Below are 124065 nucleotides of genomic sequence, written 5' to 3'. Positions count from 1 at the left end.
ATATATTGTACTACGGAGTGTTATATTGTCCATAACAATATTCTTAAAAGACAATATGAAATGAAAGGAGTATTATTTGCCAAATATGAAGTATCCATTAGCTACTAGACATATTTTTGCCGATATATATATAACTTAACAGCTAGGAATCTGTATAACAAATAAAGTGATCGATCCATTTGTAGCCATCAAAAGAAAGTCAGAGATACAAACACTTATTTTCCTTGGTCATTAGCCTCATTAGTATTACCACACGTTCACATACATGAGTAAGCTGTAGTGACATTAGTAAAATCTTATGTCAAAATTTTATTTTATCTTTACAAAAATTGTAATAAAACTTACTTATATTTCAAGTTAATATATAGTCATTTCATACCTATCGTGCTCACTTATTATTATTTGGAGTGTTTATTACATGTCAATCGTCAAACACTCAAGCTCCATTGCAATTTGCATGCAATGCATGCAAAACATAATTAATCCTTAGTATTATAAGATTCTACGTACAGATTTTCGATTGCATTGCATGTAAAATAATTGAACTATCTCAATGAAATTTTGTTATAACATTGCTCTTGAATTGCAACAATAACTTAAGATTTACAAACCATATGGTAGTACAGTATTACTACAAGCTAAGTGTTTCGATCCGACTAATAAATTTAATAACCAATTTTTGTTATATTTACTTTCATTTATTTAGATAGTTCTTCTAATTTAAAAATTTTGTTAGAGGTTTACATGCAAATGATTTCCTCTGATTAAAAAATAAAAATTAATAATATCATACTAGAATAATGTAATACCATAATATAACAATTCTTACATTGTAAAAAAAACTTACAAAGTACTACTTATGTAAATTTATTATTTTATATTTGCCTTTAAAATAAAATTTTAATTTGAATAATTTCCTCTAATCCATATTCATGACATGGTCGGTATATTGAGAGTTTTATGTTCTTGCACCACACCAACTCAACATTATCCTTCAAGTATAATGATTTCTACAACAATGGTCTATATATAGTGATTATTACCATTGATCATATCTAATCATTTTTCATAGTCTCACCTTTATGAAATCTTATGTTAAAAACCTAATAATTATTATTTTTTTCATATTTAATTTGTATTGAGCTAACTAGGCCAAATTCAATTGGTAGTCATGTAGAAGTAGAAACAAAAATAGTGATGAAAAAAAAGTGAAATCATAACAAGAAAAATCAATCATGGTAAATTATCACATAAATATGTTGCTTTAATCAAGAAGATTCACTTTGTCGGAAGTAATAGATCAAAATGCCATACACCTATATTGACTATATTTTTTTATATGTAGGCAAAAATCATCACTTAAATCATTCCATTTATTCAAAACTGTTTCAATTTTATTAAGCATGAGATATGAGTTTATGAAGGAATTAACGACCATAATAATGGCTCTCAAACAACATGCATCATATTTGGATCGTGAACTTGTTTCCCTTACATAAATAGGTCAACTATAACTTTCTCAAGCACTCTTCACTAAGAAATTAAATTAACCTTTATCAAGTATGTAGGGAGTGTTTGATTGTGGTATAGTAATATCTTTTTTAACTTTATAATATAAAAGACAAAAGCAAGATTTTGCATATTATTGTAAGTTCACACATTCTTGATTTAGGCGGACTTTCATTGAGTTATTTGTAAGACGGATTTAAGTTTTCCTTATATACTACAAAAGTTACCAGTTTCATAACATAAATATTACCTTTAAAAAATACTTATAATGTATTAGCTTAATTATATTAACCTTCATAGAATGTATCCATTTAAAATTGCATGTTAAATACAATCAAACTCATTATAAATTAAAAGTTATCCTCACATGGATTAAAGTTATCATAAATTAACATTGTTAAAGTTACCCTCAAATTAATTGTCTCATAGTGAAAATAACGTAAGTATGTCTTATATATAAGACTTATTGTTGCAAGTTTCTGACCAAGCTAATTCAAATTCCGAATTACCATATCCGAAAATAATGCATTTTTTTTTCTATTAATGAAGTATATCTTTAGTACTATATGAATAAAACTTTATAAACTTAAAGTTTTAGAGACTGAAATGAGAAGAACTTCATGCATGGATGAAGGGAGTAGTAACTAAAGGTAAGTAACAAATATATATATATATATATATATATATATATATATATATATATATATATATATATATATATATATATATATATATATATATATATATATCTGATCTAATTATTATTTTTGTTTGAATCATGCAATTTGGAAGAGATGGAAACAATACATCAATTACGTAGTATATTATTGATGAGTATTTATTTTTTTTTTTAAAAGGTGTGTTATATTGACAATAATTCAACTAATTTCGAACAGATAGAATATATATATATATATATATATATATATATATATATATATATATATATATATATATATATATATATATATATATATATATATATTACTCGCTCTGGTCGGGGCAATAATTAAAGAGATCCCTACTCAAGTCTTTCTAATGGCTATTTCGAGTAGATGGTTAATTATCTAAGAAAATTCAGCTGGTTGAGTGATCAATATAATCATTATACATCTTTTTCCAACCAGTGAAAAAAAAAAATATAAATACATTAGAAAAGTAAATTAAAAATGATGATCATGAGTACAAAGTGACAAATTATAATGATATACCATTCCTTTCTTATTTTGTCAACCCTATACGAATGAAGTACTTTGATCCTATAAGGTGTTCAAATTCTAGTTGGCTTGGTCCACTGTTTCAAGTCCTATTCATACTTATCTACGAGATTATGAGGCAAGTCTTATGTAAAGCACTATAGGGGCACAAATTTCTTAACCTAGCTCCAACATTTGATGTATTACCTCTGTTTCATATATAGGTGTCAATCACTCATTGACATACATGTTAAATTCTAAATTAAGGGTCTATTCCCATTTATTGAATTGAGCTGAACTGACTGAACTGAACTAAACTAAACTGAATAGAGTTTAAATGAATATTTTATGAGAGAAGGAAATTAGGAGCTGAAGTGAATTGAATTGAAATTAAACTGAAGTGAACATGCCCTTATTACACATTCATCTCATTTATATTGTATGATTTTAAAAATTAATTAAATTGACAGTAATAAGATACCAAACGGTTCTTGAAAATCTAGCTCTAAGGATTCAAAATGAATCGAAACCTAAGTTTTAAAGCAAATTTCTAATTAAAAATGGAACTCTTTCTCCCAAAGAGACACATGCATAAATGTAATTAATAACATTTTCAAGTTTATATTTAAAAAATTAAAATCCAAGGCCACCATTCATGGAAATTGGAAAATTCTAAGGTTTCCTTTTATATTTCTTTTGGCCTCCCTACTTATTATTTATAAAAGGAATAGGGAACCAAAATCAAGTTTAACAGATTTTGCAGCTTAGCTTTTTACTAACATTGCAATCTATAGAGATGACTTCTAAGTCTTTCTACCAATAAGTACTTCTTCCACAAACCCACCCAAAATAAATAAAACTTAAATAAATATATAAAAAAAATACTTTTTCTCTCTTAAATTTCCATTTTTATTCTCTTGCCAAAATAGTCAACATAATCAGGCGAGAAAATGGATTACCAAATTAGAAATATACTATTTAAGATCGCATTTTCGAAGGTATACTTTGAATAGTAATTAGGTAATGCGATAATTAAAGTTAGGAGTATAATATAATGTACATTATAATATATGCTTTTCTTTTAATATATATGTATGTGTGTATTATGATTAGTCAACTATATGAACTTCATACCTATCTAGCTTATTAGTTAAGGTCAAAAGGTAATTTAAAGTTGGATTATAGGATTAATGAAGTGCTAAAACACACTTTTTAGCATGATATTTAGTTTTATAAGCCAAGTTAGTTGATTAAATTTGTTGGAAAGTCATGGTGCAGCTCCTAGATGACTTCAAAATCAATGTGTGTGGCTTGTGAAGTTAGGGGATGGACAAAGTGGGTGCACTGGGTCCAGTTGGTTGGAGGGTTGGGGTTTCTGGGAGGGCATTCAAATTTGATCCGTCGAGTAAGGTCCAATGTATACTACTTTCGTTTTTTTGACATACTCTTGTTTCTAGGAGAGACGAGTGGATCATGTATGAAAAAAAAAATACATTAATATACTTGTAATTACTTTGTTCCTTTTACTTTATCCACTCACTTTATCCTTCGAGTCATATTTGATGAAATAATTTTTCTAATGTTGAAAAATTGGAGAAAATAGTTGTTTATATGTTATATACACACTTGGATGAACAAAAACTAACTGTCAATTAATAAAGAGAAATTAAACATGCATTGTCTTTATTTTGGATAGATGTTTGGTCTCAAGAAAAAAATGAAAAGCCTACAACAATTTACTACCAAGCTAAGTGAGAAGTTCTAAAACGAGTATATATGTACACATGCAATCAATATTTCAATCTATGGAATATTTGTTAAGACAAGACCATTCCACAATAAAAAGGAATAGCTCTATTTCTATGTGCATAATGTTATCTATCTTCTTATCATTTATTCAGTGCTAGATATTTTTTTCCCACACTAACACGTAAAATTCTCGATCATCAATCTCCATCTGATTTTGCTTGTTTGTTTTTTCAACTTAACTTCAATTCAAAGCATGTTTGATTTGATGAAAAATATTTTCATGAAAAATGATTTTTCATTTTATTTTTCTTCTCATTTTCCTTTAATTTGCTTGACTTGTGAAGGGGTGCAAAACCATTTTCCAATGGTGAAAAATATAGCCAAAAAGGGAAGCCACATTTATTTTCCTTCCCTCTTTTTATACTTACCTTTCCTCCATCCTCACATTTTCACCCCTAATTTTAATTTCTTTATAGCTTTTCTTGATGAAATCAAACAATGGAAAACTAATTTGCAATTGTAGTTTTCTTTGAAAATATTTTTTCCGTGAAAACTAACTTTTTATTATAAGTGTTTTACATCAAACCAAATAGGCCTTAATAATTTAATATAAAATTATTCAAGTATCTAAAGGTCTTATCTACATAAACTGTTAAATATAGGATATATTTGAATTGTTTTGTATAGTCAAAGTAGTTTATTTGTTACCTATTTTGTAGCATAATACACGCCTTTGATAAGGCTAGTATACTTGTATATATTCGGAATTACTCAATGAATGAAATCAAGGAAAATATTCCCTATCTCTTTCATGGTATCAGTTAGCCTAGGTTGCTTTCTTCTCTAAATTCCGTTGCGCCCTAGTGCTCTGTTCAGCCCACTACTCTGTTTCTTCTTCCTTCTCTTATTCTTTTCTTCATCTCCTTTTCTCCATGGGTGATTCTAAATCATCTTTTCATCCGGCTCTTGCCGTCCCTAATATCAAGAGTGCTATTCCAATTACTCTTGAGATGAAAAACGTTCAATACTCTACGTGGGCGGAGTTGTTCAAAATTCACGCAAGATCACACAAAGTCCTTCACCATATTATTCCTCCAGAAAAAGGCAAGGAAAAGGTTCCATCTACGGATGAGGAGAAGGAACTTTGGTCGACCTTGGATGCCGCGGTCATATCGTGGATCTATTCTACTATCTCTAATGACTTATTGCAGACAATTATTGAGCCCGACTCTACGGCCATGGAAGCTTGGAATCGATTGCGTGATATATTCCAAGATAATGAACATTCCCGTGTCGTTGCTTTGGAACAAGAATTCTCCACGACTGCCATGGAGGATTTCCCAAATGTGTCGGCTTACTGTCAACATCTTAAGTCCCTTGGAGATCAATTAAAGAATGTTGGGGCACCGGTTTCAGACAGCCGTATGGTGTTGCAATTGGTTGGGGGTCTCACAAAAGCATACCGTGGTGTAGGTACGGTAATCTGGCAATCCAATCCTCTTCCTCCTTTTTACAAAGCTCGGTCAATGCTAATTTTGGAGGAGGCGGGTATGGCAAAGGAGGCAGCCATTGAGTCTGCCATGATTCACACTTCGCAAGATGATGTTTCCGAGAAGCACAGTCACTCGAAGGGGAAGCAGTCTGGTGGTCAGAACTCCGGCAGCCGGAAGAATAACAACAACCGGAAAAATTCCGATGGTAGCAATCGCAACAACGGTGGGAGAAAGTCTGGTGGCCGAGGACAAAACGGGGGGAACTCCAACTCCAATGCTCCGACTTCTCAATGGCAGCAGCAGCCATATATGTGGCCTTGGTATGGGCAGACCTGGCCCATTCCTCCTTGCCCATTCCCTAATCAAGGATGGGTCAGGCCTCCTATACCCCAGCAACAGCGACAACCCGGAATCTTGGGCCCAAGACCACAGCAGCAGGCGTATGTGCAGCAGTCCAGTCCAGCTTCTGGTCAGTCTGGTTCTTGGGTGCCTACAGATATCGACGCCGCGATGCATACCATGTCCCTTCAACAGCCCGACCCTGCTTGGTACATGGACACTGGAGCAACGTCTCATATGACGTCCTCATCCGGTAATCTCTCGTCTTATTTTAATTTGAGTAATCATCCTACTCATAATATTATTGTTGGTAATGGTCATAAAATTCCGATTCTTGGTTTTGGTCACTCTAAATTGTCCTCCCCTAGTCAACCTCTCTCTCTCAAAAATGTCCTTCATGCTCCCAAATTAATTAAAAATCTCATTTCTGTTAGAAAGTTTACTACTGATAATTCTGTGTCAGTTGAGTTTGATCCTTTTGGGTTTTCTGTGAAGGATTTTCGGACGGGGATGCCAATAATGAGATGTGATAGTCAAGGTGACCTTTATCCATTTTCTTCTTCTCTCAACAATCAAGCTTACTCATCTACCTTTGCCGCTCTTTCTTCCAAGCTATGGCATAATCGGTTGGGTCATCCGGCAGCTCCTATCTTAGATGTGCTTAGGAAAAATAAAAGCATTGATTGTAATAAAATCTCTAGTTCATGTGTTTGTGAGTCTTGTGTACTTGGAAAACATATTAAATTGCCATTTATTTCATCTATTTCATGTACTTCTATGCCATTTGATATTATTCATAGTGACCTTTGGTCATCTCCGGTTTTGAGCTCTTCCGGGCATCGATATTATGTTTTATTTTTGGATGATTTTTCGAAATATTTGTGGACTTTTCCTTTGGCTGAGAAATCTGAGGTGCATGACATATTCTTAGCTTTTAAAGCCCATATTTCTACTCAATTTGAACGTAATATCAAAAATGTCCAATGTGATAATGGTCGGGAATTTGATAATGGTCCTTTTTGGATTTTTGTAAAGCTAATGGCTTGTCTTTCCGCTTATCATGTCCTCATACTTCATCTCAAAATGGGAAAGCCGAACGTAAAATTCGGACTATAAATAATATGTCAAGAACTCTTCTTGCTCATGCTTCTCTACCTCCATCTTTTTGGCATCATTCCCTTCAAATGGCAACATATCTTCTTAATATCCTTCCAAGTAAACTATTGGGAAATAAGTCTCCTCTCGAGGTTCTTTATCAAAAGGTTCCTTCTGTAGGAGATTATAGGTACTAAATGCGGAAATTACATGAATCATATTCACATAGCACCAAACCAAGGATCTCATGCATAACACATAAAGAAGTAAGAATTATACCTTTGAAGCGTGATTCCACTAGTGATCGAGCAAGAACAAGGGAGACAAAGAACCCCACGTGTGATTCCTCTACTTAGTCCACGAGTATGGATTAAACCTCCACTAATGCTAGTTAGTTGTGACCGAATGCTTCAATCAACCTTCAACGGAGATTAGAGTCACGAGCACACCACAACACCACCCACGCACCACCACACGCACCACCACAGAAGGGAGAGCACGGATCTAGGGAGGAGAAAGGGAGGGCCGAAAGTGAGAGAGAGAATTAGGGTTTGGGATCTCTTGATTGCTTGTCTGACAATTCACAGTGTGTAAATTGTTCTATCATGCAACCCTAGGCATGGTTTATATTTATAGATCATATCTAGAAATAAAACCATGTCCAAATCCTAATTGAACTCTACTTACAATCCAAGCCCAAACATAAAGTGTGTCATATACTCATGAGGCCCAATAATGGGCCTCTAACTCGTTTAACCCAATACTCTAGTGTGTGACCTTGTAGGATCCATCCTATAAGGCTTTGGACCATTTGATAAGCCCAAAGTCCAATTGTCATATCTAGCAATAGACATTGGCAACCTTATAGTATGAACTTATTATCTCCATAACTGTGATCCTATGATATATCTAGTAATTGCACTTATCGAAGACATAATTCCTTCACCTTCCTATTCTCATCTACGGGTTTTTGGTTGTTTGTGTTACCCTCTTTTCCCATCTACCACTATAAATAAATTACAACCCCGGTCTACTCCGTGTGTTTTCTTAGGGTACCCTTCCAATCATCGAGGCTACAAGTGCTATGATTTATCTTCTAGAAAAATTATTATTTGTCGCCATGTCATATTTGATGAGAATGTATTTCCTTTTGCTAATTTACATTCCCCTGCTTCCCATACATATGATTTTCTTGATAATGATTTGTCCCCATACGTGCTAAATTATTATCAAACTTCAAGTCATGCAGATCCAACCCAACTCGCGGGGCCCAGTTTACCTGTCCAGCAGCGCCCACCCACTTGTGAGCCTGCTGTGACGCTGGAACCCACTAGCGAGCAGCTCAGTCCAGCTTTTGGGCCGGCTTCCTCTTCTGGCCCAAGGCCATCTCCCTCCTTGCCCACTTCACAAACACAAACCGCCCCACTTCAATTCCCTCCACAAAATATTCCTCAACAGCCTACTGTCATAACTCGTAGCCGTAATGGAATTTTTAAGCCCAATAAAAATTATTCCATGCATACTGCGGTTCAGAGGTCTCCATTGCCTCGTAACCCGGTTGCGGCTCTTCGTGACCCAAATTGGAAAATGGCCATGGATGATGAATATAATGCTCTTATTAAAAATAAGACGTGGGAGTTGGTGCCCCATCCTCCGCATGTGAATGTTATTCGATCTATGTGGATTTTCACTCATAAAGTTAAATCTAATGGTGATTTTGAGAGGCATAAAGCCCGTCTTGTAGGTGATGGAAAAACACAACAGGTTGGCATTGATTGCGGTGAGACTTTTAGTCCGGTGGTGAAGCCGGCTACTATCCGTACTGTTCTCAATCTATCTCTTTCGAAGGACTGGCCGATCCATCAGTTGGATGTCAAAAATGCCTTCCTTCATGGTGAGTTGCAGGAAACTGTGTATATGCATCAACCCTTGGGTTACAGGGATCGTGCCCATCCAGATTATGTTTGTCTCTTGCGTAAGTCATTATATGGACTTAAGCAAGCCCCCAGAGCTTGGTACAAGCGTTTTGCAGATTATGTCTTGTCTCTTGGTTTCACTAACAGTACAATGGATAATTCTTTGTTTATTTATCGAAAGGGGTGTGATATGGCATACATTTTACTCTATGTCGATGATATAATTCTCACTGCTTCTTCTGATACTCTCCATTGCTCTATTATGGATCTTCTTAGCTCTGAGTTCGCTATGAAGGATCTTGGTCCTTTGAATTATTTTCTGGGGATTGCTGTGACCCGGAAAAAGGGGGGTATGTTTCTATCTCAACGGAAGTACGCCGAGGAGATAATAGAGCGAGCAGGGATGTCTTCATGTAAACCATCTCCTACTCCGGTTGATACAAAGGCAAAGGTTAGTGCTACATCTAGTACTAAATTTGATGATCCCACCCTCTATCGGAGTCTTGCAGGGGCTCTTCAGTATCTTATTTTTACTAGGCCGGATATCTCTTATGTTGTTCAACAGGTTTGCCTGCATATGCATGATCCCAGAGTTGATCATATGACTGCTCTGAAAAGAGTTATTCGGTATGTTTAGGGAACATTGGAGTACGGCCTCCATTTATATCCATCTTCTTTTTCTACTCTGGTCTCATATACAGATGCAGATTGGGGTGGTTGCCCCGACACACGCCGTTCTACGTCTGGTTATTGTGTATTTTTGGGAGATAATCTGGTATCTTGGTCGTCCAAACGACAACCCACATTGTCCAAATCGAGTGCAGAGGCAGAATACCGTGGGGTGGCGAATGTTGTTTCCGAGTCATGTTGGCTTCGAAACCTTCTCTTGGAGTTACATTGTCCGATTAAAAAGGCCACTCTTGTTTATTGTGACAATGTAAGTGCAATTTACTTATCAGGAAATCCACTTCAGCATCAACGTACGAAACATATAGAAATGGATATTCATTTTGTCAGGGAAAAAGTTGCTCGAGGTGAAGTACGAGTGCTTCACGTCCCTTCACGACATCAAATAGCTGACATCTTTACTAAAGGCCTTCCTCTAGTACTGTTTGAAGATTTTAGGGACAGTCTCAGTGTCCGTGGTCCTCCCGCTTCGACTGAGGGGGTGTGTTAAATATAGGATATATTTGAATTGTTTTGTATAGTCAAAGTAGTTTATTTGTTACCTATTTTGTAGCATAATACACGCCTATGATAAGGCTAGTATACTTGTATATATTCGGAATTACTCAATGAATGAAATCAAGGAAAATATTCCCTATCTCTTTCATAAACTACTCCATAACTAGTAATTGAAGAAAATTCATAAACTACTCCATAACTAGTAATTGAAGAAAAACCATTTAGTTAAACAATTGATATGATTCTTGGTTATTTAATCAAAATTTTGAAAGTGAAATTAATATGATTAATATACAAACAATTATATTCAATACAGACAGGGAAAAAAAAAAGAGGAAGAAACTCGGCAATGGTTTTGCTTTTCAAAGACGTTTTACATACAAAGAGTGCGATATAATGCGATGTCAAAAATGCATGAAATGTTAAGATCAAAATTTGACTAGCCGTCCTAGCTGTTAGCTATACTTATACAGTCAAACCATCCACCTCCCCTAAATTCCTTATTCCTATAGGCCAATTTTTATAAATTATTTTTAATCTATTTTTTTTAATTAATGTGATTTTTTTTTTTAATTTTAATTTATTGGAGAGGGAGGAGTGGTTAGCTATACAAGAATTTGTAGACTTGTTAATATTGTGTTGCAATATGGGATCACACTACAAACTTTAAAAAACGGATAATATGAATAACATTTTGCAAATGTCTTTCAATCTAGAAACTCGAAATCAAAGATCTATAGCTACCTACAACCATAAGACATTTTTTTTTCTAAAAAAAAGGTGATCCAATTATTTCTTGAATTGTTTAACTTAAATAAATATACAAATTAGCAAAAACAAAACTTAATTATCATGGGATTACCAATCCATGCTAAGCTAGATTGATGATTAATTAGCCATGAGACTTTATGAACCTTACATATCTCACTTCCAAAGGGACCACAAAAAAAAAAAAAAAAAAAAAAAAATCCAAGTTTAAGGGAATCCAATGAGGCCAATGATCACCTATGTATTATGTACACTGAAAACACCATTTTGCTTTTTTACATATTATAATTTCTAATTTTGACAATATGCATGATTAATATGATTGCCATACATTGAACAAACCAAGTTTTTTATTTTTTATTGAACAAACCATGTCTAAAAATTTAAGGGGCCTAGTACAGTGAAAGCAAATCTTACCATGCTTGTTCTTTTATATGAAAGCGTAAAACCTCATGAATGCATGTTTTTTTTTTTAAGAAAACAAAGTTGTATTTTTTCCTAGATTCTTGAGAAATCAAAAGATATTCCAAATGTCAATTAAGGATGCTTGCATAGGTAACCAGAAAACTATTGCCCGCCGATTTTGTTGGATTTGTAGACATGGTGATTGGACGAGTTGAATCAATGCGGGTCATGGGTCAAGAAGGTAGGTTGATGGTACAAAAAAACTTATAAAACAATCAAGGAAAATAAAAATGTGAATTGAAAGAGCCAAATGCAAGTGCATATAATTAGCACTAAACTAGCTTATTAGCTTGTGTGTAACTTATTTACTTATGTTGGCACGTATAAATAAAAGGGTTGATCAAATGAGACGGAATATATGACAATCGTATGTAGGTGCTTGAAATTGTCGTTTCAACAAGGGAATTGATACAACAAGAAAGGAAATTTCAATTAAATTAAATCTAACATTATTGTGGGGGCAATTTCACTTCATGGGTTGAAAACAAATAATATTTTGCCCTAATATAATGAGTTGAGATTCTTTTGGAACAAACTTGGGAATCTTCATTAAATTAGTAGGGAGGCCTACACCATAGCAAATTTTATAGCAAAGCGAAGGACAACAAAGAGTTAAACTTTTATTTAACAAATAAAATGTAATTTTATGGATAGGATCCTTTAAATATGACTTATAATTCTTAATTACGGAGTTTTTCATATATGTAGATTGTTCTGCTTCTTCTGTCAAGCAACACTCGGGGTTATTACATGCATGTTTAACAAAATTGTGCTTAAAATTCATGATTAATTTTGTTTCCAGTATAAGACATATATATTATATATGAAATGGTTTCATGGTTAAGCTTTTATTAACCTATAAAGAAAATACGTAAGAGCAATAGTTCTTTGATAGAAGCCGTAAGTTAAAGTGCATTATTTCACATGAAAATTATAGACCATTCATCTGAAATGCTAGATATTATGCTAAAGATTGAGATGCATGCTTATGATATCGTGGCCACCATGTTTATATGCAAAGCCGTAAGTACGTACAAAGTGCAGTCCACATGCAAACTTAAATTTACTCCGTATATTTAACTCACATTTATTTTAATTGCTATCTAGACCACCTTCATTGAAATTGGCCTCAACACCTATTACTATAGCTTGGGTGCATTAAACATCCAAAATTTTGACTAGTAGTTCACACATCACCAACTAGTAAATTGAAGTGCAACGCATGTCATTAATGAGTATATTTTAGAGAGTAGCAATTAAATTGAGACATTTATGATAATTAAAGAATAATTGGTGGTACACGTTACACATCAATCCATAGTTGATGGTATGTTATCTATTTCAATTACTCGAAGTTCGGGGTGTTGGGTGCACCCCGAACTATAGTTTAAGGTGTTAATGTCAATTTTACCTTATTATTATTATTATTATTATTATTATAAATATAAATTTTTGTATGCGGCTGACTACATGGTACGGCAAGGGTTACTGTAACGTGCTATAGGTTTAGTTAGGGGTTACTGGTTTGGTCAGAGATTGCTTGTCGGGTGTTACTAATTTTAGTCAAGGGTTAATTGTAGGGTGTTACTAGTTTGGTATGGGATTTTGGTCTGAGGTTACTTATAAGTGTTACTCAGAATACACGTAACACATACAAGTAACCCCACAATACAAGTAACACCATACAAGTAACCCCTGCCACACCATATGAGCTGCCGCACTGAAAAACCTCTGTATTATAAATAGTTGGTCTTGAGTTCAAACTTTATAAAAGCAAATTTTTATTGTTGATGATGTGGCAAAGCCATGTAAAACAGTAAATGGATGTAACATCCAAGGCTTACATACATGGGCTTCATAAAAAGTGTTTTCCATCTACCCAAAAGTGTATCATCCATTAACATTGGGCTTGCAATTGACCCAATTTCCCGTGGTTGTTGGCTTGGAATCTGATAATTAGTATTATGAATTAGTATTATGTGCACCATGGTGCACCTAGAATTAGGTGCATCTCGTTTATACTTTTGAATATTTAGTAAAAAAAAATTGAATATTTTACAAAAAAATGAATATTTAGTAAAAAAATATAAACACGTCACAAAAACTGAACATAAACATGCACTTTTTATGTTCATATTTTATAAAGAAATGTTCATTTTTTGTACAGTAAATGTTCAGTTTAAATAACAAAACTATTGAATTATTACGAGTCAGACAAGACTCGTAATAATTCAAAATTTGCGATTGTTCAGATTTTTTTTACTAAATGTTCAAAATTTGTTATTGTTCATATTTTTTTACTAAATGTTCAAAAGTACAGGCGTGGTGCATTGAGATTGTTCAAATTTTTTTTACTAAATGTTCAAAATTTGTGATGTTCAGATTTTTTTACTAAATGTTCAAAAGTATAGGCGTGATGCATTGCGATTGTTCAGAATTTTTAACTAAATGTTCAAAATTTGTGATGTTCAAATATTTACTACATGTTCAAAATTTACAATTGTTCAGATTTTTTAACTAAATGTTCAAAAGTATAGGCGTGGTGCATCTTAAAATTTGCGGGAACTTGATCAACCGCATGATCCTTTTAACGGGTTTGCTAGTTGGCCAACCAGGGGCTACTTTGCTAGTCACGTCGTATCCTCTCATGCTAACCAATTAACCACGATCTCCTTAAAAGGTTTTCTCGTTACTTTTAATGTTTGGTTGACCACTTAATTGATCATGCCCGTTTGAGGACCATTTATCATTCCGGAGCTAATGTTCTTAAGCATGGCTCAAAACTTGTCAAAAGAGTATTATCCTTGCCATTTCATGCTGAAACAACTCTTTATATAGCATGCCAGATAATGGGCAATGACATACTAATCGTAAATTAATCATATACAAGTACGCAAGGTAACATCGATAAACAAGATAAAAAAAATTTGATATACGTAGTATATGCGAACAATCTTAAATTTCATAATTTTCGTAACTCCCAAATAATCAAAACTAAACCACCCATCCATTGAGAAATAACGGTAGCCAGCAAAACTTAGATACCTAGAAAAGGTAAGATTGGTAACCAATGCACCATATTTGTTCTGGGACCCCAAAGTGTCACCCTCAACTTCTGTTACACAAAAAAATTCCAGCATTCAGAACCAGAACCAAAAGGACACCCTAAGTAGATTGAACACATAACTACACTTTCATGATCCAAGGTTTCGACGCCTCCATCTGTGTAAAGGAGGCATGTGCAAGAATCAAAGAACCATAAGGCCGATAAGGGTACTTGTTATAAACACAGCATCAGCCATTATCCTCAAATATCTGCATGTAAGATCACAAATTGGAATCTGTAAGCTAACACGAAAAAGGAACAACAGCGCAGCAACTGTTTTAAGCGGCCACATGTGCTCGCATCAGATTTGATCTATGTCATGGTCACAAGTACACAGGTTTCATACAGTCCCCAGAAGTCTAAACAGGAACACCAAAACTGAAAAGAGAGTCGGGCACTAAGAATAACCAACATGGTCCACTATGAAGTTTGGAGAATAAGCATCTTAATGTGCTAAAATAGTACTAGTTAGCATAAAGCATATGAATGTTATTCTTTACCAAGACTCAAAGAATTCTAAGTTTAGAAAAGATAAATTTCAGCTTATTAAATAGAGACGTGATCTTCACTTTCTTGAGATTGCTATCGGTAGAATCAAGTAGGTTCGTATACTTCAGTAGACCGTCTTCATTAGACCACGTTTAATAAAACAGTTCAAAATCATATTCCAGCTGCTACCTGCGTGTACATAAGCGCATGCCATTCCTACTTTACTTTGTGAGCTGACTTCTTGATTAACCAGTGCAAATATTATATCAGCAGCTGCCACAGCCAAGAGTCCTGACTATTTTTAGAACAGAATCAAGCTTATGCTATAGACAGTGATTCTAGAATTCTAATAAACCTGATTAGATTACCTCAGATTATTTGAAGTACCTCAGATAAGAAAGTGGAAACTCAGGGCAATGCCATATGATTATGCAGAATCTCGCTTAAGTGAGTGAAACCTCCCCTGGAATTTTTAACCAAAGAGCTCGAGTGATCACTCAACTAGAGATAGCTCAAGGAGAAAAAAAAACAAAACAAAATGTTAGTAGTAGAAGTACAAAACAGTTCAGTAACACTCAAACGCGTGGCTTTTCCTAACTTTCTAAATAATGGACATAAACTTAATGCTCATTAAGGGCTATAATTAGCAAAAAATAGATTTCAAAAAATCAAGAAGCAAGAGATCTAGTGGACTGCACTGTTAGAGCCAGATAAAATAAATAAATGAAAAAAATAAACGAAGCTTCAGTGTAGCATTTTCTTACTTTTCCTGTGTCATTTCCACCATTTGCTCCCTTCCGCCCACTGAATATTCCACTTATTTCCCTGCAAGTGCACCTAATGCTCAAGAACTTCAATCAGACAAGATAAAGTCCATTTATATTTTCAATCAAATATATTTACAGAATTTCTGTACATCAAAACATGGGAATATTGATAAAATAACATATCCTGGGTATGCAAAGAAGGGGGCGGGGCAGGGACACACAGAATATTTCTCCTTTTGGAATTATATTATTTCTTTTACTCTCATTTGTGTGCAAATTAGAAAGCACGGCCATGAATGGGTCAAGAACATGATACGTACAGTATGCCAAGAGAATCGAACAGCTTTTAAAACGTCCATTATAAAAGTTAAAGACATCATTGGCTATAGGCTATGCTTACTAAGAGGAAGAAGAGCATTCAATAATACAAAGTCATGGTTATTGATTCTATTAGCATGAGGGTCACTTGCAGAAGGCTCAGACCACACATATTCATGGTTTTAGTTCAGTTGGCCTCGGCCTTTCTTTATTTCATAACAGAAGCTGCTTTCAACCATGGGATGAATCCTCATGTTTACGTCACCTACCGCCACATAGTAGGTTGTATTGCAGTCTTTCCGTTTGCCTATTCCCTTGAAAGGTGCATACAAGTCTACAAATCCCTCCCCCCGCCCCTCTATTAAAAAAGGGAGAAAAACTGACAATGATTTGAATCTTCAATTATTATTAATTCTGACATTCTGAGCATTGTCACTATAATCCCTTGGTGCAGGAAAACAAGGCCAAAGATGACACTCAGCTTGTTCATGGAAATCTTTCTCTATTCTCTACTTGGGTACTTCACTACTCACTTCTAATATGTTCAATTCTAAAGTTGAAAGTTCCTGATTCATTTTTGCATCTTTGTAAAAGTTACAGTTTGTATTACTGCATCTTTGTAAAAAAGAGATCTGAAAGTTTTTTTTTCCCCACTGATACCAGAGTGGGATTAACAATAAACATGTACTTTGCAAGTCTACAATACACTTCACCAGCATTTCTGTCAGCAACAGTAAACACGATTCCTACTTTGACATTTATACTAGCAGTAATATTCAGGTGATATCAAGTTTCTATTGTAACAGCTATGTCCTTTAGCAGATTAATGAAACACAGATCTTACCTTCTAATGTAAAATGATTTAAGCATGTAATTGCAGTTAAAAAAACTAACCTTTGTGGTATTTCCAAAATCATATGCAGGCTGGAGACTCTAAACTTGAGAAAACGTCGAGGACTAGCAAAAGCAACTGGAACTTTAATATCATTAGCTGGGGTCATGGTCATAGCATTATACAGAGGACCAGCAATCAGACGCCTGTATGAACCTCCAATACACCTGATGAAAAGCGAGTTCCACAAAAATTGGATAAAAGGTCCAATACTTTCACTAGCAAGTTGCATATCCTGGTCAATATGGTTCACAATGCAGGTATCTCAATCCCTAGCCAAATTTATAACAGCACAATGCAACCAAGTACATGTTCAAAGAAGTTCCTAGCATACATATGTGTTCAAGAAGCTTTCAAAAACAAATGAGAAAAGGAAGATACAATGAGTTTCAGTCTAGAATTATCTCAAGGACATCAATGTTTCAATTGCATAAGAAATATTTCGTATCCAACAAAGGCAACAATGCATGTGAGAGTAATAGGGCTATTAGTCTATTAGTAAACTCACATCCTAATGACTTATTTATAAGCGCTAGCATGAGCCAAAATATTACATCATAAATACAAGTACCAGATTGATTTTTAAAAATGGAATTACTAGTTTGAGCTTGTACGAACCACTCATATGGAATAGGAAAATACTTGTACTAGCAGTAATTTGGCATTTAGAAAAGAAAACTTAAACGGAAGAGTTTTCAAGCAAAAAAACGTACTGTTAATATGATGTTGATCCTTGCAGGGGTTCACTTTGAAGAGATATCCAGCACCACTGTCATTAGCCACATGGGCAAACTTTATAGGAGCATTACAATCTGCTGCTTTCACTTCCTTGGCAGTTCGACATCAACCAGCTGCATGGGTCAGGCATTCCTTCATAGACATAGCCACTATTCTGTTTGGGGTAAGTTGAATCTGGGAATAACAGAGTAAAATACATTTTCAACAAATCCCTCCCCCCTCTTCCCATTAGCTGGAAGACATAATAATCTCAATTATTGGTGATAAATTGCAGGGAGTGGTTTCCTCTGCTTTAAACTTCATCATGATCGTATGGTCTTCGAAAGAAAAAGGTCCTGTGTTTGTAACTATGTTTTGTCCCTTACAAACACTATTAGTGGTGATCTTCGCATATTTCATTGTTGGTGAAAAACTATACACGGGCAGGTAAGCAAAATTACTAAAATCCTCTTTGTGCTTTCTATGAGGAATATATTAGATGTCCTAATTTATGACTGGTTGTTCAGCATCATAGGAGGAGTTACAATCATCATAGGTCTGTATCTGTTGCTATGGGGAAAAGCAAAAGACCAAGAAATCAGAGTCTCAACTAAGAAGCAACCATCCCTGTCTGCCACCAAGCAGACTGAACCAAAGATGCAAATAGTGACAGTGCCAGAAAAAGAGCAACTGGATCACTAGATGAAACCTGCGAGGAAGAAAAAATATTGATACTCTCGTCAACTAACTGAAAAAGACAGTAGCATATGGACCAAGCTTTGCACCAAAATGTTCATTCCAGAAGCTATAAAACAGCAACAGGAGTGCAGACAAAAAGATAAAAGAAAAAGGCAATTCTCCGGCTCATGCAAACAACATTACAGCAATATACACTAGAAAAACAGATATCACGGCAAGTTTAGAGAGTTAGAAATAAACATGATAGCGGATTTTGTATTGAGATATCATGACAAGAGCAAGAATTAATACATAAGATACCAAGATGTCTGACCATCCCTCATTTAGCAAAGTACATCAGAATGTTTACATATTGCAGGTGATTAAGAGACAAAATTGACTAATCTTTCTTCCACATTTTAGTTTTTGAGAGATGAGTTTGACAAAATAAAGGAGCATGAAATTCAGGAATATATGTTGAAGGAACCTATGACAACATTATGATAATTTCTATGTCATTAAAAGCATGCAGATTATTCTGCATTATAAATTGACACTTCAACCCAATTCATCAGGAAGGTTGGACCATTAGACTACGGAATAAGTACTTTCTACTCACTTATTCACATTCCACCTCTGTACATTATCAATAAAGATTCAGGTTATGAAAGTCGCTATATTGCTTTCTACGTCACATGATCTAGTAATCCTTGGTTAATAAAATCAAAAAGACTTTCCAGTATGCTGTATATCTCTTCTGCTCTGGGATGTGTTTTATCAGCGGAATGAAACTGGTGGATTCTGCAGTCAACCTCAATCCAGCTGCAACCAGGGATCTTTTGTGCGTCCCGCTCCTTCAACATCTTCCTCACTCCACGGACCTCATCCCACTTAGCCAATCCCACGTATAAATTTGCTAACATTGACATGTAGCCACCATTATTAGGATCAATCTCAATCAACTTTCTGATTGCAAACTCCGCTAAATGTGAATTGCCATGAATTTTACACCCATTGAGCAGGGAACCCCAGATAACCTCATCAGCTTTGACCTTCATGCCACTGATAATATCCATAACTTCTTCAAACCTACCTGCTCGACCAAGAAGATCGACTACACACCCATAGTGCTCAATTTGAGGCTCAATACCATAGACTTCGGTCATTAAGCCAAAATAGTAATATCCTCTCTCAACCAAACCTCCATGAGTACAAGCATTCAACAAACCAATAAAAGTAATTTCATCAGGCCTCACATCGTTCCCAGTTTGCATCATTTCCTCAAAAACATCAAGTGCACTCCTACTTTGCCCATGAAGTGCATAACAATTGATCAATGAATTCCAAGATGTCAAACTTTTATCAGGAGTAGTGTCAAAAACAAGTCTAGCTTCCTTCAAGCAACCACATTTTCCATACATATCAATCAATGCATTAGAGATATATGAATCACGACCAACACCCTTTCTACAAATATAGCCATGTGTTTCCTTCCCAAGCTGAAGAATACCCGTTTGACCGCAAGCAGAAAGAGCACAAGCCAAAGTAACTTCATTCGGTCTAAGCTTCATCCCACATGAAGCCAACATTCTTCTAAGGTACGAAATCGCCTCCGGAAAGAACCCATTCTGTGTGCACCCCGCAATTATAGCATTCCAAGAAGGAACATCCCTTTCAGGCATTTCATCAAACAGAATAATCGCATTCCCCATCTCCCCCAATCTAGCATAACCAGATATCATAGCAGTCCAAGATACAACATTTCTCTCAGACATTTCATCAAACAGTTGGCGTGCAGTCCCAAAATCAGAACAAAACCTAGTATAAGAATCCACAAGAGCAGTTTGAACAATAGGGTTTGACCCAAAACCTGTTTTAACAATCTGGGTATGCACCATTTTCAATCCATAAGAATCAAAAACTTCAGAACTTGATTTCAGAGCACTGGGGTAAACAAAATGGTTAGGTCGAGGGCGACCCTTATCAACCATGTTCTTATACAAGCTAAGAACTGCAAAATGATTGGATTTAGCAGCATAAGCATTGATAATTGCACTGTAGAGGTAAACATTTGGCGAATTGACATGATCAAAGATCAAACGAGCGTAATGAAGGTCGGAAAGATGAAGGGTGCAGAAACGAATGAGTCTGAAGACGAAGAACTGAGCTTGCGCATGACCAAGAGTGATGAGAGAGGATTGGAGTTGTTTGAGATGGTTGAGTGTTTTGCACTTTTCGAGTATGGCTACTACGGTTTCAGTCAGGTTGAAGGTGTTGGAGAGGGTGACCATATTCTTACTTGCATAATGATTGGGCGGGAAAGGTTGTGCCCGAGGTAAAGATAGCTTTGGGCAGTGTCGGATCGTGTCTTATGTCAGAGTGTCAACCCACGTGCTTAGGGGTTAGGCTTGGCCCATTACTCAATCTACAAGTTTCGTGCCGTGTCGGGTTAAAGTTTTTAAAAGGTTAGCCTGTGCATGGCTCAGACCATGTGCCATAGTGTCGTGTCGTGTCGGGCTTGCGTGCCTAAGCAAAATTGCATGACTTTGTCGTGTCAGGCCTATCCGTGCCTTGTCTTATCGTGCTTCTTCCAAATAAAGGTCCCCCACGGTCCACGTACAAGTATTGTGCCATGCTGAGCTTTTTTCGTGCGTGCCGTGCTTTTTTCATGCTGGGTTGTGCCAGGCTTTGGGCTGGCCCGACCCAGCACCATCTTTAGCCCGAGGTGACAATAGTTACTTTCAACAAAAGTTATTCGATACAATAAGTAGAGGGAAAGTGTTGTTCTTATTGCACTTTGTAAACTAATCTCAGGTGAATTTCAAAATAATCAAAACTCATTCTTGGTACTTTATGGACATATTTACTTGCGTCTTATGGTTTTAAACCACCTTATATGACCCAAGACTCACCCCCCACGCATTCAGTTCATTCTTTGAAAAAATGTCCAAAATGGCCTTGAAATCGTGTATTATAGCCTTCAATTTTGGATAATTTTCTAATTTTTTTTGACCCGCAAAAAAAAATTATTGATATGCTTAATATGGACTCTAATACATCCCGAGAGTCTATTTGAGTGGGTAAAACCATCCAAAATGCCTTTAAACGGTCAACTTACCCGTTTACAACTTGCACCAATTTCATAAACTCAAGCTTATCACGAACATTTATGACAATATATAATGATCATATATGGTTCCAAACGACATTATATGACCCCGAGATGTATCCCCTAGTATCTCAAGACTTTTCGACATTGGATCCCGAAACCTCTAAAATTGCTCAAAAAACGTGGATAATAGCCTTCAATTTTGGAAAATTTTGGCTTTTTTTGGCCCGGAAATAAAAACTGCCGAGATGTTTATAGTGGACCCTAATAGCCTCCGGGAGTCTAATTGGGTGGGTGGAATCATCCAATTCGCCTTTAAGCATCCAATTTATCCGTTTTCGTACACGTCTCTTGTATTGGCTATAAGTTTTCACGGAGCCTTTATGTAGCCGTATAATGGTCATATATGGGTCAAAACAATATTATATGGCTACAGGATGCATCTCGTAGTTTTTTGTGAATTTCTGACACCGGGTCCAAACACCTCCTAAATTACTCCGATTTCATGTAATATAGCCTTCAAATTTGCCTTAACAAAAGTGATCGGTTGCAAACATCTATGACTCTTACAAAAATTGAACGTGAAGATATTGATAAGAACTCGGGCGAAAACCTCCCACAATGTGACTTCCAATATCTTTTTTTTTTTTTTTTTTTGAAACCATGTGACTTCCAATATCATAGTGTAAGGAAAAGTGTTGTTCATAGTATCAAGCATTTTAGAGGTTATAGGGTACTAACTACTAAGACTTTGTCCCTTCAATTATCATTTCCTCTTGCAATTAGGACCTGAAATTTTTGTTACATGCTAGTTAACCTTTTGATAAGGTTTCCATTTACTCATAGTTATGTACATAACCCATTAAGTCCCCAACTGTCGCAGACCTCTTCCAAGTTCAAGGCATGAAGCTGCAATGTTTGGCTAGTGCTAAAGGTAGCAGGCAGTTGAAGGAGGTTTCTTTTCAATTATTACTGATTTCGCCGTTGTTTCCTGACTGTCTCAGAAAACGAGTTTGATGAAGAATTTTTGTTAAAAGACAAAGCATTCAAACTTGACAGAAATTTGAAGAGCTTGACACATATAATCAATGGATTCCGCCATAATATATTGGAAAATCTCTGTACAAATCACTAAATTAGGCTAAGAGATCAATCACTACTACACTACACATGTACAAAATGCAACATGGCTGAAGCCTCAATTGGTTTATCTACTTGCTTTTCTACTGGATTAACTTACAAAAACCTAATAAAGCTCATTTACGTTTTCATGTTGTCAGATTATGGAAGCCTTCTGATCTCATTTTGCTTCAAACAGCTTTGTACGTATTGATTCATGACATGAAGATTTGTTGAGGCTGCAAAGACCACAAAAAATAAACATCAGCAAACACTAGCAAAACAGTTAATATAAGCCTATAAGGAGTATATTCATTTGTGTAAAGCCAAACAGTATCATAGAAAAGGCCTTGAAGGAAAGTTACCGTAGAAGAGTATCCCCACTGAGGCTCAGCTGCTCAGATATGTATTCTGGTGCAACTTCTTGTAGCAACTTAAGTTGTTCTTCAACCTCAGCTGCAAAAAGAGAACAGTAAAACGTTTACAGTGAGAACAGCAGCAAGAATGAATGACCAGTTACAAATTGACAAAAGTAGAAGCAAATCCTTACTTCTATCAACTACGTCCAAATGGCCAGCAATTAATTTGTAAATAAGCTCCTCCTTTGTGACAACAGATCGGTTGATAGACTTGAATAAGAGGAGAATCATGTCAAAGAGCTTAGGTACACCCGCCATCAACTGTTGCCGCCTCTTTGCTTGTAAGAGGACAGGGTTGTTCTCTTCTAAGATTTTCTGTTCTTTCTCTATCAACTGCAAAATGGAGTTCTTCTCAGTTAAAACCTCCTGCAGATATGCAACACAAACAAATTTCACAAAGCTAAAGCTCCACTTACCGACTGTAAAAGGCCTTCCGGAAGTATATCCAGGACATCATCCTTGGAAAGAATGGAGCCTTGTGTGGTAGCAATACTCTCATCATGATCAGCTTGAACCAACGGATCCTCAATATTAACACTGCTGTCATCAAAGTTTAAGGACCTACGCTTAGCTGATTTGTTGGGTAAATCACTAGTATCATGATCTGGGGTCATGAGAGTACGTTTTGGAGGGCGTATTGAAGGTGTGGCAGCCATCAGCCTTGCAGGAGTTGAAGCAAGCTCTGCAGGTGTTGAAGCAAATTTCATAGATATCGAAGCATGTTTGGCAGGTGTTGAAGCAGCATCAAAAGTTGCTGCATCAGCTTCAACTACAGTGTTGGAATCCCCATCATTAGCCTCAGCAGATGAGAAATCCTTGGTTCTGGTTTCGGACAAGATGGATGATGGCTTATCAGCCATGGATTCCAGAACTGGAGTACCAAGGGGCTTAGATGAGAACCGCCTCTTAAATGAGGGACCGGTAAGTGATGCAGCCAATGGTGCAGGGGTTTTAATCACGTTTTGCACAGGTTCCTGCTTTGGCTGATGGAATAGATGTGGTAATTCTCCCTCAGGAACATCTTCCTCATCCTGATAGTGAACAAAAGCCAATTCAAAATTCAGTAAGTGCATCAATTCATAGTCCAGCAGCCTCCAATTAGAAGATTAAAAAAATACCAAGTTTATACCTCATGATGAGATTTGTAATAGTCAAGCATTCGTGATCGAAAGATATCTTTCAATTGCGAAAACCCATTACCACCTTTTGCATTCTTGTCAGTTTCCAAAGCAACCACCTCTAGAGACAAAAGAAGATCCTCCATCATACATTTTGTTTCATCATCTTGAACACGGATTTTCTTCGCCACAATAACCTCTGGCATTATGTACTTCAATTGGGCCAAATGATGTAGTGTGAACCTCCTATGACAAATAAGAAAGGTCCAATGCAATTTTAGATACATAAATTGAAGTACAGCAAATCAACCAGGTTAAATAAAAAAAGTTCATGCCAAATACTTCTAAAGCAATTACCTGTCTGTCAATGACTCGATACTCTTAGCAAGCTTAGTAAAGGTTGGTTGCTGTCTTCTCAACCGGAGTAGCCGAATTGAACCAACCATTGAATTGAAAAACTCACATAGCATCTCATACCTATCATTAAATCAGTATAGGATTAGTACAACACTAAGTAATCAACACAAACAATCTTCATTATCTTGTACTACACCTCATCATCATTGCAACTTAATAAGATACTATCACCTCAATCAACCCAAAATTACAATAACATGCTGACAATGTAGATTAGCATAAAAACTTTTACAAATTCCAAACTGCCAATCACTAATTTCAAAATATCAGAAGAATGAACTACATTTCACTAATTCAGCTTTCAATTTGCCGCGAAATCAGCCGATTTCAGATTCATACACATTGGGCATACAAGATGTCAAGCCACAATGAAAATCTAATTAACATCAAGTTAACCTCATAGATACCTTTCAATTACTCCAGCATTTTACAAACACCTCAAAAATGCAATTCACTTTATAAGATTAAACCCTAATTTTTAACAGCATTCACGAATTCACGAAACATCAATCAACCTCAACGATTCACAAAAATTGAAGTCAACTACACCAACATTTCCACGATTCAGGGTAATGAACAACCAGAAATCAAAGAATATCATACTACATTAACACAAATCAATGCACAATTTTATAAACCCTAGTTTCCGCAAATTCGAAATGCCAGATTCATAGGATCTCAAATCAACATCAGAAATAGCCAGAAAATCTAAACATTCCAAAAAAAAAAAAATCAAATTCCACCAAACACACAAAAAAAAAAAAAAAAAAAAAAAAAAGAAGTCAAATCAATCAAAAAATAGCTCAAAAAATAAATCAAGAAAAAATCCATACTTTTGTGGCAAAGATGCAGGAGATTTCTGGGATCCCTTAGATTTCTGACCAATTCCACTTCCGACCACCTTCTCCGGCACCACCTTACTAAGATCCGACCCAACATTGTTAGATTTCTGCAGCTGAAGAGCAGTTCTTCGAACCTCGGAAACCGATAGCGCGAACTTCTGATTACGGATCCGAGTAACCGGCTTCGGGTTAGCTCGTTCCGGGGTTGCGATAGCGGGACCGTCGGCTTTCGGGGTAATGATACTCCTCTTGTTTGGAGTAGCGAGCAATGGCTTCTTTGACTTGAAGGGGATCATCAATGACTGTTCAGAGGACTCCATTGATGAAGTAAGAAGCAAGAAAATGAAGAAATTAGAGAGATTTGAGGAGAGAGAAAGAGTGAGAATGAGTGGGAAAAAAATGGAGGGAGATTGGGGGGGTATAAGAGGGAGAAGAGGGGAGTAGGGTTTTATGGCGGGAACGAGTTTTACCGCCAATGTAAGCTTATTTTCGCGGGGAGTTTTGTGGGCTTTTTTTATGGGCTTGTGTTGTGTGCCCTAGCCCATATTTTAGTGGGCTGAAAATCTATCTATCTATAATCCTATACTAAAGGCGAAACCTAAAATGACACTTGTCATGTTCTGATTAAAAATTTTCCCGCCACTTTTTTCTTTCCCTTTTTATTTTTTCTTTTTGTACAAAATCTTCATTAATATCAATTTATATAACCTATAATATTTAACCTTCAATTTGGCAATTATATTCGAAATGTATTCTATATGCATATTTTTTATAATTTTTATAATAGGTATTTTTCTATAATAAACAAACATATAAGGTAATATATTAAATTAGAATAATGTACTAATCCCGTACTTCGTATCATTCTACAATGTATTTTTTTCCTTGAAAGTTTTTTTTGCTCCAACCAGGATTAGACACTTTAGCTTTTACTATAAATTTTTTGATTTATTTATAGTTATAACACTACAATTCAATAACTATAAACATAAATATAAAACAAAAATTAAAAAACCTTGATTATTAATAGTCGTAAAAGTTAAGTCAATTAAATTTGTATAAAACATTTTTCCGGTTATAGTATGCTATAAAATATTGTGCCGGTCAAAACATGCCAACAAAATAGGGAAATACGGGGTGTATAATTACATTGCACGGGTTATAATTAACATAAATTTTATTCTCATATAAACAGTATAACCATTAAATTTGAGTGTTTTTTTTAATGTTTATTAATCAATAACTTTTGATAACAATATAATATTAATTCAAGTTATTTTTTTTTTGAAAAGAAATTCAAGTATTTGTTTTAATTTTTTTTTTTTATATAAATATATTTATGTTATATTAACATTGTAATTCATAATTTGATTAAGTAAAACCGTGCATTGCACGGGACCTTAAACTAGTTTGGATATAATGGACATTATCCATTAGTCGATCTTTATGGGCTTCTGATGGTTTGATTGTGTGATGGACTAATGGATAATGTCCACCTGCCCAATTGCCCATAGTGGATGTTAGTTCAAATTGTAATGTTGTAAATTTGTTTTTTGATTGAAACATTTTTTTTTTTAAACAACTTGGAAGAAAGGAGTTCCAAATTCCTAATAACTTAATCTAAAAGGGACAAAAAAATTTTACAATTAAACTGAAAATATGTTTTTATACTCGTTAAATTCACGATTATACAATGTAAAATGACCTGCTTAATCTTATTGAGATATTCAAGTGCAATTATCAGTCTATTAAACAAGATTATATCACTCGTAGTGTATATAATAAATTGATAAGGTATGGAGTACGATTGAACCATATATGCTTTTTCATCTTAATAATTAGTGATATTATGTCCCCCCCCCCCCAAATGAGCCCCCTTCTTCTCCATTTTAAAAAAATAATTATAAAATTGTAATATGATATTAGCTCCCAAGTGGATGGTATGCTCTAAACTTAAATGGTGTGGTCAAAAGAGCTCCGAGGCTTGTAGATGAATGAATATGCTTACTTGATTCGTTATTGTCATGGATTGATTGGCAAGGAGGATTGAGATATTAAAAATAGTCTTATGTTTTCTAAAAAGAGAATTGAGCGGTAAATTGACTTGCAAATCCAAGTGTGAAACAACGAGTTTGAGTCACAAGCTAAGTCTTAATATATCTATGTTTAGTGATAATATTAAAGTTGCTACTCCATCAGGATCAATTGTAAAATCACAGAGCAATGCTTTTAAATAAATTGCACAATCATCTTTCCAAAAGAAATCAATGGAAGTAATTGCAATTTAATAACAATCATAGAAAAATTGCATTATAAATCTAAGGAGTTTACAAATTTCTAAGAAAATTACTCATGATAACATTGTAGATTTGCCTTAGAGAAATAAAATAAAATTGCAAAAGATATGTAAAAATTGAATTTGAGATTTAAATTGTAAACTACAATTCGACTAATCATCCTACATCATTCACATTTTAAACCAAAGTGAAGCTTTCTTATAACAAAAACTTTCCTTAAAAAAACCCCCTTTCATAGGTAAAATGCCTACAATTCAAAATTTTAAAATTGATCATCCCACCCGGTCACCACTAAACGTCTTGAATCTTGATATTATTAAAGTTGATTCATAAATTTAGGTCCAATAGAATAGAATATCTCTATTCTCAACCATTAGTCAAAAAATTACTCGTACAATTCTTGTCAAAAAAATAAAATAAAAAACCTCATCTAAAATACCTAATCACCTTCAAAATGATATTCCCAACAAGATTATAAGTCCTAACCCAACTTAAACTCAAAATACTTAAAATCTGAAACACATCATGTAAGTACGTAACAAAACTTTGATGGGGTAAAAAAAAAATCAAAAACTCCAATAACACAGTGAATGCGAAAAGCTCTGTAAAACCCCATCCATCTTCCAAATCGGCAAAATACAACAACGTTTTCCTTTCTTCTGGGTAAAGAACTCTGTAAGACTGTAACTAGTATATTTAAGAAATTAAATAATAAAGGAGAAAGATAAGAAATTACTCAATTTTTTCTTCCAATTATTAAAATACTTTTTCCTGTTTTCTCAATTTCTTCTTCTCAAACCCCCGAAATTCCCTATTACTTCCACGCAATCCAAACTTCTCTCTTTTCCTTCTTTCTCTCTCATCTCTTTCTCACCGTTTGCGGAAAAATCCCCCCTTTTCGAGGTTTAATCGGGTGATTTTTGCTGCCTTTTGTTGTTCGTGTATCAATTGATCATAATAATTTGTGGGTTTTCAGGTAATTTTGTTTTTTGATATTTTATTTTATGTTTTACAGGAATTTGAAGTTGGGTTTTGTTTAATTTTGAATTTTGGGGGTGGGATTTCCAGATTATGGTTAATTACTGAATTGAAGTATTGTTTGATTATCCTTTAATTGGTAAAGTATTGGTTGGGTGTTGAATTGACTGAATTTTTAGCTGTACTTGGAATTATTTGATAGTTACTGTTGGTAATTTAATCAAATTATCGCTAATTGAGTTAAATTTTATTGCATTTTATGTAACCCTTGATTTTAATCATTTGGTTCTCTTCGTTAATTGGATGTGCTATGGAATTTAAAGCCAATTTGTACTAACTTGAATGTGTGTTAATATTTGTTTTGCTATGAAAATACTGAATTATGATACCACATTTTGATTTATTTTGACTTATGAGATGGAGGATGAGAGTTCTTACAACTTTGATGACTTTGAACATATTGGATTTATATGGGTTATTCAGCAAATGCACAAATTATGTTCAACCTAGTGGTTGCATGAAGACTTCAAAACTACAAAATTTGAAAATTTCATGGATTCTTGATAATTGAGCTCATATTAGTTATATTTCGTTATGGGATGCTTCTAGGAGTTCTGGCGCCGAACACTTATAAGGCCACTACATTGCTTATCAATGCTGATAATTTAGATTTATAGCTCATATAGCTTTGAACTTGTTAGGGAATCGCGGTGGTTCTCTTTGCCTGAAATTTTCCAATTCCAGACTTCCAGCCCTCTTATACATTATAGTTACTTGTTTTCGATTAATGGTGTAGTTAACTCAGTGGGGATACATAGTGCATCTAATTTTAGCTCTTGTGGGTTTTGTTGTTGTTGTTTTTATTGAGTGTGTTATTGTTGTATCAATCTCAGGACCTTCATTTGATTGTTAACTCAGTGGGCATACATAGTGCATCAATCTCAGGACCATCAGCATCTAATTTTAGCTCTTGTGGGTTTGAGCGGGGAATGGACTTACCGTATACAATTACTGCTGTTGCTTGCAAATAATGTCCAATTGGCAAGGGGGTAGAAATGCTTTGAGCATATTTAAGTGGAAAAAACCTGGTGATCCTTCACTATCCATTGGCCTACTCAATGATATTCCTCCTGAGATTGAACTATCCGAATATGGAAGGGTGCCGAGTCCTGGTAGTGAAAGCCCTTCTGGGCTACTTAACGGGGAGAGCCTGAAAGTGGAACCTATTGCTGATTTGGACCTGTTCTTTGAAAGGCTGTATAGCTACTATTGTGAAAAAGGGCTTTGGTGCATCATTGTGAAGTGGATAGTTGAACTCTTGAGTCTTGCTTTTACAATATGCTTTTCAGGATTTTTCTTACTTTTTGTTGACTGGAATGGTCTCCGCAATGCTAAATGTGGAATCGATGCTGTTGAATCTGGAACTAAGCCCTGTGACCTTGCAATAGAAGCTCTCCATGCGCATCCATTAACCCCACTTACACTTCCCAAGGCAATTATTCTTGGGTATCTGGGTATTTTTTCCATTTATTGGGTCTTCTGTTTTCTAAGGTTTTTTGCTCAGCTTAAGGAGACTCTTAGGATACGTCACTTTTATTACAACTGGTAAGCTTATATAAGCACAACTTTGTATTTTCTATATTCCCCATTCTTTCTTTGGTCTTTCTCGCCCTTTCTCTATTGTGACAGGGGTTTGATGCCTCTTGCTTTGGGAATACACTAATTTAAGAATGATGTTCTTTGCAGTCTCCATGTTACAGATGATGAGTTGAAGACCATGCCATGGCCTTCTATTCTTGAGAAAGTGGTTCGTGTTCAGAATTCACAGAAGCTATGTGTTGTGAAGGATCTGTCAGCTCATGAAATTGTAATGCGATTGATGCGGAAAGAAAATTACTTGATTGGCATGATCAACAAGGGGATTCTTGCTTTCCCTATATCTAAGTGGATCCCTGGTGCTGGTCCAGTTGTCAAGTCTGGACCTAATAGGGGCCGTCAACGCCTCATATTGACAAAGACACTTGAGTGGACCTTGAATTGGTCCATATTGCAGAGCATGTTTGACAGGTAATAATTTCCTGACTGTAGTACTTCCTTCGTCCTTTTTACTTGCAACATTTCTATAGTGTAAATTATTCATATACTCAAGTTCAATTACATTTCGTGATTTATGCTATATATAAAAAAAGTCATATGGGTCTTGTTAGATTCATCTCAATGTCTACTTTAATAAATTTAGTTTTATAATTTTTACAAATGCATTATTAAAGATAAATAAATGGTTGAAGATACATTGGCAAATGTGAAAACAAGAAAAGTTGCAAGCACGGAGTAAAGTATAAGCCGATGAATTGTTTTTTATTTTTTATTTCCAAATTTAGCATGTTGTGTGGAACCCTTGGCTGTTATGTCCGTTCCTCTTCCACATCTTGTACACTTCATTTCATGAGAATTTTTGTTTTTGCTTGCGGTAGAAGGTCACTAGTCCTTCACAGGTCAATCTTATGCATGAAAGTCCTATCCAATCATGTTTCACTTTTTTGCTTTGGGATTGCTTTCTTTCACATGCTGAAATCTGTACGAAATGACTAACTTTGTCATTAATCTTTAATGGAAACAAGCTTCTACTAACTGTGGTTAATTCATACCTGAAAGGTATGGCTGCCTTCATTTGACCCTTGTATTATGTGCTGAGTGTTGCTGGTTAGTTTTGTTCTTATAGTTTTTCATCATCTCCTTATTCTAGTAAGGCAACAAGTCTTGATGTTTATATTGATCAGTGTATAATGGATGCACAATAAGCTGAGCTGTTGTTTTATACTGAATATTTTGACTACATTGATTATATCTTTGTTCGTTGGTATGATAAAGCAGTTTGTTTTTGTGAAATATCTGTAACAAAACCATGATTTAACTTCTCTGGGATTTCTCTTCATATGGATAGTATGTTTCCCTTCTATTAATGTTTCTGTACAAGAGAAGCTTTGGAATTTGATGGTGTGTTCATTTAGTGGCTGATAAGCTCTTTTATGCCTGCAGAAAATTCTGTATCAGGGAGGAGTTTGTATCAAATCCTGGTGCTTTGAGGAAAAGACTTGTAGTAGTTGGACTGGCAATGCTTCTCCTTTCTCCATTTTTAGTAATATTCATGCTGGTTTATCTCTTCTTGAGGCACGCTGAACAATTCTATAACCACCCAACAACAGCATCATCTCGAAGATGGTCAAATTTGTCAAAGTGGATGTTTAGGGAATTTAATGAGGCAAGTATTTCTTCACTTTGTGCTTTATTTTATTTTTCCTGTGGCATGGTTTTGTTGTATAATTTTGGTATCTAAGTTTGATTGTGTTAGTAGTTTTGGATATACTCCACCTGCCCTATGTTAATTGTTAATTAGGTAAAGGTTGGTTACAAAGGAACATCTTTTCTTATAACTTTCCTAGACTTTCATACCGCATAGGTTAATGAAATATACAAATTTATTGACCTATGATAATAGAAACTTGGCAAATTTTTTGGGAGTTTACAAATAGATCAATGTGACAACTAATATACATTACTCCAAAGTACTAACCAAGAAGCAAGGATAGCATTTTGATTTTTGAAGCAATCCAGGAAAAAAAAATTTAGACATCCATGCAATTCATAGTTCCATATGTTTAATAGCTGATATTTACTACCTGTATTACATTGTACTTGTATATTTATTACGTAGTATATTCTCTATTTCCTTTCAGTTTTTTGTTTATTTGAATCTGTCCAGGAACATATAAATATTTGAACATACTCCATTGTACAGCAATTTGATATGTCAAATTGTCTATCAAATTGTTGTTGGATCTATACTCTATACTGATCTAAGATATTATACTGGTTGGGGTTATTAGCTATAATGGTTACAGAATTGCAGATTGTGCAGCACATGGATTGTGCTATGTTCTATCCTAAATGCATGGCGTCTCAGCTCCTAGGCACACTTTTTTATACACTTGTGGGGAGGAAAATCCCTTTACAGATTTTCACTTTCATTTCCACTAGGAATTTGACATGAAAGTGAAAAATAAAAGTTAGTAAATCAAATTTCCTTTCTCTTCCCTTCATATCTATTTAAGAACCAAACATTGGAATATAAAATCTCTTTTCTTTCCCTTCTCTTCCTTTTGCTTTCCTTTCTCTTCCTTTTGTTTTCCCTTCCCTTTATTTATCTTTGTTTGTTTACTAATATTGAAATAGAAGGGGGGTCTAAGGCTAAGGGCAATAAATAAAGCAATAACAACAACAACAACAACAACAACAACAACAACAACAACAACAACAAAGCCGTGGTCCCAAAACGATTTGGGGTCGGCTAACATTAATGGTCATAAGGAACCATCCGATATAGAAAAAGGGATGTAACAAGATAATCAATTGAAAGAGTTTGAAAAAAGGTGTGTAAAGTGAGAAAAAGAAAGAGCATCCAAGTAAAAATTAAGAGAGTTTTTAAAGAGAACCAAATATAATTCAAGAAAGTTATAAAGGAGTGGTAAAAACATGGGAGTATTTAATATAAAAGGTTTGAGAAAACTCTAGCTAGGGAAATCAATAAAGCTTATAAAACACTACTTGAGTAATATAATAAAAGTAAATACTTAGATAAAATTAACAAAAGTATGCATATAATCATGACATGTCGTTGACGTGAATTTTCCCCTCCACACCGCCCTATCCAACACCATATTTTCCTCAATCCCCAAAGCACTCATTTCACTCTCAATCACCCTCTTCCAAGTTTTCTTAGGTCTTCCCCTACTCCTCGCGATCCCAACACTTTGCAACTCCGCGAGCCTCCTTACTAGAGCCTCACTTGGTCTCCTTTTTACATGGCCAAACCACCTTAAGCGATTCCCCCTCATCTTGTACTCAATCAATGTAACCCCTACTTTCTTCCTGATTATCTCATTCCTCAACCAATCCTACATTATGGTCAATTGGCATGAAGTTGGGATCTATGACAAACAGTGTGCCTGTACAACATTATTGAATGTTATAACACTTAGAACACTTTTAGCTTTATCTTCTAATTCATTTGCCATTCAGCTATATACAGCTACAATGTACATCCTATAAAGTAAAACTCAAGAACAAAACTGCAGAACATGCAGTACTGAATTCTGATATAGCATAGTCATTGGGATGCAATTATAGCTTTTGATCTGTTGACATAGACTTTGCCAACAGCAGTCTTCGGGCCTTTGGTGTCCCGAGCCTTATTTTATCTCCATGTTCTCTCCGTACCTACAGGGAAGATTTGATCTATGGCTTTGTGGCCCAAGATAATGGTCCTGTTGAAGTTTTTCTTGTCAGGAAGTGGCAGTCCTACTTTGTTGGTGGTTGGTTGGGCTATAATGGCAATATGGAATCTGGCTTGCAGAAATATTCATGCAAGGATTGTTGCGTACTAGGGTGACCTAAATATATCGTAGTTGGCTTAATTCGAATGAGTTCGTGCCTCACAATTTTTTTCAGTTTAGGTTGACACAATTATTAAGGTTTGAATATGGGAGGGGTATTGGAAGTGATTTGTGCTTTCTAAAATGAGGGGAAAATGGTAATGTAAGTAGACTCAAAAAAGCTGAAGAGACTATGAGCCTGTGATAATGTACAAAAGTTTGACATATTAATGCCTGCCACTTCTCAAGAGTTCAATTATCGTAGTGCCGGGTGAGGACGTAACATTCAGCGTATTGCTTTTCGGTTGCGTTTAATATATGCCAAAAATACATTCTGTTTGTCATGGCTGGCTCGAAATAGAATTAATGAGCTTTTCTGTCTGTAGTGTCTGTAGGCACTAGGCAGTGTTAATCACACTAGAAGGGATTACTGGTTAGGCAGTGTTAATCACAAAAGAATTAATCAACTTGCAGTTGCTGCATGCAACTAGCTAGTGACATGGATGTTGCTTGCTTGGTGGACGGTTTAATGACTTAAGGACTGCAAATCATTCTCTTAGGAGTTTATAAACACTTCTGATCATTTAGAAATCTGTGATTAAGTAGTGAAATCTCAAGATGCCGTACTTAACTGTGTAGAAAACGAACACCCTCTGTGTAGCAGTTGAACGATTGAGATATGAGAACCTGTTCTTGAACTTATTTCTGTTCATCATGTATGAATTATCCATTAACTATATTTTTCATTTTGTTTCAAGGAATGGGTAGGGTTGGGGGTTGTAATTTTATGGTGTTAACATATTTGGAGATCAAATGTAATTTATTTAGGTATAGAAAAAGGTGTATTAGAAAGTTGATTGACTCCAATGCCCTAGCTGCATCGAGGTGATTTAGAAACTAATGAGTATAGTGAAATGTAAAATAATGTTTATCCAACACCTGAAATGTTCTGCATAATGTTAAGATGATGTACCCATAAAATTTTCTGTACCCCTAATCCTTGATGTTGTCATTGACTTTTTATCCCTGCATTGTAGGTGGAACACTTCTTTAGACACCGCATAAACAGCAGTGTCATACATGCTTCAGATTACTTGAAACAATTTCCATCTCCCATAATTTCAGTTGTTGCTAAATTCATCTCATTCATATCTGGAGGCTTTGCTGCAGTGCTGATCATTATTGCTTTGCTGGATGAATCTTTGCTGGAGGGCCATGTAATTTCTTCTTCTTTTTTTGCACCTTTTGAATTCACCACAGAAAATGGACCCTATGTATGTTGATACAGTGGCTAACAATCTATTATAATGCCTTTTTGTTGTAATTCTTGAAGATATTTGGCCGTAATTTGTTTTGGTATGTTGCTGTATTTGGAGCAATTACGCATATCAGCCGGGATGCTGTAACAGATGAGCTTCTAGTTCTTGACCCTGAGGGCACAATGTCCTTGGTGGTTCAGCACACTCATCACATGCCAAAGAGATGGCGTGGTAAAGAAAATACAGAGATGGTCAGGATGGAGTTTGAAACTTTATTTCAGGTAATTTCATAGGCTGGAAACCTGGTGCTGTTTAAGTTGTTTAATCTTTGCCTAACTAATTAGCATGGGTTACAAATGCTTAATAAATTATGTATTTTTGCAGTATACAGCAATGACGTGGCTGGAGGAGATGGCCTCTATATTTTTAACTCCTTATTTGCTCATATATGTTGTGCCAAAGGTTATTAATTTTTCATTTAAATTAAATCACTCGTTTCTTACTTGGTTTGAATGACTTTAAGCTTATGCCGTGTCTTTATTGCAGAAAGTGGATGACATTCTGCAGTTCATCTCTGAATTTACCGTATACATAGATGGAGTTGGTGATGTTTGCAGGTTTGTGTATCAACAGCTTATGTTTCGTTTGACCTTTTGTGAAATGCTACCTCTTGTTTTACCCAGTGTATCTCATTCTTCTTGCAGCTTTAGTGCCTTTGATTTTCAAAAGCATGGCAACGGCAATTATGCTTCTCCATACAATTCACTTCCCACCCAGAGGAGCTCCCAAGGAAAGATGGAAAAATCTTTTCTGAGGCATGAGTTTTCTCGACTTGCACTCATTTTCATGCTTTTTTTGCTGTTGTTGTTAACCTATTTAAGTTGTCTTTTCTGCCTACAGCTTTCAAACCAGCTATCCCTATTGGCAATCAGATGCTCAAGGGATGCAGTTTCTTACCACTCTCAGAGCATTCCGGAATGAAAAGTTGAGAAGGCCTATTCCTGGATATGGGCATTCACCACCCAGAAGATGGCCACAGAGTCCAAGTTTGATAGATCATAACTCCAGAAACAGCTACTTCAGAAGAGAATCCCCTTACAACAGTCCTGCACCTGGTTATCATTTGGGCTCTCTGTGGCTTATCGAAACTGATCCTAAAACTCACCCTTATCTTCTTGATTGGTTTTATGTGTCCGGGGCTCGTCATATTATTGGTACTAATGATGTCCCATCAGTTTCTATGGACATTGATAATGAGCAAAGCAAAGAATTCTGGAAGCCATCCTTAAACATTGAAACCAGTCATGGAGAAAGTTGGCCTAATTTCTTTGAGAATCGGTCAAAGAGCCATCTAGAAGCTTCCACGTCATCTCCAGTCTTTCTGGAAGACCAAAGTGTTCTGCGGCATCATGACTCAAGCAACATGTTGCCGTCTGCTAGGAGCCACTGGTGGGACCGTGGTGGGCCCAGCAGTGCGGAGCCTCAACAAGCAAGCTTTCTCGAGCCTCCTGAGTTTCAGCACCATGGCAGGCCTGAACAAGGCAGCTTTCTTGAGCCTCCTCTGTTCAGATACAATGGCAAGCCCCAACAAGGCAGCTTTCTTGAGCCTCCTGAATTTAACCGTCACAATGCCAGTGATTACTATGGAAGCCATTCAGAGAGGAGCATAGATGAGCACGAACAACCATTGGATTGGGGCAACTACCACCAGTTGTCTCGAACAAATGATCCTGTTGAATTTGGTACTAGTGGTGGCGATTTTAAGCTCCATTTTGATGATGTCTATAAACCTTCAGAACCTCCTACCATAAATATAGACCCTAGTGACTTAGCCCCTGATACATATCAAGTGAACTAATTCTTGATCCCCTACACGGAATCGTTGTTTTTTTTCATTTTCATTTCTTGGGTCTTTTTGGTACATAATCTTAGGGCTATTTTCTCCTTTTTGTTTGGTGCAAGGAGAACAGAAGATCGAAATTCTTTGTTGTACATAATTCATGTCTTAGAAAAAAAAAAGGTTGCATTTAGAATTGACCTTGCCTCTCTTTCTAGAAATGTACAAAGAAAAACTTGCATTCTAGGTTGCTCAAAATCCTTATCTTGTTTGTAAGTATGCAATTGCTGCTAGCTAATTAATAAATTAAGAGGTATTTTGGTCATATTGGTTCAACTACATACCTTGTACATTCAGTCATTCACTCATTCATGATGTTATTCGCTTGCTCTTTTATAGCAAGTGAGCAACCGCACCAATGATATAAAATTATACCATATCATATTGTCATGGAATAAGAATGACATTATACATTTAATTTTTCCTTTATTTAATTTTTTATATAAGAATAAAAATACATGGAGTATAATTTTTATTTTATTTTTTTCTAAAATTGGTCCAAATCGGTCAAGTTAGGTTTTATCAGTCCTGATCCTAAATTAACTAGTCCAATCTCCGGTCTTGAATTTCGAATACTCCCTCTGTATTTTATTACTTGCTCCACTTTTCCTTTGCTGTCGTATTTTATTACTTGCTTTATTTTCTTTTTTGAAACCTTTCATACTATTTACTGCGAGTAATTTTTTTCTCTCATAGTAGACCTCTAACTATCATACTTTAATATTTTCATATTCTCTCCGCTCAACTATCATACTTTATTTGTTTTTCCACGGACCCTACTTCCTTTGTATTTTAATACGAATAGTTTTTACTATTTGATCTAAAATTTCGCGCATGAAAAACTCTATCCTCTATTGTCAATTTTGAAGGGGTTTCCATCGGATTTCACCGGTGGAAAGCCCCAATCATTATTTTCTTGTAAGGTTTTTGTTTCTTAGATTACAATAATTTTTCCGTCGAAAGAAAGGGATTATCTCCTTCGAAAGACAAGGTTTTTCGAATTCCTTTGAAAGACAATTTTTTTTTTTTTTGAAGAAACCCAAAGACGGGCTTAGACTATTAAATCATTAGCAGCATAAAACGAAATAAATGGTGGTATTACATCACTCCACATTCAGGGCTTAGACTATTTTATGATGCTTTAACCTATCTTAATAGGGTTGATAACACTTTGAACAAGTACAAGAAATTCAGGGCTGAATCTTTAGTTTGTTATGGGCGACCCTTAAGTAATCAAACTTTAAATGAGATCCTTTATGATGTTCAAGTTGAACTGGTTAAAGCTAAGATTGGTACTGATATGGGTAGTAGAAAGAATGTTTTTGAGGATTTGAAAAGGTTAGTGGAGTTGAAGGAGTATAGAGTGAGTGATAGATTGGAAAGCATTGGTAATACATATCATGAAATCGCGGTGTGTTATTATTGGATGTTCAGTTATAAGGGAGATTGTTTTACAAGAGACTTTGGCTTGCAATATTGAGAGAAAGCATTAGGGATTTGGTTGTGCCTCTAACAATCCAACAAGGTTTCCAAAACGAGGCGCCTTCTATGGTTATTTCATTCAAGGACTATGGAATTTATTAAGATATCAAAGCCCTTTGATGAGACCATTACTATACCGGACATGTTTGTTAAACCATTTGGTGGATATGAGGAGGAAGAAAAGCAATGTCAGTTGATCGAGGAACAAGAGGAGGGAGAAAAGCAGGGTTGGACGATTGAGAACCTTGAGAAGGAAGTAAATCGGCGGTTTAAGGGAATTTACTTTAATCCTTTTACTTTTGATAGATATTATTTTGAGGAATTATGTGAGAGTGAAGGGAGGTATGAAGGTTTTTTAATAGAAGAAATGGATGAACTTGTTATGTTTTATAGGGACTTGGCAGGAGTGTGTGTTGAGAATTCAAACTTAAAGGAAGCATTGTCATATCGTTTGAAAGCATTGAGACTTTGGAGATGTCCACCAAGGTCGATAAATTTAGGGATATTGAGGTAGAGGCTGCTCTTGATAAGCGGCTTCTTTCTGTTATGTATGCTGCAAGTGAGGAGGATGAGAAGGCACTTTCCTACAAGGAGTCAGCTTGGGAAGTTCTTAGGAACATAGAAAATAGCTCTCATTTTGTTCATGCTGAATATAATGCTGTTAATATACTTATCACTCTAGGGCGTTATAAGGATGCTTACAACATGGCGAGGGACATTTTTTACATCCATCCGGCTGAACCGGCTCTTGCTTTTGAAAAACTGGATAATGGCTGGGGTCAAATGCTCTTTGGACTTGGTAGGCCTTCATTCTCTATTAACAAAATAAGAATGAAAGATGAACTTAAGGCAAGAGGAATAGAAGATGAAATTAAGGCAAGAGGAATAGATGATATGATTATGGGTGTCATATACATTATGCTGGCCAAAGCTAGTAGTAGAGAAAGTTATTACTACGGTATCTAGATGAAGCTTCTTGTTTTCTCAAAAAATCTGAAAAGTTGAAGCCATTAAAAGTTTCTGCAGGATACACAGAGATATCTATGCTAATAATGCTATATAAGGAAACAGATATAGAAAGAGAAACCGCAATCTCCTTGTTGAAGCGAGCCCATGTTTTGCTTCAGAAAATGCCTGAAGAACAGCAGTATTCTGAAGGAATTGTCTCTGCTAGGATTGACTGGTTACACTTATTGGCAGGTGAGGCTACACAGGCTATTCCATACTTGGACAATGCCTCTGTAAATCTGAAAGACATCGTTGGCCCCTATCATTGTGAAGTTGGTTTTGTCTATAACAACTTGGGGGTGGCTTATTTGGAATTGGGAAAACCACAATCAGCAGCACTGATGTTTTTTGTTGCAAAGGGTATCATGGATGTTTCACTTGGCCCTAATCATGCTGAATCACTCGAGTCAATTCAAAACCTATCAAAGGCATATGTTGCCATGGCCATGGGAAGGTACAATTATTTTTTGCAATATGATGAATATAGTCCAACTGAATACTGCTTGCCATTTTATGGTTTCTTGTCTCCTTACTTTGTCAACTTTCTGTGCTTATTGTGGTCATAATGTAATTTCTATTGCAATATCTATTGCTGCGTATGTTACTTATCCTGAGTCTTAGTTGCATATTAGGAACCAAAAATGACTTGCATATTTGATGAATCAATAATCATATCAGCAGTGAGTGTAGAATCAAGTGACCACATGTTCAGTCGATGTGCAATATTGCTCATCTTTTTACCTTTGTAGGCCCAAAAATGGTGTAGAAGTGTTCTGTTTTTACCAATTTTCAGGATATTGATTCATGGCTAACCCATTATTTTTTTTCATTTTTTTCATGTTCTCCGAATTGTTATTGAGAGAGTTAACTGTTTCATTTTCACCCCACCCCCAGTGTCAATCATTTTGTTTTGTAGAGCTTTTATAAAATCTCGCTAGTCATTGTTGAAAGATTGACAGGGATTAGATGATCTGTGACTCCGTGAGATGTACTCTTTATAATATATAGATGCTAGTAAATTTTGTATTCTGTAAACATTTACATAAAAGAAATTTATGGTATGTGGTGTAGAATGTTTCTCAACCATGTCCAATGAGAAAGTGAGCATATGCAAGTGGTTCTGAATTTTGCTGGATTTAAGTGTCAAAAGTGGTGTTCTGATTTGAATTCTGGAAAATTGCTCCCCCCCCCCCCCCCCCCCCTTGAATTTCTTCGACTGTTTGTTGAATTGCAGTTGTCTCCCTGCAACTGAACTCCGTTCAAAAGTAATGCAAAGCGCAAAAAATGAGCTTAGAGAAGCACACAGAATTCTGAAGCAGCTAAAGACTGAAGCAGGCTCCTCATCCACAGAGCTTCCAGTGAAAGCCTTGCCCTTGCCTCACAATAGCAATCCTAGCGCCATCTTACACCTGAATCCCTGTTATAATTTTCCTTATATGTCCTCGCCCTTCTCGGGTATATGTCAGAAAAATACGTGTTTCATTTCCAGGGAACTAGGTCGCCTGACTCTATTTTTTCTTATTTATAAGCGTGTGGAACACTTGACATCTACCCGTGGGCTGTGTATGTACTCACAAATGTAAGTATTGAGGGAAGGCCTGATTATGCGTTTGTGCTCACAGATGAGTTTGCTGTCATTTTAACAAATTGGCAAACAAATTTACTTGAAAATGTGTATGTGAAAGTCGTGCTTTATAAATTAAGTAGTATTTTTCATCATTGTCTCTATACCTTTGAAACGTATGAGACGTGGATACATACATGCCCATGTGTAAATATTAATCCTAGTGCTCATTGTCACACAAACATTGCTCGGCAATGAGTTCCTGGAGGAGCAAAGTGTTCTGCGGCATCATGACTCCAGCACCATGCTGCCTTCAGGTGGGACTGTGATAGGCCTCGCAGTGTTCTTTTTGTTTGGTGCAACGAGAACAGAAAGTCAAAATTCTTTGCTGTACGTAATTCATGGCTTAAAAAAAAGGTTGTATTTATAATCGACCTTAAAATTTGCATGTTTAGGCTGTACAATATCTCGATCTTGTTTATACATATGTATTTGCTGCTAGCAAAGAAAATAAGAGGTAGATTGGTCATATTGCTTCATAAACATTGAACGTTCATGGTTCAAGTATAGAAAGTCATCAATCCAATCTAATAATATGTTAATTAAGGGTGATAGCATATCTGCATTGTGAGTGAATTTTAATTTGTTAAAGGTCTTTCATTAATCTGAGTTAAGATTATACACCTTGATTGATGATTAATACGAGTAGTTAGGTGTGCCCACATACTCGACAATCACCCTAGAATACTCGATGTACCCAAGACCTAGAGCTTGGAAAACTATCACTTAAGACCACATATGCACCATTATTCTTCGCCTTACCTCCCAACTTACATAGTATAATTCTTTGGTTGAAAAAAAATTAATTTGGGCATGTTTCTTACCTAGTATTAGTACAATAATACACCATTGGTATTGTATTTTATGGAATGGAAGTAACAATCTAATGAAACGAAATAATGTTAACGGTCAGAATTCATTCTCATTTAAGTTTTGTTCTCACCTAAATGAGTGTTTCTCTTATAATATTTTCTATATAATACTTCATATATTCATAAGTGGTTAATAGACCTTAAACCTGGGATCTTGTTCTCTACTCAAGTAATCAGTTCAAGTCTCGGTCCGGTTTTGAACACTGTACAGGCGCACACTCGCATAGCCTACTACACCACAACACACCACTACCTAATACAAAGATATAGTCTTCAATAGAGGGGTTTAGCAGGGGTTTAAGCTAGAGAAGAGCATTCTTAATTGTGCAAGTTTTTCTCTTTGTTCTTCTATTCTTCAATCAATTATTGAAGCTACTCTCCAAAATGAAAAGAGCATCAATCAAACTCCTCTCTTTCTCAAAACCCAGATTAATTTCTCGCAACTTAACCACCCAAATCTGTTCAACCCTAGTTTCAACTGATCAATCATCATGTACCCAGTTGAACTCTTGCTCCAATTCCAAGGGTTTACTCTTTTTCACCCCAAAAACCCACCAATTCCAAAAAACCCCATCTCAAAATTTCAACACCCAAGTTGAAATTCACTCTAAATTGCCTTCTAGGCAGAGGAAAATCAAAGAAAGATCGCAAATTGAGAATGATTTCGAGGCGGCGAAGACGGCTGAGGATATGCTTGAGGCTTTCAAAGAAATGGAGGCGAATTTTGATGAGAAGGATCTTGGTTTAGCTTGCTTGAAAATTGGTCTTAAACTTGACCAAGAAGGTGAGGATCCTGAAAAAGTTTTACCTTATGCTATTAGAGCTTTGGCTGTTTTTGATAGTGAAAATCAAATTTCTTTACCTATTGCTATGACTTTACAGCTTTTGGGTTCTACTAGTTATTGCTTGAATAAGTTTAATGATGCTCTAGGGTATCTTAATAGGGCTAATAAGATCTTGGGTGGGTTAGAGGAAGAGGGTAGTTTTCGAGCCGAGGATTTGAAACCTATTTTACATGCTGTTCAGCTTGAATTGGCTAATACTAAGACTGCTATGGGTAGGAGAGAAGAGGCATTGGGAAATTTGAGGCACTCAGTGGAGATTAAGGAGTTTTTGTTGGGTGAAGATAGGAAAGAAGTTGGTAATGCTTATAGGGACTTGGCGGAAGCGTGTGTTGCGATTTTGAACTTTAAGGAAGGCTTGCCGTATTGTTTGAAAGCGTTGGAGTTGCACATAAAATTGTTGGGGGATAATTCGGTAGAGGTTGCTCAAGATAGGCGGCTTCTTGGGGTAATTTACACCGGGATGGAGCAGTATGAGAAGGCATTAGAGCAGAATCAGTTATCTCAGAAAGTTCTGAAGAATTGGGGTCGTAGCTCTGATTTGCTTCGTGCTGAGATCGATGCTGCTAATATGCATATTGCTCTTGGGAGGTTTGAGGCAGCTATAAACACGTTGAAGGGGGTTGTTCAGCAGACAGAAAAGGATAGTGAGAATCGGGCTCTTATTTTTATTACAATGGCCAAAGCGTTGGTCAGTCAAGAGAAGTTTGCTGATGCAAAGAGGTGTCTAGAGATTGCTTCCGGTATACTAGACAAAAAGGAAAAGTTGAAACCCTTAGAAGTATCTGAGGCTTATATGGAGATATCTATGCAATATGAGACAATGAATGAATTTGAAACTGCAATATCCTTGTTGAAGAGAGCACATGCTTTGCTTGAAAAGCTGCCTCAAGAGCAGCATTCTGAAGGAAGTGTGTCTGCTAGGATTGGTTGGTTACTCTTATTGACAGGTAAGGTTACACAGGCTATTCCTTATTTGGAGGGTGCTGCTGAAACTTTGAAAGAAAGCTTTGGCCCCAAGCATTTCGGAGTTGGATATATCTATAACAACTTAGGGGCAGCTTATTTGGAGCTGGAAAGACCACAGTCAGCAGCGCAGATGTTTGCTGTTGCAAAGGACATCATGGATGTCTCGCTTGGTCCTCATCATGTTGACTCTATTGAGGCATGTCAAAACCTCTCAAAAGCATATGCTTCCATGGAAAGGTACATGAATATTTGTAGTTTATAAGTTTATTATATCTAATTGAACATCACATTTATCTTTGGAATGTTTAGAAGAACTGCCATCGTTCAACATCTTTGTGTATTGTTGCCATTTTGCTCTTTCTCCTTTGCAAAGGTTTTGAGTTCTAATTTGAGGCATTTTATCCAATCCTGGCACTTCATAGCTCTTAGTTACATATTAGGCACCTAAAATGCCAGTTAATATTAAAATTATCAGTAACGTTAGGAATGAATAATGAGTCTAAAGTCAAGTAGCAAGGGAATGTGCCAAAACATGGCATATTATTGTTCCAATATCTTACTAGTTTCATGATATAGGCATATTGCTTCATGGATTACTTTTTCTTGTTCTTCAAAATGTTTCTCAGATTAATCTATGTTTTTAAAATCTATTATGTCTTTAGAGTAACCTAATTCACTTACACTCCTTGTCACTTACTAGTCACTTGTGAAAGGACAAGAATTGGTGGTATGTATCGAACTTTTAAATTTGAATAATGTAACTAGGAGCTATTGCAAATGGTGTTCCATGCTCCTATACCTCTTCACAGTTGAAAGTGAACCTTATCTCAAGTTAATATGATTTTACTAGAAAGTAGAGCTGTTAAAAAGGGGGCTGTTCTAATTCATGAAGTATTTTAGCTCCAAACTGTGACCAACTGACACCTGAATACCATTTGGCCTTTTACCCTCGCCAATTTTGGTCAAAGTTAGAAAATATATGGCCTTTGAAAGTAGTCTAGGCAGTCCTTTTCTACCTGCGTTCTGAACCATCATCATCTTTACTTGATTTAGTCTTTAAAGAATCCTCTCTTGTCATGAACTCATGATGTGCTGCAAAGTGCAAAACTGTAGTGCTAATTCTTAATGTAGGTGTCTTGTGGTGCATACTTTGAAACTGTACTTCTTGAGGACAGCTGTCGCTCAACGAGTGGAATGCTACAGAACTACAAATGGGTGTACATAATTGTCAAATGCTGTTGCTTTATTACTCATCTTTGTTAGGCATTAAGTAGTTTATTTGTACTGGTTTATGTGAAATTATTCAGGTTCCCAACCTGTCAACAGATGAAACTTTTTCGCATTTGAAAATTTCTCCCTTTCATATATTGCATTTGTTGAATTGCAGTTATGCCCTTGCAATAGAATTCCAGCAAAAAGCAGTTGATGGTTGGGGGGGTCATGGGAAAAATGCAGAAGATGAGCTTAGGGAAGCATGCAGGATTCTGGAGCAGCTGAAGATCAAAGCACTAGGTGGCTTCTCATCCAAAGTGCTCCCAACAAAGGCCTTGCCCTTGCCTCAGAATAGCAATCCTACCAGGATAGAAAGAAGATGAGGACAGAAAGAAGACAACCATGCTCTTGTGGAAGGTACATTCAGCAGTTGTTTCTGGGGAGTGCACTTCTTGCCATAATTTTTGTGCTGTTTTTGTTTCTATTTAAATATTGGGTTAGGCGGCCCGGGGGGGGGGGGGTTCGGGTTGGTGCTGGTGATAGGTTTTGAAATTTGGATGATATGCTAGATATGTTTGCTTGCTTTGCTCCCATTTATATTTTGCTTTTGGTTTTCTATATGAGTTCTTATGGTTATATTCTTTGGAAAGTGTGCATGTTTGTATCTTAGCTTTTGTTAGAGCATTAGGTGTGATCTTCAACTGCAATGTTGTTATTGAAATAGTTATAAGGGATAAGGGAAGGAAGAAGGTATAGAGCAAGAAACAGAGGAGCCTGAGAAGGGAGATTTCAAATCAGAGGAAAGAGTGAAAGAAAGGATCGAGAAGTAATAGGACTTAGAGAAGAGAAATGTTGGACCTAATTAATTTAAACTTGGTTCATTGCCATCCTATAGTTGAAAATAAGGAATGAAAAATACCCTAACATTGAATTCGGAGATAATAATGTAATAAGGTAGTAAAAAACTAGAGATAACCAATTGACTATCAATTTACGGTATACAATGAGCAAGGGAAGCATATAGTTCGGATATGGGTCAATGCCAATCTGATGATATAAGCAGATTAGAGAAAACAAGTGAATGGGAAAGAATATTCCTATAAAATTTAAATGATGGGAAAAAACGAAAGAGGAAGATGGAGGGGGTGGGGGTGGGGACAGAAATGAGGTATCAAAGTATGGAGTGATGTATAAAAGAATGAGAAAGATTGAATTTGAGGAGAGTTATGTATAAGAGAGTGAGAAATTATAATTATGAATATGAGAGTTCTTTGGCAAAATGAGACAACCAAATCACCCATCGTTGTATTATAAAAAACGAATGTGCTAAAATGTCAAATTTGGAGAGCAAAGTGAATGGAGAAGTGAGAAATAATATCATTTAGGGAAGATAAGTGTTCGACTTAATTAAGTTAAACTTGGTTCAATATCATCCTATAGCTGAAAATGAGGAATGAAATGAGCGTAAATTGAATTCAAGGGGATAGATTGATAGTGAAATGAGATAGCTAATAACTAGAGAGAGTAGAGACAACCAAGACTGTCAACCTACGGTAGACCGGTGTGAAGCAATTCGTATATGGATCAATCAATTTTTTAACTACCTACGATAGAAATACAGACAACTACAAAGAATATTCCTAAAACATGGAAAGTCGAAAATCATAATCACGAGCCATTTAATACTCTAATCTCCATGCATATTGTTAGCTGGTTGATGCATGTGTAGTCTAACATTGGTTCAAGAATACATTTATCTTTTGACTTTACATTTTAGAAAATTACTACTGCTTGTTTACTCATCATCTACATTCAATACCTATACTTCTTTTACTGTTTGGTGTTAAATATCGTACTTTAAAATCTTCTCACATTCTGTGTATGTTTATTAGGCTGTGAATATTTTTCAGTCAGTCATTTACCGTAATCGTTGTTAACAAATTTTCAAGTTTTTATTGTTCAAGTGTAGTTTTATAGCCTATTTCTTTTAAATATTGTCATTTGTTGTCTATTCATATTGATAATGTCTGATTTTAATCACGTCTCATGGGTTAAGTACAGCTTCAATCTATACTCATTGTTTAACTAATTTTCAATGTCGTTTAATAATGTTATACTCATGTTAATCTATAAAGTCACGTACATCGTTCATGATATTGTGTGGTACCACACTTGGTTGTAATATTTTTTCAAGTCTAATGTGCTGCACAAGAATATTGCATCAATATCTGTAGTAAATGGATTAATTACTAATGTTGTGCTATCATGTAGGTGGTGGAGGTGATTTGCTAAGTTAAAGAGGAACTGCGAATGTGTTAGCAAAAGCTTTTGAGGGGTTTGAATATCAACGAGTAAGATTCGACTTTGAAGGTTCTGATCTTTTGTTGATCGGCTTTAGGTCTGTTTTAAGGGATACATTAGTGTTTCCTCTTGGAGCTTGGCACAAAAGAATTGTTGCAAACCTGTATCAAATTAAGCATGAAAATACATTTAATGGAGAAAGAGAAAAGTTTACGAATAATCCCTTTGCATTTTTTTTAGATATATCATTAAGGTATTACTTGTATTTGCTTCCTTCCCTTTGCATTTTTTAGATATATCATTAAGGTTTACTTGTATTTGCTTCCTTCTAATTGTTTACTTGTATTTAATGATACTATTTACGTATTTGTTGGTACTTTATACACATGTTAATATTTAGAACTTAACCATTCTGTTTATTTTCTCCTTTGTAGGAAAGAAATTAAACTTCTACACTTTCTACATTCAAGCTAACGACCACTAAGTCAAGCTAACCCCCTCACCCTTTCGCGATATATAACCACATAAGTAGGTGCATAATTGCTTAACACTTCATATTTTGCCATGAGCTATGTTTGATGCTTAGTACTTGTTATTACCACTTTAAAATTCATATCAATATATTTCGATAACAATTAGATAAAAACAAATTTATTCCCTGACCTTCTTGCTTTAATAAACAAGGATACATAATATTAATAATATTATTGTTGTCCTGCTATTAGTTGCAGTTTTCATGTAATTCTAGCCTTAAGGTTTAATCATAAAACCAAAGTCTTCAAGTATAGCATGTCTCTCCCCGTCATGACCTGTGTAAACCTTAAAGAAATGTTTATACTTAAATGCTTTAAAGAGAGGAGGATTGATTTCTGCTTGAACAAGCTCCTTAGCCGGCTCCACTATGCATTCATATGATGGATTAATGAAGAAAGCAGCACTTGTTCGCGCCTCAGTGGCATTGCTCACCCTGTGCACTGCAGCTTTCAGCCCTCCATTGCTTACAACCTACACCGAATGTTTCAATAAAAAAAATCAAGTTATTTGAGAAGAACATATGAAGCTTATCTTCACTATGTTGTGTACATAACAAATACAAGGGTGTATATAATTGTACCTCGAGTTGATTGCCAACAAAGACAACAAATGCATCAGGAACGGTATCAACACTCATCCATTGGCCATCCTTGAAAAGTTCAAGGCCGGGAACGTGAAGAGGCACAGCTTGAAGAATGGTTATAAGGTTGGGATCCGAATGCTTAGTTAATCCAAGAGTTAAACTTGGATTAGAGCATGGTGGGTAATGATTAACAGTCAAGATATTATCAGCACTTAGCTCACTTGCAAAGTACCCTTTTTCTAGCCCAATTCCCTCTGATATGCACTCTAAAATCCTTGCACCTAGATCCTTCAATTCTGTAACATATGCTCCTACAATCTCCCTGAAAACATTTAAGCACTCATATAAATTTATTAATAATTCTCACATTGTCAAGATTCTTCAACTTGCTAGCATAAAAGTATACTCCGTATTATGATAAATTATAGGAAATTTTGCAAAAAAAACCACCTTTTAAATCTTTTTTTTTTTTTTTTTTTTTTTTGGGGGGGGGCATATAACCACCTTTTAAAAAATATGTTGCTTAAGACCACCAATTTTAAAAATTTGTTGTAAATTATCATTTTTTTAGCCAAATTTATCAATTGTTTTACATTGAATTGGTGGTAAGTTTCAAAAAAATTGGTGGTCTTTTGCAACATTTTTTTAAAAGGTGGTTATATGCAAAAAAACAAGATTTAAAAGATGTTTTTTTTACAAAATTTCCTAAATTATAATGTGAAAATGATATTTATTTACTTGTAATTCGTAACTTATTAAGATATTGATGATTAAATATTGTTTTTGAAATTTAAAACTTTAGAAAGGAAAGAGTGCCGACTGTTAAAAAAAAAATGAAAAGGTTAATTACTTGTAATTTTCAGGATTTTGAGGCCAAAACTTAATGCATTCCTCCAAAGGGCTACAATGGTGCTTCAAAACATCCCTCCAATAGTGAAACTTTTCGGTGTTAAAGTTGTAGCTGCTTGAGTATATTCTGCAAAACTGATTTAAGTCCTCTTCCATGTTTATTTTTGATTTTTCTTCTGGTGGCAACTCAAATACTTCTTTGAACACTTTCAATGCTTCATCAATTAAGTCTTTTGAAACCCCATGATTTATCACCTAATCCCAAAAAATAAGGGCAATCAAAATTAATTCTTTTTGCTTTTTATAATTAACCAACAGTTGAAAAATAACTTAAGTGTTGATAATTGACATCAAAGTATGAACCTGAAATAAACCAAACTCTTGGATAGCCTTCATAATATGCTTCGATGCATTCTCTTCTTGAAGATCAATGATGGGAACATCAGCTTTCCCAGAAATAGCTACAAGACAAAAAATACGAGTTACATAAAAACTAGGGCCGGCAAAAGCTAACCCGACCTAACAATCCGACCCGAAGCCAACCCGTAATAAACGAATTTTGAATGAAATTTTTCAAAACGTTTACGTAAATAGGTCGACCCGAACCTGACCTAAAAATAAACAGGTTAGGTTCAGGTCGAATTCTATTTTCTGACCTGTTTAAGTAAACAGGTCGGGTTCGGGTTGGGGGTGTTGACCTGTTTATGTAAACAGGTCAACCCGAACCTGACCCAACCCGACTTGATTGTTGGCCCTACATAAAACTAACACTTATACATGTTTGTACCACAGGGGTATGAGTTTATCCAAAAAAAATATTGAATAACATAAAAGTCAATTTAGAGAGTGACTTGATAGATTGACTTTCATGCACGTATTGACGTATTGTAATATAGGGTGACTAAACAAGTTGCAGACTATATTTTCATAGTGTACAGAATAACAAATCATAATCATTATTTGTTAAACATTTGTACTAAAGCAACAAATTAAACTTACGTGGTCTTCTTTCAGGTGGAAACACATAGTTTTCCACAGTTTTTCCATTTGCAGTAATGCAATCTGAGAGGAGGTTTGCCATTAGTAATATGTGGGTGGAATTTATAAAAATTGTTTGTGCAGTGGTGCAACTCTTAGATGACACACATTTATATATAACATGCATGTAAGATGTTAATGAGTATGCATGCCTATCTATTATCCTTTTTTTTTTACACAAATGTCTATCCATTATCAAAGATGATTTTTTTCCCTATTACATACTTACAAAATCAATATCTATTCGGATTTCGTTCACACTTGTATTTGATATATTGTTATATGAATCCTTAAGGATATGGATTTATTTCCTATATAAATACAGTTATATGCAATCCTGGTTGATACATATGACTTTTTAAGGTTTTTCAACACTTCTTAATTTATAAGATACACAAGAGAGTGGGATTCATTCAAGAGGATATATAATATGTATATAAAGAAGGGGAAGATAATACCCATATTAAGAGGATTATATATTACATAAGAATGGGATTTGATTTACACAATTATAAAAAATATTCTACATGCAACATATGCATAAGTTAAAGATATCATTTGATTGAAAATATATTAATATTAAGAATATATCTTGAGATTATTTTCCACGCATTTCACCATTAATGTTTTTAATTAAGCATTTACAAAAAAAAAAAAAAAAGAATATTAAAAATTATTATATTTTTTAAATGATAAAAATTGAAAATATAAAACTATAAATTTTTACAATACCTCATATGAATATATATATATATTTTTTTTGTAAATATTAATGAAAATTTTTAGCTAAAGTTTTTAATATTTGAACATAAAAATATAAATGTGTATTATAATATGGGATTGGAGGGAGTACTTTTTAATATGTACATGTACTTTTTAATTCGTCATTTTTTACATGTTTTGTCATTAACTATACTTTGACTGGTAATTTGTAGTTACGTTCAAGCATAGTTGTCTTACTAAAGAGAATTTCCCTTTTATTTTTACTACTTTTAACACTTTTTAATTCACGCTTGCTAATTCATTATTTCAACCACAAATATATATATATATATATATATATATATATATATATATATATATATATATATATATATATATATATATATATTTTTATCAATATATAAAATTTTCAAGATTTTTTTTTTTTTTTGGTGTTTAGAGAGCCACAAGGGCGGGGGTGAGAATCATTCAAGGATTTCCTGAAATCGGAAGGGATGCTTTAACCACTTAAGCTATCCTTTACTCTCATAGTATATAAATATTGATATTACATCAAATTTAGGAAGGGGAAGATAATACCCATATGAAGAGGCCAGGTTATTATGTACATTAGAATGGAGTTTGAATATTTGATTACTAATAACGGAAAACATTCTACAGGCAAGATATGCATATAATTAAATGATATCATACGATTGAGGAATATATTAGCAAAAATGCAAAATAATATCAAAATTTTACAGCGGTTATTTGGAAAATGACTATCATATTATTATTTTAATAATATATAATATGATCGGGTTTATTTTTTCACGTTATAAAATAGCCACAATTAGTCTTATAATATCTACAATGTAAATATAAATTATGAAAATTTTAATCCTAACATAAAATAAATATTTTTTGAGAAACTATAAAATAAGAATTAAAATTACATAAATGAAACTAAAAATTTGATAAATAAAAAATATTGATAATAATATTTAATACCATTAATAAAGTAATATAATTAATTACTTGAAAAAAATTATGTCAATTATAAATTATATAATCTTTAAAATATTATAATAGTCATATTTAAATTAATACTGTAAAATTTTCATAAAAAATTATATCAAAAATATGTCTTAATTTTAAAACGTAGGTCTAGAAAACCACACAAAATAAAATAGACCTTATACTCCGTATTATGGAACGCTGAGCGTTTAAGACATTAATTCTTACACTAATGATTTGATTGAAAATCATGTTTTATATAAATGATTCATACTCCTAAATATTTTTTTTATACGACCCCTATTAAGTTATAGGTTTTTTTTAATTAAAAAAATTAAAAAAATAAAAAATTCTGATACAAGCTTGATTAATTCTTTTAGGAGAGAATTGAAATTTATGAAGGAAAAACTGATTTAAAAACAGCACTCCGTATAAAATATAAGTAAAGGGTTGTTGTTTTAAAAGCAGTACTCCGTATAAAATATAATGTTTACTTAATATAAATGACAATATTAGGTAAAAAAAAAATTAAAAAAAAAAGAAAAAAAGAAATTAAGTCAATTTATTTATTTATAAAAAAGTTGTACTACACCGACAACATATATTTGAATCTAACTATTGTTAGGGAATAGGGATGCTAAGGTGAATATTAGAATGTTAAAATTCATATATTAAATTAAAATTGGCCAAAATTGTGTATGAGTTACTCGTAAATATTTCTAATTTTCTAGTCTACTAAATTAATTTAGGAACAGAGGTAATGTATATAGTCAACTAATTACTAGTACAATAATATGAGCCCTTTATACTTGAATAATTAGCAATACCTAAGTATTTGACATAAACGTTGGAAAAAAAGGGACGACCAAGGTCACAGTGTAGTTGGTGGGGAGTTCATATGCCTTGTGACTTTGAGGTCATACACAATCTTTACCAGGGATTCCCTTCTTTCTCTATTATTCTTAAAGCATTAACTTGCGTAGTTAAGCTAGTTTCACATGTGATAAGTGTTGCTTCAATAGGGTCTTTTATCTTACCAAGCAAGAAAAGAGTACTACCCATGCATAAACTCCATTAATTTTGATGACAATACTTATTGATAATAATCATAACAATGTCCAGTCAAAAAAAAAAAAAAAAAAAAAATGTAACATTATTTATAATGTTTCCCTAAGAAAAAAACATTAATTTATAATGTATCTTAATAACAATTTGTATGTAGTACTAAATACTCCACATTTAACTTCCACGATCTGTTTGTATGTAATTCTACTTTAACTTATTTTGTGTGACAAAAGCAATTAAGTAGGTACGACCAACATTTTGTGTCGAAGGTGGTATAATTTTGGCATTGATGATAATTAGATCTTAAAATTATAAGTTTCAAGTATAGCATCTCTATCCCCATCATGGCCAATGTGGATGTCAAAATAGTCCTTGTATCGAAATGCTTTATAAAGTGGACCACAATCTCCTGCTTCAGAAAGCGCTTTAGCCGGCTTAACAATGCACTCCATCGATGGACTAACGAAGAACACTGCAGTCGTTCGCGCATTGTTTGAGTTTGTCACGACTCGATGCACCACCCCTTTCATCTTCCCATTGCTAACAACCTGCCTCAAGGTGCACATCATTTAATAATCATCACTCATGTTGTTTACTTATATTTTACAGATTTACTAGGTGTTTGGTACGAGGAAGTGTAGAACAATTTAATAATTTTATCATCTGGAACTATATTTATTACCTCAAGTTGATTGCCCACAAAGACCAAAAATGCATTAGGAGCTGTCTCAAAACTAAACCATTGTCCATCCTTAAAGAGTTGGAGCCCCGGAACATCGGCGGGTGCTTGAACTATATTTATAAGTGTCGGGTCTTTGTGCTTGGGTAGCCCTATGGTCAAGCTTGGATCAGGGCATATCGGGTAGTGATTTATAGTTAAAATGTTGTCTTCTGTTAGTTCATTTGCAAAATAATCTTTTTCTAACCCAAGTCCTTGGGATATATTCTCTAAGATCTTCATTCCCATGCCCTTCAAGGCAACAACATATGCTCCAACTATCTCCCTGAAAATTGAAGCATGAGAGTAAAAATACGACTCATTAACGTTGTGTGTATTTTGACCAAAAAAAGGATTACTTACTTTGTATTCAATTGGTAGACTTCAGTATTGAGGTGTATGTACTTTTACTTTTAAAAGAAGCCAATACGTCTATTTTCACTTGAGCGTACACATTATTAAACAAATGGTGTAGACACAAGCAGACATGCCCATATATTATGTGTTAAAATTATTAAGCCAATACTTATTATGCGTTAAAATTAATGTTTAGTGAGTGATCTGATTGATTACCTATAATTTTTGGGATTTTGAGGCCAAAATTTGATGCATTCCTCCAAAGGGCTACAATTGTGCCTCAAAATATCCCTCCAAAAGTGAAATTCCTCGGTATCATAGTTGTAGCTGCTCGAATAAATTCTGCAAATATTTTTTAAATCCTCTTTCATGTTTATTTTCAATCTTTCCTCTGGAGGTAAATCAAATACTTCCTTGAACACGTTCATTGCATCGTTCATTAACTCGCTAGAAATTCCATGGTTTATCACCTATTTTGAGAGAAGAAAATTAAAGAAATAAATAAATTATCCTTAGGATCAAGTTATTAATAAAAAATTAATATCTAATAAGATGTATGCACCTGAAATAATCCCAAATCTTGGCTTGCTTTCATAATGTGCTGGATTGAATTCTTTTCATCATTTAGATTAATTATTGGAATTTCAATTTTACAAACATGACCTGAAAATAATATAGAAGGATACTCGACTATAAGTTTCTGCATGTAGTCTTAATAACGCTATGTTTATTTCACCTAATTAACTCATTACTTACCTCGTATTTCATGTTAGAGCGGAAATAAAAAAAAATTAAAAAAAAATTTAGAAAAAGTTTAGATTAGATCAAATTAGGAAAAAAAAAAATTATTTATATTTAACTCTGTAATATGAAATAATTATATAAATTAATTTACATATATTTAAAACATACATTTATACATGTGTGTAACCAATGAATGGTCATACATTATAAAGATATTAAATAGTGAGGATGTAGTATGAGTGATTAAGATGGAGAGGGAATTAACAATTGAGTATATATAGTAGATAATTGCTACTTATTTTTGGTTTCTTGGGAATTGATTAAGAAAATAAATATAGCTTAAATATATATCACGCTCCCTCACACGAAAGTCCATTTGGGCTAGAAGTGCGGATGCAGCATTGGCCCTCTTCATACCCAGCGCTTAATATTCCACTTTGAAAGTAGGGGGTGGATGAGATTCGAACCTGTGACCTTTGTGTCACACTGCCTCCGATACCATGTTAGAGGACCGACTCAACCAAAAGCTTAACCCGATGGTTGAGGCCCATGAATATGTTTTATACTCTATCAACATTAAATATTTTTTTCTCAAACACTGAATGAAGTAAGTTAAAATAAGTTCAACTAAGTTAAGATAAGATCAAATAGTAAAAAGCAAGTGAATATAATACACCCGTAGCAACGTATGTAAACTTATTTAACCGATTCAAACAGGCTTATACAAAGTAATTCACAACAAATTACATGAACTTTAATTAATTTGAATTTATCAAAAATTATTTTTATATGCATTTATCCGGTTGTATTTGATCAAAATTAATTCACAACAAAGTTAAAAATTACACATCTTGTATCAATTTTTTAATTAAAGGACCGTCTTATCGCTATATAGGAGTTTTTATTTGTTATGAGAGTAATCTCTAATTGGCTTGACTATCAATTTTGAAATGAAAGAGTATAATTCAAAATAAATAAATTAATTAAAAAGCTAATCTCTAATTGGCTTGACTATCAATTTTTAAATGAAAGAGTATAATTCAAAATAAATAAATTAATTTTTAAAAAATAGACTATATATGTCAATACATATGGTACAACTTCACTCATTTTACTTTTATTTGCTAACTAGTCGCAAACAAGCACATCTTAGTTTTTTTTTACAACAAGAAGCACATCATTTTTATTTATTTATTTTTTTTTTTTTTTTAAGGTGAATCAATTAAAAGAAACTTTGAAAAGAATATCTCGGGCAAGTTTGGTGAAAGCCAACTGAAGAAGAAGCACATCATTTGGGCCCACTTGAATTATGTAACAAAGCTAAAATACATGAAACATAAATAAATTATGAAGATTATAAGAAAACTAAACAACTAATAAAATAAAAAATAAAAAAAAAACTAACCCGTTCTTTTTTCCGGCGGAAGCACATATTTTTGAGGAATTTCTCTATTTGCAATAATAATGCTAGTTGAGAGGAGGTTTGCCATAATTAGTATAGCTGCAATTTATGATGAGAAAATGAATTAGCAGTTTTGCCCCCCTCTTTATAGTACAAGTTTAGGTGCAACTTTTTTGCTAAGAAATCATTGTTTTTATAGAATTTTCAAACTATTTGTATATTAAAGATATTGTACAATCTTGAATGATTATTGCCATATAATAGTATTTAATTAGAGTATATCTTGATTGATCATATCCATAAATCCATACAGGAATATCTTGATTTTCACCCAAAAAAAATATAAAATAAAATAAAATAAAATAAAATAAAGGAATATCTTGATTGATTAAGTTTTAAGGGTAATGCTATATGCGGCCCTTAGGACTGCATATAAACATTTAATATACTTCCTTTTTTTAGTATTAAGCTGAGAACTTATCAACAATTTCACGAGTAAATTGGTGTAATAAATATTAATTTTATGTTTATTCTTTGCACTTTTAAATTCTTATATGCAGCAAAGGGCTGCATATATCTTTTCTCTAGTTTTAAATACTACTTTGGGATTGGCCCAAACAATGCCACGTGTTATTAAAGTTTCTAGAATTTATTTTTTTACATTTAATTATTCAATGCATTTATAAATAAACTTAGGTGTTAGATAACGCTCTCCTCATATTATGAATTATTGATTTTTTGTGTTTAAAATATTTACACCGTATAAGATTAAAATTGAAGTGTTAGCCCCTAATCTATTAGCATATAAACGTGTAATTCTTTCAAAATTATAAAATGCACACATTGCATGCATTGACACTATCAATTATTACCGACCGAGTAACCCCAACCACGAAGTATCCCAGTAATACTGACCTAGTAACCGATATAACACTAACGAAATAAACAATATGACTGGCCACAATATGATCAGCTACATATACAAATTTGTGAAATCAAAATACTTGAACTCAAATTATATTAAGTTTTATGGCAAGTTGAAATTTAACGTTTTAAGGTCAGAAAACTCAAATTGCATTTAGTTCGAATGCAAGTGTAAAAATTTGAGAATGAGCAACCCAAGTTCGGCCTAGACTTACTGAATTTCAAGTAGTAGCAACCCAATTTGCATCCATGAGTTGACCAATTCACTTATTTAAAGTTTAATTAATTGTTTATAATTATATTTATGAATTATGAGTAAAACTTAACTTGCTCTAATTGTCCTTTATTGGCTTTATATATGAACCGCTTAGTCATGCAAATCTGCGCATTATCCACTCAAATTAGCATATACCCTAAATGGTATACTCTTTATGTTTAGTAATGAAACAACAAAAAAAAAATTCTGTTATTAAAGTCGTCCTCGCCTCTTTATGTATTAGGATTTAAATTTAATTGAAAATAGATTAAGATTTTTTTTTTTTTTTTTTTTTTTTTGGAAGTAACATAAAATTATCAGTGTGTTTTGTGTTAAGATGATCGCTAGCCACTTGTAAAAGAACAAAGTAACTCATATGACATTGTCGATTACCCTTATAATACTGGCCAAGTAACCTCTAAAATACTAAGCAAGTAACCCCTGTGACACTGACAAAGTAATTCCTATAAGGCTTTGTTTACGTCACCTTATTTTTGCTGAACTGAAATTATTTTCTATTAGGCCATGTTCATTTCAGTTCAGCAAAAATAATTCAGTTCAGTGAAAATAATTTAAGTTTAGCAAAAATAATTTCAGTTCAGTAAAAATAATTTTAGTTCAGCAAAAATAAGGTGAAGTGAACAATATATTTCATCTTTAGAGAAACTGATTTTTACTTAACTGAAATTAATTTTACTGAACTAAAATTAATTTTACTGAACTGAGCTTATTTTTAATGAGCTGAAATAATTTTTACTGAAAATTATTTTTTTTAAGGTGAACTAAACAGGGCCTAACACTGATGAATTTACCCATGTAAAACCAATCGAGTAATCCCTATAACACAATGAAGTAACCTATAAGAATATGTGAAAACTTATACTTGTAGATTGTAAACTATTCAAGTTGGGAGATTGAAAATATACAAAAAGATTCTCGTATACTGAAAAAAAGTATTTATTATTTAAAATGGCCTCACTTGATATGAAGAATAATCATTCTTTAAAATGGCATCAGATTGCAAATGATTGTAGAAATATGAATGATTCTTATTTAATTAATGTTATTTTATAATCATATCTTTCTGATTTCATTTAAATTCTATAATAATTGTTTTATTGTAAAGTTTTAAACTAGCATGAAGTCTAACTAGCTACTTGCACTTGCACACAATGCATGCGTAAATAAAATACAGTCAAGTACACCATTTGACAAAATTTATAAAGTCCAAAATATTGGATTTTTTTTTTTTTTTTTTTTTTTACAAGTAAAATATTGGAAAAATTAATGACGCTATAAATTCTTATGTACAAGGCAATTTGCAAGTGTAATCCATAATCGTACTAATATCATTTTTTTTCCCCTATATTTATCTTGTAATTATCCTTGGCATTTCAGAAGATGAGATCGAAATTAATCTCTATTCTATAATTAGCAATTATAAATCCTTATAATTGATTTATAGTAGGCATTGCGTGCTTGTTTTGTCTGCCCTATTTTAGAGTATTCTCTTAAGATAAAACTTGTGCATGGTTCAAAAAGTGAATAATTTTCAAAATTGGATATATATTCTCTATTAACAAAGCAATCTACCTTCTTAAACGTTAAATAATAATATTTACTTTATTTATTTATTTATATCATCAAAATATTCATTTAATTTTGAATGGGAAGGATATACAGAAAATTCCCATATATGAAGTAACACACAAATCGTGTGCAACTGAAAAAAAAATAAATAAAATAAAATAAAAATAAAAAACCAAATGTATAATAAATTTTGTACTATCGTTGTAGAGTTGTCCTAAAATGATCAAAAGTTATCCGGCGTAAATAAAAGTTATTTATGCTTTATTAATAAAGTTATTTTCTTTAAATGATTAAATATCAAATCTTAGTGAGTGACAATGAAAATAATTCTATTACATTATTACCCTTTTAAATTAATTGTCTATTTACAAATTTACCTCAAACAAGGTTAAAATTTATCCCAAATTAACTTAAAGTTACCTTAAATTGTTCGATGTACATATATATTATTGTAAAGCGGGTGTAAACAAAAGTTTTCATAATTTTATAATTAACCTTTTCATGCATCTATATATACTCTACTCTGTAGATTCGATTCCTTACGTTTAATATTAGCGCCTCTCTCCTTTTCTTTTAGTGAGGTAAAGTGCAAATAATGGAGAAAAGGATGGTTTCAAACTTGTCTAGTTTGCCTGAAAGTTACATAATTCCTCCAGAAAAAAGACCTGGAAATAATTCTTATCCTATATGCAAGATTCCAGTTATTGATCTATCTAAAGCAAAAGGTGTTGATCGACAAAAAATTATCGATCAAATTATTCAGGCTTCTAAAAAGTTTGGTTTCTTCCAGGTTAAATTATTTTTTCTTTTATCTAATTCTTCATTATTCCATAACAATTTTGAGAAAATAAATACATTTGTTTGTACATTTGTTATTACTTTCCCGTCCAAGATATTATTTATCGAGCATTATTGATTAATAGAAGGGTTTTGTCTTGGCCCGAGTTTGTCACAATGCCAAAAAAAAAAAAAAAAACATTATTGATAAATATTTTTGGTCCGGATGAGTCATAAAGGCATTACAAAATAAACTAATAAAGTTAATTGTGAATTAGGTGATTAATCATGGAGTTGCGATAGAAGTAATGGAAGACGCGATGAAAGTGTTTAAGGAGTTCTTTGAATTGCCCTTCGAGAAGAAATCTCACTTATATACTCATGATGAAAATGTAAAGTGCAAGCTTTATACAAGTAGTTATAATTATGAAAATGAAGAAATTCACTATTGGAGGGATTGCTTGATACATGATTGTGCTCCTTTGAAGGAAAGCTTTGATCTTTGGCCTCGAAACCCTCCTAGATACAGGTAATTTTACTTGGGCCATTTTAAAGTCGTGGCAAATAAAGGTACTTTCCTATTATCAAATGCATGGGTGCTTAATTAATCAATTATATTTTATACGAATAACAATAATGTATATTATTTATAGATAATTGTTTTGTATAATGTAGAAATGGACATATATAATATTATAGATTAATAAAACTAATTGCACAAAAAGATATTCAATTAAGCTAAGTTTATAGTGAATAGTGACAATATAATCTAGGACCATTGCATGATGTCTGTGTTTTGTTCACTCAATTTTTAATTTTATTTTTACCAAACTAAAACTAATTTTACAAAGTGAAACCGATTTTTAATGCAGGGAAGTGGTAGGGGAGTATTTGAGTCAAGTGGGAGAGCTAGGATCAAGACTTCTAGACCTAATAAGTGAAGGATTAGGGCTTGAATCTGATTTTTTTGCTCATGGTTATAACGAGGACTTCTTCCTTACCGTGAACCATTATCCACCCTGCCCCGATCCAAGTTTGACATTAGGGTTACCAAAGCATTGTGATCCAAATGTAATAACTTTGCTTCTTCAAGATATTGTTCCTGGCCTTCAAGTTCGTGTTGACCACGAATGGCAACTCGTTCAGCCTCGTCCAAATGCTTTTGTGGTTAACATGGGCCACCAAATGCAGGTATCTTTTAATTTAATTGGCAACTCTCAACTTTCACGTTTTGATTTCACAACATACTGTGACTTCTTTTGATTTTAAATAGCTTTATTCATGACCTTATAAATATCAATTTTGTTACGTCTAAATATTGGTAACTTGTACTTTGTTGCATTTTTAATTAACTCGTCTAACCACACACACACACACACACACACACATATATATATATATATATATATATATATATATATATATATATATATATATATATATATATATATATATATATATATATATGTGCAAATTAATCTCATTCTCGATCTACTAATTCTTGTTTAAATTGGCCTTTTACATTCTTCATACATATCTTTATTTGTATAGTCGTATAGATGTACATGGACGACTTTGTACCCCTTATCCTCCTTTTTTTCCCCCTTAATAGACAAGTTTTCTATTTCAAAAACTATCCTTACATGATATAGATCACTATAAATTTCAAGCTTCTATATATGTATATTTCCTTGATTTTTTTTTTTTTTTTTTTTTTTTTTTTTTTTTTGACAGACAACATTAGAGCAACTCCAATGGTTGTAGCTAGGGACTTACTTGCAATATTAAATAATCCCTAGATACTAGCTTAACCATTGGAGTTAGAAAATGCAATTAGCTTGGCCAAACAAATTGCTTGGAAAATAACTTGCTAAAATAAAACAAATTAAAATAAATAAAATGAAATTTATCAACTTAAATTAAGGAAGTGTAGTCTATTTAAATAGTAAGCTATAAGCTAACCATTGGAGCTAAAATGACAATTAGCTTAAAAGTTTATATGGCATGACAAGTTAAATTGATAATTAGCTTGCCATTGAAATTGCTTTTAGTGCATTCATACATTATTAATTGGCAAAATTATGAAAATATAAATTGTGACGTTAATTTTATATGCAGGTTATAAGTAATGGGAAGCTAAAAGGAGCAGAACATAGAGTTGTGACAAATACAGAAAAATCTAGGACAACTGCATCATACTTCGTTGTGCCATCAAAGGATTGCATCCTTGAACCTGCTAAAGCTCTTACGCAAAATGATCCACCACTCTATAAACAATTTCGATACGCCGAATTTATGGAGACTTACAAAGCTCTTTGTACTCAAGAGCCTGAAAATCTTTTGGAGCCTTACAAGATTAAAAAAGAGGTGATTTAGATCGAATTATCGAGGATTAAAGGAAGTTAACTAAACAATAATAAAAATTTTGTACAAAGAAGATAAATAATGAATAATTATTGAGCTATAGACTCGTTATAATGGAAGCAAACATTCTCCTCGGATAAGAAAAATTAGTATGTATTTAATGGGTGGAATCGTGGAAGTTCTGCATATATATGGTATAGTGCTTGTTTGGTTGGACTTGAGAAGTTATATAGTACTACATATTTTGTTTACATGTAGTTGTATTTCTTAGTAATTGCACAATGTTACAAACATAGGAAGTTTTACTTTTTTTTTTTTTTTGACGGAACATAGGAAGTTTTACTTATTTAGGTCAACTTTCAACATTTTGCGGGAAATGAAAATTCATAGACAGTGCGACTTATCATAATTTTTTTTTTTTTTCGTTTTTTACCAAATAAGCTCATTTCTTCTACTAACTAGAAATTTTCACTTCCTTGCTTTTTAGTGATCTTCACAGAGATTCATATGTAAAAGTGATGCCAAATTTCTTAACTTATTAATAGTAAAGTGTTTTTTTTTTTTTTTTTTTTTTTTTTTTTTTTTTTTTTTTTTGGTTAAAGTAAACAAATCCATTAAAGTTTGGGTATTGTGAATTTTTTGGTTGACAATTGTATTGATTTAAGGAATGAACTAAAATAATTTTGTGTCATAAACAATACAGTAGCAAAAACTTTTATAGTAAATTTTTTTATTCACATCAACGCGCTAGTCAACCATATATAATGTGACATATGCTGATATTTTGCCGGAAATATTGCCGTATGATATGGGAGAAAAATATATGTAAATGATACAGAAAAAAAGAAAAGAAAAGATTTACTTATAAATCACTAGAACAACTCAGGACATTTAGTAGAGCACATGCTTCTGAATTTTGTGCATTAACTATATATGTAGTATACGTAGTAGTATTGTATAACTAAACAATCTTCGATTATATATAGTCCGTCAAAAAAAAAAAAAATTCAAGATAATATTGATCAAGATATCACCATAATGTGTGAATCTTTTAATTTAATGGAAGTATATTTGTGAACGATTGTTTTCTATCACTCTCCTCGGCACATAAATTTTTTGCTATCACAAAGGCAATCATAGATAACTTGGTTATAATTAATTAATTATTCAAGGAAACAATGCTCGCTCTTACATTAGGTGGTCATCCTTGATTAAAAGTTAAAAACTCAAATGACTTTACAAAATTTCCACAAGTACTTTAGAACGCCCTTAAACATCACTCCTAATATTCATATTCGATCACATTTCACCACTAGACTAATGTTTTGAATCTATCATCGCTACATGTATACAAAAAAATAGAATAAAGTAAAATAAAAAACGATTGAATGAATAGAATCTAAGCAAGAAGCTAAGTACAAGATTGAAAAAAATTCATGGATCATAATCGATCACATTCAATAGGAAGAATCGAAGAACTTCTAGATCCTCGACCATGTCCAAATGAGAAGAAAGACGACCTCCTAACCCTTCCATTATTATTACCAGCATTGTTACACTCTTCATAATGTCTACTACTAACCTCATTATTATAAATGTTGTTATAATTATCATATAATTGTCTTTGATTCTGCCTTACAATCTCTTGAACTTGCAAGATTAACCCACGATCTGCAACTGAATCCATAGAAAACGACCTCCTAATTGGTTGTTGCACCGCGAATTGCTCATCTTTATGCCTTGAATTAATGCATTCATCTCCCATAATAGACAAATTGTGCAACTTCCTAGCTAACTTGTTGTTCTTGTGTTCTGTTTTCCTCTGTGTTTGTGTAGCATTAGCAACAATTCCTTCATTACCTTCATCTCCAACTTCGATGACTAAAAAGTCTTGATCACCTCCGTTGAAGTTAACCATGCTTAGGTTGCCACTAAACAAAGGCGAAAGCACTTCTTGAGGCGATGAGCTTGGTGCAATGATGTGATCGAGAGGGTACTTAGTCCTGCCTGAAATGCTTGACCTACAAAGAGGGCAACTTGCATTGTTCAAGAGCCAAACATCGATGCAATCCAAGTGAAAAGTGTGGTTACACCTAGGAAGAACTCTAAGCATTTCTTTCTCTTCGAATTCATTTAAACAAACCGCACAACCTCTAAAGCTCTTGCTAGTTCCTAGGGCTAAACCGCGGTCATTGGAAATATGTGACTTGTATTGGATCGCGGGGATGTTGTTGATGAGGAACTCATCTAGTCCCCGATGATGGAACCCATCCATCATCGGGGAGAATGAAATGATGGAGCCTTGATCGTTTCGTGGGGTTCTCGATATTGAGAACCTTCGTAAGGGATCAAGGTTTTGCCAATTTAAGCAACATTTGATCACAAAGATGTAGTAGCTTATTAGTAGAATGGCAACTGCCATAATGGCTAATAATGCAACTGCTATTGGGAAGTCTGAATTTGAAGAAGTGTGCTTTATTATAGGTGGTTGTTGTTGGTGTTGTTGTTGCCATTGAGAGGTAATTGTGTTGTTTTCTTGTTGGGTTTTTAGGTGTTTGGTCAATGAATCCATAACTTTGAGATTGGAATTGGGGGAAAATAAAAAAAGTTTGGGGTTTTAAGAAGTTAGTGTTTTGAATGAGATCTCTTTGTTGTGAATCTTGAGATCTCCAATTAGGAAAACACAAACATCAAAAAAATATAAATAATTTTAGTATGTGTTGTAATTTGTTGTTGTTGTTTTAGAGGTATGGGGTGAGGTGGGGCCTAAATGTGAAACATTTACTAAGAAAATTAAGAACCTTATTTTTGTGTTTTTATAATGTAGAGTATAACCTATGTTGCACGGAAACGGGGAATCGGGGAAATGGATTTTTTAAAATCATGGAAAACGGGGACACGGAAAATACATGTTCAACGACAATAAGCTTAAATAAACTTCTCCTGCTTGACATAAAAAAAAATATATAATTGTTCAATTAATTATATTCTCAATAATCAATAAAGCACATAAAATTGCAAAACACATGTAATACTACTCCACTACTCTAGTATATACAATTATACAAAATTGAATTGCTTGAAAAGATACATTAAAAATTTAAATAAAAAAGTAGTACTAAGCATTCTATAAAACACGTGTAATACTACTCCTGTACTCCACTACTCCATTATATAAAATCAATGTACTCAGACTACTCACTACCAAACAAAAAACTAAAAAAGCATACTATTTCTATCAAGACAATCATGGAGCAGTGGAGAGCACCGATCAAGATCAAAGATTGAAAACCAAAACCAGAAATATAAAAATCGAACGGATCACAATCAAAATTGACACCAAAATACAGAAATCGGCCGGTGGTAATTGGTAATTACCTCGATGTTGTTCCGGCAAGACGGTGACGGCGGCAAACAAGGGTCGGCAATTATGGAAACGGCAAGTCGGCAAAGGAGAACTATGAAATTGCTGCTCTACTGCTCGTAATAGGTAAAATCAAGGGTTTAATTGGTTTTTTTTAAAGGGAAACGCTTATTTATAGTGAGAATTGAGTTTCCTAAGGGTTTCCAAACTTCCAAATTATGAGACGCGTATCCAAAATTTAGGAAACTCAGTAAACCGTTTCGAAACGTGATACGTTTCCGAAACGTTTCGGAGACGGTACGTCAGTTAAATTAGTCGTTTCCGTGCATCACAGAGTATAACTATAGTTTTTTGTTAAATGGTACAAAGTCAATGATACATGGGAAGACTTTATTAAGTAATGCAGAATATATTGGCCTTATTAAAAAAAAATTAAATAAAAGATTTTGTAACTTTAGAGTATTATTTATGAAATATAAATTAATTTAAAGGTGCAAATAACATGGATTAGAGGTAATTATATACTTCCTTCGTTTCAAATTAGATGACATGTTTTTCTTATCACGTGCACCAATAGAAATCAAAGCAACATTAATAAATATAGTTAAAAGTCACAACGTACCATTTAATTTGAAACGGATATAGTATATGTATTAAACATAGCGACTTGAGCCATCGTCGGAGTCAATAATCAGTGTAACAAAGACAGATACTAGTAGTTGAGAAAAGTGGTATTATACCTAGTTAATGGGATTAGGGGAAAGTGAGTCGTTGTGTATATTAGGGAGTAATAATAATATTTAATTAAGATAGAATTTTAAGGTCGGTGTTTAACCTCAAAAGTGGGGACATGAATTGGTCCCCACCGTGTGTGTGGTAGCCTTGTGGGAGTACGTACAATGTGGAGAGTTGACCATGTTTCTAGAAAATTGGAGTATGGTAGATGGTCCATGCCACTTTGTTCATTCAAATAAATTCAATTTATGTAAATTATTTAATTATACAATGCTTCGTATTTATTTTAATTTTTGTTTACAGGAGTGTAAAGGTTATAAGATTCAACTTGATTTGAAATCAAGTAAACACTTCGATGGTTTATTACCAATTTACGTATACACTAATTAGAATAGCCAGTTAATGAAAGAAGTTTAATTGATCAAGCAAACACCCAATTTACAAAATAGAAGTTCAACTAGGTAATTCCCAATCCTAGTTGAACCATGTTAATTGATTTTATTCCGTAGGCCATAGACTCATAGCACCATGTTAAGTAAATTAATTTGCATTATTTATTTATTTTACAAATAATACATTACAATATATAAATTAAAAACAATAAAGTCAATGTAAATGATGACAATTTCTTTTGGTACCATGCACAAAGTAATTCAGGTTCTTATTATTTCAATATATATATATATATATATATATATATATATATATATATATATATATATATATATATATAATTTTAAAATTAATTATATGTTATTGGTTGATTAGATAGTTATTAGTATATCTGTCAATTCGAGTCAACGAGCCGAGTTCGGGTCAAATTTCGAGTTGTTTGGGTCATTTGGTTTGAGTGGTTTGGATTGCTTGAATCATTACAAATTTCATTATCGGATCTATTTCAGGTTATTTGGGTCGGGTTAGGTCCGGATTCTCTCTCAATAAAACGGGTTGGGAATCAGATTGGGTCGGATCAGGAATTGAGAGGTAGTTATTACTCTTATTAGTCTTATAGGGAAGTCTCGATCTCCATCAAACATTTGACTCTAAAAGTAAAATAATTTTTGAGGTTCACTACTGAAAATTTCGTAATTGTTTAACATAATCACGTTGTATTGCGAAGATCACCGTACAAATCTACTTTAATTGACTTTTTTAACCATCAAAATCACCCTAATTAAATGACTCTTAAATATGAATAAAAAAAGAATATAATGCATCATATCAGCAAATAGCAACAATATCAAGAGTCTATTTTGAATTTAATTTATGCATGAACTGATCGTGCAATAAATTAGGGAATGGTGCTCCTTCTTGCTAACTATTTGTGGATCATAAATAACTTAATTTGATGCATAAACTATATTTAATTAGTTTTCTCTCTATCTTAAAATATAATGCATAATACTATATTATGGACCACATTAGTTAAGACGTTACTTATTAACATCCCTTTCTTCCAAGTTGCATCATCATCAACATCCAATTCATTAAGCACTGAAAGAGAAATTTAAAAATAATGTTTCTTTCCTATTAAAGTCAAAATCCTCCCCACCTTTGCATATAATGTACTTCACGTCATCATAATAAAATGATAGGAATATTATAATATATATTAACTACACGCATGTATTACATCTAATTTCACACGATGTGTGCTTTACATTTTAAAAAACATGTTACATTGTTAGAATTAAATTACATGTTAAGGGAGTACATATAAAACCTAGCTAAGGGCGTTTTAGCTCATATCATTAGTCTTTTAGGTAATAGACATTAGACACCAAATTAAATATCTCTAGAGTTGGCTAATATAATAATAAATATCAAATGAAAAATAAAAAGGGATAAACATGCTACTTCTAGATAGAATAGGAAGTATATACAATAATGTAACCGAAATAAATATCAATATTATTATTCAATATTCTAGTTGACATTTTTGAATATTATATGATCAATAAGAAATAAGCCGTGACAAATTAAACATACAAAAAATAGCATGAGTTAGCCAGTTAAGTAACCTTCAATATTATTGAGACGACATTACATTAATTAATTCAAATCCTTTTATAATTAGCATAAAAAAATAAAATAAAAAGAAAAGAATATTTTTATAAGTTGACCTTTTCATACATTGTATGTTCTTCTTCTTAGCTTCATATATAAATACACTATGATAATAAACTTCAAACTGAATTAAACTTATAGTTCCAATTTTTTTGTTAGTGAGTTTAATTAAGGGGTTTAATGGAGAAAAAGATAGTTTCAAGCTGGTTTAATGGGAAATCGTTGCCAAAAAATTATATAATTCCTCCAGAAAAAAGACCAGGAGAAATTTCTTATCCTGCATGCGAAATTCCAGTGATTGATCTCTTCAAAGCTAATGGAAATGATCGAAAAGTTGTTGTCGAGCAAATTATCAAGGCTTGCAAAATTTTTGGTTTTTTCCAGGTTCTTATTCGTATTCCTTCTTTTATGCATTATTATTATTCTTACTAACCATATAATTTATAAATTTTTAAAATGATTGATTTTAAAACTTGCTAGTTTGAGTTTTACCTCGTAATCGATTAGGGTGTAACATATTCGTAGTACAAACACTACAAATATATTAAAGGAGATAATTCATCATATAGTTATAGTTATCACAACAAGAGAAAAAAGGTACGGAGTAGTTTAATTGATTTAAGAAAGAACACTCTAAGACGTACTTTTATATTTTACTAAGTTATTAATCATAAACCAAGTGGAAGAATATTCTGCATATATTTTCTACCAAAAATTATTATCATATACATACATGCATATTAATATTTTCGAAAAAAGAATTGTACAAGTAATATTGGTAAATAAAAGAAATTTCATGTGGATTAGTGGATAAGTCTTTTATAATAATGTGATAATTAGTGTTAATTAATATGAAACAGGTGATCAACCATGGAGTTGCAAAAGAAGTAATGGAAGATGCTATGAAGGTGTTTAGGGAATTTTTTGAGTTACCTTTTGAGGAGAAATCACATTTATATTCTGAGGAAAGTAATGTGAAATGCAGACTTTATACAAGCAGTTTTGACTATGCCAATGAAGAAATTCACTATTGGAGAGACTGCTTGAAACATAATTGTGCTCCTTTGGAAGGCTGTATTGATTCTTGGCCCCGAAACCCTCCTAGATACAGGTAATTATACTTATTCGCTCATTTGATTTCTCTTGATTATTATTAAGGACATTGAAAACTGTGAAAAAGGTAAATAGAACCGGCATTTGCATTCATATTAGATTTTAATACTTATAAAAATTGCGTAGCTTCTTAGCTTATATATTGCTTTTTTAATTTATGCATCTTTTTTATGTTTGTAATAAGACGACAAATAAGGTATCTCATATTCATTCTAGTTTAAATGTATAAGATTTTTTTTTGTTACGTATTCACTAGTGTATTCGTTCATGATATGTAGGGAGGTGGTCGCGAAATATTCTACTCAAGTGCGCGAGCTAGGGTTGAGACTTCTAGACCTAATATGTGAAGGTTTAGAGCTAGAATCTGGATTTTTTGGAAATGGTTATGATGAGAATTCTTTTGTGTCAGTGAACCATTATCCACCATGTCCTGATCCAAGATTAACTTTAGGGTTACCAAAGCATTGTGATCCAAATGTAATAACACTTCTTCTTCAAGACACTATTCCTGGCCTTCAAGTTTGTGTTGACAACAAATGGCTCCTTGTTAAGCCTTGTCCGAATGCATTTGTGGTTAACATGGGCTACCAAATGCAGGTAATGAATCTTTCACCCGAATTTCATTTATGTTATCTTATTGGCCCGCTAGCTGTAAAGCTACACCGTATCTTATTTGAGCTTATTACATCTTATCTGAATATATAGTCTTGATCTTATCAAATTGAACTTATTATGTTATATGGACAAAAAACTAATCATATATCCTAAAATAGTAACAATTTGAGTGATTGATTTTAATTTCCTTATCTTACTAAAAGTGAGTAAATAACAATGGATACAATCATACAGGCCCATAGACATTAAGAAAATGTTACCCAAGATTGGAAAAATATCAATTAAAGCATAAGATAAACATTTATAACACTAATCGACCCGTGATAAATATAAACTGAAACACATATGTAGGCATTAGAGCTGAATACATCATAATAGTTAAAATAGGTCATCTAGTGAAAAGTTGTGTTTTATTATTGATTATGTTGAGAGATTAGAACAAAGCTTAAAACAGCATGAGATCCAAATGTTTAATACTAATACATGGTATTCAATTTATTTGTGGTAGATTATTAGTAATGGAAAGCTGAAAAGTGCTGAGCATAGAGTGGTGACAAATACACAGAAAGCTAGAACAACTGCAGCATACTTCATTTTACCATCAAAGAATTGCATCATTCAACCTGCTAAAGCTCTTGTTAAAATGGGTGATCCACCACTCTATAAGCAATTTCAATATGCTGAGTTTATTGAGACTTTCAAAGCTCATAGTACTTGGGAACCTGCTAAAGTTTTGGAGCTTTTCGAAAATGAACAGTAAGTAGATAAGTCGGGATTATTATTTAGTATGGAGTATATAATCTAGAGATGAATTGCAAATATTGGTATGAATAAGCGTATTGTATAAATATTAGTATTGGCTCATTAGATGAACAAACATTTGTACGAAGTATGTAATTTTAGACCTTTCAATCAGTTATATAAATAATACCTACTCCGTTTCAAAATACATGCACTTTTCTAACAATTGTTTAGTCGAGTATATAAATTTTATTATTACTGATAGAGTATAAAAACATATTTTCGGGCCTCAACCATCAGCTTAAGCTTTTGGTTGAGTTGATACTCTAACATGGTACCAGAGCCAGCGTGGCACAAAGGTCACTGGTTCGAATCTCATCTGCCCCACCTTCAAAGTGGAATTAATTCGCACCAGGTATGGGTGGGCCTGTGTTGCATCCACATTTCAAGCTCAAAGGGCCTTTCATGTGAGGGGGAGTGATAAAGTATAAAAACATATTCGCGGGCCTCAACCATCAGCTTAAACTTTTGGTTGAGTTGGTCCTCTAACAATTACCTTTGTGTCAAGGTGTACTTGGATATGTTTTCTTGGGGTTGCACTAGACCTGGCAAATGGGTCGGGTCGAGTCTAGATCGAGTCACTTTCGGGTCAGCTAACATTCGTGTTGGGTATGGGTCGGGTTGAGTCGATTCGGGTTTCGAGTCAACTCCGGGTCAGGAATCGGGTCTAGTTCGGGTCAGGTACGTTTGGGTCGGGTCCATTTCGGGTCAAATATGTTCGGGTCAGGTCAAAATCTGGTTGGGTCATGTTCGGGTTGTAGTATTTTTTGTTATTGTTATAACAAACACTACCAATTTAGTTTGTGAGCTTATCTACGATTAAAGATGAACAATTTGAGTTATTTTTGGTACAAAACATTTTAAGTTCAATTATAAGGTAATTTTAGTTCAGGACATTTTGGATATCGGGTTTGTTCGGGTCAATTTCGGGTATCGGGTCTGTTCGGGTCAAACAATTCGGGTCAATTTCGGGTCGGGTCAACTTTGGGTCGGGTCAGTTTGGGTGTCGGGTCAGCTCCATTTTTGGGTCGGGTCGGGTCAGTTCGGGTGTCGGGTCAGCTCTATTTTCGGATCGGGTATGGGTCGGGTCAATTTCGGGTTTCGGGTCATTTTCGGATCAATGTTTTTGGATCAATTTTGGATTATGGGTCGAGTCATCGGATCTGGGTCAGAATTGTCAAGTCTAGGTTGCACTCGTTTAGAAAATTTTAGAAAATGACTAAATTGGACTTTAATTTAATCTCACAAACAAATTTAAAGAATTTAAGGCCCAAATGTAGCAACCTCAGTCAGGCCCATCACAAATGGCCTTGGACATCAATCAATGTGTAGTTCGGATTTTGACAAAGCCCAAACTGACAGGCCTCAAAAAAAAGAATTTCTTTTTTTTTTTTTTTTGGATGTGTATGGACCACAAAGTCGTTTCTAATTTTTCAATGCTGAAAAGTCTACTACGGAGTATAAGGATTTGTTTGTTTCACCTTATTTTTGCTTATTTGAAGTAATCTAGTCTGATCTGAATGTCAAATTTAATTAAATTTTGACCTTAAATACACGATAATCTATATGAAAAAAAAATCAAGTGGGGTCTTGTTAGATTCATAATAATGTGTATTTTATTAATATGTTATTTTCATTATTTTTTTCATTACGAAATTAAAGATATTTAGCGATAAAAAACTGCACACAAAACGATGATCTGATCTGAAATTATTTTTTCTGATCTGATCTGATCTAAACTTACTTTTTTAGAAATTAGTAAAAATAAGGTAAACTAAACAAGGCCTAAGTGTATTAATCTAGATTTCCTGCAAATTTTTTTACATTTCCAAACCATGTTACGAGAAACCCAACAATATACTCCTTCTGTCCTTTGATTATAAGTGTATTTCTAATATTTATTACTCATATTAATAAAGAGAAATAGGCTTTTAATCTAGGGACGGAGAGAGTAATGGATAGAAAGTTAACTTTATGCCTTCAATTGTACTACTTCTTAGTTTGTACGACATTACCAACTAAATGCAAGAAAAAATTACTACTCCGTAGCTTGCATCTAAGAAAATCTAGATCGATATCTAATACGGAGTATCAATCAATTTTAAATTCCTTAATCAATGTGTGAGATTGAGCAACATCGAAATATCGAATCCTAATGTACACGATATTAAGCATGTTAATATGGGACTAAGAGAACAAAAATAAAGTGGGCTATGGACATAACGGCATTACTGCGGTTAATATACACATAATACACTAATACATGTACGCATCTTGTGTAAATAAAATCCTAACAATACAAGCTAGAAAACGACAAAAGTCCCATGAAATGAAATAAAGGTTTTAAAATAGCATTAAACAAAATAAATAAAATAAACTCAATTATACTAATACCGAGTATATTGTATATGGATATGTGCATTAATATAAAATAATAGGAACTTATTATTGTAATTTATCCATTACAAATATAATAGTACATTATGTCCAATATATATATATATATATACATATATATATATAGGGGAAGGCTCTCGTGAGAATTTTTCTTATGTAAGAATGTTTCTTATGTGAGAACACTCTTTATGTTCTAATTTTTTACTCGTATGTTCTAAATTTTAAATCTGATGTTCTAAACTTTTCCTTAGGTGTTCTAAATTAAATCAAATGTTCTAATTTAGTATTCACATGTTCTAAACCATAAATTAGTTAAGTTTGATGTCATAAATTTTAAATAACTTGTTCCAAAATTTCAACTTATATGTTCTAAATTTTAAAACGTGTGTTCTAAGATTTTTAATTATATGTTCCAGATTTTAAAGCGTATGTTCTATTTTTTTACACGTATGTTCTAAATTCTTTACTCACACTTTCTATATTCTATATCAGTTTGTTCTAAATTTTTATTCACATGTTCATAATCTTAAATCAAATGTTCTAAATTTTACTCATATGTTTAAAATTTCATAAAGCTAATTTTATAAATTTTTAATCACTTGTTCAAATTCTTAAATTAGATGTTCTAAACATATTACTCACACAAATGTTCTAAATTATTACTCATATGTTTAGAATTTTAGTTTGAGTCATATGTTCTAAATTTTAACTCGCATGTTCTAAATTTTTACTTACATGTTCTAAATTTTTACTCATATATGTTCAGAATTTTAGTTTGAGTCACATGTTCTAAATTTTTACTCACATGTTCTAAATTTTTACTCATATGTTCTAAATTTTAAATCAGTTCTCATATAAGTATGAATTCTCACATATGGACCTATTCTCACCGGATCCCTCCCCTATATATATATATATATGTATGTATGTATATTAGGACGTTGATTAAAAAACAACTTCGTATGCCGCTCTCAAAAAAAGCCTCCTATTCCATTATTACCGCTCACTATTCAGTACGCCTATTTTTTCAGAGTTATCTCCTTTGTTCATTAGAGACTTTCAATTCCAGGTAATAACTTCATGCGAGTATTCATTTATTTTTACAAATTTGATTAATTTCATTTCTTTCTTGATAAAGGATATGATTAATATTTCTTCTAGACAACAGGGTCGATTGACCTCACTTAATTTTTGTAAAAAAAAAAAGAAAAAAAATGTTACAAACATTTTAAAAATTAAAAAAAAAAAAAAGTTACGGATGAAAGTGAATAATTTAATTTGGAAAATACGATATCAAAATTCGGAAAAAACCATCAATGTAAAACACACATATTTATATATATATTTGTATATATGTGTATAGATTTAGGGTCAAATAAGAAGAGTCTTGTAGTGAGAATGGTTTAATAATGAGAAGGATTATATGTGCATATATTTTGCATTGAATGTGCATATATTTTGAATTTAATGTGCAAAAAAAAAAAAAAAATGAAATTTGATATGCATAAATTTTGTACATAATGTGCATAATTTCAGTTTTTTCAAAAAATCGAATATTTTTAACCGCTCAAAAATCAAATTTGCACATTTAGTGAAATTTTTTTGCACTTTTAATCCTTTCATTCTTCTCATCTTAAGAAATTTCTCATTGGATCTCAACCCTATGTGTATATATGTGCAATATTATAATATATAATAATATATAATATAATGGTTTTAGGAATTTTAAGTCATTATGAAAGTTTATATAAATGTTTTTATTAATAATTTAGGATAATAAATTTATTTACTTTTGGTTAAGAAAAAAAAAAAAGAATTAGTTTAAATTGATTTGAACACACTTGTTGGAAAAGCTTGCTCTGCCATTAATGCTATTGTTACTTTCTAGATAAATTTAGAAGTCATTTTACTTAGCACAGTCACAAAAATTATACTGAATTAGAAAGTTTTTTAATATTGATTATCAACATTAGAAATAAGATACAAATGTGTACGAATAGTGGTTTTTAATTTAAATGATGTACTAGATGTAGACATGTAGTATAAGGTTACATAAGTACGCGACCTTAATTATTTTACTTCATATCTATGTAGGGATCTACTCATCTACGGAATTTTAGTCATCAATCCAATAAACACCAAAAATCTAAGGGTGTTGATTTTGGTCATAATGTTCCCTTTGTGGTTAATGACTATATTGTAATTGTTTCTAAAATTGTAGGTTCAACTTTGTTATAAGACACTACAAGAAGCTCACTCTCTAAGATTTAAAAGCTAACAAACTAAATGGCGGAGAGTTTTGTTTCTAGCTGGTCAGATGGCACAACGTTGCCTGAAAGTTATGTGTTTCCGCCGGAGAAAAGGCCGGGAAAGGAAGTTGTTCCGGCATCTAGGAATGTTCCGGTTATTGATCTAGGTAAAGCCAAAGGAGAGAATCGTAAAGAAACAATTCAAAATATTATAGAGGCTAGCAAAGAGTTTGGATTTTTTCAGGTTTGTAATACAAGCCTTATTTCTTTGTTTATGTCGTTTTTTATTTTAATTATTGATGACAAGCAAATAATAAAGGCACAAACTTTGAAGAACAGCAGCAAAGTTTCCTGTCATTCAGGATCGTTTTCATTTCATGATTTTTGTGTATTTTCTGAATGACTGCAACTACATTCCCTCTGCCTTTTATATGACAGCTACCCCAAAATAACCTAGGGAATCTACCACTAGGAAGATTACAGCTCACAACACTCTAGGACAAAAAACTAAAAATGACAGCAGAACAGACAAATTACAATAACAGCAAACAACATATGGAATTACTACTACTGCCCTGTTACAGCATACTATACTACTGTCCTCTATTTCATCACTCCCCCTCAAGCTGAGAGTGAGGTGTGAGACTGAACTCCAAGCTTGGTCATGAGCTGATTCATCTGTTTAATAGACAGAATTTTAGTGAATATGTCTGCAATTTGTTGAGAGTTGTGAATGTAGATAGGGGCAATAACTCCTTCACTTGACTTGTCTCTAATGAAGTGACAGTCAATATCAACATGCTTTGTTTTCTCATGATGCACTGGGTTAGCTGCTATAGCTAAGGCAGCTTGGTTGTCACAATACACTGATGTTGTTCCCAGCTTTGTCATTCCCAGATCTTTCAGCAATTGCTTCACCCACATTACTTCACACACTGTTAGAGCCATAGATCTTGACTCAGCTTCTACTGTGCTTCTTGCAACCACAGACTGTCTCTTTGATTTCCAAGAGATTGGGATTTGCCAAGTAAAATACAAAACCCTGATGTTGATCTCCTAGTGCTCTGGCAACCTGCCCAATCACTATCACAGTAAGCTTTTAATTCAGCACTTCCCTTGGCAGCAAGAAGAATCCCTTGCTGTGTTGACCCTGATAAGTATCTAAGTACTCTCTTTGCATACTGCAAGTGAATGTCAGTTGGTTTGTGCATGAATTTGCTCAGCACATGAACTGTGAAAGAAATATCAGGCCTTGTTATTGTGAGATAAATTAGCTTTCCCACTAGCTTCTAATATGGCTCAGGATCTTTAAGAACACTTCCACCTTCAGCTGTCAATTTCAGATGAGGATCCATCGAAAGCTTGAGAGGTCTCACATTGACCATATCATACTCTTCCAAGATATCTGCCACATACTTTCTTTGGGATAAGAACATTCCTTGTTCACTTCTGTCAACTTCAATTCCAAGAAAGTACCTCAGTTCACCCATATCTTTCATATGGAACTGAGATGCAAGGAACAATTTTGTCTCAACAATTTCTTTCATGTCATTGCCTGCAACAATGAGATCATCAACATATACAAGCACAACTGTAAAGCTCTCTCCTTTTTTCTTCAAGAACAGTGAGTGGTCAGACTTTGATTGAGTGAACATGTTGCTCTTTAAAGCACCACTCAGCCTTGCAAACCACTGCCTTGGAGCTTGTTTTAGACCATACAGAGCTTTCTTCAGCTTGCACACTTTGTTAGTTTTCAAATCAGCTTGCTCCCCCTCTCCTTGAATTTCAATTCTGCTTCCAATTCCTGTGTATCCTTGTGGAAGCTTCATATACACATCTTCCTGCAATTCACCATGCAAAAAAGCATTTTTAACATCCATTTGATGCACAATCCAATCTTCAAGTGCAGCTACAGCAAGAAGTGACCTCGCAGTGGTCATTTTTGCTACAGGAGCAAAAGTTTGATCATAATCCACACCATAAATCTGTTTATTTCCTAGTACAACAAGTCTTGATTTATCTCTTTCTTTTTTTCCATTAGGTTTGTATTTGGTTTTGTACAACCACTTACAACCTATTGCCTTTTTTCCTACTGGAAGGTCAGTTACATCCCAAGTGTCATTATTTTCTAGGGCTTCCAGTTCTTCATTCATTGCTTGCACCTACTCACTTCTTCTTACAGCTTGCTTAAATGACTTAGGTTCAGTCACTTTTGTAACTTCTGACATGAAGACAGAGAATGCATTGCTAAGTGGAATATCAGCAGCAATCTCTATCTTTTCTGGTACAAATTTCACACAGCAGTTTGATCTGGTTCTTCCCATCACATAATCTTTGTGCCAATGTGGTGACACATGATTTCTAGAACTTTTCCTCACTGGAGCTTGATCAGTGTGATCTGTCTGATCAGTGTGATCAGTTTGATCAGGTTGATTAAGTTGATTCACATTCTGTTCAATTTCCTCTGTCTCATATGGTTCAATTTCCTCATCAATTTCAACTGTTTCTACTTCATTCTCTTCTATTCCTTTATTGTCTATATTTATCCCAGTATTATTTACAATTTCAGACCGAGTTTTACTGTTAGGACAGAACAGTTTGTATGGACATATTGACTCATAGAATTTTACATCCCTGCTTACAAAAATTTTGTTTTCAGCCAGGTTTAACAGTCTATAACCTTTTTGACTCAGGGGATAACCCAAAAACATGCAAGGAACACCTCTCAGGCTGAATTTGTCTACATTTCTATTTGTTGCTTGCCATAGCCAAGCATCCAAAGACTCTCATATGATCATAAGCTGGTTTGGTGTTAGTGAGTACCTCATAAGGACTCTTGTTGCTCAAGAGATGAGTGGGAAGCCTGTTGATTATGTATACTGCTGCCTGCACACTATCTCCCCAGTACTGCAAGGGAACTCCAGCTTGAATTCTGAGAGCTCTAGCCATTTCTAGAATATTCCTGTGCTTCCTTTCAGCTCTTCCATTTTGCTGTGGCTTGTCCACACAGCTTGTCTGGTGAATGATTCCCTTTTTGCAAAAAAACTCCCTGCAGCTTGTATCATCAAACTCTAATGCATTGTCAGATCTTACAATCTTCACCTCCTTTCCATACTGAGTCTTCCCCATACACACAAATTCTTTCAATGCATTGAAAGCTTGAGATTTCTCCTTCAGCAGTTTCACCCATGTGACTCTTGAGATCATCTACAATGGTGAGGAAGTATCTCTGATTGTATCTGGTAGGAACTCTAAATGCTCCCCATATGTCTATGTGTATCAACTCAAATGCATGTTTTGCTCTTGAGTTGCTTAGGGTATATGGCAGTTTTGTGAACTTTGCAGCAGGACATATTATGCATATGTCCTCACATTTGTTATCAACTCCTCTCAGCTCTTCTATTTTCTTGATTTTGATCATTGGAGCATGACCCAGTCTTTGATGCCACAGTGTTGGAATGCTCAGCTTGCTCACATTCTTCACAGTGTCTGGGATGGTGACAACTGAACTTGTATTCAGGGCAACTTTCATCTTGCCACTTTCTCTCTTCATTTCTGCAAGTTTCTTCCCTACACTCTGCATTGACTCATTAATCAGATAATATAGTCTATTTTCTGTCTTCCCTATTCCTCTTATTACTCCACTTTTCTTGTCTTGAATTACACAGTAGCTTGCATGAAAATCCACTTTGCACTCTTCACTTTGCACTAACTTTTGCACAGACAGCAAGTTGTGCTTGAATACTGGAACATAGAGAACATCCTTGAGTTTTAGCCCATTTTCTAGGCTTACAACTCCTTTATGAGTGATTCCTGATGTGTGTCCTGTAGGCAAGTTAATTTTTGCTTCACTTCTGCACTTCTCTGCATTCTCCAACACCTTAAGATTTCCAGTCATATGGTCTGAAGCTCCTGAATCAATTATCCAGGTTGTGCTTGCTGCATTTGCATAGTGACAGCTTACCATTCCTGCATATGTGAACTCTAGCTCATCTTCTTCTTCTTGACTAGTTCCACTTGATTTTCCTACATTTGGCCACATTTTCACCAACTGTTCCAGTTGAGCTGCATTGAAAGGCAAAGTGGAAGTGTTACTGGTAGTACTTCCAGTTTCAGTCTGCACATTTGCAGCTGTTCTACCACCACCTCTACCAGTTCTTCCTCCTCTATTGTTTCTACCACCTCTGTAACCTCCTATGAATCCACCTCTATTAGTGTTTCCCTTGAAATCTCTCTGCCCAGGTGGGAATCCTTTCAAATACCAGCATTTGTCTCTCATATGTCCACCTTTACCACAGTGAGTGCAAGTAACCTCACCTGTCACACCTTCACTTCCTTTACTAAACATTGCCAAGGGCTCACTTTCTTCTTTTACAGCTTTCAAGATTGTCCTTTGATTTTCTTCCTGATGCAGTGTGTTACATGATGAGTCTACACTTGGTAGTGGTGTTTGCATGAGTAAATGACTCTTTTGTTGACTGTAATCATCATCTAATCCATTCAAAAACTGAAAAAGCTTCTGCTCATCTTGATGCCTGCTCAAAGCAGTGATGAATGCAGATATCTCCTCATTTGTGGTGGTGATAGCTGGTAAGCTAGTCATGCTTTCCAATTCCTCCCACAAAATCTTCAACTAAGTGTAATAGTCTGTCACACTCTTTCCAGACTGTTTAGTCTCATATATCTCTTTGTTCAACTGATACTTCCTTGACCCATTTGCAATTGCATACCTTTGCTCAAGTTGTCTCCAGATCTGTGAGCAGTTGCTGATGAACATAACAGATTTCTTTATTAAATCTGATACATTTCCCAGTATCCAGGCTATAATCATATTGTTACAGGTATCCCATGCTTCTTGTTTCACACGATCACTAAGATCTCTTCTCACTATTCCTGTTACAAATCCATACTTTCTCTTGGATCCCAGATTGATTTCCATTGATCTTTTCCAAGATCTGTAATTGTTTGAACCTTCCAACTTTTCTATACTGATAGAGTTACTTCCATCAGATGGATGCAGGTATAAAGGACTTGTGGTTTCTATTATGGTTGACATAGCTAATTTAAACAGCAACAATACAGCAGTTCTATTTATAAAAATCTAAAATTTATAAGATTGTAGTTTTTCTTACAGATCCAACACAGGCAATATTCATAAGAAATAAAGGTCCAAGCTTTAATACACGAATACTGCTAATACACTAACCTCGTGCTCTGATACCATGATGACAAGCAAATAATAAAGGCACAAACTTTGAAGAACAGCAGCAAAGTTTCCTGTCATTCAGGTTCGTTTTCATTTCATGATTTTTGTGTATTTTCTGAATGACTGCAACTGCATTCCCTCTGCCTTTTATATGACAGCTACCCCAAAATAACCTAGGGAATCTACCACTAGGAAGATTACAGCTCACAGCACTCTAGGACAAAAAACTAAAAATGACAGTAGAACAGACAAATTACAATAACAACAAACAACATATGGAATTACTACTACTGCCCTGTCACAGCATACTATACTACTGTCCTCTATTTCATCAATTATTAGAGATGATCATAGATCATAACTAAATTTTTTAACCAAACACGTAATTATATTGGGTGAGTATGTGGGTAATAACTTGGTACTTATATGTTATACAGGTGATTAATCATGGAGTGCTGAAAAAAGTAATTGATGAGACGAGAGAAGTTTTTAAAGAATTTTTTGAGCTTCCTAATGAGGAACTTTCGAAATTCTATTCATCCGATATGAGTAAGAACTGCATAGTTTACACAAGCAATATTGATTATGATAAAGAAGATATTCACAATTGCCGTGATTCTGTAAGGCTCTTGTGTACTCCTTTAGAAGAATGCATTGAATCTTGGCCCGAAAAACCTACTAGATGCAGGTAATGGACTTAACACCTACATATGTACAATAAGTTCAAATGTAGATTTACTTTCTTATGCGATAAGTGAATGAATGTCCATGGACCATGGTAATTAAATTGGTAACATATCTACAATCCCTATCCGGTATGATTCAATATCAGTACGTACGTTGTGACGATAAGTTCTAATCAAATTTACACTACTATATATTTATGTGAGCGTCTATAATATAAACATTTTTAATTTAGTAAGTAAAAATTTTCAGGAATGTCGTTGGGGAGTATGTACGCGGAGTTGGGAAGCTAGGATCAGGATTATTGGAGCTCATAAGCGAAGGACTAGGGCTCGAACGGGGGTACTTCGCAAACGAATTGAGTGCGAATCATGTTATGGCTGTTCACCATTATCCACAATGCCCTGATCCTAGCTTAACCTTGGGAACCAGAAAACATAGTGATCCTGGCCTTATTACTTTCGTTCTTCAAGGGAATGTCCCAGGACTTCAAGTATTGAAGGATGGCAAATGGATTGGTGTCGAAGCAATTCCTCGTGCATTTGTTGTCAACATTGGATACCAATTACAGGTAATTCTCAAACATATTTTAATTTAGTTTTCTAATGTCCCACTTTAATTAGCCCACTTTATAGCTCGGCCCAATCAATCAACCTAGTCCAATGGCCAACACTAGTCACTAGTAAAAAATTGGTTAGGAAACATTGAATAAACAATTCACCATATTAATCAAGACATTCACATGAGAATATAAGATGATTGCATATAAAATTACACATAAATTCATTGTTGTTGCACGGTCGATTAATCTTAGATCAAAAACTCTGATTAGCAGTATCATATTCTCCTTTTACTTAAAATCAAACAAGTATAATTTGACTTGATCATCATTTTAATGTTAGCTCAATTAAGGACATTAATTAAGTTTGTGTTTTGGTTCCACAAATCTGTTCAATGTGCAAGTCTGCTAGAAGCCTAGACCATGTAACATCCTATAGAATTATGTAGTGAAGATATTAAAATGATCTGGTTCAAGGTTCATATGCAATTTACTGCAGATTGTTAGCAATGGAAAGCTGCGTAGCGCGGAGCATCGAGCAGTAACAAACAAAGATGAAGAACGATTTACAGTAGTGTCGTTCATCGAGCCAACACGAGACTGCATTGTAGAACCTGCTAAAGCTCTTGTTGATGCAAATAATCCTCAACTTTATGAGGGTGTTCGATATGCAGACTTCATTCAAATGTTCAGGACATCTTATGTGGAAAAAAAGGAGGATGTTAATTGAATGAATTTATATGTTTAGTACTTTGTTCATTTTGTTGTAATAATAAGATCAATTTACCGTTTGAATAAGAGTACTGAGTAATTATGAGTATTGGCTCATTAGACGAACAAACATATTATGGAGTATGTAATTTAAAATTTTCAATCAGTTATATGAATAATACTTATTCCGTTTAAGAAATACACGTTTTGTTTTGATCATTGTTAGTGAATTATATAAATAACGCTACTTTCATTGTGGGGTATGAATTCTCTTGCCCTTCTCCCTACAACCAATGATTATGCTTAATATGTTCAGGATATTAAATCAGTATGACACTTCTCCTTCTATACCTCAATAGTTTGGCCTTTGATACCATAATCAACATATATGTACTTTTATTTGTTTATCATAGTTTAGGAAAGAACAAAATTGGAGTTCAATTTACTATCACAAACAAAATGACACTTGATTTTTGTAAAGCCCATTATACTTCTTCTGTATTTTGACCACTATAGTAAGGTTTGAAGCAACCTCAGTCCAATAATAAAATCGCCTAAGACATATGTGCACTTCGGAATTTGGCTAAGGGTGAGTTTTGACTCAAGACTAAAGTACAAGACTATGTTTTTTGCAATAAAGTGGTGCAACATTATATATAGTTTTGAAATGAGTTTTGAAATATTTAAATCTTTTCAAGATATACACTTACAATCATTTAAAGTTAGTGAAAAAATAACGTGATAGAGTCTGAATTACGGAGTTTGGGTCAGGAAATAAACTTACCCTAATGTCTCAATGCATTTAATTTTTGTTTTGTTAGTTTTTTTTTTTTTTTTTGGTTTTTTAACTTTTTTTTAATTAAATATTGACTACAAAGTCAACACTTGGTATAAATAGTCAACAGTCTACTTTAAATTGCAATTATAGCACAAAAAAAAAAAAAAAAAAAAAAAAATCTTAGACGGATTATTTTCCCTGCTTCTTCGTTGTAGATCCGCATTCTCTCTCCTCGTTCAACGGCTACTTGTCCTTCCCTTTATCGGTCTCTCGGAGTTTGCTGTTTGGCTGTTTAAGGACTAAGGTATATAAATTTTGTTTAATTACTAGAGTTTGGTTAATTGATTGAAAATTAAGGTTAAAGTTTGGTTATTTGATTGAAATGCACAATTGATAAGTTAATTTTGTTTTGATCATTCATAATTTCAGATTTTAATCACTTAATTGATAAGTATTGTTCAATTGTTGTAGGATATTTGGATTAAAATCATTAATTAGATAAATTAGCCACTTTTCTCTCATATACATGTAATTTTCCCACAATCTATTTCTTCTTCATCTCCTTTTTTTTTTTTATTTTTTTATTCAACTCCAATACATTACTGATAATTCCAAAGACTTGTTTTTTCTTCCTAATTGTCATACTTAACTGAGGTCTTGTATTTGCGCTATTTAAATCTCTAAATTTCTGTTTGCAATTCAGTGTCACCCTTAATTGACTAGTTTGAATTGGGTTATTGATTTGATTTGTTAACTTTTTTCATATAGAATAATTAGTCATTGATTTCTTGCTTAATTTATCGATATTCGATTGGATTATTCGTTACTAATTATTAATGTTTAGGGATTAATAATATTATTCATTTTGTTTTTCTAATTATAGTTTGTTGTTAATGTTAGTAGTATCCAATTTGAGATCTGAAGTTTTGAAAATTCAAGTGTTGGGCAATACCATTAGAGTTGACTGTGATTCAGTGGAGTAGGACTAAGGTTAGTTTATCTTCTTTCAATTTACTTGATTTTTATGTTATTGGATTATAATTTGTTGAATTATGAATCGAATTTGATTTTGGATTAAATAATGTTTGGAAGAATTATTTTGATTGTTATTTGAAAGGATTCTTGTTTTGATATTGCTGCACTCTTACCTTGGAGTGACTATGATGAACTATGATTTTTCGAGTTTCGGGTTGATTTGGAATCCATATGCATGTTTTTAGGTGAAATATTTACTGATTTACATTTTATTTAACATCCATGAGATTTATAACCTTAATTGTTACTACTTCTTATGTGATAGTAGTAGAATGAAGCTGTATATGATTGACATCAAAAGGTTTCGACTTTGAATTCGTGTGTTGGCTGGTGGTGGTGGTGGTATTAAGGTCGTTTCGATGTGGGATGTTGTTGAATTTTAAGGGAAATTTGGTTCTTTTATCAGGGGGCTATTGATTCTTGGCTGTTAAATCCTTTCAAAAACATTAATGCGAGGGGAGTATGGAGTCAGATTTGTTGATAGTGATATCGCGAGAGATAAACAAAAAGGCTGTGGATTGTTTTCATAATTTTAGTTGTGAATAATTGCTTGCAAAATGATGTTCTTGGGATTGTATTGCAACAAAATTAGTTAAAGTTAAATTTAAGTGGAATGGGGCTTGTTAGGGGGTTTATTGCTTCTTGGGTGTTTAATCCATTCAAATTGATTAATGTGAGGGGAGTATGAAATCAAATTTGGTGATATAACATCAGATGGAATTAAAGAAAAAATGGTCGTAGATTGATTTTTTTTTTATTTTAGCTGGTGAATAAATGTTTGCAAAATGTGTTCTTGGGATATTATTTCAACAACAAATTTTATTGAACATTTGAACTTTTATCAATACCTCTTTTCACTAAACAAAAACAGAAATAGCCAACAAACTGACAAAGGTGAAGCTTAGTTTTGAAGCCCCATCAGTGAAGAGGCTAAGTCAATTTGATGTATTCAACTATCCGTAAGACCCCGTGAAAAGGGAAAAAATTGATTGATTTTCATCTAGATAGGGTATAGTGTGGAGGGAATATATTCAATGAAAATCTTATGAATCTACGGAGTAGTAAGTAAGCATGACTTTCCTCAAAAACTATCTGAAAAAATAAAGGGGATTGGTTTTCAAAACTTGAAACTTGACTGGCACAATTGTCATGATATCTAGTAAAAAGTTTTTTGTTTGAAATGTTATAATGTGTGTGATGTACTTTATGACTGTGTCTAACTCCTATCTATTATTTCACGAACTAAAAAAATTAATAGCTGTTCCCATGTTAAGTTGTTCATTTTACTGTGATACATTGCAGACGGATCATTGTTTTCAAATTACCAATCTCAGAATTTTGGTATGATGGGTCACAAAGAAAACCAGGACACGTTAACAAGTAACTTGGGTAATATTGCACGGAGATGCTTGTTTGGTGTCCTTTCTATGGGACCAATCCCTGATCATATTGCTTTCATTATGGATGGAAACCGAAGATATTCTAGGAGATTGAAATTAGAGGAAGGAGCAGGACATAAGTTAGGCTTTACTGCTCTAATGTCCATGCTTAAGTACTGTTATGAGCTGGAAGTGAAATATATAACTGTATATGCCTTCAGTATCGATAATTTTAAAAGACGTCCTGAGGAAGTGAAGTTTTTGATGGAGCTTATACAGGAGAAGATTGAAGGCTTGCTAAAAGAAGATAGCATTGTTAACCAATATGGAGTTAGAGTTCATTTTATCGGGGACTTGAGGCTACTAGATGACTCAGTAAGGTTGGCTGCTGAGAAGGCTATGGCAGCCACTGCTGGTAATTCCAAAGCCGTGCTCTCAATTTGCACCGCTTACACTTCAACCAATGAGATTGTGAATGCTGTTCAACAATCTTGTGAAGAGAAATGGGATGAACTTAGAATACTAGATTCATGTGGTGCGGCGTATGGGTTAACCAATTATACTGGCAATGGGCACATGACAGAGAAACACTCAATAGGTGTGATGGATGTTGAGAAGCATATGTATATGAAGGTTGCTCCTAATCCTGATATTGTGGTTCGGACTTCTGGAGAAAACCGCTTGAGCAATTTTCTTATCTGGCAGAGTGCACACTCCATTCTGTATAGCCCCTCTGTGCTTTGGCCTGAGATTGGTCTTTGGCATTTAGTTTGGGCTGTCCTGAATTTCCAAAGAAATCAAGCTTGTTCGGGTAAGTAAAAAGCGCGACATCACTGATGATAAGAAGTAAGACGATTGCAGGAGCTGAAATCTATGAAGATAAGTGAAGGGTGTAGTTGACATCTTGATATGATTATAATGATTAGCAAGTTAATTTATGTGATTTTGATGACGAAAATTATAAACCTCAATATTGTAGTGTCGTTTACGGAGTAGTTTACATTTTACAACCAATTACAGCCAGTTACTCCATAAGTCATTCTCTTCAATTCAAACGCACTCTAAGTTTCGATCATGTCCAATTTGGTCCAAATCTTTTACAGTAGAAGCTAACCGATTTTAGGCCAACTATTTAATTTAAAGCAAATTATAGCGAAGGTAAAAGCAGCTAGTATTAAGCCAACACTTCGTAACATTTTTGGCCCATTTTGAATATCGGATACATTTGATTAATTTCATAAATTGTAATTAATATAATATAGAATAATATAGAATTGTAATAAAAAAAAAAAAAAAATACTATGTATATATAATGTTATATTATTTCTTTCAAAAAAAAAAAAAAAAAAAAAAAAAAAAAAAAAAACTATGAATTTAAAATTAGAATTGTACTCCGTACTCCATAAATTTGATTTCAAAATACTAGAATTAGAATCTGTAGTCTAAAATCTTTCCATTTTAATTTTAGATTGAACTTCATAGTGATCTCTTATGGGATAATCTAGTAACATTATCACTGTAATCTATTTATTTTTTCTAATCATTTTTGAGGAAATTCTTGTTTGACTAAACCTTTTATCACCAAGCAATGTCACTAACTTGGTAGAGTTGTATTATGCTACAATTTACCTACCCAATAGAGATTGAGGACTTGAATATACTGTAATACGTATCAATTTTATCTCTACTAATAAGTTGATTGTCTAACGAGTATACTTTTTTTTTTTTTTTTCTCTATACTTGTGTATACCTGCTTGATGACTAGTTCAAAACATGAGTTGGTGATTATTTAATACGTATAACCAAAGATTTATAGGTCAATAGATTATCGAAATTGTATAGATTAGAATTTTCTAATGTTATGATGATTTATAGTCCATTGAAATGATCAGAAATAATTTACATGCCATCTTTTACAAATTATTACTCGACCTAAGCTAGCATTGTCACTTTAAATAGGCGTTGTGCTTGTCAATAAAATGCTAGTTTTGACTAAAGTATTTTTGTTCTTCAATTTCTATGAGCTAGTGTAATAGGTTCATCTTCCTTATCTCCAACTCTCCAATTATCCATCGTACATTGGCACTCTCTCACATTCTCTACCTTATACTCTATAAATTTCAACGTCCCACTTGTCACGAATCTTAAACATTATTGTTTAGTAGTTAACAGTTATCTACGTACAAGAGATCTGATTTATATTTGTAATAAGGAGATTTGATTGGATTGTGTTATGGGTAAAACCAATTATTAACAAATAACGCAAGTTGATCTTCAAATGTTTTTTTTTTTTTTTAAAAAAAAAATAATAAAAAATAAAAATAAATAAAAAAAAATTCCTCCTTTTTAAGTATAGTGTCCAATAGGGTGAGAAAGTTAGAAAATTATCATATCTCTATTTTGAGGCTATTTATACTGTTACGAGGTTAGTTCCTTCTCGTGGTCATTACTGTACTCGAACATCATCCACAAACATCATTGACTTTCTTAATGACTTTTTCAATTTGTCAACATTAATTATTGTTTCCAAAGGTTTACTTTTCACGATTGGACCGCTTGACTTTTATGGCTTAATCAAAATTCAAAATTAATAACACCATTTGGTCCTTTGATGCATGTCACACCTAATACTAATACTAGTAGTAAAGAAAATTACTTTTGAAAGGTGAAAATTTATTTAGGTCACTATAACATACTTGGTGTTAATTTTATTTTGCATTAGATAGAATTTAATTTTTGTTTTTTCTATTACTACATCAACAATGGAGTATTGGATCGTGTACCAACTAAAAGCATATAATAGGTCGTTATATTGAAATTATTTTTTAAAGAGTCGAGAGAGATAAAAATATTATAAATAATTTAATTTAACATAAAATAATATTAACCTAATTGTTTTTTTTTTTCCTCTTCTCTTGCTCTCTACTTACAAAGGTTGTTATAGTTTTTCTTTGGGTTGTCATTTTTTTTTTTTAAAGTAAGCCCTTAACTAGAATTGGACCAATGACGTCTTCATTATGTGGTAACTCTGTCGAATTACTCATCTCGTCTATGGTACAAACTACAATACTCAATTATTGTTAGATTCATATTAATCTGGATTTTAAATGGATTACATATTCATGAAATCTTGTAGAGAGTACGTATTACATACATCAGTTGTTTAATTCAACTCGAAAAATAATTACAACGTAGTTTTTGAAAGACTCCACTTTAAAAGAATAATGCAAAGTCATGTTTTTGTCATGGCGTTTTTCTCATTGTACATTACCAAAATACTACACCGTAACTTTAATACTTTTTTTTTAATCGAGATTAAAGATACTGGGTCAAAGTTATAAGTAGAAAAATATAAAAGTTAAAATAGAACAACAATAGGACAAAGAAAGTAATAATTAGAGATGTATAGAATGCCATAATATGAATTCGGAGTTTGAAATATCTTAATTAGATGAAAATGAAACAAATGTCTCATAACTTGCATAGGACTCAAAAATTTAAAATTAACTTAATTGAATCATACTCAATTTAAATGATACGTTTAAAAGGTTTTCTCACTACAAATTTGTCTTGTGAAATTATATACTACTTTCGTTTTATATAGTCGACACTTTTCTTTCATCACGCTTATCAACACACTATTTTAACAATTAATATCTCTCACTACGGACATTGTAAAGTTATAAAATTATTAAAATATACATTGAGACAATTCAAATAAGATTCCACTTGACTATTGTTTGTGAATATATAGTATAATGTAGTTTGTAAATAGTGTAACAGTTAAAACCTAGTCAACGCACTATTTTAACAACTAAGATCTATAAATCACAAAACCTAGTCAACGCACTATTTTAACAACTAAGATCTATAAATCACAAAACCTAGTCAAAGTATAATTTGTAATAACATAAAAGTCAAATGGTGACAACTAAAAAATCAGAGACAATATTTAATACGAAGTACAAAACTTCATGAGTGGAGATAAAGTGTAAATAATCTAGTAATCTATATATGTTCATATAAGTTAAAACTATAGTCAAATTATATGAAATTATTGTTATAATAACGTATATATGAAGTATTTAGATGAACAAGCTAAGGAGTAAGGACCTATAAAGATGCACCTCTCACTTAACTTTTGTTTGTGCCATCATTTTCTAAAATTTCAAAGTTTGATAAGACTACAAGTTTTGGAAATCATGGGCCATGTATGATGAAGCATTAGGCTGAATTGACAATTCAACACTCATCACTTCTCTCTCGAATGCATGCTTCATTCATCGTAACCTAAGATTTTCTATAAGTTGACTCATCATTTGAATTTTAGGCCATAACAAATAAAAGGCATGATGGCAAAATTTTCAGCTGCGTACAATCTCAAATTATAGATATATAGTTTTAAATTCATCAAAGGACTTTGATATCCTTTTTTTTAATCGAGTAAATGACGAAAGCTACTAACTTTCATTAAAAGCCAAGTAAAAATCAACATCAATCACATCTCGCGCATCTTAATAACTGATATACATCTTTTTATCCTTATTCTAGTTAAGTGACCTATAAACATAAGATATGTCATAACTTGTGCTAGTTTTATTATTTTACATTAAAAAATACAATTAGTATACCTTACATTATATGTTCATACTTCATATAATTACTTATTAAAAGAATATGAACGTACTATGAAGTATATCAATGTAAAGATTCTAAGGAAGTCATGAGTCAAGTAGTCAACCAATCCATTTTGCTACAACACCACAAGTCTATAGCAAAGAAAATGTTAAAGAAGATGACCTAAGATTATATGAGAGAGTCTTCTGGCAGTACAATAACTTGTTTGGATCTAATTTTTGGGACATTAATTGAACAAATTACGGTCAAGAACTTGTTGCTAGGAAAACTGAATACTCTGTATTTGTTATTAAAAAAAACTGTATTCATACACCCTTTTTTATTTGAGATAAGCACGTACTACATTTAACAATACGAGGAATAAGTCAAATAATTTTAATTTTCATCTTGTTTTTAATTGTTATTACGTGTACATATAAAATAGATCGTATATGCTTAATCTTTATGATTTGAATCAACAACATGCAAAATGAAGCAAGTCTTAGGCTCCTGTTTAGCACTTGAAAGAGATGTGAAGTGTTAATTGATAGACGAATTTATGGAGCTTCATATTATCCGTATGAGTAAATTAAAGTGTGATTACACTAGTACAATCAATAATGTTTGCGAGTGATGGTATTATTCGGGTTTGATATGTATCATATATATGACGATATAGCATGTATGGTACAGTGCACTTAAAATTATTCTTTAGAAATTACTCTAGTATAGCATAACAAAAGTAAACAACTATGAACTATAGGGCAAAATACCTCGTACTTCGGTAACCCTTACATTAATTTTTTTTTGCTTACTTGAACACACCAATTAACTACAACTAAGAAATTAATGAAATAACATTACGTAATATAATTGTGGGCGGCTCCATATAACGTACGTAGTACGGAGTACATGTTAAGGCCTACCGATTATTATGGGATTTTTTTTTTTCTACTCCATTATTTCATTTTCTTACAAGTAGCTAGATATGGAAGAAGAGTCTTTGAAACGTATTTAGAAATTATTAAGGCAAAATTGGACTCGTCATTCTTTTACATTGTTGCACTATTATTATTTTTACCTAGCTTCTTACCATGTATTGAACAGATATGTATGTTAGTTCCCAACTTCCCATGCTTTTTTACAATTCCATCGTAGAATATATATAAGAGTAAGAATATAAATTATACAATAGAGTAATCAGTAATGTACGTGAAGGTTGTTGGTTCTCGGTATATTACATTCGAGTGGATTTAATTTAGTTGTCTTGTCATTGATTCAAATTACATCGTCAAACTGACTTATAATGATTCCGATTTGATCAATAAGCAAGCAAGTAACCATTCATAAATCAAAGACCTAAATTCATGTGAACATAGCTTGAAAAGTATTTATATATACATATGCTTTAATTTAGATTAAATAACAGTCTAAGAGCCTAAATTCATTTAGTCATAATGAAATCATCATATATCTTATGGTTGAGAGTTGAGACAACCAAATTAAATGAGAGCAGAGAGTTAGACATTGCGATAATTATCCTAGAAAATAAAAGAAAGTAGATTATTAAAAAGTAGTGATATACTCATATACTACATCATAAACGTGACGTACATCGATTATTTATGAAGAAATTAAACCCCTAAAAACAAAAGAAAAATAAAAAAGATAATAAAGAACATGCTAATTTAAGTAGGAAAAATCTACTACTTATTGATTATATCTTCCTACTAAATCATGTTGTGCATCAAGAAGCTCCTCTAACACGTTATTATCCACGTACTCAAACTCAATAACTTGTTTTTGATCCTCTTGCTCTCTAGAAAACGTTGAAGTAGAGGAAGAATTTCCTCTACCAAAAACACTACTAGAACTACTACTATCACTAGAATGATAGTGTTGTTCATTAGGGAAATTAAGTATTGCAAGGTGACCTCTCAAGGCAAAGGCCGCCCTATCGTAAGCACGAGCCGCCTCCTCGGCCGTGTCAAACGTTCCAAGCCACAAACGAGCGCCATTTCTCTTAGGATCACGTATCTCTGCCGCAAACTTCCCCCATGGCCGCCTTCGAACGCCTCTATACTTAGAAGCGGTATTACCTTTGTTGTTATTGTCACCTTCCATTTTTTTGAGTTGTACAAGTTTTTTTCAAATTTATGTAGATGTGTGTGTATATATATATATATGAACTAAGGATGCATGAAGTAAGAGTTATTATTGAAGACTATGTATTATGTACGAGGCCAATTACATATATTTATATAGTTGAATAATTTGGTGGCAAATAATAATTTATGCCAGTGAGTGGTGGCGGGCTTGAAAGTGATTAATGAAAAATTTGACGGTCCAAAGTGACGGGTTGATGTTGAAGATGTCTAAATTTCATTCAACACCTTGATTTATGTGCCTTTATTAATATACTATGAAAATGTTTTCAATAAGGAACAAGAACCATGGATGGACCATTGGACCCCATATATGGGTGTTCAGTGTTTTAAAAATTTCATGCATTTTTTGTTGCTATAATTATATAAATCAATAATATAAAAGTATATTACGTGTACACTATATAGAATTAATAACCTGTGACGTGTGATATACGAGGATTTTTGTTGTATTCGTCTTATTTCCCAAACAAATGATATGATAGATAGATCTAATGTTAGGACCTTTCAGCCTATTTACTACTTACAAGTTACAATCATTTTGTAAAAAAAAAAAAAAAGAAAAAAAAAAGGGTTACAATCATGGAGCAAATTACCTTAAAGTTTGATACAATTGTATTAGGAATATAATGAGGGTGATGAATCTGATGATGTCCTTAGCCTAATCCACCTTCACATCTTAGCGTTGGGATCTAATTAGCTAAAACTAAGTCGAGAACTAAATCTTATTCAAAAATAATAGGAAATACTCAAGTTCACCTTATGTTAGTTCCACAATGTTGGTTTTTCTTTTTCTTTTCTCTTTTTTTTTTTAATTATTTTTTTTTTAAAGTAAATATTTTGAATAGAATTTTACTGATTATTAATGGTCATTTATAATTCAAGAGCTAGCTAGCATATTATTTCATTTTTGGTATAAAATAGAAATCCAATAATTGAAATTTTTGGGCGTTTCCTTCTCGGCTGTGCGAAAACAATGGGCATTTTTGCCTAGAATGTACTTTTTGTATACACCTAAAATATATGTTATTTTGTAGTTTTATAGGCAAAATTCTATACGAAATGTCTACAAATTCTTATATGAAAAGATTAGCAAGACCATTCTATTTTACTATAATGGTGACTTGTTCTTAAGATTAAAGATAAATCTCTGCCAAAATTTGCAAAAAACAGAATGAAGGGAAACCATGAAACTAGGAGAGAAATCAGAGAATATATAAATTTAGTCACTCAAGAGTAGTATTTCCTTCACTCGATGTAATAATACGATCATGTTGTAGTCTTGTGTAGACCATCATCCTCATAGAAGCTTATCAATTATTCCTAGAATTACATTTATGAAGTTGTGTGTGATGCAACATGAGCAAATTATGAATCAACCTCCTGTATAGCTGTGATTATTCATCGATAGTTAAAAAATTTGAGGTAAATTTAATTGGTTTATAACAAGGGTAAAAACGTATTATTAAGTTATAAATGCGAACGTTACTTGAAGATTTGAGAGCGACCTTTAGCGTTCAATGGAAAATATATCAATTATATACTATATAATCATTGATACGTTATGATAGTCATATTTTAAACGTCTACTATAGAATTTTCATAATTTTTTTTTTAATGCTTACAATTACAAGTGGTAGTGAACAACATATACATATATTGATGTATAAAGGTGCGTATGTAGGGCTGGCAAAAGCTGACCCAACCCGATAACCCGACCCGAACCCAACCCGAAATAAATGGGTTTTGAGAGAAATTTTCAACCCGTTTATGTAATTGGGTCAACCCGAACCCGACCTAAAGTTAAACAGGTCGGGTTCAGGTTGGAAATCCCAACCTGAAACCAACCCGCCTAAACCTATTTAACTAATTGGGTCGATTTCATGTCGGGTCAACCCGAACCCAACCCGCCTTAACCCGTTTACCACCTTATTTTTACCAACCTAATGTTTAAATATGGGCCAAGCCCAAACTATCTAATGAAAAACCCTAAAACATTTTACAACCTCACGCCGTTTTTCACTTTCACTTTCATTCTCTTTACTCATTTTCTTTCTCTCTCCTCTCTCTTCTCTAGTTCTCTCTCTTGTTTTCAACTCTTTTCCATTAAAATTGTTGATTGAAGCTCGTTGAATCTTCATCTTAACATTATCAAGGTAATTTACTTGTTAATTTCATTCTCTTTACTTAATTTTGTTGTGTTTTTATACGTTTTTTTTTTGTGATTTTCCATTAAAACATGTTGTTGGCTAATTTTTGCATTTTTTGTGATTTCTATCTGCATTTGGCTTAATTATTTATTTAATTTATTCTTAATCAACAGATAGCTGACAGCCCTACTCCTCCTGAACCCATTGAACTTGCGAATCCGAATTAGATGATGAAGATACTGAACTATGCAGAATGCAGCAACACTAGTTTTGATTTTATTGCTTTTTTGTTTATTTGATAATAAACAGCCAATTAATTATATTTAAATTTATTGTTGTATGATTGAACTATACAGCAACATTTATTTTAATTTTGAAATGTCAATGGAATTATATTTGCTTTGAATTTGTATTTTATGTTAGTTGAATGATACAGGTATATTTAATTTTAAAAAATACAGGGTAAACAAATTACAAGGTTATTAAAAATAAAAAAAAATTTTTTAAAAAAAAACAGGTTTAGACGGGAGAAAATCATCTGTCCCATAATTTGTGTCCCACTGGTGTTCCACTAAATATGATTGGTTCTTAAAATATTTATTTGCCTTTTAAAATTTGAGAAGTGGGACCTTGTAATTATTACAACCAATGATATTAAGTGGAACACAAATGGAACATGAAAAATGGGACAGAGGATTTAAACCCGGTTTAGACGGGTCGGGTTCAGGTCAACCCGTTTAAAACCAGGTCGGGTTCAGGTTGACTTCTTTGACCTGTTTAAGTAAACAGGTCGGGTTCGGGTTGGGGGGTCCTGACCCGTTTATCTAAACAGGTCGACCTGAACCCGACCCGACCCGACCTGTTTGCCAGCCCTAGCGTATGTAATGCCAGTTGCTATAAGTATTAAATAAACTTGTTGTGCTGGCAGTTAACTGAGGCATTTGATGCATGCATTTGCTTCAGCTGGCTTTGAATAGATGGTCGCCTTATTCAAGTGGAATGAGATGTGTTAGCTTAACTTATTATTTCTTAATTATGCACAATTTTGCACATACGTTATTTCTTTTTTTTTTTTTAATTTTTTTTTTTAATTTTTTTTATTGTTGTTTAGAGAGTTACAAGGGTAGGGGTGAGAATTAATTCCAGAATTTCTTGAAACCGGAAGAGAAGCTCTAACCACTAGAGATATCCATCACTTTTAACATATACCTTATTATATGAATATGAATATTTTGTGATTAGTATTAACCCTTTAGAAAATGCAAGTATCAAATGCCTTTCTAGTTGACACCTAGAGCTATCCATCACTCTCAACATCCTCTATTTTTTTTAGTTGACACCTTTTTATTATCACGCTTACCAACGCATGTTTTTAACAATTAATATCTCTAATTATCTACATTATAAAATTATAAAAAGTGGATATTAATAAAAATATATATTGAAACGATTCAAACAAAACCCCACATGAATATGTTTTATCGTATCTATAACCACAAAAGCGAGCCAAAGCGTGTTATGTGAATAGTGTAAAAGTCAAACGGTGTCAACTAAAAAAAACGGAGGAAGTATATGTTAATACTTCGTATCTTACCTTAATTTTCAAGATAAAAAATGTAAGAATTAACCCTCATGTGTTGCTTGAATTGCTTCTATTTTGGATTGTATTTATAATCTTTATTATTACAATAGATGCGTGTCAATTAACTTAATTAATTAGTTAAGTATACTCGTATATACGGAGTAATATATACTTCGTATTATTGATGAGTGGTGGCGGGCTTGAAAGTATATAATGATACATTTGATGGTCCAAAGTGACGGGTTGAAGTTGTGTAATAAATTACGTTCAACACCTTTTGTTGTTATATGAGTATACATAACCTGTGACGTGTACAACATGAGGACTTTTTCTATATCCCTAATACTCACGATATATAATGTTATTCACTTAATAAAGCTAATGACATATGTTCGACGTTGTTTATTGAGGGTGAAGATGCTCTTTACTTTTCGATAGTTCGAAAATAGTGATCTAGCCAGCTAATTAAAATTATAAACTTTTATAAAATGATATAATTGAAAGAAATATGCATGCACTACAATGTTATATGAACCCAAAAAAAAAAACATTGTATATTTTATTATGTAAGAAATACAACGCTTAAACTTTATCGCATTAGATAATTATTGACCATATATAGTATTTACTCTCTTAATGATGCATAAAAAAGTATGTAAAGTGTCATTGATTTAGTCTGAATATAAATTTTCAACAAATCAATTTACTTTTTAAGTATGGTTTATTACTTTTATGTATGGTCAATACAGTTAGTTGATTGACAATCATAAAACTCAAAGTGTTATATATAAATGGGGTAGAGGCAATAATTCTTTTCTAGCCGAACACTTAAAAGAAAGGTATTGGAGAGTGGAGACGGGCCGCTTAGTTTTTGAATATAATAATGGCTACCCAACTATCGTAGTTGAGCTAAATTCATTATAAGAAGTACATACAATGTTAGAAGAATATTGATCCATGGCGTATTCGCTTATGTATACATTCTCAAAAATTATTCATATACAAGCTTATGGTGTACATTGCATATTTCATACGGTGTATACAAAGTGCGTTCACAATTTTTCAGATCAGACATGTACCTAGCAATAAAGCGAAGCTCCTATTATTGATTATTTCAGATTTTTATATCCAAGTACTATTGTAGATTTGTAGGTGCAAAATTGATTTTAGTTTTTTATAAGAATAACTATATGCGTAAATTAAAAAGAAAATTTATACAGCTTGGATCCGGATGAATGAATATATAATTCTCGGATCACGCACAAGCTTTAAAAATAATATATGACACGACAACTACGAAACTTTCTTGTAGTTGATGATGAGAACTAACAGACCAATTCACTATTTATAAAGTTTCTAAAACCTACTTGCAATTTAATGAGCAAAACAAACAATGTAACCAATGGATGGTTCCCTAGGTTAGTCAAAACCAAATCATTTTGAGACTATAGTTTTGTTGTTGTCTTAGCAAAATTTCCCTTTTGTAACAAAGATAAAAGACATCCCTCTAGTGAAAGTTATAGCAATGTTAATGTTATATATAAGCTTTTGATAATGGATTTGTCGATGTTGTTTTATTTTGCCCAAGTTAATCATCCATGTTAATTTTGCCCAAGTTAACCATCCATGTTAACCTCTCTAATTCAACAATCCACTTAATGTTGTTATTACAAGCCTTAACAAGATCGTTAGATTGTAACAAAATTTGATTCCTTCTGTAATTATTTTTGTTTAGTTTGTTAAAATATTATGAGCATGTATTAACTCTGGTTTAATATGCTCTTTATTGACATTTGTAAATTGATTGAATCATTTTCTAATTTTCAATCAAATAAAATTACATATCATCCAAACATCAAATGAAAACAAAGATTTATATTGTTCGAAATCCAAAAAACTCATCATCTCAATATATATTGCGTGAATTGACACTTTATGGATGAAAATCCTAACTTCTTGAAAGTATCAAACCATGAAATAAAATGATGATTTTGGAAAATAGACGAGAAACTTCAAAAATCATTAATAGTGTTTTTGAAAATCTCCTCTCATTTCAATTTCATCGATTCACTTTGAAAGAAATGTTAGTACAGATGAGTATGTCATAGGATTAGGGAGATCTATACAAAAATTTTCACAATGTCTACGACTCAAAACCATCGAAAATATTTTATGTTTTTTTTTTTTTTTTTTTTTGTGTTTTTTTCCCTAAAAATGACTTAGGGTCGTTAATGGGGTGAATCATCAAATTAGAGAGTTGAGAAATAAATTGATATGAAAATGTATAAAAAGTAAACCCAACAACAATATATATAGTTTAACGTAATTTGTTAATATATGAATAATTTTAATGAAATTTGTTAATATAATAACTACTTAATAAAAATAGTAGATTCGCCACTGATTTTTCGGCAATGTATCCCCGTTTATATTAAGATATTTTTTATATTTTTAGTTAAGGAATGTAAGGATTTACCTCTTATTTTCCCTTAATGCACCTTTTTATATTTAAATTTTTTGCATCTTATTAAAATTTTGATATTACACTCTTATTTCTAAGGCTAAAAATGTAACATCAACACTATTGATGAAAATTATTATAGATGATTCCCGGTGGCTTTTCAAAAACATGAGGTGAGATTGTGTTTTATCATAAGATGGGACAACTCCCCATGTCATCTTCACAGTTGATCGACTATTTGAAAAAACATGGTTTGTTGTATGGAAAAGGTAAATATAATATCTTGTGATTGTATATAATTACTTGTGCAATTATTTTAGATTACAATTAACATATAATTTTACTTATTTTTGTGCAGATCATGATCCGGACATATTGAATCACCTTTAATAATACCTTGGCTGATAAGAATTTTTTTTTTTTCCAATTACATAACAATACGCTTAAAATCTTTTGGTTATATATTTCTCTTTATTTTAGGGATTCCTCTTCTCTCACTCTTTTTTTCCTCTTTGTTGATCAAACTTAATAAATTCTTATTGTTTCTCATTTTCAACAACAAATTAAAAGATTCCACGGTGAATTTGGTACAAATGATGAGGATGATGATGAAGTATAGTTGGGTAATGCAAAGCATTATGTAGGTTAATGATTAATTTTTTAGAATTTTCTCATACATTATTTTTTTTTGAAAAAAAACGGTTAGTGCATTAATTCATAGAAAGAGTATCCAACGGTACATACGGGGAGACAACATCAGGAACGAGGTAATCCCAACCTTGTTCATTAACACAAGGCACTAACCTAGCAAGATGGTAGGAGACAAAGTTTCATTGCACGCTTGACATGAGACCATATAATAGAAGAAAAGCAAGAGCTAAAGGATATAATTTTTGTAGAATTTTCTCATACATTATCTTGCATGATTTTGATAAAACCTTAAAGACTCTAGTAAGCTCATTGCTATTAATTATTATATCAAAAATATAGGCAAGTTAGAATGCTTGCTTAATTTGTTTAGGAGTTTAGGTTACTTTTATGGTTGTAGTGTATATATTGAATCTTTTCCTAAAACTTTATAATGTGTTATACTCCCTCCATTTCTAATTTCATATGCTATGTAATATGTAATACTACTACGAGTATAAAGTGTATGGGGAGGTAGTGAAAATAGGCCGATAATGTGTGAAAGGCCGATATCTTAAGCGGGTTCGGTTTCTCAGCAACTCTCAGACATACCGGCATTTATGCTAAAGGCAGACATATCGGCTTGTCAGCGATCGGCACGTGTCATCAACAACTTGACACTTGGCGCAAGATAGTTTGCATGCCATGCAGCCACCTGTCACTTGATCGGGTATAAATAATCAGGTTTTACCTCATAATTAAGGTAGCATTTATTACCCTCTCTCTTTCTCTCTCTCTCTTATTCTTATCTTCTTCAAACACTTTCTGACTTTGTCATCGGAGTGGTTATCCTCGGATCCACTCCGGGGTTAGCTAATCTCTGTTCTTTGTGTAGGTTCTCGTCTGGCCGATAGGAGCATAACGGGTTGCATACTCGGGCTTTGGATCTTGGAATCGGGTTGTCGGATCCTAGAAGGAACAATTGGTTCTTGAAGGAGGGGAAACTAAGTAATTGCTTTTATCGCCTAAGAACCTCACTTTCTCAAAAAAAAAAAACGCTGAAAATCAGAACACACCGATAGCCAGTAAGGTTGTTAACTAGAGGATAACAGTGGGGACTGGGGTGTCGGACCTAGAAATTGTGATTGAGGATGAAACCCATACTTTAGAAGGTAATCAGTTTCATATGCCGATAACCCCGGAAAGGCAGGCTGGGATGGACCCAAACCTTATGGCTGAGTTTACACCAGAAGATCTGGAAATGGCAGCAAGGGTAATGAGTGCGATGAGTAAGAAAAGGAAGGAAGTAGGACAACCCAAGATGGAGGGGAGGTGCCGATTGCGAATCTTGGCAATCAGTTTAATCAAGCCAGAAGTTCACAGAGGCGCCGGCAAGATCGCAAGCGACTCGGTGGGAGTCTGAGGTTCAATCCTCAGGACATGCCGCAAGTACAAGAACTCATCAACAGGGTGTGGTGCGAACAGTAGTCCAGCTGAGGGCGTCACCGTTTGCACAGAGCATCCTGGATCAGCCTATGGAGAAAATCAAAATGCCGACATGTCGGTACGATGGAAGGGGAGATCCAAGTAGGTACATAACTTCATACGAGGGGCATATGATTTTGTACATCAACTCGGATGCTGTGTGGTGTAAAGTGTTTCCGACCACTCTGACCGGGGCCGCAACGGATTGGTTCAACAATCTCGGGAATGGAATGATTGACAGCTTTCAGAAGTTGACTGAAATGTTTGTAGGGCAGTATATTAGTAACAGTGTGCGACAGAGAACTTCAGGGGAGTTGATGGCGATTGAGCAGAAAGCAGATGAGTCTCTAAGGGACTACATTAGGAATTTAGGAGGTTTAATAACGAGGCCAATACAATCCCGAAGTTACAGCAAGAGATAGCGGTTATGGCGTTGATGAATGGCCTTAACGACTCAGAGTTTAAGAGGTACTTGACCAGGAAGAATCTGCCGACACTGGCAGCGGCTTTTAACAAGGCTCATGATTATATAAAGAGTGAAGAACTGATGAAAACAAGCAGCCGAGTTGGTTCAGCCAATAGAATTCATCATATATTGGAGGGAGGATCTTCAGGAAGAGGAAGGCCGAGGAATCCGGCCCCAGTAAGGGGAGGAAGTCGGCAAGAGGTCAGAAGCACCAAGGAACCAATGCGGTACAGTTCGTACACACCGCTAAATGCACCAAGGGCTGCAATATATTCTGTAAACCAGAACCAAGAAGGATGGGTAAGGCCCATACCGATGAAGGCAAAATGAAGGGATGCAAAGAAATATTGTATGTTTCACCGAGATGTGGGGCACTATACTGAAGACTACACACAATTAAAGGATAACATTGAAGAACTGATTAGAAAGGTTCATTTGGCTCAGTATCGGCTGCATGTAGGGGGAAATCAGCCACCGTCATATCTGCAACCGGGCGCCAGCAAATAGAAGGTAGGCTAGAGAGGCAAGGACAGGTAAATCGACAAGGGGATGGTGGACAGCCACCCCTGTCTGTTGAAAGTAGAGTCGATGTGATAACTGGTGGGCCAGTTCATGGAGGTACGATAAGTGGGCACGGAAACACCTATCAGAACATCGACACATCATTAACGCCCTAGCTGTTAATGATTGCCCATGGCCGTCTGAGATACCGGATGTACTGTTTACAAAGGAAGACGCAAGGGGAATAGTTTTCCCGCATGACGACCCCCTGGTGCTGATAGCAACAATCAATTGGGCTGATGTAAAAAGAGTCTTGGTGGATGGGGGAAGCTCAGCTAATGTCTTGTTTATGCAGGAGTTTAATGAACTGATGATAAGAAGACAATACCTAACGCCGGTATCTCATCCTGTAATTGGGTTTAACGGTTCGACAGTGAGACCAGAAGGTAGTATAGTTCTCCTAGTTAGGTTTGGAGATGGAGTAACTGCAAGGGATGCAATGGCTGAATTTCTGGTAGTGGATGTGCCATCGGCGTACAATGGGATTATTGGAAAACCGATAATTCATGACATACAGGCAGTGGTATCAACTTACCATCTAACCATTGCCTATGTGTCGAACTTGGAAAAGGTGCGGGCAAGTGATGGCGAAATCATGCTATGTCACGGCTTTAAAAAATCCAGTGCAAAAGGGGCCGATACCGAATAATCCAAAGAGGGAAAGAGAACCAACGGTGCGGGACTTGTCTATGGAGAATTTTGATGCAAGGCCGGAAACCGCGCCGAGGCCGTCACCGGGAGGAGAGACTGGTATTTTTGTCTTAAATTTATATCATTTGTTTACGTATTAAACATTTGAAGTGTTTAATCCATTAAGAATATTTGATAGGAGAAGAATTTCTACTCCTTTAATAATTGATAGAATATATTCAGCACTAATAAAAACTTGTTAACACTATCTTGAAAAAGTTTTCTACTGTTGCTGAATTTTCAATACTCGTACAATTTTATGTCAATTTTTATGCTCTTAAAGGGAGAAATGTTCTCAAACTTGTGATTGCCTAACATATACAGTGATTTTGGGTTCAAAGTGAAGTATTATGAATTTGTGATGATTTAATTTGAGAACATATGTTTATATGTGGCTGAAAGAAAACCTAACAAAATGGTTAATGACTTAAGGACCTCGACTCGTGCATCAGGTGGCTTTGCTTGCTTAGGATAGGTGTTTTAACATTTTGCCATTTGTTTTGCTATTGTTGGAATTTCATAAAACGCTTTTAATCTCTGGTGACTGTTATCAAAAGATTCAAAACTAAGCTATGTGATTGACCTTAGTCGTTTTGGCCAAGTGCTTCAAAAAATTATATTTGCATATCTTTGACTAGGTACAAGAATTACTAGAACTTATTATAACTAAGGAGACAGCATAGAATTTGCATATCTTTCTTGAAATCTATGGTATTGTGCTATATGTCAGCTGCAGGAATGTAGGATAAAATCAGTAGAATATAAAGATTTTGATATATTTTGTGGTCTGCTTGCAACTCGAGGAGGAACTTCTGAAATTACGTGGCTTGTAAAGGTTTAATTAACATTTAAATGTGGCGAAACACTGAAAATTTTGAGGCTGTTATTGCTTTCTATTTGGTTTTTAATTGTTCGCAGTGAAGGTTGAAAGGACAACAAACATAGAGGGCAGAGATGTGGGATGTAGTTGAGTTTTATTATTTGGGTTATTGACTGAATTAGTGAACTACTTACTCATGAGTTCCCCAATTGATTTTCTTAATGCATGCAATATAGTGAAGAAATGTATTGTAAAGGGTTTAGGCTTGATGGTTTTACAGTTGTTGGTCACTTTCGTAGCTTTTACCTCTTTCTTCTTATTCTTATCCTTAAACATTAGTCCATGAAGATGGTGGACATGGAGGTATACGTACATTAGCATCATGTCAGGAAAGAGGTATCATGGGCAGTTTTGGTGTTGGATTTTGAACATATGATGTTCAATCCATTGTTAATTAGCCGATAAGCCAGCCTATATCTTAAGAAATCACAATGAAGGTTGTGACATTAGGTGTATGTCAAGTGTACAATTGTCCCTTTCTTTTTTCGTGTGGGTTACTCATTGTTGTGTGTGTGTGTGTGTGTTTTTTTTTTTTTTTTTTGTAGGGCTTCATATTTCATTTGTCATACTCCACTTTTTTGGAGTGTGACTCAACGATACCAGTTTGCGAATGCTTACAACAGTTTGCGAAACCGTTATTCGAGTCTCGATAATGTCTTGAAGATGAATTTTGGTATCTATAATCTTTCTCATTGGAATATGAAGATTAATGCTCTTATGGAGGATGGCGGGGTGGGAACTGTCATCAAAGATGTTTACCAAAGTGCAACAATCCCGATGACTCGGTCGATATTGGCAATGTAATTTATAAGAATATTGTATCACCACTTCTTTGAACTAAGGGTTAGTATTTACTAATTCTATATTGTGCATGTCTTGTTATGATTATTGTTTTTATTATATGAAATTCTGTAGTCTTTGTTGTAATTGAGCATCTGTTTTTTTTGGTATTTCTATGTGGTACTTATGCACTTCATTAAAACTATTTACTTATTGAAGGAAAGATATCATAGATAGCAATTAAGGAGAAATCATCTCCTAAATTGCAGCCTTGATGAATGAGCATGATTGATTACAATCAATCACAATCTCCTATCTTAGTATATATAATTACAATCAATCACAATCTCCTATCTTAGTATATATATTATTCTAATATATTTTAGAGCCATGTATAGTATAGTCTAATCTTTGTAATCTCGTTATTTAAGGTAGTAAGTTGACTTATTGTTCTATAGTGGTCTCTTAAGACTTGTATATATATACTCTGTCAATCAATAATACAAAGTAAGCTTTTCTCTATTGTTTACATGGTATCAGAGCTACGATCTTTTTCTTCTCCTCTTTATCATCATGTCTCCTGATCAGCAAGCTCTTATTCCCAACTCTAATGATCCTTCCAAACCTTTCACTATTTTTCACCTTCACAATGCAATTAAGCTTACCCATACCAACTATATAGCTTGGAAAGCTCAAATTCAAGCCACGTTATTAGGCTATGACCTATACAAATATGTTGATGGTTCTTTTCCCTCCCCCCCTGCCTCAATCAATAATGCTGAAGGTACCTCCCAAGCCAACCCCGCTGCCCTTACTTGGTTTCGCCAAGATCGTCTCGTCTATGGTGCTCTTGTTGGCACCCTATCTCAAGAGCTTGTTCCTCTTATTTCTCAATCGGCTACGCTTCAAGAGGCTTGGAATATTCTAGCCTCTACCTATGCAAACCCATCTCGTGGTCACTTCAAACAGATCAAGGATCATTTAGCAAAAATAACCAAAACAACTCAAAGTATTTCAGAGTACATGCAAGCCATTAAGCAATGCACTGATCGTCTTGCCTCCATGGGAAAGCCTATGGAACATGAAGATATCATTGATAAGGTACTTCTTGGTCTTGATTATGATATTTATAAATCTGTTATTGATGCGGTCAATGCTAGGGATGCCCCTATTTCCTTTGAAGAGCTCCATGAGAAGCTCATCACCAAGGAACTTATGGCTGCATCATTAGTTTCATCTACTCCATTCCCTGCCACGGTTCATGCTGCTCATTACCGTGCTCATGCCAACACCAAACATCAACATCTGTCCACATCGGCTCCCGCTCTCCTTCCTACTCCAAGTGGGAATCTGGTCCCTCGGCAACAAAGACCTTACCTCGGCAAATGTCAATGGTGTCGTAATCAAGGTCATGCTCTTGATCAATGCACAACATTCAAGGCTCTCTTCCCAACTATTCGGGTTCCTACTACTACCCAAGCCCGGGTTGTACAAAAGGGGTATCAACCGCCTCATGTTCATCTTGCAACTGCTAATGTACCACCATCCAATACATGGCTCTTGGACAGTGGTGCGTCTCATCATGTGACCAATGATCTTGCTAATCTCTCCCTTCATGCTCCTTATGATAGCACCGAGGAACTTGTAATTGGTGATGGCTCTACTCTACCCATTAAAAACACTGGTTCTTTCTCTCTCTCAACTCCTTCTAAATCTTTTAATTTTTCTAATGTCCTACATGTTCCGTCTATCTCTAGAAATATCTTATCCATCTCTAAATTTTGCCAAGAAAATAACACAAGTATCGAGTTCTTACCCTCTTTTTTTCGTGTTAAGGAGCTTTTGAAGGGCACAGTCCTACTCCAAGGACCAACTAGAGCCAGAGTCTATGAATGGAATCCAAGTCCTCCTCGAGTCTATACTACTCAAAAATTACCAATGCATGATTGGTAGCATCGTCTTGGACATCCATCTTCTTCTATTCTTAAGACTTTAAATTCCAGTTTTGATTTAAAAATTTCAGATTTTGCTATGTCACATTGTAATTCTTGCAATATGAATAAAAGTCACAAGTTGCCTTTCTCTCTTTCTACTCTATCATCAAAAGCCCCTCTTGATCTCATTTTTACTGATGTGTGGTCATCACCAGTTTATTCTCACGATAATTACAAATACTATGTAATTTTTGTAGATCATTTCACAAAATATGTTTGGTTCTATCCCTTAAAGAAAAAGTCTGATACACATGATGTTTTTCTACGATTTAGAGTCCTTGTAGAGAAATTCTTTAAACGCCCTATAATTCAAGTGTTTTTGGATAATGGGGGTGAATATGAAAAACTCACTCCATATCTCTCAATTAATGGTATTTCTCATCTTACTACTCCTCCGCACACTCCTGAGCTTAATGGATATGCAGAACGTCGGCATAGGAATATTGTCGAAACTGGTTTAACACTCCTCTCACATGCCAAGCTCCCTCTTACTCTTTGGCCTCATGCCTTTGCTACTGCCACATATTTAATAAATAGACTCCCTACACCATCACTTCAAAATGTATCTCCCTTTCTTAAATTATTTCAAACCCCTCCAAATTATCATAAGTTGAGAAATTTTGGATGCTTATGTTACCCTTGGTTACGACCATATTCCTCACACAAATTAGACTCTCGCTCGCTACCTTGTGTATTTGTTGGTTACTCACCATCTTAAAGTGCCTACTATTGTCTCCATCCACCCACACAACGTATATACACATCTAGGCATGTAAAATTTGTTGAGGATGTTTTCCCATATCCTGATTTATGTCCATCCTTCACACCTTCCAAAGCCACTACAGTTGATGAATGGTGTACAATCACTATTCCTATTCTACAACAATCTAGCAGTTCCTCTAGTGGGCAATTAACTACTTTACCCTCATCTCCTAATAATGCTTCCGCTCAAACACACTCTACCTCCTCTTCATCTCCTCCTCCTTCTCCTCCTCCTCCTCCTCCTCCTCCCCCTTCTCGTTCAACTAGAACAATTGTCACAAGGCTTCAAAACAACATTATTAAGCCTCATCCTAAGTTTGCCCATCATACCACAGTTGGTGCTTCTTCCTCTGAACCAACAAACATTACACAAGCATTAAAAGACCCACAATGGCGGGCTGCCATGACAGATGAGTTTCATGCTCTCACTCGTAATCAGACTTGGGAACTTGTTCCTCCCCAATCTACCCAAAATCTAGTAGGTTGCAAGTGGGTTTATCGCATTAAATATAAATCGGATGGGACTATTGAACGCTATAAGGCTCGCCTTGTAGCTAAGGGTTTTCATCAAAGGTCGGGGATCGATTATTCTGAGACTTTTAGTCCTGTTATCAAGCCCACAACAGTTCGTCTCATGCTCTCTCTTGCTGTCACTAATGGTTGGTCAATTCGTCAACTTGATATAAATAATGCATTTCTTCAAGGCACATTACAAGAAGAGGTTTATATGTCTCAACCACCTGGGTTCTTAGACAAAGATCATCCCTCTCATGTATGTAAGCTACACAAAGCAATTTACGGGCTCAAACAAGTACCACGAGCTTGGTATCAAGAGTTTCGTACGTTTCTTCTATCTTATGGGTTTACCAACACCATATCAGATCCTTCTCTATTTATGTATCGTCGACTTGATACCATCATCTACCTACTTGTCTATGTTGATGACATAATCATCACAGGTTTTTCTACTACAAGTCTACAAGAATTTGTCACTACTTTGGCTACTCGGTTTTCCTTGAAAGATCTTGGTTCCTTATCATACTTTCTAGGGGTTGAGGTGCTCCCTCATGCCAATGGTTTATTTTTAAGCCAGAGGAAATATATTGAAGATCTTCTTGTGCGAGCTGACATGAGTGAAGCTAAATCGGTCCCAACTCCAATGGTGACCCATCCCCCACTTACACTCACTGATGGCACCCCTCTGCCAAATCCAACAAAATATCAAACCTTAGTTGGTGGCTTACAGTACTTGTCACTAACTCGTTTGGATATTGCCTTGCTGTTAACAGGTTATCACAATACATGCATAAGCCCACTGACTTGCACTGGGCTGCTCTCAAACGTTTGCTACGCTACTTAAAGGGCACCTTAACTCATGGAATTACTCTTCACCGCAATTCTCCATTAAGCTTGCATGCCTATTTGGACGCGGATTGGGCTGGTGATCGAGATAATTTTGTTTCAACCACAGGCTATATTGTATATTTAGGCCGCAATCCTCTATCATGGAGTTCTAAAAAGCAGCAAGGTCTAGCAACCTCATCTACTGAAGCTGAATTTCGGGCTGTAGCATCTGCTACTGCAGAAATTTTATGGCTGCAATCTCTCCTTTCAGAGCTTGATATCAAGCTATAACATACTCCAAGTATTTATTGTGACAATTTAAGTGCGACTCATTATTTGGCAAATCCGGTTTTTCATTCACGGATGAAACATTTAGCATTGGCTTTCCATTTTGTGCGTGAAAAAGTCCAGCTTAGTGCATTACGAGTTCAACACATTTCGGGTTCGGACCAACTAGCTGATGCTCTAACTAAGCCACTTGCTAAGCCACGCTTTCTTGACTTATTTTCCAATATTGGACTAGCTCCAAGACCGTCCATCTTGCGGGGGAATATTGAAGGAAAGATATCATAGATAGCAATTAAGGAGAAATCATCTCCTAAATTGCAGCCTTGATGAATGAGCATGATTGATTACAATCAATCACAATCTCCTATCTTAGTATATATATTATTCTAATATATTTTAGAGCCATGTATAGTATAGTCTAATCTTTGTAATCTCGTTATTTAAGGTAGTAAGTTGACTTATTGTTCTATAGTGGTCTCTTAAGACTTGTATATATATACTCTGTCAATCAATAATACAAAGTAAGCTTTTCTCTATTGTTTACATTACTAACAATAGTTAAAGTAAAACAAGTAATCAACAAATCGAAGAAGATGAAAACTCAATTATTTCCTCCTATCCTAACTAATTCGATCTAGATTTTACAACATTAACCATTTTGCTCAGTATGAATTATGTGCCAAAATTATCACAAAGTGCTTCTAGATATTGCTTATTGAGGTTTGTTTTTATTAGAGACTTCTGTCTTTTACTCTTTCAACTGATACTTTAGTAGTTTACAAATCAAATTTGGCTTCGAAATATGATTTTAGTCTATTGTTGGTCATTCTGATATTGTACTATTATTTTTTTCTAAGGCTGAAAATGTGAATATCAACACCATTGATGACAAAATATTAGAGAATTTGCTGGGCGGTTTTTCAAAGACGTGGGGGGGATCGTGTTTTACTATAGGCTTGGAAAACTCCCCATGTCGTCTTCACATCTCATTGACTGTTTTAAAGAACATGGGTTATGTTTTGACAAAGGTAAATTTAACATATTGTAATTGTATTTTACATGTGCAATTATTTTGGACTATAAATAACATATGTTTTCACTTTTTTTTTTTGTGCAGATCGTGATTCAGATAGTTTTGAGCACCTTTGAGGGTTGTTGTATGGAGAAGCAGTGTTATAATGCGATTTTCGGATTTCTATTATCTTTAGCCATAACTTAGGTTTCATGTATAAATGTATAATTACTGTGGAAGGTATTAATGAGGATAAGTTTACTTGTGATTTATATCTATTGGTAATTTAGTATATCTAGAAAATTCATGATTATAAAATGAGCTTTGAAATTATGCTTTATTATATGATGATTGTTTATTTCGTAAAAGCAAAGTTATGATTTAAGAGTGATATTTTATAAATAATTTAACGAAGACAGATATCATTATTTATATATCTAAGTTTATATTTTTTTTCATTGCACTGTCAATGTGTAAGCTGTATAATTCCTGTATATTGTAAGTAATCTTAATGGTTTAAAGTATTCCTGTGTTTTTGTAAAAGTATAGCATTGATCTAAACTTGAAGCTAACTACAGTACAAGCTTTGATCCTAAGCATATTGATACTTAATAGCTAGTTTAACTTTGTGAGTTAGCTGTTGTTGAGATTGCTGAGATTCCAGGTGATTCGGATGGGACTATTGTAACTGAATTATGGGAGGAAGGGGTAGGCTGGGAGTGGGATTTATTTGCCAATATACTCCCTAACATTCTCACGATGCTCTTCTTCAAAAGACATCTAACCGATGATCCTTATTGTCAATGCTGCTCTCGATCTGAATGCAAATGAAACCCTGCTCCATCTTTTTCGTGACTATCCTGTAGCCAGGAGAGATTGGGCTGGTGTAGGACTGTAGGGGGCTCGGCAAATTACCCTTCCTTCTTTGAGGGTGACTTATTGAGGCATTGAGCTGACTGACCTGTAATTTAAAAGCTGAATGCCTTATTTATTTCTGAAAAATGGACAACTTGCTTTGCCATCATTCTATAGTGGATTTGGAGGTGGAGGAATTGTGCAAGTTTTGGTAGAAGTGAAGATATTCCTGTTGATACGGGTAATTTTATGAAAACTCGTGTTGAGGAAAACTGGCAATCTTTTTTGAATAATACTAGTAGCTCCCACATCTCTTCTGGAACCGCTACTACGAAGAAAGTGATCTTTGTGCACTGGACTGCTTCCCCCATTGGTTGGTTGACGCTTAACATGGATGGAGCATTGGAGCTTCGAAAGGTTCCCATGGCCTAGCTAGTGGTGGGGGAGTGATTTGTGACTATGCTGGCAAGTTTGTTCGAGGCTTCACAGCGAACATTGGAGCTTGTAGTGGTTTCAAAGCCGAGGTTCAAGAAGCAACTCAGAGGCTAAGAATGGCAGTGAATATGGGGATAACCAAGCTGATTCTTCAATTGGATAACAAAGCTAGTGTTGAAGCTATTTTGAAGGCTGAAATTCAAGGGGGTGGGGAATGCGTGCATATGCTCAGGGAGTGTCTTAGTTTAATCAATAATTTTGGTAGTTTCTTTCATGTTGTTCAGTGTTATAGGGAGGGTAAAAGGGTTGCCGAGGTTTCGAGGCATTCAGTATTAGCGATGCTGATGTTATAGACAAGGAAACTGCAAGGTCTCAATCTTAGTAACAGTGGCTCACTACAAAAAAATGTCCATATAGAAACGGAATTCTAGCGACGGAATTTTATCCGTTTCTAAATTAGAGACGGAATCAAAAAATCCGTCTCTAAATTAATTTAGCGACGGAATTTAAAAATCCGTTTCTAATTTAGAAACGGAATTAAAAATTTCGTCGCTAAATTAGCAACGGAATTGAAAATCCGTCTCTAAATTAGAAACGGATTTTTTTCCGTTGCTAAATTAGCAACGGATTTTTTTTCCGTTGATGAATCTAGCAACGGATTTTTTTTCCGTTGCTAAATTTAGAGACGGATTTTTTTTCCGTTGCTAAGTTAGCAACGGATTTTTTTTTTCCGTTGCTAAGTTAGAGACGGAATTTTTTTTTCCGTTGCTAATATGAGCAACGGATTTTTTATTCCGTCTCTAGATAATTTTTTAAACTAATTATTTCAAATATTACATTAGAGACGAATTATGTAAGTTAAATTCATCTCTAAACTAGAAACGGATTTTCAAATCCGTCTCTAATTTAGAAACGGATTTTCAAATCCGTTTCTAAATTAGAGACACATTTGAAAATCCGTTTCTAAATTAGAGACGGATTTTAAATTCCGTTTCTAAACTTAGAGACGGATTTTTATTTCCGTTGCTAATATTTCTTTCATTTATTATCAATTATGGGCGTAAAAGTAAACAAATAATATTTGGTATAGTTGGTAAGAGTATCAATATTTGACATTGAGGTCACGGGTTCGACTCCTACTAACAGTAATATTGCGATTGGAGATTCAAGGAGCGTTACATGGAAAGCCGAGTCGGGTTGACCCGAGTGAGGTCGACCCAAATAGCAGCTTTTTTTCGATTCAAAATATTTTTTCCGTTGCTGAATCTAGCAACGGATTTTTTTTTTCCGTTGCTGAATCTAGCAACGGATTTATTTTTTCCGTTGCTAAATCCAGCAACGGATTTATTTTTTCCGTTGCTAAATCCAGCGACGGATTTATTTTTTCCGTTGCTAAGTCCAGCGACAGATTTTTTTTCCGTTGCTAAATTCATTTAGCGACAAGGTTTTTACCAACGGAGTGATTCCGTTGATAAATCCGTAGCTAGCTATGTCCAGCGACGGATTTTTAGCAATTAGCAACGGATTTCACCTGTTGCTAAAAGGCCAAATTTTTGTAGTGGCTTTAGTTTTCTGCACTTTTTATATGCATGAAACCTTTGTGATCTATACAAACACGAGGCGCAGCAAGTCCAGCACCAAGACCTATGGTTTTTTTGTTTTGCAGGAGCTTGACCCCTTCTTGGAATGTCTTCTAATTGCTGCCTTTTCTGCTATATAACCCGAACATCAAATCGATCAATGAGAGCATGGACTGCTTGTTAAGCAGCTCTCTCAGAACTGGTTGTAGCTGACAGCATTCCCACCATTGAAAACCAAAGCCTCTGTTCTGATTTCTAATGAATGTGCACAACCAAATGATTCAAAGCAGTATCTAATATTCCATAGGCCGGTGGTGGAAACTTGAGGCATTCAGTAATTTGCTCCAACGATGGTTGGAATATAATGGAATAGGGATCACAGTTAGGAATGAAGCCATAACCTCTAGCAGTCATATAAGCTCCTTGACAAAAAGTAAATTAAGTTGCAGGAATCGAACCAGTTGAGTAGTCAGCCACTCAGCCGTGCTATCAACTAACCAGGCAACACAAACCCTGTTTACAAGTACTAACAGTAGTGAACCCACGAGCCATACTATGTGCATACAAGGTGAACAAAAATTCTGGGTACTCGAGATTGGAACCGAAATCGGCTAGGAACTGGCAGGTTCGGCATCGGAATTGGATCCGGTGGTTCCAATTCTCAACTTTTTGGAACTGGAACCAGTTGGATACCCGGTTACCTAATATATGCAAAACTAAATATATTTTAATAATAAAAATATGTAAAATGTATTTAGTTAGTAAAATAAAAATGTATTAAATTTTTTGAATTTATACTTAAACCCACTTAACTAATTTTTTTTTCTAACATTTGAATCACAAAAAACGATCAAAGGAGTATGTGTATATATTGTAAAATTACAAACGTTGCAATTAAAAAAAATATAGGAAGTATAAATTTAATTTTAATATATTTTTTGAATTCCGGATTATAATGGATGACATATAACTTAATACAATAGAATACAATTAGAAAAAGGATCTATAAAAGCATTCAGATTTTTATATACTTTGGTGAAGAAAGTTAGAGGAAAAAAATAATTAGGGTAAAAGAGGTTTGATGTTTTGAATCTTTGAAATGTTTTCGGGATATTAGAGTTTAGAGAAGTACTGTTAAACAGTAGTTAGAACAATAAAAACGAAATGAAAAGGAAACCAATTAAATAGAAGGAGAGAAGGAAATTATATACTTTGTGTTTGAGGGGATTAAGGGTATTTGTTACCTTATGCTTTGAAGAGATAACAAATGGGTGGAATAATGGTAATTGTTACCAAACCTTCTAATCTAACATTCGATAACGGTAATGGTTTATACTTTATACAAATCCGTTTTCAACCCAAAATATACACTAACCAAACACGTTTTAAAAACGTCTTTGCAAGGAATAAAACATATGCCTTTGAGCATGTTTAGTTAGAGTATTTTTTGGGGTGGGAATAGATTCAATTAAACCATAACAATTACTAAGTGTTTGGTTAGAAGGTTTAGGTAACAATTACCATTACCCTTTACCTAAGGGTAATGGTTTCCACTATTTTTTACCTCTCAAAAACTTAAGATAACAATTACCCTTACCTTCTTCAAACAAAAAGAAAGGAGCTATGATTAAGTGATTCTTTTCCATACTTATACCAAACAAATGGAAAAGTAATTGCTCCCCTTATTTATTTCCTTTTCACTCCTTTCCAATATCTATACCAAAGCCACATTAGTAAATATTATACTCACTGTAACCACAACATCCTTTTACATTTTAATTTAATTAGGCCAAAACACTTGGCTTTGGAAATTAGTTGCATAGTTGACTCAGCAAATGTGTGCATTTAAGTTGCGTGAGAGTGGAACAGTAATTTTTAAGCCTTTTAGACTCAGAACACTATTCCTAAGGCCTAAATAGGAGAACTCACAATGCTCAGAATGTAGTATATATCGATATTGATTGAAATCTAAATTATAACATATTTCTCCCAATATACGTAAATATTTATGTATAAATTTGTATTTAATGAACATCAAAATATTAATTAAACAGCCTTTAAAATGGAAGAATGAATTGTAGAAGCCTTCACTTTTGCCATTTTTGAAGGAGTTGAATGATCACCCTCTATCTTCATGGGATGTTTTCCGGATTGCCTTGTAGAAGAATAAGTGTCCGAATGAGTAGAATTCACATCATCTTCTTCATCACTCTCGACGGTCAATGGTTTCTTATCAATCTCTTGATCCATATCTTCTATAGCATCAACAAACGACTCACTTGTATCTCCAGTAGCTTTGTCTTTTACATAAATTTCTGCTAGAGTGTCATAATGAACGAATGGAACTCCAAACAACCCCTTGGCTTTCTTATGAGTCTGCCATATAAGAGAGAATACAACAAGATTAATTCACAATGCTACTGCCATTATATGTAATTTTTGGTAGTGCATTGCTGTAATTTTCAGAAGTTACAGCAAATTATGCGCCTCTGAATCAGAAGTTACAGCAAATTAGTGCATTGCTGTAATTTGATTTTTTTATCTTGCTGCTTTAATATATAATAAGTACTACATTAATATACATCAAGATTGGTCTATATCCATTACCAAAGCACCCATATAACTTTTGTAAATGAATTGATGCAAGACAGGACTGTAATTCACATCTGCTCATTTATTTGAACATGTAAGACTGAACCTGACTAAAAATTTCACCCAAAAACCACCTTACCTAATCTTCAAACAACAAAAAATTGAATATAAAATTACTGCTCAATAATTATACAAAACTGAAAATGTACAGACATTATCATTTCTGTTGCATTTTGCACTTTTTCACCCCTTTCCAAAAGCTAAATTTTGCACTTGATGATATTCTAAAGAGCTTGGTGGAGAGTAATATCATTGGAAAAGGATGTTCAGGGATAGTTTATCGAGCGGAAATGGAAAATGGAGAGCTGATTGCAGTAAAGAAGCTATGGCCAGCAATTATAAGCTATATACTTTCTACTACTGCCTTTGAATGTCATTTCAACTCAAGTTATCTCACACAGTCTAATTATATGCTGCCTTTGAATGCTTTAGATATTTTGTAAGCTATATTATATGCTCATTAATTCTTAACACTTGTCACAACATCTTAGCAACAATAAGCACCTGGATAATCAAGGTCAGTTAGGAAATTAGACGCATATTTCAAGTTGAATGCACAAAGGCCTAAACAGCCTTCTTACTGCAATAACAGGCAGCAGAACAATGGCATAAAGACCACTGGTCTGTTATAAAGTTTGCTGACACAAAAGCAAACTGCTCATCACATGCAGTATATCACTATAGCATGGGAATAGCAGCAGGGGAATAGCAGAAGGGGGGAGGGGCAACAGCAGGGGAATAGCAGAAGGGAAGGGGGAAGCAGCAAGGTAGCAACAAAAGAGGGGCAGAAGTAAAGGAGCAGCATAAGGGAGGGGGGAGCAGCATAAGCAGAGGACAGATTCGAAGCAAAGGACAGATTATGCAATAAGCAACAAGCAAAGAGCAGTTCATACCTTTACCCATCCGTCGAACACCGACTTATCTACTTGTAGAATCTTCTTCTCAGCATCCCATCCAAATCCTGAGGTGGATAACATTTCCGCCAATGCACTATATTTCTCCGACCAATGCTTGATCCTCGACTCAATGTGGGGAACCGCTCTCAAGCCGCAATTAGGAAGTACACCATTGATCATCTCTTCCAACTTATTCATGTAACCATTCTTAAACCCATTCTCACACTTCCACTTTGGATCACAACTCAACTTATGCAAATATCTTATTAGAACCGCATCTTCTTCATACGTCCAATACCTTTTATTTTTACCTCTGCCTCGATTGCTTGCCTCACCCTTAGCTTGACTAGCCTCCATCTGAAAAAAATTTCGATTAAAAGGCATATTAGAATTGAACAGAACAAATTACAAGGCTGATTATAATAGAACATATCATACATAATAGATTATAAGCCATATCAGACAAGACTGAACATAACATATTGCAAGACATATTAGACAAAACTGAACATAACATATTATAAGGCATATCATACTTTTTGTGTTATTGACCATGTCTACCTCTCGCTCTCCAATCGTTAAACATATTTTGGGCTAATGTGTTTCTAAAATTGGTCCAATGATTTGAAGTAGCAACACTTGTAATAAATTCCCTCTCATCATCAGAATCACTCTCGGAATCATCATCAGATTCACTCAATTCATCTTCTTTTATATCATCCGTAGGCATGAATTTTCTAATTAGATTATGCAATAAGCAACAAGCCATCACGATACGTCCATGAGTTCGAATAGGGAAAAATGAAGGACTTCTAAGTATACTCCATCTTCCTTTAAGTAGGCCAAAACATCTCTCAATCACATTTCGCGCCCTAGCATGTTTCATGTTATAGAATTCCTCGGCACTTTCGGGTTGTCGATCCGTCCATTCTTTTAAATGATATCTTTGACCTCTATATGGAGCAAGAAAACCCTCACAATTCGTATACCCCGCATCAGCCAAATAATAATTACCTTCAAAAAAAAAAACCTTCACTTACCTCACAAAAACTAACAAAACATATATACTCACAAAAAAAAAGACCTTCACTTACCTCGAGGTACCCTAAAACCGTTTGGTCTAGATAGAGCATTTCGAAGTACACGCATATCATGGGCCAAACCTTTCCAACCAGGAAGAACATAAATAAATTGCATTTTAAGTGCACAAACACCCAATACATTCATAGCAATCGTTCCTTTTCTTGTTCTATACTTATGTCGTTCTTGTGAAGGCACATTTACATTAATGTAAGTCCCATCTAATGCCCCTAAACAATTCTACAAAAATAGGAAAAAATATTACTTACAAACAAGCACAAATAAGAAAATCCTAGCAAAATTTAGGGGCTTTGAAAATACCAATACCTTGAAGGATTTCCACCTTTCTTCTTCACAATCATCCGATATTGGTGTAGGATTGTAAAGTAGTACTTCATGCAACTTGAGAAAAGCCCTTAGACAAAGGTGAAATTTTCGGCTCACGGTTTCTCCACTTCTAAAGAAGTATTGTCCAATAGACCTATTCTTCTTATGATGAGCCAACGTGTATAAAAACATGGCTACTATCTCTTGAAGCGACATGTTTTTTGTTCCACTCAAACCCCCAATGTCTCTAAGCATCTCACAAATAACATTGAAAGTTCTTCTATTAACGCAAAGCTCACTCTTATATTTCACATCACTCTCCTTATAAAGCCCTCTCAATACTAAGATTCATAACAATTTTTTGTTTCTTTTCCTTTCTTTTATTTGAACCCCCCTTATTGTAACAACGCAAATTATATACCACAGCAAATACATCATCAACATGATAATAACCATTGCAATTACTAATTGTATTTGTTTTAGTTTTTTCTTCCTTATAGAATGCACAAGTCGAGCCATTGTACAAGAAACACAGAAAATAAATGACAATTGAACCTGACAAACGGCAAAACAATAGTTATATCAATCTCTAGTTGATCAAATAACGAACAAATATTGTCAACCAGATCATGAAGAGTAAACTAGTCAAGAAACAAGCAAAATTAAGCAGAAAACCATGATCTATATACTCAAAATAGTAGCAGCAACTTTCTGTACTGTGACTTTTGGTATAATAACTTTAGATTCCTAGTCAATTTTTATCATAAGCCAGCATCTTCTCCGATTGTTCGTGGAAACCAAAGTAAACAGCAGCCTAAAACAACTACACCTCTCAGTCAACCACTTACTGAGATAATTTTCCTATTATTGCCATTTTTTTGTCCTAACTATCTAATTAATTATACAATTTACATTTGAATATTTCATACTTGCATCATATCCAGAAACATCACACTATATTCACCTACTTTAATTTGAATGTTCAACCTTTGAAGAATCTCTCCTCAAACTTCAACCTTCAATTTCCTTCATTTCTTCTTATATTCCAGTTTTTCCGGTTGTTTTCCGCTTACATTTGGGGATCCAACCCCAAAATTTTTACTAAAATTAGCCAAAATTTCAGATTTATAAAGTCGGTTCTCTTTCCTTTGACTCAATCACACAATTGCATGACTACATAAACCATAGAAATTGAACACGCAAGTATCAACAAAAGAGAGAAAAAAAAAATCAAATTAAGCAAAGTAAAAACAGAAAAAAGAAAAAAAAAATCAAAAATTCCTTACTGATTACTATCAAATTAAGCAGAAAATCAACAAAAGAGAAAAAATAATTGCAATTGAAAACGCAAGTAAAAAATTCAAACCAAAATGCAAAAATTGATACTACATAAATCCTAGAAATTGAACGAGAGAAAGAAGATAGCAAACCTGTGATAATTTCTGAAGATTTGTAGTAGAAAATTGAAAATTTAGGAGCAAGATTTGGGAATTTTCAGAGAATTGTCAAGCAATTTTGGGAATTTTCTCAAAATTGTCGAAGAGGAGAGAGAAGAGCTTTCTTTATTTTTTGTGTTAGAGGAAGGAAAGAGAATCTGTTTCCTCTCTTATTACAGCGGAAACAATTGGGTGGATTGGGTTACCCCTTACTAACGGTTTGTGTTACTTTAGTTCGTAACCAAACACCATGTAACGGAAACACTAACATGATTCCGTTTCCATCCGTCTAAAAAACCTATACCAAACACTCCCTAAGTAGATTTATATTGGCTGTCTTTAGTTCTGTTAGGCTCCAAGACTACTGGTAGAAAATTGTATCAGGACATAGTGTTTGTAGGGAAATTGTTGTCCAAAACAAATAGACAATGAATATAAGAGAAAATTGGCAGAAAATGTACTACAAATTTTCTTTTAAAGTGGGATTAGCAGTTTCAGTACTTGGCCTAAAATAATCTGGGGATTGGCTGCAATGCTTGTTCTGTCCATTATGTGACTTGGGGTCTTGGGCTGGTATGATTCATGTAAAAAAAAAAAGTCATTGCTAAAGTTGGTTTTAGAAATTTTATAACTACTAGTCAATTTCTATGTCCTCATCTACTGCAATTAGAAGGCATAGTTGTTGCACCACATATGAAGCCTGTGTATGATCCATCCCCCTGTTAAATTGACTTGAGAACCACTACAAGAAAAAAGATCAAAGAGGGCGATATACATTGATCAAGGAGGGCGATTTTGATTTTGCCTTGTTAGTTTTTATCAAGCAGGGCGAAATTAAGATTGCCCTTTTATTATAGAGTAAAGAGGGCGAATACTACTTTCGTCTTTGTACGTCAAAGCAAACAGGGCGAATTAATTTTTCGTCCTCTATAATAGAGCAAAGAGGGCGAATTCACAAAATCGTCCTCTATAATAGAGCAAAGAGGGCGAATTCCATTTCGCCCTCGTTGTTCAATAAAATATAATGTAAACGTTTTTTCTATTTTACAAAACTAAAAAGAAACAAACAGGGCTATTGTTACTTTCGTCTTTGTATTTCAAACAAACAGGGCGAATTCCATTTTCGCCCTCGTTGGTCAATATCAAAAAGGGCGACTTCCTTTTTTTGCCCTCGTTAGTCAATAAATATTTTAATAAAATAAAACAAAGGTTTTCTCTATCAAAACAAAAGGACATAAAAAATTAAAAAGTTAAACGTTTTCTCTCTGAACGTTTTCCCCCAAAAATGTATGAACCCTAAATCTTCGTTCAGATTTTTCGCTCTAATTCTTCGACCTAATTCTTTGCTCTAATTCTTCGTTCAGATTCTTCGCTCGATTCAGTGCTCGAAGTCGGTCAGATTTCGCTCCAAATCATTGCTCGAAGTCGGTCAGATTGCAAGTCGTTCAGGTGTCTCAAAATTTTGGTAAATTTTGGCTTAAAACTATGTGATTAAGCTTTTGATTTGTAAGAATTTGTTGATTCTCGAAATCCTTGCTCTTAATTTGTTGATTTTTTTGTCAAATTGTTGATTTTTTTGTCAATTTGTTCCTGCATGTTAGTATTGCTCTAAATTTGTTGATTTTTTCGTCAATTTGTTGATTTTGCAAGTTATTTGGAGTTGTTATTTATGCTAGTAATGTCAGATAGCTTATGAAGAAACAATAAAACATAATGATGAAACTGATGAAAAACGAAGAGAATTGCAATTTGAGTAAAGAGGAAAATAACAATAAGAAATAGAAGAAACTGGAGAAGCAAAAATACTGGAGAATCTTCTATAATGTACATAATTATTGACATTATTATTAGTTATATTTATACAATTGATATTCCGGAATATTGAGCTGGAAATTCGGGTCCATGAATATGATGATGATGATGATGAGATTATTGTGGGTTTTTTTATTAAGTTGGGAGTTTAGAATTTGATTCAGATTCTGTGATTGTGGTTGTGGTAGTGCTAGTGTGAATGATTTAGCCATAGTAAGCTAAATTTTTAAGAACACAATGATGATTGGTGAGCTGAGTAGGTTTGGTACTCTTTACATTTTATACACTGCATTTCATGTCTGCATATACCTATATATGTAACTCTGATTCGTGTGCCTTGTATTCAGAACTACAAGTAAGTTGATATATGCAATCTTGCTCCTATGTATGTGTTTTTCTTTCATAGATCAGCACTACCCTTTTATAGTTGATATTAGCTATAAAATTGTAAGTTGATGATGGACTTTTATCAAGTGCATAAAAAAAGGAAATCAGAATGCTATATTGTTGTTAAAAAAGGAAATCAAAAAGTTTAGAGGATATGTACCTATTATAATTAAATATACACTAGTGATAGTTCATCATGTTAGCAAGTTAATGGTAATAATGTTATTTTGGCAGACATTGATACTCGAAGTGATTTTTCTAGCTCATGTGATTTGCTTATGCTTATCATTATGTTAGCATCTTCATCATTCAACCACTCAATTAACATTTAGCATAATAGTGATATAAATCCTATTTTGACACTCATAAGCCTATGCAATTTTTTATAACAGTGTGGTATACTTATATATTGTTTTATGTAATATAGAATGGATAATGATAGAAGTTGGATGCATGTTCAAGGGTTGAAAGGTAGGCTTCAACCAAGTTACCGAAATGGTGTTAAATACTTTCTTGATTTTGCTTTCAAGGACACTAATCCTAATTCTGGGGATAAGAAGAGGTGTCCTTGTTTGAATTGTCGAAATTACTTTGACCATGACCGAGCGACAATGCGTGTTCATCTTCTTTGAGTGGGAATAGACCCTGATTACAATCCATGGGTATTCCATGGAGAGGAACAATCCCTTGACATCGGTGAGATGGAGATGTCCGAGGAGGAAGGTGATGAGTTATATGATGAAGATCCTCTTGTATCAGAAGAGATGGCTTCTTTGGTACATGATGCGACAAATGTAGTGCGGGAGGAGCATGATGGGGATGAAGGGGGTGGAGATTGTTCTGAGATTCCCGATAAGTTTTATAAATTGATGAAAGATGCAGAAGAAGAGCTATTTTCGGGTTGTAAAACATTTTCAAGGCTTGAATTCATTGTAACTCTCTTACACCTTAAGGTTAGTGGGGGTTGGAGTGAGAAATCATTTAGTGGGCTCCTTAGTGGGCTCCACCATGGATGTGCATGACAAGTCCATACATCATGTTGTCACTCCTAATTCCCGGTCCCAAGTCTCCTGGAATGGATATTGATGTGTTCTTAGAACCCTTGATTGATGAACTTCAAGAATTATGGGAAGTTGGGGTGAAAACTTATGATTCACATAGTCGCCAAAATTTTACAATGAAGGCAGCTCTATTGTGGACAATGAGTGATTTTCCTGCTTATGGAAATTTGTGTGGTTGGAGTACTTGTGGTAAACTTGCTTGTCCATCATGTCACATAGATACCTCACACAAGAGATTGAAGCTTGGAAGGAAACAATTCTTTGATGCTAATCGTAGATTCTTGGATCCCGATCATAGATGGAGAATGGATAGAAAATCATTCAATGGAGAAACAGAAAGACGACCACCTCCTATCCCTTTGTCGGGGGATGAGATAGTAGAAGCATTTGATGGTGTTTCGAATGTGATATTTGGGAAGAAGAGAAAGAGAACCAAAAGATACTTGTTTGGCCAATGGAAGAAGTTTAGTACCTTCTTTAGACTCCCTTATTGGAGTAAGCTTTTGGTACGGCATAACTTAGATGTGATGCATATTGAAAAAAATATTTGTGATAGTATCTTAGCAACTGTACTTGATATTCCTAATAAGACAAAGGACACTTTGAACGTACGTAAGGATTTGTTGAAGTTGAACATGCATGAGAAATTGAGACCTATCAAGATAGGTGATAAATATGCCATTCCTAGAGCTCCTTATCAATTGACATTGCTTGAGAGGCGTAGAGTATCAGAGTGGTTGTCTAAGGTTAAAGTGCCAGATGGTTACTCTTCAAACATAGCTCGATGTGCAAGTGTAGAAGATGGAAAAATCTCGAACATGAAGAGCCATGATTGTCATGTTTTTATGCAAGATTTGCTTACACCGGCATTTCAAGGCATTTTGCCTAAGCAAGTGTTAGAACCTTTGGTTGAGCTAAGCTTGTTTTTTAAGCAATTGTGCTCCAAAACTCTAAAAATTGATGTGTTGGAGCGATTGGAAAAGAGTATTAATTGACTTAATTGAGTTGTTTACAGAGGGCAAAAAAAACTTTTCATCTTGGTTGATTCAATCTAAGAGGGCGACAATTTTGCCCTATTTGATATTGATCAAAGAGGGCGAAAATTTTGCCCTATTTGATATTGATCAAAGAGGGCGAAATTTTTGCCCTATTTGATGTTGATCAAAGAGGGCGAAATTTTTTGCCTTC

At 33.9% G+C, this 124065-nt stretch overlaps 10 protein-coding genes and 2 pseudogenes across 11 annotated transcripts; 6 read left to right on the top strand and 6 right to left on the bottom strand.

Moving 5' to 3' along the window:
* Positions 1-18534: 18534 nt before the first annotated feature.
* On the bottom strand, positions 18535-20973 carry LOC145568177 (pentatricopeptide repeat-containing protein At1g33350 pseudogene; annotated as a pseudogene).
* Positions 20974-22907: 1934 nt separating this feature from the next.
* Positions 22908-26081, bottom strand: LOC145568176 (CDT1-like protein a, chloroplastic). Its single transcript, XM_081627618.1, has 7 exons — positions 25698-26081; positions 24805-24924; positions 24459-24693; positions 23746-24360; positions 23461-23662; positions 23276-23366; positions 22908-23149 (listed from the first exon to the last, which is right to left on the bottom strand). Exons 1-7 carry the CDS (start codon positions 26024-26026, stop codon positions 23092-23094), a joined length of 1650 nt encoding a protein of 549 aa, XP_081483744.1. The 5' UTR covers positions 26027-26081; the 3' UTR covers positions 22908-23091.
* A 2573-nt stretch (positions 26082-28654) lies between these two features.
* LOC145567121 (autophagy-related protein 9-like) lies at positions 28655-37834 on the top strand. Its single transcript, XM_081626360.1, has 10 exons — positions 28655-28979; positions 29875-30586; positions 30728-31048; positions 32021-32243; positions 35451-35630; positions 35747-35953; positions 36057-36134; positions 36219-36289; positions 36377-36487; positions 36573-37834. The coding sequence occupies exons 2-10, from the start codon at positions 30012-30014 to the stop codon at positions 37528-37530; spliced, it is 2724 nt and encodes a 907-aa protein (XP_081482486.1). The 5' UTR covers positions 28655-28979; positions 29875-30011; the 3' UTR covers positions 37531-37834.
* Positions 37835-42802: 4968 nt separating this feature from the next.
* On the top strand, positions 42803-48182 carry LOC145568175 (protein KINESIN LIGHT CHAIN-RELATED 2-like). Its single transcript, XM_081627617.1, has 3 exons — positions 42803-44603; positions 45754-45995; positions 47850-48182. Exons 1-2 carry the CDS (start codon positions 42940-42942, stop codon positions 45959-45961), a joined length of 1872 nt encoding a protein of 623 aa, XP_081483743.1. The 5' UTR covers positions 42803-42939; the 3' UTR covers positions 45962-45995; positions 47850-48182.
* A 447-nt stretch (positions 48183-48629) lies between these two features.
* Positions 48630-50926, bottom strand: LOC145568048 (hyoscyamine 6-dioxygenase-like). Its single transcript, XM_081627489.1, has 5 exons — positions 50845-50926; positions 50209-50306; positions 49847-50100; positions 48994-49318; positions 48630-48884 (listed from the first exon to the last, which is right to left on the bottom strand). The coding sequence occupies exons 1-5, from the start codon at positions 50924-50926 to the stop codon at positions 48630-48632; spliced, it is 1014 nt and encodes a 337-aa protein (XP_081483615.1).
* Positions 50927-53850: 2924 nt separating this feature from the next.
* Positions 53851-54691, bottom strand: LOC145568174 (protein DOWNY MILDEW RESISTANCE 6-like). Its single transcript, XM_081627616.1, has 2 exons — positions 54350-54691; positions 53851-54215 (listed from the first exon to the last, which is right to left on the bottom strand). The coding sequence occupies exons 1-2, from the start codon at positions 54632-54634 to the stop codon at positions 53964-53966; spliced, it is 537 nt and encodes a 178-aa protein (XP_081483742.1). The 5' UTR covers positions 54635-54691; the 3' UTR covers positions 53851-53963.
* A 5562-nt stretch (positions 54692-60253) lies between these two features.
* LOC145568047 (protein DOWNY MILDEW RESISTANCE 6-like) lies at positions 60254-62811 on the top strand. The gene is made up of 4 exons (XM_081627488.1): positions 60254-60448; positions 60714-60964; positions 61308-61626; positions 62554-62811. The coding sequence occupies exons 1-4, from the start codon at positions 60254-60256 to the stop codon at positions 62809-62811; spliced, it is 1023 nt and encodes a 340-aa protein (XP_081483614.1).
* Positions 62812-64175: 1364 nt separating this feature from the next.
* On the bottom strand, positions 64176-65371 carry LOC145568173 (RING-H2 finger protein ATL16-like). The gene has a single exon (XM_081627615.1). It carries the CDS (start codon positions 65369-65371, stop codon positions 64241-64243), a length of 1131 nt encoding a protein of 376 aa, XP_081483741.1. The 3' UTR covers positions 64176-64240.
* A 3762-nt stretch (positions 65372-69133) lies between these two features.
* LOC145568172 (protein DOWNY MILDEW RESISTANCE 6-like) lies at positions 69134-71478 on the top strand. Its single transcript, XM_081627614.1, has 4 exons — positions 69134-69349; positions 69826-70076; positions 70357-70675; positions 71202-71478. The coding sequence occupies exons 1-4, from the start codon at positions 69146-69148 to the stop codon at positions 71451-71453; spliced, it is 1026 nt and encodes a 341-aa protein (XP_081483740.1). The 5' UTR covers positions 69134-69145; the 3' UTR covers positions 71454-71478.
* A 4699-nt stretch (positions 71479-76177) lies between these two features.
* LOC145568171 (flavanone 3-dioxygenase 2-like) lies at positions 76178-83321 on the top strand. Its single transcript, XM_081627613.1, has 4 exons — positions 76178-76384; positions 81784-82034; positions 82283-82601; positions 83089-83321. The coding sequence occupies exons 1-4, from the start codon at positions 76178-76180 to the stop codon at positions 83317-83319; spliced, it is 1008 nt and encodes a 335-aa protein (XP_081483739.1). The 3' UTR covers positions 83320-83321.
* Positions 83322-84237: 916 nt separating this feature from the next.
* On the top strand, positions 84238-87549 carry LOC145568170 (dehydrodolichyl diphosphate synthase CPT3-like). 2 transcript variants are annotated; one of them, XM_081627611.1, is made up of 3 exons: positions 84238-84382; positions 84982-85068; positions 86416-87549. In XM_081627611.1, exon 3 carries the CDS (start codon positions 86457-86459, stop codon positions 87309-87311), a length of 855 nt encoding a protein of 284 aa, XP_081483737.1. In that variant the 5' UTR covers positions 84238-84382; positions 84982-85068; positions 86416-86456; the 3' UTR covers positions 87312-87549. The 2 variants fall into 2 exon arrangements, with proteins under 2 accessions (XP_081483737.1, XP_081483738.1); XM_081627612.1 differs by having other exon boundaries at positions 84979-85068.
* Positions 87550-92819: 5270 nt separating this feature from the next.
* On the bottom strand, positions 92820-93233 carry LOC145568046 (ethylene-responsive transcription factor ERF098 pseudogene; annotated as a pseudogene).
* Between the last annotated feature and the right edge of the window lie 30832 nt (positions 93234-124065).

Source organism: Chenopodium album, chromosome 11, assembly GCF_948465745.1.
Source record: "Chenopodium album chromosome 11, dcCheAlbu1.1, whole genome shotgun sequence".
NCBI classification, from domain to species: Eukaryota; Viridiplantae; Streptophyta; class Magnoliopsida; order Caryophyllales; family Amaranthaceae; genus Chenopodium; species Chenopodium album.
Note: the sequence above shows the minus strand (reverse complement) of the source record. Positions and strands in the feature narration are given on the sequence as shown.

Coding starts and splice junctions, on each gene's coding strand:
- LOC145568048 (XM_081627489.1), bottom strand. CDS start 50,926: ATGGCAAACCTCCTCTCAGATTGCATTACTGCAAATGGAAAAACTGTG. Junction 50,101..50,208: donor AAGAGTTTGGTTTATTTCAG/GTTCATACTTTG, acceptor TTTTGGGATTAG/GTGATAAATCATGGGGTTTC. Junction 49,319..49,846: donor CAAAATCCTGAAAATTACAA/GTAATTAACCTT, acceptor AAATGTTTTCAG/GGAGATTGTAGGAGCATATG.
- LOC145568170 (XM_081627611.1), top strand. CDS start 86,457: ATGATGGGTCACAAAGAAAACCAGGACACGTTAACAAGTAACTTGGGT.
- LOC145568176 (XM_081627618.1), bottom strand. CDS start 26,026: ATGGAGTCCTCTGAACAGTCATTGATGATCCCCTTCAAGTCAAAGAAG. Junction 24,694..24,804: donor ATCGAGTCATTGACAGACAG/GTAATTGCTTTA, acceptor TATTTGTCATAG/GAGGTTCACACTACATCATT. Junction 23,150..23,275: donor AGTGGGGATACTCTTCTACG/GTAACTTTCCTT, acceptor TGGTCTTTGCAG/CCTCAACAAATCTTCATGTC.
- LOC145568047 (XM_081627488.1), top strand. CDS start 60,254: ATGGAGAAAAGGATGGTTTCAAACTTGTCTAGTTTGCCTGAAAGTTAC. Junction 60,449..60,713: donor AAAAGTTTGGTTTCTTCCAG/GTTAAATTATTT, acceptor ATTGTGAATTAG/GTGATTAATCATGGAGTTGC. Junction 61,627..62,553: donor ACATGGGCCACCAAATGCAG/GTATCTTTTAAT, acceptor TTTTATATGCAG/GTTATAAGTAATGGGAAGCT.
- LOC145568175 (XM_081627617.1), top strand. CDS start 42,940: ATGAAAAGAGCATCAATCAAACTCCTCTCTTTCTCAAAACCCAGATTA. Junction 44,604..45,753: donor GCATATGCTTCCATGGAAAG/GTACATGAATAT, acceptor GTTGAATTGCAG/TTATGCCCTTGCAATAGAAT.
- LOC145568172 (XM_081627614.1), top strand. CDS start 69,146: ATGGAGAAAAAGATAGTTTCAAGCTGGTTTAATGGGAAATCGTTGCCA. Junction 70,077..70,356: donor CGAAACCCTCCTAGATACAG/GTAATTATACTT, acceptor CATGATATGTAG/GGAGGTGGTCGCGAAATATT. Junction 70,676..71,201: donor ACATGGGCTACCAAATGCAG/GTAATGAATCTT, acceptor TATTTGTGGTAG/ATTATTAGTAATGGAAAGCT.
- LOC145568173 (XM_081627615.1), bottom strand. CDS start 65,371: ATGGATTCATTGACCAAACACCTAAAAACCCAACAAGAAAACAACACA.
- LOC145567121 (XM_081626360.1), top strand. CDS start 30,012: ATGTCCAATTGGCAAGGGGGTAGAAATGCTTTGAGCATATTTAAGTGG. Junction 31,049..32,020: donor TTGCAGAGCATGTTTGACAG/GTAATAATTTCC, acceptor TTATGCCTGCAG/AAAATTCTGTATCAGGGAGG. Junction 36,135..36,218: donor TCATATATGTTGTGCCAAAG/GTTATTAATTTT, acceptor TCTTTATTGCAG/AAAGTGGATGACATTCTGCA.
- LOC145568171 (XM_081627613.1), top strand. CDS start 76,178: ATGGCGGAGAGTTTTGTTTCTAGCTGGTCAGATGGCACAACGTTGCCT. Junction 76,385..81,783: donor AAGAGTTTGGATTTTTTCAG/GTTTGTAATACA, acceptor TATGTTATACAG/GTGATTAATCATGGAGTGCT. Junction 82,602..83,088: donor ACATTGGATACCAATTACAG/GTAATTCTCAAA, acceptor AATTTACTGCAG/ATTGTTAGCAATGGAAAGCT.
- LOC145568174 (XM_081627616.1), bottom strand. CDS start 54,634: ATGGGAATGAAGATCTTAGAGAATATATCCCAAGGACTTGGGTTAGAA. Junction 54,216..54,349: donor TTGTGGGCAATCAACTTGAG/GTAATAAATATA, acceptor ACCTTGAGGCAG/GTTGTTAGCAATGGGAAGAT.